This window comes from Balaenoptera musculus, chromosome 2 (assembly GCF_009873245.2).
Source record: "Balaenoptera musculus isolate JJ_BM4_2016_0621 chromosome 2, mBalMus1.pri.v3, whole genome shotgun sequence".
Taxonomy (NCBI): Eukaryota; Metazoa; Chordata; class Mammalia; order Artiodactyla; family Balaenopteridae; genus Balaenoptera; species Balaenoptera musculus.
Genome location: NC_045786.1, coordinates 147,124,917 through 147,269,095, shown reverse-complemented (window position 1 = coordinate 147,269,095; position 144,179 = coordinate 147,124,917). Strand labels below are relative to the sequence as shown.

General features: G+C 42.1%; 5 protein-coding genes and 1 long non-coding RNA gene across 9 annotated transcripts; 2 read left to right on the top strand and 4 right to left on the bottom strand.

The window, feature by feature from the left end:
* Nucleotides 1-9,240: 9,240 nt before the first annotated feature.
* Nucleotides 9,241-16,068, bottom strand: ACOT6 (acyl-CoA thioesterase 6). Of its 2 annotated transcripts, none has more exons than XM_036842931.1 (3): nt 15,212-16,068; nt 13,063-13,265; nt 9,241-11,232 (listed from the first exon to the last, which is right to left on the bottom strand). In XM_036842931.1, the coding sequence occupies exons 1-3, from the start codon at nt 15,666-15,668 to the stop codon at nt 10,627-10,629; spliced, it is 1,266 nt and encodes a 421-aa protein (XP_036698826.1). In that variant the 5' UTR covers nt 15,669-16,068; the 3' UTR covers nt 9,241-10,626. The 2 variants fall into 2 exon arrangements, with proteins under 2 accessions (XP_036698826.1, XP_036698827.1); XM_036842932.1 differs by having other exon boundaries at nt 13,063-13,147; nt 15,212-15,774.
* On the top strand, nt 15,797-31,073 carry LOC118890288. The gene is made up of 4 exons (XR_005018720.1): nt 15,797-15,884; nt 28,981-29,103; nt 30,184-30,351; nt 30,428-31,073. It is a non-coding gene; the product is annotated as an uncharacterized LOC118890288 (long non-coding RNA).
* A 1,555-nt stretch (nt 31,074-32,628) lies between these two features.
* ACOT4 (acyl-CoA thioesterase 4) lies at nt 32,629-37,574 on the bottom strand. 2 transcript variants are annotated; one of them, XM_036842934.1, is made up of 4 exons: nt 35,921-36,179; nt 35,436-35,481; nt 34,857-35,059; nt 32,629-34,077 (listed from the first exon to the last, which is right to left on the bottom strand). In XM_036842934.1, exons 1-4 carry the CDS (start codon nt 36,047-36,049, stop codon nt 33,487-33,489), a joined length of 969 nt encoding a protein of 322 aa, XP_036698829.1. In that variant the 5' UTR covers nt 36,050-36,179; the 3' UTR covers nt 32,629-33,486. The 2 variants fall into 2 exon arrangements, with proteins under 2 accessions (XP_036698829.1, XP_036698828.1); XM_036842933.1 differs by lacking the exon at nt 35,436-35,481 and having other exon boundaries at nt 33,234-34,077; nt 35,921-37,574.
* A 17,826-nt stretch (nt 37,575-55,400) lies between these two features.
* On the bottom strand, nt 55,401-77,786 carry LOC118890285 (acyl-coenzyme A thioesterase 1-like). Its single transcript, XM_036842930.1, has 3 exons — nt 77,153-77,786; nt 60,409-60,611; nt 55,401-57,931 (listed from the first exon to the last, which is right to left on the bottom strand). Exons 1-3 carry the CDS (start codon nt 77,736-77,738, stop codon nt 57,326-57,328), a joined length of 1,395 nt encoding a protein of 464 aa, XP_036698825.1. The 5' UTR covers nt 77,739-77,786; the 3' UTR covers nt 55,401-57,325.
* On the top strand, nt 73,295-122,402 carry HEATR4 (HEAT repeat containing 4). The gene is made up of 17 exons (XM_036842926.1): nt 73,295-74,062; nt 87,647-88,596; nt 89,542-89,732; nt 90,759-90,899; nt 92,201-92,404; nt 93,757-93,900; nt 98,053-98,232; nt 99,114-99,274; nt 99,919-100,023; nt 102,450-102,568; nt 103,276-103,456; nt 104,022-104,091; nt 104,955-105,144; nt 105,829-105,907; nt 107,004-107,163; nt 108,577-108,635; nt 122,156-122,402. The coding sequence occupies exons 1-17, from the start codon at nt 73,901-73,903 to the stop codon at nt 122,312-122,314; spliced, it is 3,255 nt and encodes a 1,084-aa protein (XP_036698821.1). The 5' UTR covers nt 73,295-73,900; the 3' UTR covers nt 122,315-122,402.
* On the bottom strand, nt 88,403-110,774 carry RIOX1 (ribosomal oxygenase 1). Of its 2 annotated transcripts, XM_036842927.1 has the most exons (3): nt 107,702-110,774; nt 101,298-101,344; nt 88,463-88,498 (listed from the first exon to the last, which is right to left on the bottom strand). In XM_036842927.1, exon 1 carries the CDS (start codon nt 110,695-110,697, stop codon nt 108,754-108,756), a length of 1,944 nt encoding a protein of 647 aa, XP_036698822.1. In that variant the 5' UTR covers nt 110,698-110,774; the 3' UTR covers nt 88,463-88,498; nt 101,298-101,344; nt 107,702-108,753. The 2 variants fall into 2 exon arrangements, with proteins under 2 accessions (XP_036698823.1, XP_036698822.1); XM_036842928.1 differs by lacking the exon at nt 101,298-101,344 and having other exon boundaries at nt 88,403-88,498.
* Nucleotides 122,403-144,179: the final 21,777 nt, after the last annotated feature.

Below are 144,179 nucleotides of genomic sequence, written 5' to 3'. Positions count from 1 at the left end.
GGGAACCCAGCCCCACCCATCAACAATCAAGTGGATTAAAGTTTTACGGAGCTCTGCCCACCAGAGCAACAGCCACCTCTACCCACCACCAGTCCCTCCCATCAGGAAACTTGCACAAGCCTTTTATATAGCCTAATCCACCAGAGGGCAGACAGCAGAAGCAAGAAGAACTACAGTCCTGCAGCCTGTGGAACAAAAACCACATTCACAGAAAGACAGACAAGATGAAAAGGCAGAGGGCTATGTACCAGATGAAGGAACAAGATAAAACCCCAGAGAAAGAACTAAATGAAGTGGAGATAGGCAACCTTCCAGAAAAAGAATTCAGACGAATGACAGTGAAGATGATCCAGGATCTCGGAAAAAGAATGGAGGCAAAGACTGAGAAGATGCAGGAAATGTTTAACAAAGACCTAGAAGAATTAAAGAACAAACAGAGATGAACAATCCGATAACTGAAACGAAAAATACACTAGAAGGAATCAACAGCAGAATAACTGAGGCAGAAGAACGGATAAGTGACCTGGAAGACAGAATGATGGAATTCACTGCTGTGGAACAGAATAAAGAAAAAAGAATGAAAAGAAATGAAGACAGCCTAAGAGACCTCTGGGACAACATTAAACACAACAACATTCGCATTATAGGGGTCCTAGAAGGAGAAGAGAAAGAGAAAGGACCCGTGAAAATATTTAAAGAGATTATAGTCGAAAACTTCCCTAACATGGGAAAGGAAATAGCCACCCAAGTCCAGGAAGTACAGAGAGTCCCATACAGGATAAACCCAAGGAGAAACACACCAAGACACATAGTAATCAAATTGGCAAAAAGTAAAGACAAAGAAAAATTATTGAAAGCAGCAAGGGAAAAATGACAAATAACATACAAGGGAACACCCATAAGGTTAACAGCTGATTTCTCAGCAGAAACTCTACAAGCCAGAAGGGAGTGGCAGGACATATTTAAAGTGATGAAAGGGAAGAACCTACAACCAAGATTACTCTACCCCACAAGGATCTCATTCAGACTTGATGGAGAAATCAAAAGCTTTACAGACAAGCAAAAGCTAAGAGAATTCAGCACCACCAAACCAGCTCTACAACAAATGCTAAAGGAACTTCTTTAAGTGGGAAACACAAGAGAAGAAAAGGACCTACAAAAACACACCCAAAACAATTAAGAAAATGGTCACAGGAACCTACATATTGATAATTACCTTAAACGTGAATGGATTAAATGCTCCAACCAAAAGACACAGGTGTGCTGAATGGATACAAAAACAACACCCATGTATATGCTGCCTACAAAAGACCCACTTCAGACCTAGGGACACATACAGACTGAAAGTGAGGGGATGGAAAAAGATATTTCATGCAAATGGAAATCAAAAGAAAGCTGGAGTAGCAATACTCATATCAGATAAAATAGACTTTAAAATAAAGAATGTTACAAGAGACAAGGAAGGATACTACATAATGATCAAGGGATCAATCCAAGAAGAAGATATAACAATTATAAATATATATGCACCCAACACAGGAGCACCTCAATACATAAGGCAACTGCTAACAGCTCTAAAAGAGGAAATCGACAGTAACACAATCATATTGGGGGACTTTAACACCTCACTCACACCAATGGACATATCATCCAAAATGAAAATCAATAAAGAAACATAAGCTTTAAATGACACAATAGACCAGACAGTATAGGACATTCCATCCAAAAACAGCAGATTACACTTTCTTCTCAAGTGCACATGGAACATTCTCCAGGATAGATCACATCTTGGGTCACAAATCAAGCCTCAGTAAATTTAAGTAAGAAAATTGAAATCATATAAAGCATCTTTTCTTACCAGAACTCTATGAGATTAGAAATCAATTACAGGGAAAAAAACATAAAAAACACAAACACATGGAGGCTAAACAATATGTTACTAAATAACCAAGAGATCACTGAAGAAATCAAAGAGGAAATCAAAAAATACCTAGAGACAAATGACAATGAAAACACGACGATCCAAAACCTATAGGATGCAGCAAAAGCAGTTCTAAGAGGGAAGTTTATAGTAATACAAGCCTACCTCAAGAAACAAGAAAAATCTCAAATAAACAATCTAACCTTACACCTAAAGGAACTAGAGAAAGAACAACAAACAAAACCCAAAGTTAGCAGAAGGAAAGAAATCATAAAGATCAGAGCAGAAATAAATAAAATAGAAACAAAGAAAACAATAGCAAAGATCAATAAAACTAAAAGCTGGTTTTCTGAGAAGATAACCAAAACTGATAAACCATTAACCAGAGTCATCAAGAAAAACAGGGAGAGGACTCAAATCAATAAAATTAGAAATGAAAAAGGAGAAGTTACAACAGACACCACAGAAATACAAAGCATCCTAAGAGACTACTACAAGCAACTCTATGCCAATAAAATGGACAACCTGGAAGAAATGGACAAATTCTTAGAAACGTATAACCTTCCAAGACTGAACCAGGAAGAAACAGAAAATATGAACAGGCCAATCACAAGTAATGAAATTGAAACTGTGATTAAATATCTTCCAACAAACAAAATTGCAGGACTAGAGGGCTTCACAGGTGAATTCTATCAAACATTTAGAGAAGAGCTAACACCCATCCTTCTCAAACTCTTCCAAAAAATTGCAAAGGAAGGAATACTCCCAATCTCATTCTATGAGGCCACCATCACCCTGATACCAATACCAGACAAAGACACTGCAAAAAAAGAAAATTACAGACCAATATCATTGATGAATATAGATGCAAAAATCCTCAACAAAATACTAGCAAACAGAATCCAACAACACATTAAAAGGATCATACACCACGATCAAGTGGGATTTATCCCAGGGATATAAGAATTCTTCAATATACGCAAATCAACCAATGTGATACACCATATTAACAAATTGAAGGAGAAAAACCATATGATCATCTCAATAGATGCAGAAAAAGCTTTTGACAAAATTCAACACTCATTTATGATAAAAACTCTCCAGAAAGTGGGCATAGAGTGAACCTATCTCAACATAATAAAGGCCATATATGACAAACCCACAGCAAACATCATTCTCAATGGTGAAAAACTGAAAGCATTTCCTCTAAGATCAGGAACGAGACAAGGATGTCCACTCTCACCACTATTATTCAACATAGTTCTGGAAGTCCTAGCCACGGCAATCAGAGAAGAAAAAGAAATAAAAGGAATACAAATTGGAAAAGAAGAAGTAAAACTGTCACTGTTTGCAGATGACATGATACTATACATAGAGAATCCTAAAACTGCCACCAGAAAACTGCTAGAGCTAATTAATGAATATGGTAAAGTTGCAGGATACAAAATTAATGCACAGAAATCTCTTGCATTCCTATACACTAATGATGAAAAATCTGAAAGAGAAATTATGGAAACACTCCCATTTACCATTGCAACAAAAAGAATAAAATACCTAGGAATAAACCTACCTAGGGAGACAAAAGACCTGTATGCAGAAAAACTATAAGACACTGATGAAAGAAATTAAAGATGATACCAACAGATGGAGAGATATACCATGTTCTTGGATTGGAAGAATCAACATTGTGAAAATGAGTATACTACCCAAAGCAATCTACAGATTCAATGCAATCCCTATCAAATTACCAATGGCATTTTTTACGGAGCTAGAACAAATCATCTTAAAATTTGTATGGAGACACAAAAGACCCCGAATAGCCAAAGCAGTCTTGAGGGAAAAAAATGGAGCTGGAGGAATCAGACTCCCTGACTTCAGACTATACTACAAAGCTACAGTAATCAAGACAATATGGTACTGGCACAAAAACAGAAACATAGATCAATGGAACACGATAGAAAGCCCAGAGATTAACCCATGCACCTATGGTCAACTAATCTATGACAAAGGAGGCAAAGATATACAATGGAGAAAAGACAGTCTCTTCAATAAGTGGTGCTGGGAAAACTGGACAGCTACATGTAAAAGAATGAAATTAGAATACTCCCTAACACCATACACAAAAATAAACTCAAAATGGATTCGAGACCTAAATATAAGACTGGACACTATAAAACTCTTAGAGGAAGACATAGGAAGAACACTCTTTGACATAAATCACAGCAAGATCTTTTTTGATCCACCTCCTAGAGTAATGGAAATAAAAACAAAAATAAACAAGTAGGACCTAATGAAACTTCAAAGCTTTTGCACAGCAAAGGAAACCATAAACAAGACGAAAAGACAACCCTCAGAATGGGAGAAAATATTTCCAAACGAATCAACGGACAAAGGATTAATCTCCAAAATATATAAACAGTTCATTCAGCTCAATATTAAAGAAACAAACACCCCAATCCAAAAATGGGCAGAAGACCTAAATAGACATTTCTCCAAAGAAGACATACAGACGGCCACGAAGCACATGAAAAGATGCTCAACATCACTAATTATTAGAGAAATGCAAATCAAAACTACAATGAGGTATCACCTCACACCAGTTAGAATGGGCATCATCAGAAAATCTACAAACAACAAATGCTGGAGAGGGTGTGGAGAAAAGGGAACCCTCTTGCACTGTTGGTGGGAATGTAAATTGATACAGCCACTATGGAGAACAATATGGAGGTTCTTTAAAAAACTAAAAATAGAATTACCATATGACCCAGCAATCCCACTACTGGGCATATACCCAGAGAAAACCGTAATTCAAAAAGACACATGCACCCGAATGTTCATTGCAGCACTATTTACAATAGCCAGGTCATGGAAGCAACCTAAATGCCCATCAACAGACGAATGGATAAGGAAGTTGTGGTACATATATACAATGGAATATTACTCAGCCATAAAAAGGAACGAAATTGGGTCATTTGTAGAGACGTGGATGAATCTAGAGACTGTCATACAGAGTGAAGTAAGTCATAAAGAGAAAAACAAATATCGTATATTAATGCATATATGTGGAACCTAGAAAAATGGTATAGATGAACCGGTTTGCAGGGCAGAAACTGAGACACAGATGTAGGGAACAAACATATGGACATCAAGGGGGTAAAGAGGCATGGGGTGGGTGTGGGGGGTGGTGTGATGAATTGGGAGATTGGGATTGACATATATATAGTAATATGTATAAAATGGATAACTAATAAGAACTTGCTGTATAAAAAAATAAATAAAATAAAATTCAAAAAAAATAGTATCTTATTGAATAACATAACTGGCACTTCAGAGAAATAACTCTCATGTGATAGAAAACCATGCAAAACTTCACCAGATTATTGAAATACAAGTGCCTATGAAAGCTAATTTTCTTTAAAATACTGTGTCTTTTTAGGGGGAAATGCTTCCAGAATAAACGATATCATGTGTTTAAAAAAAAAAAAAAAAAAAGACACTCGCGTTATTCTCAGACGACAAATTAACTAGCAAAGCAAGCCAGTTTCTTAAGTCCAGTCCCTAAATCCACTGCAAGGCCCTCTGCATAAAAGGCCTCACGCACCAGGGGGCAGCAGGAAGCCGCGCAGGCGGCCAGCTCGCTGCCGAGCTCAGCGCGGAGAGAACGGTGCTGCACCTGGGCGGAGGCGGGCGCCGGGCTCAGCTGCGCCGCCAGCCGACATGGCGCGTGGTGGACGGTCACCTCCACTTTGAGGGGGTTTTCATCACTCTCCTCGGCACCCTGCGGAGGAGGCATCCTCCGAGCCGGCCGGCATTAGGCTCCACAGGAGCCCCATGGGCTCCACACCCCTGAAGTCACCGCCCAGAGCTCGGAGATCGGTCCCTGGCCGGGTCCAACACCTCCCGCCCCACTGCCGTCCGCCTCATTGTCGGCAGGCGAGAGGAAGAGGCGGCCTCGATCACTGACCTCCAAAGGGCCCCGCTCCCTGGGGCCTAAGCCTTCCACTTTAATACCCAGGAGATTATTGGTTAGTCCAGTTTTGGGCTTGACGGCCAGGGTCGCAGCCTTTTGAGAGGAAAGGGATGTGGACACAGACTTCCGAAGCTGGACGGGAGTCCCGGGAGTTCGGAGCACGGCCTGGGCCGCCAGTCACTGGGTGCGGGAATCTTCGCGGCTTTGAGCGCAGGCACACAGACGTGGCTTGGGTGCAAGGGAAACCGGGCTCAGTAGGCGGGGCGGGGCCAGGAGGAGCAGGGGCGGGGTCGGCCGGAGTGCAGCAGGAGGGGCGGGGCCTGGAGGGGCGGGGCCCGACGGGGAGAAAGCAGGCCGGGGCGCAAGAGGACCTGGGCTGGTTCCTGGGGAGTCACTCAGTAAAGAGCTGCAAAAAGGGGCGACTCAGGAGGGCCCGGGGTCGGTTGTGCTTTTGGAGATCCCGAAGTGGGACCGTCCGGAAGAGACAGGAGCTTATCCCTAGCCTACCCTTCGACATGTCGAGAATGAGAAATTACTGAGAAATTAATGATTTCTGACAGAAAATGCCTCCGGTCGCCTTCTCTAAAATCCCTCTCTGGCCATCAGGGGACACTGTTCCCTAAACTTAGTTGGAGGCTACATGTACTAGGCTCCCGCCAAATTCCTTTTCTTGCTTGAGGTTATTTTTGCCTGGATTAATAAAGACTGTTAAAAAAGAAAAAAAGAAAAAAAGACTGTCGAGATTAAAGTTTAAACGTTTACGATGAGGCAGAGTACAGATGTATACACTGTGGAAATAATCTATATTGTCCTGTGGCCTGGCATAATTATTAAAAATGTATACTTTTACATGCAGGGAAAAAAACTTACATTATATGACATTTATGGTTTGTTTGTTTTTTTAAAGAAAAAGGCGTAGAACTCACAAAATAAAACCGTCCATGTATACAAAATGGTTCTGGAAGGCTACACTTCAGGTTGGTAACAGTAAATACCTTTGGGAGAAGACTGCAATTGAGTAATGAGTTAAGAGGTTTTTAAATTTTATCTGTATTACTTGAATCTTTTACAATGAAGACTGTACTTATATAAGTAATTTAAAATTTGTTTTCCAGTATAGAATTCTATCTTAAAACGTACATGTAAAATGAGGTTAATTAACCCAGGTAAAACCATTCTATTAAACTGCTGTGTCAAGTAAGATGTGTGGATATGTAATCTTGAATTCCCTTTGGAACAATCTCATTTTCAGATATATATCTTATCGCTCTTACCCCATAAATAAGATTGTAATTATCATGTATTCTGATTTATGGATGGGAAATATTTGCCACTGAAAGCACATGGTTACTGGACCAAAAACCTTGTCTCTTTGAAAAGTACTTGTTTAAAGTCTGTCTTTGGAGAATACATGGCCGACTCCCAGTTTTAGAAAACAACTCAAGGAATTTTTTTAAAAAAAATAAATTTATTTATTTATTTATGGCTGCGTTGGGTCTTCGTTGCTGCACGAGCACTTTCTCTAGTTGCGGCAAGCCGGGGCTATTCTTCGTTGCGGTGTGTGGGCTTCTCATCGCAGTGGCTTCTCTTGTTGCGGAGCACGGGCTCTAGGCACACGGGCTTCAGTAGTTGCAGCACGTGGGCTCACTAGTTGTGGCTCACGGGCTTAGTTGCTCCGCGGCATGTAGGATCTTCCTGGACCAGGGCTTGAACCCGTGTCTCCTGCACTGGCAGGCGGATTCTTAACCACTGCGCCACCAGGAAAGTCCCTAACTCAAATAATTTTGACTTCTGCCCCCCACATCCATCATTATAGTGGCCATGAATATTGGATTTTGTGCATCTCTGCATGTACCACCTGAAAAAACAGAATGCTTTCCACAAGCTTTTATCTTCCCAGTGTGCAAAGACCATTTAAAATGAATGTACACAATAGCTGAACCATGATACTCTGAAAGAATTAAGAAGTGTTTGTGGTTTTCAGTTTGCTGAAATTTGTAACAGGTTTATACAAATATTTCTTAAAGGATCAGTGGTTGACAAAAACATGTATCAATATTTGCTTTCAAAATGGTTCATTGGCCTTTCTCACCCTGATGGAAGTACTTTCAAGGGCATTAGGCATACAAACAAAAGCAGAACAATGGGCTGAATTTGGTTATATTTTCTGATTTGTTTTTTGTTGCTGTTGTTGTTTTTAAGTGTCTCCAATTAAGTTTCTTTTAGGCTTCAACTTCTTTGAGCCACTAAGCATCAAGGAAAAATTACTGTCATTGAAAAACAAAAATCAATATGTTAAAAAATGGCTCCTTACTTCTTATTATTTTAAGTCTGAACTCTCCATCTCCCTCTCATGGGTGGGTCAAATAGTGGGCAGCGGGGGGAGCGCTGGTCACACCCCTGTGTCTGTGATGCCTGTGGCAAAAAGACTCTGCTGGAATAGGTCTCTGTGGGTGAGGAGAGCTCAATAAAATGGTGGTTTCCAAAATAAATATGTAAATCTGAACTCTCCAATTTGGCTTTTGGAGCCTCCATTATGGGACCCTAACTTACCCTTGACTTTCCAGTTAAGTGATCCTCATCAGTCAGCTCTGCACTATTTGAGCTTATCTCCTCAGGTTGGAAGGCTGTAGAGCCAAATGGTCAATGAAGGCCATGGACTTTGGAGTTGGACTGGCCCAGTTCTCCCATCAACCAGATATATTTCTTAACCCTCCTGGGTCTCAATTTCCTCATCTGAAATAATAAGAGCTAATATTTGAGAGTTTAAATATGTTACGTGCTTTACTTGGATGACCTAATTTAATCACAACAGCCCAATGAAGTAGTTTCTATTATTATCACTATAATTATGCCCACTTTATAGATGAGGAGATTGAGGCTTAGAGAGGTTAATAACTTACCCAAGGTCACACAGTAAGCGATGGAGCCTGGGATTTATATCTACTGTAGAGGCAACCTTGAGGGTACTACCCTTTACATCATTTAATGTTTCTTAGTACGACAGCCTTTGGGAGAAACTGATTTCTAAGCTTTGATTTTATTTTATAAAGGCTGTAAATTTTGTGTAACTGATTAGGTTTCCTTCTCTGCATAAACCACTAGAAAACAAATGACTGAATGAGTGGCCCAATCAAGACAAGTATATAGGCCTCATAATAAGCACTATTGTATTAGCCTCATTTCTGGCTCCATTTTATGGATACCTTTTCTCTTTGTCCCTTTTAATTCACATTTACCATATTTTAGGTAGCTTTGTAACAACCTGAAATTCTTTTTGAAATCTTAGAGACAGGGGGCCATATATAATCAACTCTGAGGGGAAAGTGACCAAATGTCTTAGTCAGTATAGGGCATTCCAAGGCTACTTTATTAGTAAGGAAGAAATTAGGATGTAGGGCCACCCCTACACCTAGTGCTTTAGTACACAGATATGTTTAGTCAACACCCTCATGTTTAAGCTTCTGGTGTTACCTTTCCGCCCCTTACTTCTCTCACCCTCCCAGCCATTTTCCTTATAACTTCTTCCTGTGATATCCCATCCCAAAGGCATCTCTAGAGTAGCAGGACCACCTCGGAGTGAGTTAAAGCACAGGCTCTAAGGATTCAAATCACAGAAAATTATACTCATAGTGAATAAATACACTCGACACGTATTTTTTAACAATTGGTCAAAATTAAGTTACCTCTAAGGAACCCTTCTCCTCATTAGATTAAGATCTAATGGGCATTTGCTTGAATAGACTCAAATTGGTGAAAGACAGTATGTGCCCAGCAAGCCAAGTGATGTGTCTCAGAAAAATATTCTTGCACTGAGGGAAGACCCTCTGCTCTGGTCTCATGACTCTAGATAGTGCCCAGTATAAGGCAATGGATTGAGATAGACTGATCCCAGTCCTTCCCAGTAGGAAGATAATAGGAACAGATGGTGCCAGGAGGAAGTCTAATTTGTCAGGTATAACCTGACATCCAAAGATTAAGTCCTGAAAATCTATTGGCATCAAGGCATTCCTCTAGGTAGCCAAGTACCGAGACTGAGAATTCAGACGGTAAATACAGAGGAAGTATATCAACAGTATATATCAATAAACTGTTTTGCTTACAGCAATTTTTTTGTAAAGGATTCAATTTTACTTTGTAAAGTATCCTTTGAATTTTAAATTCAAAATTTGTAAAGGATACTTTATCAGTAAGGAAGAAATCAAAGTCTAGGGCCTCATTCATAAAATAAAAGCAAAGCTTAGGATACTAAGTATGTGAATGCCCCCAGTCTTCAGAGTGGGGTTCAGAAACAAGAATGAAGCAGAGTCCATTCCTTAAGGGACTCAAGTGCTCAGGTTCCCAAGGTTCAGACATGGTCAGTTAGGACCCAAAGAGTATATGGGACTCTTAGCAGTACAAAAGCTCAGTCCTCAGAACCAGAACACAAGGCCAAATCTAGGCCAGCAATTGAGACTTGGGCAGGCACTTCTTACATTTTTCCTGCTTAAGGTTAAGATTGGTCCTACAGATAAGATCAGAGTTAAGCCTATACACTGGGAAAAGTTCAGGGGAGAAAGGGATGGACCCAGCAGTGAAGAGAGTAGTGTTGCTAAGGCTCAGAATCCAGTAGGACCTGACAAGGAAGCTGAGATGGTTGCTTTGTTACAAAAAGGTTCCTAGGTGCTCTGGAAAACCTAATACATGTTGTATGACTAGGATTTTTATTAATAGTATATGGTCTATGATTACAATGTTACAATTTGCTGGGCTTGACAGATTTTTTACCATTGAGGTGTTTATGGAAGAAAGTTTGGATTTGCTGCCAGGCATCTACCTGTGCCCTTGAGTGAGCCTTTGGCTCACCTCCATAGAATACTGGGTGGCCCAAAACTGAATGTACAGAGGCTCTACAAAGAGGAAAATAAGGCGGATCAATACAATGGCCAGTTCCTGGGTAGTAGATTATCTGGGGTCTGTCTTTCCCATGGGCTTGTAACCGTTCAGAGGCTATCTGAGCATAGAATTCACTCTTCCAGCCATAATCATCCATGCCAACGATAAACAGGAAGGGTCCCTGGGCCTCTTCCAATGGAATAAGACTTCGGTGGTTGGATTTCTCCAGTGGGTCGTTCCAAATGTCCACCAAATTCAAAAGGCCTGACTCAGTGATTTTATATTTTCCTGGGTCACTGCTGAGATTAGGAATAATCATATCCTTGTAATGCAGAGGAGCTATTGTGTTGGCCACACAGGCATTAATAACTACAGTAGCTGTGATGCCCTTCAAGAAAGAGGCCATTGAGAGACACAGGTCACCTCCTTTGGAGAAGCCAAGAAGCCCAACACTAGGGCCTTTCACCTGATGAAAAGGGAGAAAGAAAGAGAGAGAGAACAAGTCTAGAATTCATAAATGGAGAACTTAAACTGTGATTTTACATTGTCTAGGCAGCTTTCTCAAATGTCATTTGCTTTCCTTTCTTAGGCAACAATCCACAAAGTTCAAATGTATCTTCTAATAAGCAAATCAATTTTTTTTTTTTTTGGCTGCGCTGGCACGGCATGCAGGATCTTAGTTCCCTGACCAGGGATTGAACCCGTGTCCCCTCCATTGTGAACACAGAATCTTAACCACTGGACTGACATGGAAGTCCCAAACAAATCAATTACTTTCCTGGTACACAGGCCCTCCATTAACATTTATGGCGACTAGGTCAAGAGTACACACAGAGGCCCATATACCCTATACCTAAATACTTAAAAGTTATAAATATTTGAAAATTAAATAAAATATATTCTTTTCTGCTACTTTGATAAATATACCTCCATAACAACTTATAAGGTCAGGTTCAAATTTTATATCTTGGAACTTCCTGGAGTTCTGTACTGGAACATGGCATGGGGGGAGCGCCAGCCCCTGGCCCTAGTCCCTGGTCCTTGGCCAACTCTCTTTCTCTTCCCATCCCTGCCTGGCTCCATCATGTACCATAAGGGCCCTCTCACACATGCGTTTGGACAACCCAGCCTGTATGTTTAAGGCCTAGGTGTATTCACATTAATGGACCCAGAGAAGAGGCATAGGGCTTGGAAGCAGGATCAGAGCTGGTTGGAAGATAATTCTGGGGTTCCAGATCCAAAGGGCATGGTGTGAGGGGCACATGGGTTCCAGGTAGACACATTCCCTTGGTCCCTCAACTCCGCACCCATGGTCAGGGATGCAGCCAAAGGAAGGCCAGAGAGTGGTCATCTAAAACAAAAGGTCCAGAGCAGAAGCCCCTCTTGCCTAGGTCTAAGGGCAAAACTGATAGTATATATTGGTCTCTTCTTGTTCCTGGGGGCTTATATCCCATAAATAAACCAGTCATCACAGTTCATGATCATCTAGGTTTTAGCAGCTCTATTGAGACCAGTCCCTGAATTCTAACAGAGTTAGACCTTGCAGTACATCTTACTCCTTAACATTAGAATGTTTGGGTTTCTTGAAGTCTAGATAGTAGCAAAGACTATGTATTCCATTGATAAGCATACCAAAATGTTTTAATTAATTTTTCCAGTCTCATATAAGAACTTTCTCTACAAAACCACAATACCATTAACACACTTAACAAAATTAATGGTTCCGTAATATCATCGAATACACAACCGCTATTCAAATGTCACCAATTGTCTCAAAAATCTCTCTACAGTCAAACTTTTTTCTCTATACATTTACAATAATCTTTTTTTTGGCGGGGGGGCCGTGCTGCACAGCATGCGGGATCTTAGTTCCCCAACCAGGGATCAAACCCCCATCCCCTGCAGCGGAAGCGCTGAGTCTTAACCACTGGACTACCGGGGAAGTCCCTACCTTTATCTTACAAATGAGAAAAACTGAATTCCAGAGAGGGAAACTGCCTTATTCAGGATTATAATGCCACATGGTGGTAGACACAGAACCAGAACTTAAGGTTAGTAACTTTTTAGTCTAGCTCTTTGAATTCTGGTCAAGAACTAAAGGGAACTAAACAGTTGAGTCTTAAGGGATTGGAGAGAGATGGGCAGAAATGAAAATAATAATCCTAACAACTTTTGAAGGAGCCTTTGTGTCTCATGGCATATTTCCAGCCCTGGGTGTCCTGGTAGAGCTTTTGGATCCAGCCCTGTGTCTGCTCTACCCCCTCTCCTCCGCATTCAGGTGAGCACCAGAACCCACCTTTGGATGTTGCAGCATGAAGTCCACAGCTTCTTCAAAGTACTCCAGGCACACATTATTCAAATATTCAGGGAGGTCTTCAAATCTGAAATAAGCCAGAGCAAGCACAGCAAAACCATGTCCAGCCAGGAGGCTGGCCCTGTATTCACAAAGGCCACCACCACTTCCAAAAAGATCGAGGATTCCAGGGAATGGTCCTGTGCCTGGAGAGCACCACAAATCATAAGGAGTTTCAGACACTCAAAAGACATTCTTGGGTTTCAGATTTTGGCAGTCAGCAAAGAGAAGTTTTTAAAGCAAGGAAGGTTGTGGGTGGGAGTTTGGTGGAAAAGGACCCTTTTTACTTTGTCTTTTTTTTTTTTAATAAACTTTGGGGAGAAGGGAGGGGGAACAAAATGCCTTATTTTCTCCATAATTTTTCACATATTTGCAAAAAACAACGATACTATAAACCAAATTAGAAATAACATAAGATGAAATGTACATTTTCCACCAAATTTTCCTCAAAAAAACCCCCCCAAAAACTGAGAATGCTTTGACAGCTGTAAAGCGCTCTACATATACAGGGGATTATTAGAATATACTCCCCACCTCCTTACACCCTCTGCTCCATTCCTAAATGTGCTATGCTCTCTTTGGCTCTGAAAATGGTGTACACTATTCTCCTCCCCTCTCCACCATTTCTGAACTGGTTGACTCATCAGTCTTCAAATCTAAGTTTAGATCTCCCTTCCTGGAAGACTTCCCAGATGCCCTCCAAGGCTGAGTTGAATTACATAGCCTTTTATATGTTCCCACCAGCACCCTGGGTCTGTACCTCCCCTATCATAGCACTTACCACACTTACAGATCCAAGTATAGTTGCCAGTATCCTCCATTAGGCAGTAGGTACAGTGAGGCCCATGTCTGAATTTGCTAGCTAATGTATGTAGCATAGTCCTTGATTTAACACATATTTGTTAAATAATTGAACTTTTCTGCATTATTTACAAAAAGCCTTTGAGTCAGAAAACAATAAATTTTAAATGGGCCACAGAGTACATACTAAAATAGTTAACAACTGACTTGATTGAAATATCGCAACTAGGCAGTGAAAGATGTTTTTTTTTTGAAAGATTTTTTAAAAAATTAAAGTCTTTAGGAGATTCTTATTGAATCTGTCAGTATGATTTATTGAGCTCTTATTATATCCCTGTGTAAACCTCTAGGCATACAGAGATATGGAGATGTATAAGTCCCAATTCCAGACCCAGGAGTTCACAGTTGAGTGGGCAGTGCTAGTTAAGGCTGTGAATTGCTGAAGAGCTGTAAGAATAAAGCAGGGCCTCCTGTTTTGGAGAATAATCACAGAATTCAGTTTAGGGATTCTGTGAGCAGTGGCAACTCCAGCATTTCTATATAGCAGGGGTTTCAGTCAGGAATTTGGTTGGAAGGGGTGGGTCAGTTGTCTTGTTTACAGGCCACTTTTACCTACCAGCACCTTGTTTTTACTTAGACTAGGGTTTCTCAACCTTAGCACTATAGACATTTTGAGTAAGGTATTTCTTTGTTGTGGGGCTGTCCCGTGGATTGTGGATGTTTAGCACCTACCCACTAGATGCCAACAGCACCCTCTCCAATTGTGACAATCAAAAATGTCTCCAGATATTACCAAATGCCCCTGGAGTGGGGGAGAATCATCCCAGGTTGAGAACCACTGACAGACTGTTTATTATGGGGGAGGGGACCTTCAGGGAGTTTTTTGTTTGTTTTTTAGTATTATGGGGCACTGCCTGTATCTCTGGGTTTTAGTTTCCTTAGAACTTTGATGTGAAAGAAGGCAAAATCACTCCCGCACACCAGCAGAAGTCACTGCCTAATATTAGTATCTGAGACGCAGCTGCATGGCTGGCACATAGCAGCATAAATACACTTTTTGAGTACTCTGAATGAACTTTTAGCATATAGCTAAGGGAATGGCAGTACCTCCAGGAAGTGCCCTGAAATTGAGAGGAGAAACTTCCACCCAGAATTCATGATAGACTTCGGAGCTTGAGGACGAATTTAGGGAAGTCCACAACCACGGGGTTCCCTAGCCAGGCAAGGGGCCGCTCAGGGTCTCAGGACTCTACCTGGCTTTCCACAACAGCCTGGGAAGTGGGCTGCTCACCTGGCGGCAGGAAGAGCGTGGCGCGCACCCGGCCTGAGCGTACGGGCTCGCGCCGCACCCCCGGCGCCAGGAAGTCGCGCTCCTGCACCGCCCGGCCCAGGAGCCCTCCAGCCTCCGGGTCGTGGCCATCGAGCACCTTCAGCTCCACGGCGAAGGGCGTCTGCACGTCCCGCTTCACCAGCCGCAGCAAGGGCTTCTCGGGCTCCAGAGCCCAGAGGAGCCCCATGGGCTCGAGCCCCGCGAAGCTGCCGCCCAGCGCGGGCGCGCGCTCCAGGTCCAGCTGGCCGTGGGCGTCGGCGCAGTAGCGCGCGTGGGCTCGGAAGAGCGCGTCCTTCTCGTCGCGCAGGGACGCGCGCAGCGTGACCGGCTGCCCCGGGGCCAGGCCGCGCACAACCATGCGCACCGGCTCGTCCCAGCGGCAGCGGCCCGCAGGCTCCAGCGTCACCGTCGCCGCCATGCGGATACCAGCGGAGAAGGGGCGGCCCGGCGGAGTCAAGGGCAGGGCCTGGCGTCTCTCCACCTCCCTGGGGGGCGGTCGCAGTTGGAACGTTTGCGCTACTCCCTTTGGGCGGCCGAAGGGACACTTGCTAAACCGCTTTGTGAGGTCTCCTGGAGTTTGTGCAATCCACTACTGCCTGCCTGGAAGAGTATCTGCTAAAATAAGAGTTTTATGGTAATTATTAATCCTGCGGTCCAATATGGCGAGTGTCGAAATAGAAGTACAAAGATTGCTGACAGCTAAAGGATTGGGAAAGATACCGGGCAGTTCCAAGAAGCTGGAGTATTGTTGACTTAAAAAAATGCACAGCGTGGAGAGTTGTGAGTTAAGTTTTATTTGGGGCAAAATGAGGACTGCAGCCCGGGAGACAGCATTTCAGATAACTCTGAGAAACTGCTCCAAGGAGGCGGGGTGCGGGGGGTGGGGGGGTTGGGGGGAGGAGCCAGGATATATAAGAGTTTTGCAACCAAAGGAAGGTAGTCGGGAAGTCAAAAGATTATTGTTAATTAAAGAAAACCAGATATCTCAAGTTAAGGAATTTAGTGCTTTTCTATGTATGGGAAGATGCAAGAGTCTGGGCTCACTGAAATCATTCCTTTGATATGCACCTCAGCTATCTGGGGCCAGTACCCTGTATTTTCACATCCTGAGTTTCCTCAGGGCTCATTGTAGGAAGTGGCTGCAGCCTGATGGCTGCTACATGGCAGGTATTCTTTTCAGCCCTGAGTTTCCTCAGGGCTCACCGGCTCACGTTGGATGGTTGCAATCGTTGATGACTGTGACATCCTTTGTTTATTGATATGGCAGGAAATATTCCATTTATAAATATTCCATTCGATTTATAAATATTTGATGTATCAGTATTAAAAAGCATCCCAGGTGATTGTAATTCAGGGGATCACTGGAAACATAGTCCTAATCCTACCCTTAACCCTCAATCCTTTACCGAGCCTTTTTCCTAGAGCTAAGGATACCTACAATGGCTTCCAGAGCAGGGAGATGTTTCTGGAGGGAGAACTTCCTGGGTTCCAGTCTGATCCTGCTCCTTAATAGCGTGGTGATCCTTAGCAAGGTACATAATTAAGCCTCTGAATCCAGTTTCCTTATCTGTAAAGGATTTATTGTGATGGTTAAATGGGCAAACATATGGCCTGACACTGCACTGATACTGTAGTAGGTGCTCAGTAAGAGTTTTGTTCTTCAACTCACAAATCTGGTCACTGGCAGTGTCAGTGTTTTTTTTGTTTGTTTTGTTTTCTTCTTTTTTAAATTAATTAATTCATTTTTGGCTGCGTTGGGTCTTCGTTGCGGCGTGTGGGCTTTCTCTAGTTGCGGCGATCAGGGGCTACTCTTCGTCGCGGTGTGCGGGCTTCTCATTGCGGTGCCTTCTCTTGTTGCGGAGCACAGGCTCTAGGCACGCGGGGTCAGTAGTTGTGGCTCGCGAGCGCTAGAGCGCAGGCTCAGTAGTTGTGGCGCGCAGGCTTACCTCTTCTGCGGCATGTGGGATCTTTCCGGACCAGGGCTTGAACCCGTTTCCCCTGCATTGGCAGGCGGATTCTTAACCACTGCGCCACCAGGGAAGTCCCAGTGTCAGTGTTGAGTTGTGTTGGGGTTCTGGCAGGAAACAACTGGAACAGGGCAACTGGAACAGAGTTTCATAAAGGGACTATTTGCAAAGGCATAGGCAAGGGTAAAAAAACAAAACAAAACGCAGCACGGTTTGGTGCAGAACCTTGGGCCTGAAGGCTGAAGGAGAGAGGGCTGCCTGCAGGAGCTGTAGCCTTCATGGAGGGAGGCAGGCAACCTGTGGTGAGGTGGCAAGAGTGGGAGGAATAAACACCTGACCTCACTCTCCTCCGGCCCTTCAGTGTCTTGCGAGCGCCTCTCTTTGGCTGAACACAGCCATTCAGCTCAGCCTACCTGTGTATAGAGGGGAGTGGATGGACCACGTAGAAGATGTCCAGGAAATGGAAGCTCAATAAATACTAATAAACTGAAGAAAAAGACATCAGACTAGGCCCCAGATCGCAGAGTTCCATGAATTTTCCCCATTCTATCTCCTGAAGTAACTACGGCAGCATATTTTAAATACCTGTGGTTTCAAGTGTTACAGACTTTCCTCAATCTAGGAACACTCAGCTTACAAAAATTGACCTGGGCTGCTACAGCCACCAGCACAATTGCCCTCAGATTTCAGGAAGGCAGGGAGAAAGATGGCTTCTTCCTTCCCCTTCCCTGATGCCCAGGTTGCTGTGAAGAGGCACAGAAATGGCTCCCAGGCACATGAGGGAAAAGCAGCTAAGGAGGAGGCCTAAGCTGGGCCATTCAAAACTGCCCTACTTTGGGGAATTCCATAGGAACTCCAATGGAAGAAGTAGGTACTATGCAGGCTAACCGCCAGGGGATACCCATAATCTGCAAAAGAATCAGCTGCTCTAAGAATATACTTTGCGGGCTTCCCTGGTGGCGCAGTGGTTAAGAATCCGCCTGCCAGTGCAGGTGACACGGGTTCAAGCCCTGGTCCGGGAAGACCCCACATGCCACAGAGCAGCTAAGCCCATGCGCCACAACTACTGAGCCTGTGCTCTAGAGCCCGTGAGCCACAACTACTAAGCCCACGTGCCACAACTACTGAAGCCTGCACGCCTAGAGCCTGTGCTCTGCAACAAGAGCAGCCACCGCAATGAGAAGCCCACGCACCGCAGTGAAGAGTAGCCCCCGCTCGCTGCAACTAGAGAAAGCCTGCACGCGGCAATGAAGACCCAACGCAGCCAAAAATAAATTAATTAATTTTTTTTAAAAAAGGAATACACTTTGCTTTCATAAGAGAGGAGTGGCTTCTTACAGATTCCAGTGCTTGTCTAGTGATTTGATGAAGTGGCTGTAGTGTCGTGCTATCTTCAGTATTAAACATAAAAATTAATTTCTGTGCCTCTATTTTAGGGGTAGGGACTTCATGCACGGATGAAAGCTTTTGCTTGATCTAGGGTAGAATTTCTTTGGTTATCCCAGATAAGTACACTCCCAGAAAGTTTTCTCTCTGAGAGGGCTCCTGATTTTTTCTGTGTTTAATAGCACACTGCCTTTCAGTTATAAATTCAGTATGGAAAGGCTGAGTTTCAGAAACAATTGCTTCTGAGTCACCTCTGACCAGTATGCCAGCAATATAATGAGTAATTTTACTATCTGAATTAGGTTTAGGACACCTGTTTAAATCCCACCTTCACAGATTATGACAAATGTTAGAGAATTGAAATATCTTGGAGGCAAGACTGTAAAGGTAAATCACTGGCTGCCGAGTGAGAGCAAACTGCTGTTGATATTTAAAACGTATTGGGATTGAAAACAATGCTTGTAAAATCAATAAAAGGATTTCAGTCAGGGGTGATTTAGAAAGCTCTTCCTATAGAGAAACAATGTCAGCCATAGTTAACACCAAATTCATTGTTTTCTGTAATTCTCAGTCAACACCCAGATCCATCTGCTTTTCTGATAACCCCAAGTGAGAGTTAAAGGGGAAAGAGGCAGGAGGTGGGAACAGACTCCCAGTTATTCCGGTATCATAGGTGTGGTTTCACTGATGATCCTGGGCCTGGTACTATTTCCTATTACCATTTGGTAGGACAAGAGAGCTCCACGTTTCTGTTTTTAGCAACCAGTATCTATCCATTTGAGTACATTCTTTCTCCAAGATTGCAATAACTTAATTTCAATAATCATCTCATGGTTAATAGTATTGTATCAATGTTAACTTCTTGATTTTGATGTTTGTACTATGGTTATGTAAGAAGTTAACATTAAGGGAAATCAAGATGAAGAGTATAGCTGGGCTATTTTTGCAACATTTTTGTAAGTCTAAAATTATTGCAAAATAAAAAGTTAAAATACCAGGGAGTCATAAAACCACCCTAGAGGATTCCTTTGGTCCTCTGTGTCCAACTTGTAGGGTTAATAAAACCTGCCCACCTCAGTCAGATCCTTGCTCTTCCATATCCTTGAACACTAGTCTTTCCCATTTGATTGAAGTTTCCAGGAATTTGCATTATGTCTGATCCGGTATCCAAAATCCCTTGCCTTTGGTTTTTTTTTTTTAAAGAAATTCACGTTCTTTTATTTATTTATTTATTTATTTATGACTGTGTTGAGTCTTCGTTTCTGTGCGAGGGCTCTCTCCAGTTGCGGCAAGTGGGGACCACTCCCCATCGCGGCGCGCGGGCCCCTCACCATCGCGGCCTCTCCTGTCGCGGAGCACGGGCTCCAGACGCGCAGGCCCAGCAATTGTGGCTCACGGGCCCAGCCGCTCCGCGGCATGCGGGATCCCCCCAGACCAGGGCCCGAACCCGTGTCCCCTGCATTGGCAGGCAGACTCCCAACCACTGCACCACCAGGGAAGCCCCTTGCCTTTGGTTTTTAAGTAAAAATAAAAGACACATTTTTCATTTTCACCAAAAACTTTATTGAACAACATATTCACCCTTTTGTTCCACTACCTTCTGCCATTTTTCTGGCAACTTCATGATTCCATCTTCCCAAAACTTTTTATCTTTTTGAGCAAAGAACTGTCCCAGGTGCCTTTTACAGTTTTCCAGGGAATTGAAATTTCTTCCATTAAGAGAATTTTGTAAAGACTGAAATAAATGGAATTCCGAAGGTGCAATGTCTGGTGAATACAGCAGATAAATCAGAACTTCCCAGCCAGGTTGTAACAGTTTTTGCCTGGTCATCAAAGAAACATGTGGTCTTGCCTTATCCTAATGGAGGATTATGCATATTCTGTTGACTAATTCTGGACACTTTTCATCAAGTGCTGCTTTCAATTGGTCTAACTGAGAGCAGTACTTGTTGGAATTAATCATTTGGTTTTCCAGAAGGAGCCCATAATAGAGGACTCCCTTCCAGTCCCACCATATACACAACATCACCTTCTTTGGATGAAGACCGGCCTTTGGTGTGGTTGGTGGTGGTTTATTTCGCTAGTCCCACCATCTCTTCCGTTCCACATTATTGTACAGTATCCACTTTTCATCACCCATCACAATTTGTTTTAAAAACGGAATGTTTTTGTTACGTTTAAGTAGAGAATTGCATGTGGAAATACGGTCAAGAAGGGTTTTTTCGCTTAATTTATGTGGAACCCAACCATCAAAGCAATTCACATAACCAAACTGGAGCAAATGATTTTCAACTCTTGATTTGGATATTTTGAGTATGTTGGCTATCTCCCGCGTAATATAACGTTGATTGTTCTCAATTAATGTCTCGATGTGATTGCTATCAACTTCAACTGGTCTACCCGATCGTGCAGCATCATCCAGCAAGAAATCTCCAGCACAAAACTTCACAAACCACTTTTGACATGTTCAATCAGCCACAGCACCTTCTCCATACATGGCACAAATCTTTTTTGTGTGTTTCAGTTGCGTTTTTACCTTTCTTGAAATAATAAAGCATAATATGCTGAAAATGTTGCTTTTTTTCTTCCATCTTCAATATTAAAATGGCTACACAAAAATTCACCAGTTTTGATAAGTTTTTTTTAATGCACGCTGATATGTCAGCTATCATAATACAATCTAACAAAATTGTTTCGAATGAAGTTAAAGACAACTAAGCACTCCTAGAGCCACCTTATGGGAAAAAACGAACAAACTTTTTGGCTAACCCAATATATAACGTGCTCCTATTTTTGGTACATAAATGTTTACAAATGTTATGTCCTCTTTTTGGATTGATACTTTTATCATCATATACTGTTCTTTGTTTTGTTACACTCTTTGTTTTAAAGTCTCTTTTGTGTGATATAAGTATTGCCACCCCAGCTTTCTTTTATTTTCCATTGCATCTTTTTACATCCTTTCACTATCAGTCTGTTAAGTATCTTTGTGTTTGAAGTGAGTCACTTGTAGGCAGCATATAGAAGGGTCTTGCTTTTTTATTCAGTCACCTTATATCTTTTGATTGGCAAATCTACGTTACATTTAAAGTAATTATTGATAGTTATATACTTATTGCCATTTTGTTAACTGTCTTCTGGTTCTTTTTGTAGTTCCTCTCTGTTCCTTTTTTCTTTTTCTCTCTTCCCTTGTGGTTTGACTGTTTTCTTAGTGTTATGTTTAGATTCCTTTCTCATTTTCCTTTATGTATTTACTATAAGTTTTCTCTTTGTGGTTACCATGAAGTTCACATATAACACCTTATGTATATAACAGTCTTTATTTAAGTTGATAGTAACTTAATTTTGAACACATTCCAAAGCTTTATATTTTTACTCCCCCCTATGCTTTATATTTTTGATGACACATTTTACATCTTTTTAATGTATCCCTTAACTATGGTATTTTCATTAATTTTAATACTTTTGTCTTTTGCCCTTTATAAGTGATTGATCCACTACCTTTATTATTTATTTACATATTCCAGTGAGATATTTACTTTCATATGTTTTCTTTTTATTAATTAGTGCCTCTTCTTTTTAGCTTAGGGGAGTTCCTTTAACATTTGCTGCATTTGCTGAAAGGCCAGTTTAGTGGTGATGAACTCCTTTACTTTTGCTTACCTGGAATACTCTTAATGTGTCCTTCAATTCTGAATGATAACCTTGCTGGGTAGAGAATTTTCAGTTGGCAGTTTTTTCCTTTCAGCCCTTTGAGTGTATCATGCTACTCTTTTCTGGCCTATAAAGTTTCTGCTGAAAAGTCTGTTCATAGGCCTATGGTGTTTCCTTTGTACATAATAGGTTGCTTTTCTCTTGCTGCTTTTAAGATTCTCTCTTTCTCCTTAACTTTTACCATTTTAATTATAATGTATCTTGGTGTGATTCTCTTTGAGGTCATCTTACTTGGAATTCTCTAGGCTTCCTGGACCTGGATGTCTCTTTCCTTCCCAGATGAGGAAGTTTTCAGCCATTATTTCTTCAAATAATTTTTCTGGCCCTTTCTCTCTCAGTACAGGTAAAACTATCTTTCTTGGCTTTGATGTTACTCTGAGGAAAAAGAGAATCAAACCAGAAAACCAGAAAACCACAGTTATAACTCTCAGCATGCTCCACAGATTCTTAGTAATGTATCTCATTAATATTAATGCCATAGTATCTAATTTTCACCTTTAAATGAGAGTAGTGTAAAACCCCCCATCCTCAGGCAGTCTGGGTGTTGTGAGTGGTCACAATTTCAAATGCAAGTGCAACTCATCTGACTTTAGATTGGACTGACATGCAACATAGACCCTGGACCATAGTTTTTTCATATTTTCTGGATATATACCCCAGAGTGGAATTGCTGGATCATCTGATAGAACTATTTTTAATTTTTTGAGGAATCTCCATACTGTTTTCCATAGTGGCTGCACCAATTTACATTCCCACCAACAGTGTACAGGGGTTCCCTTTCCTCCACATCCTCACAAACATTTCTTATTTGTAGTCTTTTTATGATGGCCATTCTGACAAGTGTGAGGTGATATCTCATTGTGGTTTTGATTTGCATTTCTCTGGTGATTAGCGATGTTGAGCATCTTTTCATATGCCTGTTAGCCATCTATACATCATCTTTGGAAAAATGTCTATTCAGGTCTTCTGACCATTTTTTAATTGGGTTGTTTTGTTCTTTTTGATATTTAGTTGTATGAGTTGTTTATGTATTTTGGATATAACCCCCTTATTGGTTATATCAGTTGCAAATATATTCTCCCATTCAGTAGGTTGCCTTTTCGTTTTGTTGATGGTTTCCTTTGCTGTGCAAACCCAAGTTTAGGGTAGGTCCCATTTGCTTCTTTTTGCTCTTATTTCTTTTCCCTTAGGGAACAGATCCAAAAAAATATTGCTATGATTTATGTCAAAGAGTGTTCTGCCTGTGTTTTCTTCTAGTAGTTTTATGGTTTCAGGTCTTATATTTCAGTCTTTAATCTATTTTCAGGGTTTTTTTTTATATTGTGTGAGGAAATGTTCTAATTCCATTGTTTTACATGTAGCTGTCCAATTTTCCCAGCACCACTTATTGAAGAGAGTGTCTTTTTGTCATTGTATATTTTTGCTTCCTTTGTCATAGGTTAATTGGCCATAGGTGTGTAGGTTTATTTCTGGGCTCCCTATTCAGTTCCATTGATCTGTATATCTGTTTTTGTGCCAGTACCATGCTGTTTTGATGACTGTACCTTGATAGTATAGTATGAAGACAGGGAGCATGATACCTCCAAGTTTGTTCTTTTTTCTCAAGATTGTTTTGGCAATTCAGGACCTTTTGCTTTTCCATATAAATTTTAGGATTATTCTACTTCTGCGAAAAATGTCTTGGGTATTTTGATAGGGATTGCATTAAACCTGTAGATTGCTTTGGGGAGTATGGCCATTTTAACTATTAATTCTTCCAGTTCAAGAACACAAGATATCTTTCCATTTCTTTGTATCATCTTCAATTTTCTTCATCAATGTTTCATAGTTTTTAGTGTATAGGTCCTTCACCTTCTTGGTTAAGTTTATTCCTAGGCAATTTATTCTTTTCAATGTAATTTTAAGCAGGGTTTTTTTTTGTTTGTTTCTCTTTCTGATTGTTCATTATTAGAGTATAGATAAGCAACATATTTCTGTATATTAATCTTGTATCCTGCAACTTTACTGAATTCATTTATTAATTCTAATAATTTCCAGTAGTTTTAAGAGTTTTCTATATATAGTATCATGGCATCTGCAAATAGTGACAGTTTTACTTCTTCCCTTCCAATTTGGATGCTTTTATTTCTCTTTCTTTTTTGATGCTGTGGCTAGGACTTCCAACATAATGTTAAATAGAAGTGGCAAGAGTGGGCATCCTTGTCTTGTTCCTGAATTTAGAAGAAAGGCTTTCAGATTTTCACTGTTGTGTATGATGATAGCTGTGGGTTTGTCATAAATGGTCTTTATTATTTTCTGAAATGTTCCTTCTGTACCAACACTGATGAGAGTTTTTGTCATGAATGGATATTGAATTTTGTCAAATGATTTTTCTGCATCCATTGTGATGATCATATGATTTTTATCCTTCTTATTGTTAATGTAGTATATCACACTGATGATTTGCAAATATTTAACAATCCTGGCATCCCTAAAATAAATCCCACTTACTGGGATATATGATCCTTTTATATATTGTTGGATTCAATTTGCTAACATTTCATTGAGGATTTTTTGCATCTATATTCATCTAAGATATTGGCCTGTAATTCTCTTTTTTTTGTACTGTCATTGTCTGGTTTTGGAATCAGGGTAATGGTGGCCCTGTAGAATGATTTTGGGAGTGTTTTGTCCTCTTCAATTATTTGGAATAGTTTGAGAAGGATAGGTATAAACTGTTCTTTATATGTTTGATAGAAGTCCCCTGTGAAGCCATCTGGTCCTGGACTTCTGTTTGCTGGGAGTTTTGTTGGTTTTTTTAAATTTAAATTTATTTATTTATTTATTTATGGCTGTGTTGGGTCTTTGTTTCTGTGCGAGGGCTTTCTCTAGTTGTGGCAAGCTGGGGCCACTCTTCATCGCCGTGCGCAGGCCTCTCACTATCGCGGCCTCTCTTGTTGCGGAGCACCGGCTCCAGACGCGCAGGCTCAGTAATTGTGGCTCACGGGCCCAGTTGCTCCGCAGCATGTGGGATCTTCCCAGACCAGGGCTTGAACCCGTATGTCCCCTGCATTGGCAGGCAGATTCTCAACCACTGTGCCACCAGGGAAGCCCCCCTGCTGGGAGTTTTTAAAATTACAAATTCAATTTCACTACTAGTGATTGGTCTTTTCAAGTTGTCTTTTTCTTCCTGATTCAGTCTTGGCATAGTGTACGTTTCTAGACATTTGTCCATTCCTTCTAGGTTGTTCTGTTTGTTGGCTTATAACCGTTTATGGTATTGTCTTATGGTTATTGGTTGTTATTTCTCCTCTTTCGTTTCTTATTTTGTTTATTTGGATCCTCTCTCTTTTCTTCTTGATGAGCCTGGCTAAAGGATTACTAATTTTGTTTATCTTTTCAAAAAAATAGCTCTTAGTTCATTTCATTGATCTTTTCTAATTTTTTTGTTCTCTATTTTATTTATTTTCTCTGTGATCTTCATCATTTTATTCCTTCTGCTGACTGTGGGCTGTGTTTGTTCTTTTTCTAATTCCTTTACATTAGGTTGTTTATTTTAGATTTTTCATGTTTCTCCAGGAAGGCCTGTATCACTATAAACTTCCCTCCTAGAATTGCTTTTGCTGAATCCCATAGATTTTGGAAAGTTGTGTTTACCAGATGAAAAAGTCAAAGTCAAATAAAAATTCTAACTGAATTAGGGAAAAGGATAGATGAACACAATGAGAATTTTAACAAGGAACTAGAATATATAAAAAAGACCCAATCAGAAATGAAGAGTTCATTAACTGGAATAAAAAACACACAAGAAGGAACGAATAACAGATTAAGTGATACAAAAAACACATAAGTGATTGGGAAGATAGAATAATGGAAATCACCAAAGACGAACAGCAAATAGAAAAACAAATTTAATGGGTGTTCCCTGGTGGCCTAGTGGTTAGGATTCTGGGCTTTCACTGCCATGGCCCAGGTTCAACCCCTGGTCAGGGAACTGAGATCCCTCAAGCCGTGTGGTGTGGCCAAAATAAAATAAAATCCCAGCTCTATCATTAAAAAAAAAAGTTTTTTTTTAATGAAAATAGTTTAAGAGATCTTTGGGATAACATCAAGCATACCAAAATTTGCATTATAGGGGTTCCAGAAGGAGAAGAGAGAGAGAGAGAAGGGGATCTAGAATGTATTTGATGAAATTATTGCTGAAAAATCCCCAAACCTGAAGAAGGAAACAGATATTCGGGTACAGGAAGCACAGAGGGATGAACCTAAACAGACCCACACTAAGACATATCATAATTAAAATGGAAAAACTTAAAGAGAGAATTCTAAAGTCAGCAAGAAAAAAAACAAAGAGTCATATATAAGGGAAACTGCATAAGGCCATCAGCTGATTTTTTCTGCAGGCCAGAAGAGATTGACATGATATATTTAAAATGCCAGAAGGGAAAAATCTTCATCCTAGGATACTCTACCCAGCAAGATTATTGTTTAGAATTAGAGAAATAAAGAAATTTTCAGAAAAGCAAAAAGAAAAAGAGTTCATCAATAATAAACCTACGCTAAAAGAAATGTTAAAGGGTCCTCTCTAAGTGGAAAAGAAGTAAGACTCCATAGGAAAGGAAAAATCCCACTAGGAAAGGAAAATATGAAGTAAGAGCTGAAGATTAACTACTTAAAGAAGCTAGTATGAAGATTCAAAGACAATAAACTGTAAAATCAACTATAACTACAATGAACAGTTAAGGGATAAACATGAAAATGTAAAACATGACATCAAAAACACAAAATATGGGTGAGGGGAATAAAAAATGTAGATCTTTTAGAATGTGTTTGAACTTAAATGACTGCCAGTTCAAAACAAGTAGATTTAGATATAGTTCATCATATATGAAACCTGTGGTAAACACAAATCAAAAACCTACAATAGAGGAGCTTCCTTGGTAGCACAGTGGTTGGGAATCTGCCTGCCAATACAGGGGACATGGGTTTGAGCCCTGGTCTGGGAAGATCTCACATGCCACAGAGCAACTAAGCCCATGCGCCACAACTACTGAGCCTGCACTCTAGAGCCCGCGAGCCACAACTACTGAGCCCACACACCACAACTACTGAAGCCCGCGTGCCTGTAGCCTGTGCTTAGCAACTGCAACAAGAGAAGACACTGCAACGAGAAGACTGCGCACTGCAATGAAGAGTAGGCCCTGCTCACCTCAACTAGAGAAAGCCTGCACGCAGCAATGAAGACCCAACACAGCCAAAAAAAAATGAATAAAATAAATAAATTTTAAAATATATATTAAGAGAAAGCCTACAATAGATACATGAAAACTAAAGAGAAAGGAACACAAGCACACTACTAAAGAAAATCATCAAACCACAAGGAAAGAAAGAAAAAGAAGAAGAAATAAACAGAGAAGAAATACAAAAACAACTGGAAAACAAGAAACAAAATGACAATAAGTACATACCTATCAATAGTTACTTTAAATGTCAATTGACTAAATGCTCCTATCATAAGACATAGCTGATTGGATTAAAAATAAAAACAAGACCCACCTATATGCTGTCTACAAGAGACTCACTTCAGAACTAAAGACACACACAGACTGAGGGTAAGAGAATGGAAAAAGATATTTCATGCAAATGCAAATGGAAACGACCAGAAAGTTGGGGTAGTGATACACATACCACACAAACTAGACCTTAAAATAAAGGCTGTAACAAAAGACAAAGATAAAGGAATCAATACAAGAAGAGGCTATTACACTTGTTAACGTATATGCAACCAATACAGGGGTACTTAAATATACAAAGCTATATTAACAGATATAAAGAGAGAAATTTACAATAATAACAGTTGGGGACTTTAACACCCCACTTACATCAATGGACAGATCATCCAGATAGAAAATCAATAAGGCAACAGTGGTCTTAAATGAGACAATGGGGGAATTCCCTGATGGTCCAGGACTCAGCGCGTTCACTGCTGGGTGCCCGGGTTTAATCCCTGGATGGGGAACTGGGATTTCACAAGCCACAGGGTCCAAGAGACAATGGACCTGTTGGACCTAATAGATAGGATATTACACCCCAAAACAGCACAGTACACATTCTTTTCAAGTGCACATGGAACATTCTCCAGGATAGGTCACATGCTAGGCCAGAAAACAAGTCTCAACAAATTTAAGAGGACAGAAATTATATCAAGCATTTTTTCTATGTGTATTTTAAACCCCGCAATATGTTATTTGTAAATATTTATATTTACATGCATATTTAACCTTTTTCATTATATTCCATTTCTTCCTTCATTTCCATATTTCCACCTTGAGTCATCTTCATTCTGCTTGAAGAACACCCTAGTTTTTCCTTTATTGCAGGTATGCTATTTTAATTCTCTTAATTTCTATTTTTCTGAAAATGACTATTTTGATTCTGTTAAATTTTTTTCAATCAATTTTATGAACAATATATACTTTCGTATTTAAGAATCTATTTTGCTAGAATAGGCTTCGAGGTTGTCAGATGTTTTCTTTTGACACTTTAAAGGTTTTTCAGTGGTTCCTGATTTCCATCATAGCTGTTGAGAAGTCAGTTGTTAGACTTACTGCTGCTTCTTTGAAGGTTGACTTTTTTCTGTGGTTGCTGGTAAGATTTTTTAATCTTTGTCTTTCTTTTCTGCAGTGTTCCATTGCCTTTTGCTACGTAACAAACAATTCTGTGGACAGATTGCATTTTCTAAAGATGATCGTGACAAATAACTCCCATCTCACATGCCCTTCTAGAAACTTGCCATTCCCCTATCAGGTGATAGTCTATACACATTTTCCTTGCACCTAATGTCTCTGTGTCTGCCTCAACCAGTAGAGTACAGCTGAAGCAATGATATGTGACTTCCAAAGCTAAGTCATAAAAAGGCCATGTATTTCTGCCTTCCTCTCTCGGACCATTCATTTTTAAAACCCAGATATCATGCTGTGAGGAAGCTCAAGCAGCCTGTGGAGAAATTCATGTGCACAGGTATCACAACTGGCTTTAGGACTAGGTGGAAGGTAGAAATTGGAAGGGCTCCAGGGAGACTATTAGTGAAAGCCTAAAGGAACTCATGAAGGCCATTATTGATGACCTAAAGGAAAGTAAAATAAATTTATTGGAAGCTAGAGGCAACACTGACACCTGCAGTAATGTGAAAAAGGGTAAATATACCTAATGAATTCAATGATCTAGCTAAAGTGATTTCCCAGCAGAGTACTGACAGTGCCACCTGGCTTCTCCTTGCTGCCTATGACAAAATATACAAGAGGAAGAGGTGAGCTAAGAATGAACTGCTAAATAGGAAGCAACCAGGACTTGCCAAGCTTGACAATAATACTGTTTCTCCTTTCCAGCTTCTCCAGATGGTAAATTATTCTGTAATTAAGACAGGACCTCAAAGCAAAGTCAAACCTAGGGTGGGTCTGTGGGAGAGACTTTGTAAAGACCTCAAAGATTCAAGGTAGTGCTTCATAGAACATTTCAGAATGACAAAGGTCCTCTAAAGATTTTAAGGTGTACCTAACAGATCCTGTCTATTAAATAACAGAATTTATGGGAAGCTTAAGGATGTTTGCCTGCAGCATTCTCCCAAGGAGCCCCAGATAGAAAAGTTCCTATCTCAAACAGATTTGTAGTGGTGTATTGTCTAAGGAAGTGAACCCCACTGATATTTTTTAGAAAACCTACATAATTCTTAAGAGAATGGTTCTGGTGGAAGCACAATGAGTTTGAACTAAAAGAGATAGAGACAGTGCAAAATAAAAAGAGATCTTTGGATGCCTCATCTTTTTCATCCAGGAAGCAGATCCAGGAGGCTTTTTTGCTAATTTAATTTTCTTATGGGAAATATAGGTTTCAACTCAGAGGGAAGAACCAAGAGCTACAGAGAACAACTCACAGAGAGTAAACTGAGCACCAATGGAAGAATTGGCAACATGTTCTCAGCTGGATTTCAGAATGGCTAGGGGCCAGTGACTGTCGTGTGCCTCCCATATTCCCCATTTTTGAACAGGAATATCTGTAAGAATTATCTTATACCTGCCTACCATCGTATTCTGGATGTCTGTGTGTGTGGACAGCTAACTTGTCTCTTTAGTTCACAGATCTTCAGATTGAGAAGAAAGATACTCAAGGAGCTATACCCAAGGGATTATACCTAAGGAAATTCATCTGCACCTGGACCTGATATAAATGATACAATCTTAGACTTTGAGCCTGAGCATGATGCTGTAATGGAATGAGACTTTGGGTGGGGGTGGGCTTTAAAGGAGGGATGACCATATTTTACACGTGGGAGGAATGTGAACCATTGTGGCTAGAAGGCAGATTTTCCAAAGGTGGTTACAATGTTTCCCATTCCACCTGTTCTTCTAGAATCTTTCCACTCTCCTTTTGAGAGGTGGACTCCATGTTCTCCTTGAACTTGGTGGGTCTTTGTGATTGCCTTGACCAGTAGTGTACAGCAAGAGTGATGCTATGTAGCTTCCAAGACTAGGTCAAAAACATGCCATACAATTGAACTTTGCTATGTTGGGATGCTCACTCTTGGAACCCAGCCCAATTAGCCATTGTAAAGGCCCACATGGAGAGAACTGAGACCCTGTGAACCATAGCCCTGCCTGAGATCTTAGCTGACAGCCAATACCAACTTGCCTGCCACGTGAGTGAGAAAAATTAATGGTTAATGTTTTTTTTTAAATAAATTTATTTATTTATTTTTGGCTGCATTGGGTCTTCTTTGCTGTGCGCGGGCTTTTCTCTAGTTGCAGAGAGCGGGGGCTACTCTTTGTTGTGGTGCGCAGGCTTCTCAATGTGGTGGCTTCTCTTCTTGTGGAGCACGGGCTCTAGGCGCAGGTTTCAGTAGTTGTGGCACGCGGGCTCTAGAGCGCAGGCTCAGTAGTTTTGGCGCACGGGCTTAGTTGCTCCGCAGCATGTGCGATCTTCACGGACCAGGGCTTGAACCCGTGTCCCCTGCATTGGCAGGTGGATTCTTAACCACTGTGCCACCAGGGAAGTCCGAGAATGGTTAATGTTTTAAGCCTCTGTGTTTTGGGGTGGTTTGTTACAAAGCAATAGATAACTGAAATGCCCCCCAAAACACAGTCACATAAAAAAATATTTTGTTCACAGATCCACAATTTGGACAGTGCTTGACTGGGACAACTCTTCTCTGTTTCAGGATATCTAAAGCCTTCACTGGGAAGATTCAAATGGCTGGGGGCTAGAATCATCTTGAGGTTTTTTCAGTCACATCCCTGTACTTGGGCTGAGGTGACTCAAAGGTTGAGCTCATTTGGGACTGTTACAGGAAGAGCTTACAGTTGGCCTCTCCGTGTATTTGGGGCTTCCTCACAGCATCACAGCCTCAAAGTTGTAAAACTTCTTAGGGTGGCTCAGGGCTCCAAGAGCAGGTGTTCCCAGCAAACAAGGTGGGATCACCTTTATGGCCTTTACGACCTACCTTCTGAAATCATAAAGCATCAATTCTGCTGTACTCTACTAACTGAGGCAGTCAGAAACCCATCCAGATTTGAGGGGAGGGGACATAGATCTCCCACCTCTTGGTGGCAGAAGTGTCAAAGAATTTATGTTATAAATTCTATGTTATAAAACTGCCACAAACAATTTTTCTGTGATGTGTTAAATATGGTTAACTTGCTTGAGGTTTATGGTTGTTATGAACTGAATGTGTCCCCTCAAAACTCGTATGTTGGGCTTCCCTGGTGGCGCAGTGGTTGAGAGTCTGCCTGCCAGTGCAGGGGATACGGATTCGGGCCCTGGTCTGGGAGGATCCCACATGCCGCGGAGCGACTGGGCCCGTGAGCCACAATTACTGAGCCTGCGCGTCTGAAGCCTGTGCTCTGCAACGAGAGAGGCCGCGATGGTGAGAGGCCCGCGCACCGCGATGAGGAGTGGCCCCCGCTTGCCACAACTGGAGAAAGCCCTCGCACGGAAACAAAGACCCAACACAGCCATAAATAAATAAATAAATAAATAAAAAAGAAAGGCAAGTAACTTTATTAAAAAAACAAAAAAACAAAAAAACTCATATGTTGAAATCCGAAACCCCAATGTGATGGTATTTGAAGGTAGAACCTTTGGGAGGTTGTTAGGTTTAAATGAAGTCATGAGAGTGAAGCCCCCATGATGGGATTAGTATCCTTATGAAATGAGGAAGAGAAACTGAAGCTCCCTCTCTCTCCCTGCCAGGTAAGGACACAGGAAGAAGGCAGCCATCTATAAGCCAGGAAGAGGCCCCACCAGGAACTGAATCTGCCAGAACCTTGATCTTGGACTTCCCAGCCTCCAGAACTGTGAGAAATAAATGTCTGTTGTTTAAGCCACCCCATCTATGGTATTTTGTTATAGAAGCCTAAGGTGACTCAGACATAGTGCTGTTGGAATATGTGGCTGATGTCTTTGTCAGCTTTAGAAAATTCTCAGCCATTATCTCTTCAGATACACTTACACAATACTTTGTAGCCTTGATGTCAAAGAAAGTGATGATGATGCCTGTAAGAATGTCACAGTATGGTTTTCCAAAGTCTGTTCTTAGAGCCAGGAAGCAAAAAGGAAAATAGCTCATAGTCAACCACCTTTGGAACAGAGTTTTGACTTAACCATCTAGAGCCAGATGCTCCCCTTCTTACCGTAACTCCTCTCAGAGGATTCTTCTCTAATCTCCATGAGGAAAAGGTCAGTCTGGCTTTCCTTCTATCAACACCTCTCTGTATATTTTAGCCAAAGAAAATTCTACCCTGCTACCAGTAGTTGAACCAGTAGCAAACACTGAATGGCCATTCTCTCCCAGTGATGGAAAAAGTAGCCCAGTATTTGTTCAGCTTTAAATTTCATCTGTGCCTCAAAGTGTTAAGTAAAAAAATCTAGATGAAAACACAAACTTTAATAGTAGTGATACTTTTTACTATTTAGTATTGTATACTTCTAATTGAATCTTCTACAATAGGCATGTGTTACATTAGAAAAAGTAATGACAAAATTAATCTCAAAAAAGTTACCTAAAATATTGCATTAATACCAATGACATGAATTTAGTGTTATCCAGGGGACAAGTGATTCACATAAGATTATTAAACACTAAAATCTGACCTTGAATCTCTCCTGTCAATAACAGACCAATTACAATTTGGGGCATTACAATTTGGGACAAGCTCCAAGGTGTTTGGTGAAGAAGGTTAGAATTTGCTTCCAAGCATCTACCTGGGCCTTAGAATGAGCCCTGGGCTCCCCACCCCAGATCACAGGTTTGTCCAATAATTTGTGTAGGGAAGCTGGGCACATGGGGAAGTAAGGAGGCTCAATGTAATGCCCAGTCCCAGGGTAAGAGATGATCTGGGGTTTTTCCTTTCCATGGGCCTGTAACCGTTCAGAGGCTATCTGGGCGTATAACTCACTCCTCCAGTTATGGTCATCCTGACCAACAATGAAGAGGATGGGCCCCTGGGCCTTCTCTATTGGAATCATGCAGGGGTTCTCACATCCCCCTACAATATCATTCCTTATATCCACAATGTCCAGGAGGCCTGAAAAAGCTACCTTCATTCTCCTCAGGTCATGGCCCAGTGGTGGAATGCTATTCTCCTTGTAGTATATGGCTTTGTTTCCATTGAAGCCAGATCCATTGATGGAAACTGTGGCTGAGATGTTCTTCAAAAATGAGGCCATGGAGAGACAAATATCAGCCCCTAAAGAAATGCCCAGAAGTCCAATGCCAGGGCCCTTTACCTGGAAGAAAAGAAGGGACAAGAGTCAAAAGTCAAGAACCTACCCAACAGAAAAATGTTTTTCTAAATGCAACTAGAGATGCTGCTAGCTTTAATTTGTGAATTGGCCACAAGAGACTCAACCTCAGCTGACAGAGTTTCTTTCCATGCAGAGACTATCTTGCTGGACACATGGCAAACAAATCTTAAACTCACTGGCAAATTTGGGAATTGGTTGCAAACTTCCAGAGAGTCATCCACTAGAGAATGCTGAGTCATTGGAGCCTGTCAATTTCAGAGCTTCATTCAGGTTAAATTAAAGCATCAATGTTCCTGGGCATCTGTGTGGAACCAAATTCTGTTCCAAGAAGTGAATATTTCATCAGACCCCATCTAAATATATATTGACAAATGATTAACTTTATAGAAACAAAGTAAAACTTCAGAGTCCAACTGAGTGGTTCTAAGCTTATGAAATGGGTGGACAAGTTTTGATCAAAATCTGAGAACATACTCTGCTATCAGAAAAATAAAGATTAAAAAGCATACAAAGCTAAAAATTTAGAAACTCCACTTGCAAAAGAAATTTTAATATTATTACATAATTCCCTAAAATAAAATATCACATGAATTTTACAGTGAATTCTGCAATATTAATCCATCTGACAGAGAAAGTGGAGTAGAAGAAATTTCTGTGAAAGAAGAATAGAGCAGCATCAATGCACCTGGCACAGGTGAGTGCAAAGTGACACACTCTCTGGAGGTAGTTCTAGAGAGAATGATAAAGGACATTAGGAGAACCTGGGTGTGTTGAAGCATGTAGCACAGGGCTTCTTCAAAGTAGTCCAGGTGTATGGTGTCGAATTTCTTGGGAAGATCTTCAAAATCACAATAAGCTAGAGCCAACGTGGCAAAGCCATGGCCAGCCAGAAGGCTGGCCCGATATTCCAACAGGGCTCCTCCAACACCAAAGATGTCAATGATCCCTGGGAAAGGTCCTGGTCCTAGAGAAGGTAATATTATAAACAGAAGGTATTATATAATTTAAAGAAATTGCTTTCCTTTTAGAGAGCTTTCTAAAGTATTTAGTGGGTTCCCCGTGAATCAAAGGAAACGGTTTCCTGAGTCATCATTGACAAGGGATACAAGTTCCAAATTATCTCCAAGGTTCTAAGAATCTTTAGTTGTAAGGGAGGGTAACAAAGTCTAATGACTGCATCATGGAAGGAGGAATTTCACCTTTTAGACAGTGTTGAATTGCAGTGTTCTGTTACAGGATTGGACACAGAGTTAAGAAAACAAAGCTTTATATTGTGTTGCACCAACCCTTGGCGTTATTTTTGGTTCAGATGTTTACTTAGAGGAAAGAAAAAGAAATACCTGGGGAGGCTACAGGTGAGGAAGGCAGTGAAGTCTGAAAAGTGATCTGTGGTAGAGAGGAACATGAAAAAGTGGGTAAGGGGCCCAGTGTACCCAGGACACTACAGAAGGGAGACATGGCAATAGATTCCTTTGACCGTCATCGTTTAGTGTAAAAGCGATCAGCTGATGCCTGTAGAGATCTGTAGCGTAGTTATTAATAGCAAAGTGAACCTACCGACCCCATCCAGTCCTTTTGTTTTTATCTGCATAATAACAGTATCCACCTCATTGGGATAGTATAGAGATTAAAAGAGATAATGCAAGCAAAACGCGTAGCACAGTGCGGAACATATCAAAAGCCTCCAATGTGGCTGTCAGGTCGCTGATTTAGTCAACATCCGCTTCTCTGACCGTGCTCCCAAGCCAAATTCCCTGGGAGGCGGTATCAGAAACCAAGGCAGCCCAGGGAACATGCTGTCGAGGTCCCAGCACCCCAGCCTTACCCGGCGGCAGGAAGAGCGTGGCGCGCACCCGGCCCGCGCGCACGGGCTCGCGCCGCACCCCGGGCGCCAGGAAGTCGCGCTCGTGCACCGCGCGGCCCAGGAGCCACTGGGCGTCAGGGTCGTGGCCATCGAGCACCTCCAGCTCCACGGCGAAGGGCGTCTGCACGTCCCGCTTCAGAAACCGCCAAAAAGGCTTCTCGGGCTCCAGAGCCCAGAGAAGCCCCATGGGCTCGAGCCCCGCGAAGCTGCCGCCCAGCGCGGGCGCGCGCTCCAGGTCCAGCTGGCCGTGGGCGTCGGCGCAGTAGCGCGCGTGGGCTCGGAAGAGCGCGTCCTTCTCGTCGCGCAAGGACGCGCGCAGCGTGACCGGCTGCCCCGGGGCCAGGCCGCGCACGGCGATGCGCACCGGCTCGTCCCAGCGGCAGCGGCCCGCCGGCTCCAGCGTCACTGTCACCGACATCCCCGGCGCGCGGCCGCGGTCCCGACCCTCAGCGTGAAAGCGCAGGCGGCTGGCGGAGTTTTGCTTCAGGCCTGTTGGATCGCGCCGTGAGGCCCGACGGGGTCAGGCGTCGCCTGGCGCCGAGAGAGGCCCGTGGCTGAGCCGCCTCAGGAGGCGTCCTGGGGCTTCAGGTCAGTGGACCCCGCGTCCCCGACTCGTCTGAGGTAAAAGCGCCAGGTCGTTCTCTAGGCCCAGGGCGGGGCGTACCGGGATGTCCTGCTGTCCGGCTGTGGCGCCCAGCCCGCCCGCGTATACGCCTCTTCTCAAACCTCTCCCTCGTGGGAGTGAAACTTGTTGGGTATGGATTCGTGGTGAAACCAGAGCTGAATGACTTTAGGCAGAATACCAAGAATTCCAGCCTCTCCATGGAAAAGGACAACCTTTTTTTCCCCTAACTTTTAATGAGTTATACACACACAAAAAGTGAATAAATTCTAAGTGTGTATTTTAATGAATTTCACAACCCGAACATACTTGGGGTAACCAAGCACAAGGATCCAGAAACATTATTACTTCTCCAGAAGCCACCCTCATTTCTGCTCCAGTCACTTTCCCTTCCCCAAGGTGCTGTATCCGAGTCCAACAAAACGGGCTAGTTTTTCCCAACTCTGCATTTTATGGTGATGAATCCTTCAGTGTGCCTTTTTTAGTGTCTGCTTTCGCTCAACATTCATTACGTTTGTGAGATTCATCGTTTTGTTGGGTGTAGTTGTAGATTGTTCATTATCACTGCCAAATAGTATTTCATTTTGTGATCGTAAATGTATTTGACGATTTTATTGCCTATGGACATTTGGTAGTTCTCAGTTTAGGACTCTTAGGAATAGTGCTCTGAGCATTCAGTGAACATGTGTCCATTTTGATGGACATGTATGTGCGTTTCAGTGGAGTGAATACCTAGGAGTGGAATTGCTGTATTATAGAGAATAAGAATGTTCGGCCTTAGTAGATACTAAATGTCAAGCTTTTGAATGTCACGTTAGAAGCAATATAGGTATAATGTTCAGGGATGTCCAGCATTTTATATATAGTATAGTAATGGCTACTCTTTAGCAATGTCCCACCTGTTATACATACAAAATTTAACAAGTTTATAAAACACTGGGAGTATTTTTCAAATATTGGAAAGGAGGAACCTGAGGCTTGGAAAATGTTAAGCTGCTGAGGATTAGCCTCTAATAACTGTCAGAACCATGACTTAACTCCAAACGTGGAACTCAACAGTGAGCAGCAGCATTGCAGTGAAATATATTAGAATTCTACCTCTGAGTTCAGCACTGACTAGTTCTGAAGTCTTAAGTAAGTTTTTATCTTTTGGGGTTTAAGAGTTCTTGTGTGTAACGTGATGAAAGTCTCCTATATGGAGATAAAAGGTGATAGTATATGTGAAAGTCTTAGAAGAATATTGGGAAGCAAAATGTCATGTTTAATTTCGTAGAGGCAGAGATTGAGCCCATGCAGTGTTTTGTTTCTCATGAGGTATTTGCCATAGGTTTGCATCCTGCTTTTTAAATTCTTTTTAAAGGAAAAAACATATTTTCCAAAGCAGATGTAAGCAATACTGAAACATTTACAGTGTGAATGATAGAGTCTTCTCTGTTCATTTGCTGCTTTCCCCTAAAGATGAGTGCATCCAACTAGATTTTGATTCTGAATGTTAAAGTAGGTACATATAGGGGAGTGTGAACACGCTACAGTACTATTCTTTTTGTTGTTGTTTGTTTGCTTTTTTAAATAAAAAAGTTATATACTTTGTATTATTTTCCCACTTCAACCACTTGTTTAAGATAAATTTTGATTTTTAAAATATTAATAGGCATTATTTTTGAAAACGTTTTAACTTTTCAGTAAAATTCAACAGAAAGTATAGAGAATTCCCATATCCCCACTTTCCCTTCCCACACAATTTTCCCTATTATTAATATTTTGCGTTAGTGTGGCATATTTGTTACAGTGGATGGACCAATATTGATACATTATTATTAACCGAAGTCTAAGTTAGGTTATATAGGCACACCTCCTTTTATTGCTCTTTGCAGATACTGAGTATTTTACAAATTGAAGGATTGTGGCAACCCTTCATCCAGCAAGTCTATCAACGTTATTTTCTCAACAGCATTATTTTTTAATTAAGGTGTATACATTGTTTTTTTAAGACATAATGCTATTGCACATTTAATAGACTACAGTACAGTGTAGACATAGCTTTTATATGCCCTGGGAAACATAAAAATTTGTGTGATTTGCTTTATTGTAGTGGTCTGAAACCAAACCTGCAGTATCTCGGAGGTATGCCTGTAAAAATTGACAAATGCATAATGTCATGTATCCATCACTACAGTATCATACAGAATAATTTCATTGACCTAAAAATTCTGTGTGCTTCACCTGTTCGTCCCCTCCTCCCATCCCCAGGTAACCACTGATATTTTTAGGTGTAGTTTTGCCAGAACATCATATAGTTGGAGTCATACAGCATGTAGCATTTTCATATTAGCTTCTTTCACTTAGCAATATGCATCTAAGCCTCTTCCATGTTTTTCTGAAGCCTGATATGTCATTTCTTTCTATTGCTGAATAACATTCTATTGTATGGATGTATTATACAATAGAGTGATTGCTGGATCATATGCTGAAGCTATGTTTAGCTTTGTTAAAAATAGATAACTGTCTTCCAAAGTGGCTGTACCATTTTGCATTTTCACCAGCAACAAATGAGAGTTCCTCTTGCTCCATATTCTCTCCAGCATTTAATTTTGTCAGTATTTTAGAGTTCAGTCATTTTAATAGGTATGTAGTCGTATCTCATTGTTAATTTTAATTTGCAGTTCTGTAATGACATATGATGTTGAGCATCTTTTCATATGCTTGTCATCCGTATATCTTCTTTGGTGAGGTATCCATATCTTTTGCCCATTTTTTAAACATTGAAGAATAATTGACCTACAACATTATGTTAGTGCCAGGTGCACAACATAGGCACTCAGTATTTCTGTACGTTACAAAATGTACATAGGTCTAGTTATCATCTCTCACCATACAAAGTTATTACAATATTATTGACTATATTCCCCATGCTGTACATTTCATCCCTGTGACTCAAGTATTTTGTAATGAAAGTGTGTACCTTAATGTCCCTCGCCTCTTTCACTGAACCACCTACCCCCTCCCCCTTGGCAACCACCTGTTTCTTCTCTGTATCTGTGAGTCTGTTTCTGTCTTGTTTTGTTTTGTTTTTTAGATTCCACATATAAGTGAAATCATATGGTATTTGTCTTTCTCCGTCTGATATATTTCACTTAGTAAAATACCCTCTAGGTCCATCCATGTATTGTAAGTAGCAAGATTTCAATCTTTTTTTATGGCTAAGTAATATGTGTGTGTGTGTGTGTGTATATATATACACATATACATATATACATGCATATATCACGTCTTCTTTATCCATTCATCTATTCATGGGGACTTAGGTTGCTTCCATATCTTGTTTATTATAAATCCTGCTACAATGAACATCGGGGTGCATATATCTTTTTCAATTAGTGTTTTTGTTTTCTTTGGAAAAAACACCCAGAAGTGGAATTGCTGGATCATATGGGTGTTCTGTTTTTATTTTTGAGGAACCTCCATACTGTTTTCCAGAGCAGCTGCACTAACTTATATTCCCACCAATGGTACATGAGGATTCACTTTCTCTGCATTCAAGCCAGCACTTGTTATTTGTTGTCTTTTTGATAATGGCCATTCTGCAAGTGTGAGGTGATATCTCACTGTGGGTTTGATTTTCATTTCCCTGATGGCTAGTGATGTTGAGCATCTTTTTTATGTGCCTGGTGGGTATCTGTATGTCTTCTTTGGAAAAATGTCTATGCAAGTCCTCTGCCCATTTTTTTTTTAATCAGGCTGTTTGTTTTTGTCATGTTGTGTTGTATGAGTTCTATGTCTATTTTGGCTGTTAACCCCTTATCAGATATATTGTGTGCAAATATCTTCTCCCATTCAATAGGGTGCCTTTTCATTTTGTTGATAGTTTCCTTTTCTGTGCAAAAGCTTTTTAATTTGATATAGTTCCATTTGTTTATTTTTGCTCTGTTTCCCTTGTGTGAAGAGACATATAAAAAAAAAATTGCTAGGACCAATGACAAAGAGCATACTGTCTATGTTTTCTTCCAGGAGTTTTATGGTTTCAGGTATTATGTTTAAGTCTTTAATCCATTTTGAGTTTATTATTGTATATGGTGTGAGAAAGTAGTCCAGTTTGATTCTTCTGCAGGTAGCTGACCAGTTTTTCCAATACCATTTATTGAATAGATTGTCTTTTCCCACTGTATATTCTTGCATCCTCTGTCATAGGTAAATTGACCACATAAGCATGAGTTTATTCCTGGGCTTTCTCTTCTGTTTCATTGATCTATGTGTGTATTTTTATGCCAGTACCATGCTGTTTTGATGACTGTAGCTTTGTAGTTTAGTTTAAAATCAGGGAGCATGATACCTCCACCTTTGTTCTACTTGTTCAACATTGCTTTGGCTATTTAGGGTCTTTTGTATTTCCATAAAAAGTTTAGGATTATTTGTTCTAGTTTTGTGAAAAATGCTATTGATATTTTGATAGATTGCAGTGAATCTGTAGATTGTTTTGGGTAGTACGGACATTTTAAGGATATTAATTATTTTTAAAAAGTACCTGAAACTAACACAACATTGTAAATCAACTGTACTCCAATAAAAATTTTTAAAAATGAAGATATTAATTCTTCCAATCCATGAGCACTGTATTTATTTGTATTTATTTTTATCATTTTCAATTTATTTCCTCAATGTCTTATGGTTTTCAGAGTATAGGTCTTTCATGTCTTTGATTAAATTTATTACCATGTATTTTATTCTTTTTGATGCAGTTGTAACTGGGATTGTTTTTACATTTCTCTTTCTAATAGTTTGTTGTTAGTGTATAGAAAAGCAACAGATTTCTTTTTTTAAAAAATTTATTTATTATTTTTGGCTGTGTTGGGTCTTCATTGCTGCATACAGGCTTTCTCTAGTTGCGGCGAGCGGGAGCTACTCTTTGTTGCAGTGTGTGGCACGCGGGCTCAGTAGTTGTGGCTCACAGGCTCTAGAGCACAGGCTCAGTAGTTGTGGCTCACGGGCTTAGTTGCTCCGCGGCATGTGGGATCTTCCCGGACCAGGGATCGAACCTGTGTCCCCTGCATTGGCAGGTGGATTCTCAACCACTGCACCACCAGGGAAGCCCAGCAACAGATTTCTGTATATTAATTTTTAAATTTTTATTTTATGTTGGAATATAGTTGATCAACAATGTTGTGTTAGTTTCAGGTGTACAGCAAAGTGATTCAGTTATACGTATACATATATCTATTCTTTTTCAAATTCTTTTCCCATTTAGGTTGTTAAAGAATATTGAGCAGAGTTCCCTGTGCTATACAGTAGGTCCTTGTTGGTTATCTATCTGTCTATTTATTTATTTATTTTTAGCTGCGTTGGGTCTTCGTTGCTGCACGTGGGCTTTCTCTAGTTGCAGTGAGCAGGGGCTGCTCTTTGTTGTGGTGCACTGGCTTCTCCTTGTGGTGGCTTCTCTTGTTTCGGAGTACAGACACTAGGCCACGGGCTTCAGTAGTTGTGGCACGTGGGCTCAGTAGTTGTGGCTCGTGGGCTGTAGAGCTCAGGCTCAGTAGTTGTGGCTCAAGGGCTTAGTTTCTCCGTGGCATGTGGGATCTTCCCTGACCAGGGCTTGAACCCGTGTCCCCTGCATTGGCAGGTGGATTTTTAACCACTGTGCTACCACGGAAGTCCTGGTTATCTATTTTAAATATAGCAGTGTGTACATGTCAATCCCCAAATTATTTTGTATCCTGAAACTTTTTTTTTTTTTAATTAATTAATTTATTTATTTTTGCTGTGTTGGGTCTTCGTTTCTGTGCGAGGGCTTTCTCTAGTTGTGGCAAGCGGGGGCCACTCTTCATTGCGGTGCACGGGCCTTTCACTATCGCGGCCCTTCCCGTTGCGGAGCACAGGCTCCAGACGCGCAGGCTCAGTAATCGTGGCTCACGGGCCCAGTTGCTCCGCAGCATGTGGGATCTTCCCAGACCAGGGCTCGAACCCGTGTCCCCTGCATTGGCAGGCAGATTCTCAACCACTGCGCCACCAGGGAAGCCCCTGAAACTTTTTTTACTGAATTTAATTATAAGTTCTAATAGTTTTTTTGGTGGCGTCTTTACAGTTTTCTGTATATAGTATCATGTCATCTGCAAACAGTGAGTTTTACTTCTTTCTTTCCAGTTTGGATGCCTTTTATTTCTTTTTCTTGTCTGATTGCTGTAGCTAGGAATTCCAATACTGTGTTGAATAAAAGTGGAAAGAGTTGGCATCCTTGTCTTGTTTCCTGATCTTAGAAGAAAAGCTTTCAGCTTTTGAACATTGAGTATGGTGTTACATTATACGTGAGTATGATGTTGCATTGTACATGAGTATGATGTTGCATCATACATGAGTATGATGCAGCATTAGCTGCAGCTTGTCATATATGGTTTTTGTTATGCTGAGGTATGTTCCCTCTATACCTACATTGTTGAGAGTTTTTATCATAAATGGTTGTTGAGAGAAAAGGTTTTCCTGCATATATTGAGATGATCATGTCATTTTTATTTCAATTTATTAATGTGGGATATCACATTGATTGATTTGTTGATACTGACCTGTCCTCGCATCCCTAGGATACATCCCACTTGATTGTGGTGTATGATCTTTTTAATGTGTCACTGACTTCAGCCTGCTAATATTTTGTTTGGGATATTTACATCTATGTTCATCAGCCATAGTGGCTTTTCTTTTTCTTTTTTTTTTGGTGGTGTCTTTGTCTGGTTTTAACAGGGTGATACTGGCCTGTAGAATGTGTTCGGAAACGTTTACTTTGAACTTTTCAATTTTTTGGAATAGTTTGAGAATGATAGGTGTTAACTTTTGTTTACTATTTGGTAAAATTTTTATTACTGACTCTATTTCATTATTGGTAATCAGTCTGTTTATATATTCTATTTCTTCCTGATTCAGCCTTGGGAGATTGTATTTCCTAGGAATATATCCAGTTCTTATAGGTTGCCCATTTTATTGGCATATTATTGTAGTTATCTTGTATGATCCTTTGTATCCTTGTTTTTTACCCATTCAGCTGCTCTATGTATTCTGATTGGAGCATTTAGTCCATTTACATTTAAAGTAATTATTGATAGGTGTGTACTTATTGCCATTTTGTTAATTGTATTCTGGTTGGTTTTTGTAGTTGTTTTTCGTTTCTTCTTTCTCTCTTCCTTTGTGATTTGATGACTATATTTAGTGTTATGTTTAGATTCCTTTCTTTTGTGCGTGTGTGTATCTCTTATAGAATTTTGTTTGTGTGGGCCAGGAGGTTTATTTATAGAAATCTACATATATATGTGATTATTTTAAGTTTCTGATCTCTTAATTTCAGACACATTTTAACCACTCTGCATTTTCACTCTCCCCACCTCATCCCACTGTTTACTGTTTGTGACATCATATTTTATATCCTTTTGTTTTGTGTGTATCTTAACTACTTATTGTGGATATATTAGGTGATTTGACTACTTTGTCTTTTAACCTTGCTTTATTAGTGGTTGAACTTGTACATTTACTGTGCCTTTACAAATGACATTTTTTCTTTCATACTTTTAACATTTCTAGTTGTGGCCTATTCTTTTCTACTTAGAGAAGTTTTTTTTAACATTATTTTCTAAAGTAGTTTAGTGGTCCTGAACTTTTATAGTTTTTTCTTGTCTTTAAAACTCTTTATCTCTCCTTCAAATCTGAGTGATGGCCTTGCTGGGTATTCTTGATTGTAGGTTTTTTCCTTTCATCATTTTAAATATATCATGCTGTTCCCTTCTGGTCTGCATATTTCTGCTGAAAAGTCAGGTGACATTTTTATGGGAGTTCTCTTGTATGTTACTAGTTGCTTTTCCCTTGCTGCTTTTTAGTACTGAATTTTAAAAGTTCTTTATATATTCTAGATACAAGTCACTAACATATATGTGATTTGGAAATATTTCTTACCATTCTGTGAGCTGTCTTTTCAGTTTTTTAATGGTATCCTTTGATGCATAAAGGTTTTCAATTTTGATGTCCAATTCATTTATTTTTTCTTTTGTTGCTTATACTTTGATGTCAAACCATTATCTAATCCAAGGTTACAGAGATTTACTTCTATATTTTCTTCTAAGAATTCTGTAGTTTTAGCTCTTACATTTATGTCTTTGATCCATTTTGAGTTAATTTTTGTGTTTGCTGTGAGGTAGGATTGAAATTCATTCTTTACATATGGATATCCTGTTGTGTCAACACAATTTGTTGAAAAGACCATTCTTTCTCCCTTGAATTTTCTTGTCAAAAACCAACTGACTGTAAATGTAAGGATTTATTTCTGGAATCTTATTTCTATTCCATTGATCTTTTTGTCTGTCCTTATGTATGTATCACATTGTTTTAATTACTGTTGCTTTCTAGTAAGTTTTAAAATTGGGAATTGTGAGTCTTCCAGTTTTATTCTTTTTTGTCAAGATTATGGGTTTCTTGAGTTTCCATAGGAATTTTAAGATCAACTTATCAGTTTATGCAAAGAAGCCAGCTGGAATTTTGATGGAGATTGCATTGAATCTGTAGATCAGTTTGCAGAGCATGTTAGTTTGCCAGGTCTGCTAGCCACAGATAGGGTGGCTATAACAACAGAAATTTATTTTCTCACAAGTTTGGAGGCTAGAAATCAAGATCAAGGTGTCAGCAGTTTCTTTTTTCCTGGGGGTCATGAGGGAAGAGTCTGTTCCAGGACTCTCTCCTTGGCTTGTGGATGACCATCTTCTCCTTGTATCTGCACATGGTGTTTTCTCATACATATTTGTATCCTAATCTCCTCTTATTATAAGGACACCAGTCATATTGGACTATGGGCCACGCATATGACCTCATTTACCTTAATTACCTCTTTAAAGGCCTTATTTTCAAATACAGTCACATTCTGTTGTACTAGGGATTTGAACTTCAACATATGAATTTTGGGGAGCCACAATTCAGCCCATAATAGGGAGTACTGCCATCTTAACATAGACTAAGTTAACTCAGACTTAATATTAAGTCTTTTGATCCATGAAATGGGATGTCTTTCCATTTCTTAGGTCTTCATTATTTTTATTCAGCAATGTTTTGTAGTTTTAGGATCTGCTTTTGAGAAAACCCAAACATAAATGCTCTCAGATTTAGAAGATAAATTTCCTGTATTTTCTTCAAATACTTTTATCCTTTATATTTTGAAGTGATCTTATTAAGTGCAGCAAGTTTAGAGTTGCTATATCTTTTTGGTGAATTGAACTTTTAAAAAATCATCATGGTCTCCTTTACCTATAATAATACTTGTCTGCTTTGAGCTCATTTGGACTGATGTTAATACAGCAACACAAGTTTTATTTTTTGTTAGTATTTGCCTGATGTGCCTTTTCTGTTTTCCCTTTTTAATTTTTTAAAAAACATTTTTAAGTAGTTGGTATATCTCCAAGTAATGGCCACAGCTAATTTTTTTAAAAATCCAGTCTCACAATCCACTTATGTTAACAGGGAAGTTTGATCCATAGATAATTATTGTGATTACTGATATATTCAGATATTTCTACCATTTTATTGTGTACTTTCTCTATGCTTCTTTTGTATTTCTTTCTTGCCCTCTTTTGGATTTGATGAGGTTTTCCTTTTTTTATTGGGTTCTCTTCTATTCATTTGTAATTAAACATTCTTTTCTCTTAGTAGTTACTTTTGAATTTTTGAAAAGGTAACTGTTAATTTAATGACTACTCTTGAAATGTTAACAGAGTGGACAGTTAGTATCTTTATCTTTCTCTCAAATATGACAAAGACCATAGAATACACTTGTCCCTCAGTATCCAGTTGGTTTCAGGACCCCCAAGGATACCCAAATCTGCAGATGCTCAAGCCCTTATATAAAATGGAATAGTATTTGCATATAACCTATGAATATTCTCCCATATAGTTTAAATCATCTCTAGATTATTTATAATACTTAATATAATACAAATAGTTGTAAATACAATGTGAAAGCTATGTAAATAGTTACCTGCACATGGCAAATTCAAGTTTAGCTTTTGGGAACTTTCTGGAATTTTTTTTTCCTGAATAGTTTTGATCTGCAGTTGGTTGAATCCACAGATGCGGAACTCATGTATTTGGAGGGCTGATTGTACTTTAACTCTGATCACCCTTTTCATTTTTCATATTATTGTTGCTTCCTGTTTCTATGTCTTTAGTGTCTGCTTTTATTTTTTATCAGTGCCTTCTTTCTTTCATTGATAAGGTTACATTTTAAAAAATTTATTGAGTTGAATGATTAGTTCTTCTGTTTTGTTTTTGTTTTATACTAATAAGTTTATTTAGGGCTATACTTTTCCTCTGAACACCAATATGGCTACATGTGTGATGGTTTTATATGCAGTACTGTTGACCCTTGAACACCTCAGGGTTTAGGGGTACCAACCCCCCATGCAGTCAAAAATCTGAGTATAACTTTATAGCTTTCCATCTTTGTCTGTGGTTCTGCATCCACAGATTCAACCAAGAGTGGGTTTATTGAAAAATGCCATGTATAAATGGACCCATGCAGTTCAAACTCTTGATATTCAAGGATTAACTATTTTCATTATTGTTTCATCATAACTTAAAGATAGTTTTTAGCTTCCTTTAGCTCCTTTTTAATCCAAGTTATTTAGAAGCAGCTTTTGTATAAATTGAAATTTTTAAATTTTTCTGAAGTAATTTCCACATTGTAATAAGTATAAGCATAGGAAAGAACTTAAAATGCAAATCAGAAGTCTTCTTTTCCTCCCCTCCTCTGTCAGAAAGTCTCATGTTCATTGAGCAACCTCTTTTAACTATCTCTATTTTCTGTTTTCACTTCTTTTTATGGTTACCTCCATTATATTAGACACTATGCCTCTTTCTCTATTTCATTTATTTATTTATTTATTTATTTATTTATGGTTGCATTGGGTCTTTGTTGCTGTGCATGGGCTTTCTCTGGTTGTGGAGAGCGGGGGCTACTCTTCGTTGCGGTGCACAAGCTTCTCATTGGGTGGCTTCTCTTGTGGAGCATGGGCTCTAGGTGCGCGGATTTCAGTATTGTGGCATGCGGGCTCACTAGTTGTGGCTTGTGGGCTCTAGAGCACAGGCCCAGTAGTTGTGACGCACAGGCTTAGTTGCTCTGCGGCGTGTGGGATCTTCCCGGACCAGGGCTCAAACCCGTGTTCCTTGCATTGGCAGGCGGGTTCTTAACCACTGTGCCACCGGGGAAGCCCTCTTTCTCTATTTCTTAATTTTTTCATTTTAGAATTGTTCACTGTCTCATGAACATTCTACTTACTCTTTCTTCTTCCTCCCAGTTTTTGATAAATGTATTAGTATTTTTGGCTCTTCTTTTGGTTTCATTTATAATTTTAAATAATATATTTAAGTCTTTATTTCTTGTTTCATCACCTTTCAATTAAATCTATGACTTTAGAAGATAGAGGTATTAGCAACCCCTGTGTTTTCCCAAGTGTTTAAACTTCCACTTTTCATCTCTCCCAGAAAGGTGTTAATGCTCCAAGTGGATTGTAACTTTTTGTTTATTTCTGATTTCCTTGTGTAGTATTTAGAGAATAAAGTCTGCATCATTTCTACTATTGAGACTTTGTTGAATTTTTTAATGTTTTGTACATTGTCAACTTCTATAAATATTCCAATAGTATTTGAAAAGAATATGTATTATCTGTCTGTTGGGAGCAAAGTTCCCTACTCTCTTCCTTGCTCTATCTTATCTAATCAAATTTATTATTTATGTAGTTCATATTATATACAGAGATTTACTTATTGTTTACCTTACATCTGTCAGTTTCTGAGAGTTTAAATACGTATATGATTATTGTAGAACTTTAAGTTTCTTATCGTATATCTAAAATGTTTGCTTTATGTATTTAAAACTATATTGTTAGGTATATAAATGTCTGTGACTATTCTGACGTCTTGCTGGATTGCATATTTTATGAGTACGTGACTACCAGGAATAAAGACTATATTTCCCTACCTCCCTTGCAGCTTGATGTGGTCATGTAACAAAGTTCTGACCAATAGCAGAGAGGCAGATAGAATGTGAAAGTTTGGGAAAGTATTCTCAAGGGAGATAGTGTGCCCTTCCCCTGCCCCTTTCTTCTTCCTGTTGGCTGGAATCGTACATGATAGCTGGAGCTGGAGCAGCTAGCTTTCCTTATACCATGATGTGGAAGCTACTTAGTAAGGACAGCAGAGCTTGGGTGCCTGACACTGTAGAAAATAATCCTTGCCCTGTGCCCCTTACCTGCAATTTTTGTGAAGGAGAAATTAATTCTATCTTGTTTAACCCACTTTTGGGGGGATTTTCTGTCACTACCAACCATCTCTAACCTTAATGCTGTTTCTAAATTCTGTTGTGATAGTTGGGCTCTGTATCCCAGCAAGTCTCATAAGACTAAGGAAACTGGACTAACTTAGAAAGGGGGTTCAGATGCTAGGCAGCCAAAGAAAAGATAAATTATCCACTTCATTATGATTGGTGCAAGGAGTTTGGGATGAACTACAAAGTTAGAGGGAACAGTTTTTTAAAAAGATCACCCTCACTTTTGACACCAATAGTAAGTTTGGCTGAGGCAAGGGTTCCCAAAACTACCCACAGTTTCAATAATTTTCCTAGAAGGACTCACAGAACACAATGAAAGCTACCATATCCCTGGTTATGACTTACTACAAGAAAAGATACATATGAAAATCAGCCAAGGGAAGATGTGTACAGGGCAGAGTCCAGGCATGTTCCTAACATGGAGCTTATGTTGTTTTCTCTTGTGAGGTCAAGACGTGTTACTCTCCTGGCCTTGATGTGCAGTAATTTGCACAACCAGGAGGTTCACCTGAACCCCACTGTTCAGTTGTATTGGGGCTCCATTACGTAGGCATGATTGATTGATTGTCCACATGGTTGATCTCAATCTTCAGTCTGCAGGTGGACTGACAGCCAAAGCCCCCACTCTAAATCACACTATTGGTCTTTCTGGTGTGGCCAGTCCCTGCCCTAAGGTGTGGGCAGCCCCCACCCTTAATCATCCAGTGTGACCCAAGGCCCCCGAGCAAAGATACTGCTTTCAGGCATAACATTCCAGACGCCTAGAGATCACCTTCTAGTAGCCAAGGGTAATGACCAGCTCTCTTGTTTGGTAGTGTTAATTCTTCAATACACAACTGGACATTTTTAACGGCTTTCTCTTCATTTCTGTATAGAGCCTTTTAATCTGAAGCCAGAAGTTGTCTGCATATACTCAGCCTCATCTTGTGTGACCACATTCATCCTGAGTGCATAATGACTTTATACTGTGGCTGTGTCTTCTCTTATTCTGAATTCTTAAATCTAAGTAAACTTGGTGCTGGGTGAAGCCTATTCTGTTTTGTAAATTTGTTAATCCAAAACCAAGACCATTGCTGCTAGTAGAGCAGAGTGTGTGTTACAATCTTCTATGCCTTTTTTCTCACACATTTCCCACCTCTTGCTTCAGCAAATTGTGAGAGATTCTAAGTCTTCCTTCCGAATCCCTAATTTGGCTATTGGTCGTGTCCATTTTGTTTTTCAGCTCATCTACTGAATTGTGTATCTCAGCAATCATATTTGTAATTTCCAATAAATTCTTTTTCTCTGATTTTTAAAACTGCAACTTTTTCTTCTTTTCTGATAAAATATTCTCAAATATCATATATGAGGATGTCAGTGAGAGTTTTTTCTAAGTTGTATATGGTTCCCTGGATAATCTGTGTTTATTCTTGGGTCAGTGGTCCTATTTGCTCAATGTGGTCCTTATGGTTCATGCTGTTGGTTTTTCCTCATGGTGCATTTATATTCACAAATGAAGGGTTAGACTCACTGATTTACGTAGCTTGCATGTTTCTTCTGCAGTTGAAGAAGTTTTTTGCCCCAGCAGCCTTCTCCTGAATGGGAAGTGACTGTAGGTTCTATATAAATGTGTGGGGTGTGTGAATGTCACTATCAGGCTTAATTTCAGGTCACTGAACATGCTGACTCACTGGGGACAACCTCCCTGTTCTATTAAAAAAGGAGGACTTTATTCCTTTCTCCTTAAACTGGAGATATTTATTTAGTATAGTCTCCTCCCTGGTCAGAGCTGCCTTTTCTCCTGTCCACCTGGCCCTTCCCCCCCCCCCCCCCCCCCCCCCCCCGCCCCCGCCGCCACCCCGCCCCATCCCCTGTCTATTGTGGAGATTTTAAGCCTATATACTTACCAGTAGAAAGCTTCCCTAACCAGATTCTTCACATTTTATTGAGTGTGGTCTCAAATATTGCCTGGGGCTAAGTGTCCCAGGGGCCTGTAGCTCAGTTAGGATGTGTTTGCGGAAGAGTCTGACTGGTTCCGAATGCCACAACCATCCTGAATACACTTTTAAATTAATTAACACTACCAGTTTATTTCTCTTTCCTGGAAAACAGGATAATATTTCCCAGCCTCCTCTGTAGTTCTGTAGGTTTAGATGACTAAGTTCTACCAGTGGGGTGAGGACAAAAATGATACCCCCTGGGCTGGTCATAAAACATGATTCCCTATATTCTTTCTTTTCCATGCTAATTTTGGAAGCCACTGCAGATGTTCCAGTTGGCAAAGCTACATCATAGAAAAAAGCCTGGATCCATAAGTCAAGGCTTAAATAAGAGCTAGTGAAGACTGGTGCCTAACTTGCTTCAAAATGTGAGGAGAGTGACAAAACTTGGTTGCAACCAAGATGTCCTTCAGTAGGTGAATGGATAAGCAAGCTTTGGTACTTCCAGACAGTGGAATATTATTCAGCAATAAAAAGAAAATGAGCTATCAAGCTATGAAAAGACATGGAGGAGCCTTAAATGCATATTACTAAGTGAAAGACACCAATCTAAAAAGGCTGCATTCTGTATGATTCCAACACTGTGACATTCTGGAAAAGATAAAACATGGAGACAGTAAAAAGATCAGTGGTTGCCAGAGGTTGGAGGGAGGGAGGGCTGAATAGGTGAAGCACAGAGGATTTTTAGGGCAGTGAAACTATTTTGTATGGTACAATAAGGGTAGATTCATGTTATGATACATTTGTCCAAACCCATAGAATGTACACCACCAAGAGGTAACCCTAATGTAAACTAGGGACTTTGGGTAATAATAATGGGTCAATGTAGCATCATCAATTGTAATAAATGTAGCGTTCTGGTGTGGGATGTTGATGGTGAGGGAGGTTGTGCATATGTGGGGGAAGGGGGTGTATGGGAAATTTCTGTCCTTCTCAATTTAGTGTGAACCTAAACATGCTCAAAAAAATAAAGCCTTTAAAAATATAAGAAAATTTATTTGATAGAAAGTCAGGAATAGGTCTGGCTTCATATTTGATTGATCCGATAGCTCAATGATGACACCAAGAATGATTTCCTTCTGTCTGCTCTGACAATCACAGTGTCACATGGTGACTGCTGGAATAACTGGGGCTTCCTGCATCTTCGTTAATGTTTAATGGGAGGGAAAAAATCCAGAATTCCAAGTATGTCACCTAAATTACATACTTTCCCCTGGATGGAATGTTGAGATTGACTTAAACCCAACAGGGATGACCATCATTGCCCTTGCCATCAGAGTGGAGTTAGCTTTCCCTGATGCCCATAGCTGCAGAGGATGGCCAATTCCTGAATGAAAATCAGGAAGTCTTATACCAGGAGGAGGGGTAATGTTTGCTGGGTAAGCACTTGACAACATCCCTGAGAGCAGTGGAGGAGACCCATTACGGTATTGGTGGCTTTCTAGAAGTTAGAACAAGAAAGGAATTTTTTAGAATTTACAGAAGGAAAATATGGGACTAATAAGAATTATGACTATTAGTGGGACCAATTAAGGAATTTAGAGGTTAACTTTTAGAAGACTCTTGTGTTTTAGATTTGAACTCAGAATTTGCCATTAGAAAAAAACATGTTAGGAAACAAGAAGAAATTAAGCACACAGTATTTCACAGCAAGATGAAAATTCTCCCTCAGTTTATCTTCAGTTCTCAAAGTCAAGTGGGGATGATTGATAGACACTGTGGAAACAATTCAGGTGAAGGGTTCAGCGGATGCCACCCCAAAATATGTCACTTTGGCATACTGACTAGAGCTAAAGGCACTTGAAAAACAGCAGGCGCCAGAAGGGCACTTATCCCCCATTTTTTCCTTGAAAGCAGAAGAGGAGACTCCCATGTGAGCGGTGCCTTCCCTATACAGGAGGAAAGTTCAGTCTTATCACCAGAAATAGGAGTCAAGGCTGAGAGAGTTCTGCACATGACTGTCACAATCATTTCTCTTCCTTTAGTTTCCCCGTATATTTTACTTTTCCACAGTTTGCACTTTCTTCAAACTACTGTATAAATACTTCGGTTTTTCCACTTCTTCGGGTCTTCATTTCCTTGTTGAGACCTTGACATACATGTAAAAAACAAAAACTTAGTATTGTTTTCTCTTGTTAATCTGTCTTATGTTAATTTTATTCGCAAGCCTAGTCAGAAACTCCAAAAGAGTATAGGTAAAATTTTTCCTCCCCTACACAGGTGAGATAAGGTAAAACCACATGCATTCCTAGTAGAAATTTTGTTGATATTCGAATAGTAACAAGTATTGAAATAGAGCACAAACAAAGGGATACTGTTGAGGAAACAGATGATGTCAAGGGGCTCTGATTAGCTAGATGTGGTCCAGTCAATGGCCACTAAAGGGATGAAGAAGCCTGAAGAGCACTGTCCTCTCCTAAAATGAGGTTTGATTAGTTCCTACCCCTGGGGCTTCTCCAGATCTAAACTGATGCCCATGCAGAACTGGTGTCCACTTACTGTTCAGAATGAAACCTCTTTTAGGAAAAGGAACAGTCCTCCTCCCTCCCTGCAGCTTCTAGGTTTAACTAGTCTAAAGTATCAAGAAATTTTGAGATCCTATAAAGTGTGTAAGATAGAAAGGGTCACTCTTCCCATAAGCCATTGCAATAGAATCCTTCACTATTGCAATAGTGTCCGTGTGGGTACTTCACACCATATTTTTTTTCTAAAGTACAGGGGCAACTATATCACCCTCTTTCTTACCAATCTTTAAGGTCTCCCTTTGCCTGTACAATTAAACACATTTAAGACTGTCTATCACATAGCATTCTCCTCCTTTTGTAGTGTTTACACACTGCTATTTTATGTGTACCCTATACTCTAACATGGACAACTATACTTGAACACACTTGAGTTTTCCACCACTGAGCCTGTTATTTTGACTTCCTAAAATGTCTTCTGTATATAAGGAAAAACCTACAGTTCTCCTCCTGTGTCTTTCTTTTCTGTGTGTCTCCTTTACTACTCACGCAGAACACTGCACTTCTGACACTGCTGGTTACCACATGTGTGGAGGTTTTTTTCTCCACACCAGGCAAATCTCTGAGACAACCATCTGGATGTCCTACAATTTAATTCAGTCCTAACACTATCTACCTGGAGATGGTGTCAGTTGCCTGAGGTTAAAGGCTCAGTCCCACAAAACTGCTGTCACCCCTCCTCAGCTGCCAATTGCAAGTAGTAGGTCCCCAGGGTACCCACAACTTCTGTGTGATTTGGCAATAAATCCGAGGTTTCCACAACCCCCTCCTCAGGTTCAACTAATTTGCTAGAGCAGCTCGCAGAACTCAGGGAAACCCTTACATCAACTACCTTATTAAAGGAAATCACAAAGGATATAGAGAAACAGCCAGATGAAGAGATGCATGGGGCGAAGTCTGAGAGGGTCCCGACTACAGGAACTTCTGTCCCTGTGGAGTTGGGGTGCATCACCCTGCCTGTGTGGTAGTGTTTGCCAACCTGGAAGCTCTCCAAACCCCATACTATTGGGATTTTCTGGCGGCTTCCTCACATAGGCATGATCAATTATTAACTCAGTTTCTGGCCCCGCTCTCCTCTGGAGAATGGGGCAAGATGGCTGAAAATTCCAAGCTTCTAATCATGGATTGGTCTTTCTGGTTACCAGTCCCCATCCAGGAGCCATCCAGGAGCCCACCCAGAGTCGCCTCGCTAGAACAAAAGATGCTACTAGTGCTTTTATCACTTAGGAATTTACAAGGGTTTAGGAGCTCTGTGCTGGAAGTTGGGAGAAAGGTACAGGCAGAGACCAGTACACGTTTCTTATCATTTCCACCTTCCGTCATCAAGTCCATCTTGCAAAACCTGACACATATATATTCACTCACATATACATAGTTTAAATGGCAAATAACAAGGTAATATAACGTTGCCAACATATATTAGAATTATCTAATATATCTACTTCTGAAATACATAATGAAATGCTGCCCTAGGTCATGAAGAAACAGGTGAACATTCTAAAGGAATGGGAAATGTAGATTAAAAGGAATACGAATATTTTCCCAATAAGAGAGGGAAATATTCAACCTCACTAACAACAAAAACAAAAACAAAAAAGCACAATATGAGATTCTCTTTTCAACCTATAAAATTTATAAAATTATAAAAATTAGACACACGCACACCTATACACACACATTACACCAGTATTGACAACATGGCTGTCTCATACAGTGTCTTTGATGGTGTAGTTGATTGTTTCTGGTATGCATAGTAAAGGATCATAATGCTGTTCAGAAGTTTGACCCAGTAATTTCCTTTCAAAGAATCTCTCTTAAAGAAATAATCAGTGACACACAAAGACTTATACATGTATATGTCCCTTCACCATAGGAACGGACTTTATAAAGAAAAACTATCATCAACAATGTCAAGGGCTAACAACAGGGGATTGATTAAATGAAGGGTAGTAGCACCAATCAATGGAATACACATCACTGTTTTTAAAAAGTCATGTATTTGAAGAATATAATAACATGGTAAGAAAAACATCATACAATACTGAGGTAAAAACGGAGTTTTTACTTGAGTAAAAACTCAATACACACAACAACAAGCCTAGAGGAAAATGGAAATATTCTAAAATGTTAAGTGTGCTAGTTTCTAGCGAATGGATTATATGCACCTCCTTTTCTAGTGAATAATTTTCTCTGTTTTCCAAGCTTTCTATGAATTTTTATTACTCTAGATTCAGAGAAAAAGAGATCCTATCAGTTAAGACCCATATCAAAAGCCACTATCACTCTGAATTCTTTTCTAATCTTCACATCATAGTATGTAGTTTCACTCTCCCCTCCAGAACACGTGCCTATGGTGTCTCTATTTCCCCTTTTCTTAGATCCTCCTACTCAAGAGAATTTAAAGAGGAAATCATCTTTGTGTCTTTTGAAATACATGGTCTACAATTTAACTTCATCATTAATTGGCCCCCAAATTTCTGCTGCTTCTGCCTTTTATCACTCATTATCAGCCTCTAGAGAAGCCTGACACTCCAGCTTGATAGATGGCGAGATTCCTTCAAGTGTCACGGAAGACGCTGTTTACAGAAAGTAGCGGAAAGAGAGATACAAAGAGAGGAAAGAGGAAGAGGAGAGCAAATCACATACACATTGTTAACAATCAAGGGAAGGAGTATAGGCATTTTGAGTTGCCTGTCAACTCCCGCAAAACCATACTACTATGTCAAGGGTTTAAACACGGTTCCAGATCTACTCTTTCAACATCAATGCCCTGAAATACCCCTACCCTCACACTGCAAGTCCAGGAACTCCCCTGAGAACTTAGGCAGGAGAAAGACGAGCCACTTCCTTTGCCTGTGGCTGGGGCTGCTGCCCTGCACGGGGCATGGACGGGCTCAAGAGAGAAGAAAGTTGATGTGGGGAGCCAGGGCCCCAGCTCTAGAGGTACCATGCAGGTACTGAGTCTCAGTTTCCTCATCTGTAAAATGAAGATGACACCTGTCTCACAATGGTATAGAAGAAAAAAACAGATGGCAAAACAAGAGTTCTGTACTGTTTTTGAATTTCGGGAAAAAACACCTGTCAGGAATTGCTTTACTGAAAAAGAAAGTTGAGGAACTAGAACACCGTATCACAAATTAACGTGTTTTTTATTTTAAACACATTAAGCTTTAGAAAAGTTTAGTAAGTTTAATATGGAACTATTTATATCAAGTGGTGCAAAACTGAATCATTTATTTGCATGCTAATGATTATTAAAGTCACTTATGAAATTCATCTAAATAATGTTTTACCAGCTTTCAAAATAACTAGATCACAAAGGTCCATATGTGAAGATACAAAAATAACTTAAAATACGCTTGCATGAGGAGAATCCTTACTCATTCAAGGAGAAGATATCAAAGAACTAAAAACATACTTGCTTTGAAAATTTTTAGTAATTTTTTTTCATCTAAGTAGTTCTGTAACTAGTATAGTAATTTACAGTTAAGATGTTCACTTCCATTCTTAAATTAGAAACTCAGATCTGATAATATTTTTGATATTTTATATGCTTTTCTTCCACAGTAGGTAATCATTTATTTATAAATTAATTATTAAACAAAATCAATAATAAACTATTTAAATAATTACTGAGCACCAATTGTGTACCAGGTATTACTCTTTTCCTTTCAGAGCTAAAGCCTTGTCAGTTATGTGTTGTTAGATACTAAAGGGCATGGGCTTTCTCCATCTGTTGTGTTTTCTGTAGAATCACTCTCCTCCCAAACAACTGAAAAAGTATGTAATTTATAAATATCTTGAAAATTTCTTGGTACGTTCACTTTAACACTGAAGTAATTATTAACAAGAAAAAAACTACACATATACACTAATTGTGGCAGCTGTTCCCAGGATAAATGTTTACAGCATTCCTGGGATTGTCCCCTTTTCCCCACCCAAGTGTTTGTGGAAGAAAGTCTGGAGCTGCTGCCAAGCATCCACCTGGGCCCTGGCATGAGCCCTGGGCTCCCCTCCCCAGATGACAGGACTGCCCACCAAGGTGTGCAGGGAAGCCCGGCACATGGGGAAGTAAGGAGGCTCAATGTAGTGTCCCGCCCCTGGGTAGCAGATGATCTGGGGCTTCGCCTTACTATGGGCCTGCAAGCGTTTAGAGGCCTCATTAGCATAGAATTCACTCTTCCAGTTGTGGTCATCCTGACCCACAAGGAACAGGAAGGGGCACTCAGCCCTTTCCACAGGAATGAAGCTCTTCTGGTCAGGTCCTTCCAAAGGGCTGTTCAGGACATCCAGAATGTCTGCTAGGCCATCTTTGGTCACCTTGAATCGACTTCGGCTGACACCCACAGGCGGCAGTGTCTCACCCTTGTAGTGTAAGGTTCCGCCGACATTGGCCACAGAGCCATTGATTATGACAGCCGCGGTGATGCCCTTCAGGAACGAGGCCATGGAGAGGCAGAGTTCGCCTCCTTTGGAAATCCCAAGCAGCCCGACCCCTGGGCCCTTTACCTGAGAAAAGGCCAAAGGGAAAAGGAGAATGAGTCCATGAGCAGTGCAGTGTGACGAGTAGCGCCTGGACTTGAGAGTCGGTTAGAACTGAGCGTGGATCTGGGCTCTCCCACTTATCAGGGTTTGCAGCCTTGGGATACTGACTTATCCTTCCTCTTTACCTTGCTTTCCACAATTTCTCCATCACCATTCCTGGTGTCTTCAACCATGTGGATGACAACTAAATACTTTGGCCTCTCAGTTCCTTGACCTCCAAACCTCCCATGATCTTTTTTTCTCCCCGACCTTAGACACACACTTCCATTGTCATAACCTAAACCGAGTCATCAATAAGTACATCATCTCCAAAATCTCAGCTTCAAGCATTCTACTCTCTAATCACCATCTTATTTATCTCCAGTTTAGCCATTTTAGTACTGCCCACTCCCACCTCTTTGAGACCCTGACTACCATTTTTTCCCTATCAGTACCTCTCTCATTTTCTCACTTCCCACCTCATCCAGCTTAGATTTCAAGCTTCATCGTTATTATCGCTCCCCTGCAAACACTCCTAACTCCCTTAATACCTCTCTCCCTTTGGTCCTACTTGCCTAGAAAAGTGCTAACCTCAGTTAAAAACACCTGTTATTCACTTCCTCCAGGCCTGCATTTGTGCAAATGAACACTGCTGGAGAAAAAAATACATGCTTGTCGGGCTTCCCTGGTGGTGCAGTGGTTAAGAATCCGCCTGCCAATGCAGGAGACATGGGTTCGAGCCCTGGTCCAGGAAGATCCCACATGCCGCGGAGCAACTAAGCCCATGCGCCACAACTAATGAACCTGTGCTCTAGAGCCCGCGAGCCACAACTACTGAGCCCGTGTGCCTAGAGCCCATGCACCTCAACAAGAGAAGCCACCGCAATGAGAAGCCTGCGCACCACAACGGAGTAGCCCCCACTTGCCACAACTAGAGAAAGCCTGCACACAGCAACGAAGCCCCAACGCAGCCAAAAATAAATTAATTAATTAAAAAAAAAATACATGCTTGTGCGGACAGATCTTACTTTCATGTCATGACCACAAATTTCAAATAAGCATCCATATTGCCCCTCAATCCTGCTTCCCTGATGTTTGCTTTCCACTTCTCCAAAAGGCCATTCCACCTTGTCTCCTACCTCTGTAAGCCCCTTTAACCCCTACTCGCCTTCACTAAAAATAGAAGCTATCAGGTAGGAACTTGTTCTCAATTTTCCCTTCCAAGTCTACTTAGTTCTACATGAATCAAGCTCTCCTCCTTCCCTCCTGTTTCCAAAGTATCTCTAATTCAAGGCCACCCTCTGCTTGTGCTTGGGACCCCATCTATTCTCATCCTCAGGGACTTTGCTCCTGCAATTACTTCCTCCTTCTCTCTCTCCTTCATAACTTTCTTCTCTACTGGCTCATCCCCATCAGTGTACCCCAAGCTCTAGTACCTCTTACATTTTAATAACAATCCTTTGAGCTTAAATCCACTCTGCCCCAGTTTTCTACTCCCTTTCACAGCAAAACTTGTGGGAAACTTTGTAGTTATTTTCTTTCTTCATTTTCTACTCAATCCCCTCCAGGTTAATTTGGGTTTGCCCTATTCCATAAGGACTCTTCTTGTCAATTACCAAACTCTTCTGTTACAAATGCCTTTTTATTGACCTCTCAACAGCACTTTTTTTTTTTTTTTTGTCATGGTTTCTACAAGAGCACCCTTAACTGTTTTCAGCCACTTATTTCTCATAAAGATACTCGAAATGGGATATTACTGTCATCCCAACTTTTGAGAGGAAGAAACAGAGGCCCCAAGGTCATGAAGCTAGTTAAGTGGCAAAATCAAACCTCAAATTTAACTTTTCTCTATCAGACATATTGTGCTGGTTCCACTACACCCCATCACATTTTCTAAGAGCTCCAGCACTTCCATCCATCCACCTTGAGCTCTGATTGACTTATAAAATAAGCAAGGTTTATCTCCTAATCCTCTGATACCCTGAGCAAGGTCTATCTTCTAATCCTCTGATATCCTGAGCCCTCCAAACACTCCGTATTACCTAGGTTCTTTGTCACCAGGTTTTTCTTTAAAACTGAATCCTCTGCTCTCAGAGGGGCACATGGAGGAGAGGTTTATTAAACACAAACATTTAAACTAGAGACACTGATCTCCTTCCCCTTTTCCTCTACTTCCTGTGTCAAACCCAGGGTTCTCAATGTGTTTGGGCTTGTAATGAAATAGTATAAAATACTGGAATTTAAAATTCCATAATTCCAACTAGGACATCTTTACTAGCAGGAAATCTATTACAGTAACATCTAATTGCATGGAAACTGTCTGGGAAAAGCGACTATGAAAGGTAGTGTGTGTTGGGGGCAGGGAAGGGCTGTCATGAATTTGTCAAGTTCTGTGAAAACCAAGAGCATTTAAGAGAAGGAGAACTGATACGTAGAACATAAAAATTAGAGGAAGTTCCAACCTGAGGGTGATTAAGCAGGTAGTTCATAGCTTCTTCAAAGTACTCCAGGTGGAGGTTCTCTATGCTCTTGGGGAGGTCTTCATAGTTATAATAAGCCAGAGCCATCACAGCAAAACCCTTCCCAGCCAGCAGACTAGCTCGATATTCCGGAAGGCCACGTCCAGTTCCAGAAATGTCCACAATCCCAGGAAAGGGTGCAGGTCCTTGGGAAGAAACAAAACACAAGACTAAACTATACTTGAAACTCTTTGCAGTGGCATCAAAAGCCATTTTTACCTATTTGGTGATGTCAAAGTTTTCTGTTGACAATCAGAAATGCTGAACGGCTCTGGTCTTCAAAGATCCAGACTGTGGCATAGGCTAAACCCACATTCCCCACTATACCTGGGGCCTCAAGGCCCCACAGATTTTTACAAAAAGCATGTACTATTTTTTTTTTTAATAAATTTATTTATTTATTTTTGGCTGTGTTGGATCTTTGTTTCTGTGCGAGGGCTTTCTCCAGTTGCAGCGAGCGGGGGCCACTCTTCATCGCGGTGCGTGGGCCTCTCACTGTCGCGGCCTCTCCCGTTGCGGAGCACAGGCTCCAGACGCGCAGGCTCAGTAGTTGTGGCTCACGGGCCTAGCCGCTCCGCGGCATGTGGGATCCTCCCGGACCGGGGCACGAACCCGTGTCCCTTGCGTTGGCAGGCGGATTCTTAACCACTGTGCCACCAGGGAAGCCCCATGTACTATTTTTGTGATTAAAAATAAGTTAAAGGGACTTCTCTGGTGGCGCAGTGGTTGAGAATCTGCCTGACAATGCAGGCGACATGGGTTTGAGCCCTGGTCCTGGAAGATCCCACATGCCACGGAGCAACTAAGCCCATGCACCACAACTATTGAGCCTGCGCTCTAGAGCCCATGAGCCACAACTACTGAGCCCACGTGCCACAACTTCTGAAGCCCGTGCGCCTAGAGCCCAAGCTCTGCAACAAGAGAAGCCACTGCAATGAGAAGCCTGTGCACAGCAACGAAGAGTAGCCCCCGCTCGCCGCAACTAGAGAAAGCCCGCACACAGCAACTAAGACCCAACATCAGAGACCCAATGCAGCCAAAAAAAAAAAATTTATTTTTAAAAATAGTAATAATTTACGGATAATGAAAACAGCAAATCATTGCCCTCTCCCGCCCCCCCCCTCCCGCCCCCAAATCAACAATGCCAAATGCTAGCGAGGATGTGGAACAGCTGGATCCCTCATACACTGCTGGTGATGTGAAATTAATAAAGGGAAACCTCACAATGGATCCAGAGGACAGAAGGGGAGCTCTCAGCAGTACCACTCCACATCATTTTTAGGACGAATTGTCAAATACAGATCCCAACAGAAGAATCATCAACAGGAAAGAATCATCAATCACAGGCCCCCAAAAGAAAAGATGTACATTGCATCCCTTCCAAGAAATCAACTACCCCAGCAACTCAGCTAATGAGAAATCACCATCACCCTAAACTGTCACTTTTCTCCAATGGACTTTTGTTAAAAACAACTCCTACCAAATTCCTTTTTCTGTATAAAACAACATTCCTCTCCTTGTTTTGTTGGACTTGCCTATGGTTTTTGCTATGGCTTGCTTGTCCTGAATTGCGATTCTCTGGTATTGTAGAATTAACCCATTTTTGCTGGTAAAACCACTGTTTTATTTTTAAGGTCAACATGACTTGGTGTTCAGAAGTGGGATCCAAAAAGGACCCCACAAAACTCCCAGGCTGGTGAGGACACAGGTGCCAGTACCCACAGAGCCCACTGAGCTTGCTGCCTTCTAGCTGACCCTGGAGTTTGAGGGTAAGTCTCTCCTGGATTTCAAGCTCCACTCTCTGCATTTTGAGCTCTCCAAGCTTTATTCAGGATCTATTTAAAGGCTTTGGGACACTGGGGGGGAGTGAGGGGGAGGAGAAGTGGAGCCCCGACAGGACCAGTGCCCCTGAGGGGTGGCTGGGAGAGGGGAGGGGTTCCCACACCTGGAGGGACCCTTGGGGGTTCGGATGGGGGGAGCGAGCCTTGTGTTTCCCCTGCCCAATCAGCCCCGGGAAGCCTGCTGGGCTCCCAGGCCGTGTCCTCCACCCTCCGAGGCCCTCTCCAGGCTGTGTGGGTCCTAGGGGCACAGGAGGTGGGGGGGGGTGGTTGGAGAGAGAAGAGGAGAGGCAGACAGGGAAGGGCCCTCCAGGATCAGAGGATCAGGGGAGGCACGGAGGGCATTTCCCCCGCCCACTCAGGCCCTGGAAAACCTGCTGGACTCCCAAGCCTGGTCCTCCTTCTCTGGGGCCCCCTCTGGCCAGGTGGGTCCTAGGGGTGTGGGAGGGAGGGAGGAGAGGGGAAGAGGAGGAGAGACTGATGGTGGGGAGGGGCCATCCAGGATCAGAGGATCAGGGGAAACACTGGAGGTGTTTCCTCCACCCACTCAGCCCCGGGAAGCCTGTTGGGCTTCTGGATCTGGTCCCCTGCCTTCCGGGGCTCCCTCTGGTTGTGTGGGTCCTAGGGGCATAAGAAGGAGGGAGGGGGGAAGAAGAAGAGAGGCCAATGGGGGACGGACCCTCTGGGATTGGAGGATGGGGGGAACGCACCTAACTCCCCGCCCCAACTCAGGCCCAGGGAGCCTGCGGGGTCCTGGACGTGGTCCTCCACCCTCCAAGGCCAGAGGCACTGCTGGGCCCCTCTTGCCTAAGCCCTACCCCCACCCCCGCAGGGCCTTTTCCGGCCCTTTGGGACCTAAGCATAGGCCCCATCCACCACCTAAACCCCACTCCTGCTTAAGCCCCGCCCCCCTCCCCCAGCCAAGGCTTTTTTCTCTCTTTTTTGCTATTGTGGTTCTGTTTTACCTTCTGGTTGTTGTTTCATCTATATTTTTATTTTTTTCTAACATATCTTTTAGTTTTCTAATTTTATTATTTACTCTTTGTTATTGTTCTGCTCCTTTTTTTCTTTTTCTGCCACCCCACACAGCTTGCAGGATTTTGGTTCATGAGCCGGGGGTCCGGCCTGAGCTCCTGCGGTGGGAGCTCCAAGTCCGAACCACTGGCCTAACAGAGAACTTCAGACCCCAGGGAATATTCACCAGAGTGAGGTCTCCCGGAGGTCCTCATCTTGGCACAAAGACTCAGCTCTACACAACAGCCTATAAACTCCAGTGCTGAAAGCCTCAGGCCAAACAACCAGTAAGACAGGAACACAATCCCACCCATCAAAAAAAACCAAAAAAAACCAAAATGAGACAACAAAAAAATATGTCACAGGTGAAGGAGCAAGGTAAAAACCTACAAAACCAAATAAATGAAGAAGAAATAGGCAACCTACCTGAAAAAGAATGCAGAGTAGTGATAGTAAAGATGATCCAGAGTCTTGGAAATAGAATGGAGGCACAGATTGAGAAAATACAAGAAATGCTTAACAAAGATCTAGAAGAACTAAACAAACAAACATAGATGAACAACACAATAACTAAAATGAAAAATACACTAGAAGGAATCAATAACAGAATAACTGAGGCAGAAGAATGAATAAGTGAGCTGTAAGACAGAATGGTGGAAATAACTGCCTAGGAGCAGAATGAAGAAAAAAGATTGAAAAGAATTGAAGACAATCTCGAAGACCTCTGGAACAACACTAAACGCACCAACATTCGAATTATAGGGGTCCCAGAAGAAGGGAAAAAGAAAGGGTCTGAGATAATATTCAAAGACATTATAATGGAAAATTTCCCTAATATAGGAAATGAAATAGTCACCCAAGTCCAGGAAGCACAGAGAGTCCCATACAGGATAAACCCTAGGAGAAACACACCAAGACACATATTAATCAAACTAACAAAAATTAAATTCAAAGAAAAAAATATTAAAAGCAGCAAGGGAAAAGCAACAAATAACATACAAAGGAATCCCCATAAAATTATCAGCTGATTTTTCAGCAGAAACTCTGCAGGCCAGAAGGGAGTGGCAGGATATACTTAAAGTGATGAAAGAGAAAAACCTACAACCAAGATTACCCAGCAAGGATCTCATTCAGATTCAACAGAGAAATCAAAAGCTTTACAGACAAGCAAAAGCTAAAAGAATTCAGCACCACCAAACCAGCTTTACAACAAATGCTAAAGGAACTTCTCTAGGTGGGAAACACAAAAGAAGAAAAAGACCCACAAAAACAAACCCAAAACAATTAAGAAAATGGTAACAGGAGCATACATATGGATAATAACCTTGAATGTAAATGGATTAAATGCTCCAACCAGACTCAACACAGACTGGTTCAATGGATACAGAAACAAGACCCAAATACATGATGGCTACAAGAGACCCACTTCAGACCTAGGGACACATATAGACTGAAAGTGAAGGGATGGAAAAAGATATTCCATGCACATGGAAATCAAAAGAAAGCTGGAATAGCAATACTCGCTTCAGATAAAATAGACTTTAAAATAAAGACTGTTACAAGAGATAAGGAAGGACACTACATAATGATCAAGGGATCAATCCAAAAAGAAGACATAACAATTATAAATATTTATGCACCGAACATAGGAGCCCCTCAATACATAAGGCAAATGCTAACAACCATAAAATGGTAAATCGACAGTAACACAATAAGAGTAGGGGACTTTAACACCCCTCTTACACCAATTGACAGATCATCCAAACAGAAAACAAATAAGTAAACACAAGTTTTAAATGACACAATAGACAAAATAGATTTTTTAAAATTAATTAATTAATTTAGTTAGTTATTTTTGGCTGCATTGGGTCTTCGTTGCTGCGTGAGGGCTTTCTCTAGTTGCGGCGAGCGGGGGCTACTCTTTATTGCAGTGCACGGGCTTCTCATTGCAGTGGCTTCTCTTGTTGCGGAGCACGGGCTCTTGGCGCTCGGTGTTCAGTAGTTGTGGCACATGGGCTCAATAGTTGTGGCTCTCAGGCTCTACAGCGCAGGCTCAGTAGTTGTGGTGCAGGGGCTTAGTTGCTCCGTGGCATGTGGGACCTTCCCAGACGAGGGATCGAACCCATGTCCCCTGCATTGGCAGGCAGATTCTTAACCACTGTGCCACCAAGGAAGTCCCTAGACCAGATAAATTTAATTGATATTTATAGGACATTCCACCTGAAAGTGGCAGAATACACTTTCTTCTCAAGAGCACATGGAACATTCTCCAGGATAGATCACATCTTGGGTAACAAATCAAGCCTTGGAAAATTTAAGAAAACTGAAATCATATCAAGCATCTTTTCTGACCACAACACTATGAGATTAGAAATCAATTACAGGAAAAAAACTGTAAAAAACACAAATACATGGAGGCTAAACAGTGTGCTACTAAATAACCAAGAGATCACTGAAGAAATCAAAGGAGAAATTAAAAAATACATAGAAACAAATGACAATGAAGACACGACGACCCAAAACCTATGGGATGCAGCAAAAGCAGTTCTAAAGGGAAGTTTATAGCAATTCAATCTCACCTGAAGAAACAAGAAAAATCTCAAACAATCTAACCTTACAACTAAAGCAACTAAAGAAAGAAGAACAAAGAAAACCCAAAGTCAGTAGAAGGAAAGAAATCATAAAGATCAGATCAGAAATAAATGAAAAAGAAATGAAGGAAACAATAGCAAAGATCAATAAAACTAAAAGCTGGTTCTTTGAGAAGATAAACAAAATTGATAAGCCATTAGCCAGACTCATCAAGAAAAAAAGGGAGAGGAAGCAAATCAATACAATTAGAAATGAAAAAGGAGAAATCACAACTGCCACCTTAGAAATACAAAGGATTATAAGAGACTACTACAAACAACTATATGCCAATAAAATGGACAACATGAAAGAAATGGACAAATTCTTGGAAAGGTACAGTTTGAGCCAGGAAGAACTAAAAAATATAAACAGACCTATCATAAATAATGAAATTGCAACTGTAATTAAAAATCTTCCAACAAACAAAAGCCCAGGACCAGATGTCTTCACAGGCAAATTCTATCAAACATTTAGAGAAGAGCTAACACCTATCCTTCTCAAACTCTTCCAAAAAACTGCAGAGGGAGGAACACTCCCAAATTCATTCTATAAGGCCACCATCACCCTGATACCAAAACCAGATAAAGACACTGCAAAAAAAGAAAATTACAGACCAATATCACTGATGAACATAGATGCAAAAATCCTGAACATAATACTAGAAAACAAAATTCAACAGCACATTAAAAGGATCATACACCATGATCAAGTGGGATTTATCCCAGGGATGCAAGGATTCTTCAATATACACAAATCAGTCAATGTGATACACCATAGTAACAAATTAAGGAATAAAAACCATATGGTCATCTCAATAGATGCAGAAAAAGCTTTTGACAAAATTCAACACTCATTTATGATAAAAACTCTCCAGAAAATGGGCAGAGAGGGAAGATACCTCAACATAATAAAGGCCATATATGACAAACCCACAGCAAACATCATTCTCAATGGTGAAAAACTGAAAGCATTTCCACTAAGGTCAGGAACAAGACAAGGATGTCCACTCTCGCCACTCTTACTCAACATAGTTTTGGAAGTCCTAGCCATGGCAATCAGAGAAGAAAAAGAAATAAAAGGAAAACAAATTGGAAAAGAAGAAGTAAAACTGTCACTGTTTGCAGATGACATGAACTATATATAGAAAATCCTACAGATGCCACCAGAAAACTACTAGAACTAATCAATTAATTTGGTAAGGTTGCAGTATCCAAAATTAATGCACAGAAATCTCTTGCATTCCTATACACTAACAATGAAAAATCAGAAAGAGAAATTAAGGAAACAATCCCATTTACCACCACAACAAAAAGAATAAAATACCTAGGAATAAACATACCTAAGGAGCAAAAGACTTATACTCAGAAAACTATAAAATATTGACGAAAGAAATCAAAGATGAAATAAACAGATGGAGAAATATACCATGTTCTTGGATTGGAAGAATCAATATTGTGAAAATGACTATACTACCCAAAGCAATCTACAGATTCAATGCAATCCCTATCAAACTACCAGTGGCATTCTTCACAGAAATAGAACAAAAAAATTTTGCAATTTGTATGGAAACACTAAAGACCCCAAATAGACAAAGCAATCTTGAGAAAGAAAAATGTAGCTGGAGGAATCAGGCTCCCTGACTTCAAACTATACTACAAAGCTACAGTAATCAAGACAGTATGGTACTGGCACAAAAACAGAAATATCGGTCAATGGTACAGGATCAAAAGCCCAGAGATAAACCCACACACTCGTGGTCACCTAATTTATGACAAAGGAGGCAAGAACACACAATGGAGAAAAGACAGCCTCTTCAATAAGTGGTGCTGAGAAAACTGGACAGCTACATGTAAAAGAATGAAATTAGAACACTCCCTAACACCATACACAAAAATAAACTCAAAAGGAATTAAAGACCTAAATGTAACACCAGACACTATAAAACTCTTAGACAAAAACATAGGAAAAACACTCTTTGACATAAACCACAGCAAGATCTTTTCTGACCCACATCCTAGCGTAATGAAAATAAAAACAAAAATAAACAAATGGGACCTAATTAAACTTAAAAGCTTTTGCACAGCAAAGGAAACCATAAACAAGATGAAAAGACAACCCTCAGAATGGGAGAAAATATTTGAAAATAAAGCAACAGGCAAAAGATTAATCTCCAAAATGTACAAACAGCTCATGAAGCTCAATATCAAAATAACAAACAACCGAATTTAAAAAATGGGTGGAAGACCTAAACAGACATTTCACCAAAGACATAGAGATGGTCAAGAGGCACATGAAAAGAAGCTCAACATCACTAATTATTAGAGAAACACAAATCAAAACTACAGTGAGGTATCACCTCACACAGGTCAGAATAGCCATCATCAAAAAATCTACAAACAATAAATGCTGGAGAGGGTGTGGAGAAAAGGGAACCCTTTTGCACTGTTGGTGCGAATGTAAATTGATACAGCCACTATGAAGAACAGTATGGAGGTTCCTTAAAAAACTAAAAATAGAACTACCATATGATCCAGCAATCCCACTACTGGGCATATACCCTGAGAAAACCATAATTCAAAAGGACACACGTACCCCAATGTTCATTGCAGCACTATTTACAATAGCCAGGACATGGAAACATGGAAACAATCTAAATGTCCAATGACAGATGAATGGATAAAGAAGATGTGGTACATATATACAATGGAATATTACTCAGCCATAAAAAGGAATGAAACTGGGTCATTTGTAGAGATGTGGATAGACCTAGAGTCTGTCATACAGAGTGAAGTAATCCAGAGAGAAAAACAAATATTGTATATTAACACATATATGTGGAATCTTGAAAAATGGTACAGATGAACCTATTTGCAGGGCAGGAATAGAGATGTAGATGTAGAGAACGGACATGTGGACATGGGGGGGGGAAGGGGAGGGTGGGATGAATTGGGAGATTAGGTTTGACATAAATACACTACCATTTGTAAAATAGCTAGCTAGTGGGAACCTGCTGTATAGCACAGGGAGCTCAGCTCGGTGCTCTGTGACAACCTAGATGGGTGGGATGGGGGGGTGGGAGGGAAGTACAAGATGGAGGGGATATAGGTATACATATAGCTGATTCACTTCACTGTACAGCAAAAACTAACACAACATTTTAAAGCAATTATACTCCAATTAAAAAAAAGGCTTTGTCCTTTATTCCTTTAGCCTTGGGTCTGATTTCTTTAGGAACTGGGCTGTTCCTATTGGAACTGTGCTGTTTAGGAATTTTTCTTTTTGCTCTAGAGAAAAACCTTTAAGAAATGGGACCCCAGTCATCAAAATGCTTTGACGATGCCCCCGCTTCTGGGACTCCAGCTGGTTTTATGTTTAAAAACTTTGGTCCCTCCTCATGTGCATTTCTAACTAAATGGACAGCCCTAAGAAACATAATTTAGAACACCAATCGACATGATGGGGAACTTTTGAGCTCCCCAAACTTACTTTTCTTTCCTTTTTTTAAAATAAATTTATTTATTTATTTTTGGCTGTGTTGGGTCTTCATTGCTGTACGCGGGCTTTCTTCAGTTGTGGTGAGCAGGGGCTACTCTTCGTTGTGGTTCGCAGGCTTCTCACTGCGGTGGCTTCTCTTGTTGCGGAGCACGGGCTCTAGGTGCCGGGGCTTCAGTAGTTGCGGTGCATGGGCTCAGTAGCTGTGGCTCACAGGCTCTAGAACACAGGCTCAGTAGTTGAGGTGCATGGGCTTAGTTGCTCCGCAGTATGTGGGATCTTCCCGGACCAGGGCTCAAACCCGTGTCCCCTGCATTGGCAGGCGGACTCTTAACCACTGCGCCACCAGGGAAGTCCTACTTACTTTTCTTAAAACTGAATTGGACACCCATTTTAATTGGCATTTTGAGGCTTCCAAACAATATCGGGAATCTAAAATTACCTCTCTGCAAATAACAATTTCTAAGGTAACTGAGGCAAACAAACAACTAAAGAAGTAAAAAGGCTTCTGAGGCCTCTCTTTCCCTCTCCCCTTCTTTGACTCCATACATATGGCAGCCACCTTACTGTGTTCAGGCCCCACCTCTAATGCCACCCCCCTCCTTCCCTGCTGCACTGCCTCCACCTCCTCTATGCCTCAGTTTCCCCGTTCTAATGCTCTCACTGAGTTTCCCTTTTTCCCTGAACTTCTCTCTACTCCCTCCTCCTCTGAACCTATCAGAATCTGCCCCTCTAAAATTAAGTCTTCTGAGGACTCAAATAAACCCCAAATTTCTTATGTTCCCTGGACTAAAGCCAAACTGGGAGCCATAGTTGAAGAGTTTTTAAAGTAACTGAGGACCCTCATAGGTTTGCTGAAGAGTTTAACACAGTTATTCAAACTTACCAAGCTGGTTGCTTAGATTTCTATCAGTTAGTCCACCTGCTTGTTGGTGAGGTCAACCCAAACGTTGGATGAAGCGTCCCTGATGAGAACATCCTGAACAAGATTTAGAAAAACAAACCCCTAACTTTTGGCAAAGTGCTAGAATACTTGCTGAAAACCTCTACTGAGCAATTACAGTAGCTTTTCCTAAAACTACTGATTGGAACAAAATTCAGGCTTGCACACAAAAATCTGATGAACCTGTTCATGACTAGTAGAATTGATTTCAGATTGTTTTCAAAGCAAATTCTGTTCTTCCTTCATATGGTGAATCCACTCAGGTAGCCTTTGACTCTATGTGTATTTATGTGCTGAGCCAGGATCTTCCTCTTTTAGTTAAAACAAGCAGGGTGGAATGGGAAACTGTGTCCACTCCAGATTTAGTTAATCTGGCAAATCAGCTCACTCGCACCCTAGATGAGTCACCTAAAAGAAAGACCACTAGACTTCTTAATTTTCAACTCTGGCAAATGAAGTCCCCTGAACAGAGCCAAAATCCCTCCTAGTTTTTCCTATTATTGCAAAGAGCCCGGACATTGAAAAAGATTTTTACAAATTTTAGTGCTCCAGGTGCCTTCAGGCCTCTAGCCAGCCTTTCCAATGTCCTCCTAATTTCCAATGACGGGGCTCTGAGGAACTACAGGGGCCCTTCCCAATCCTCCTTCTTAATCCACTTGGAGAAACATTTCTCCAGATTGGGGATGAAGCTCTCTCTGTCCTTAATGACACATCAGAGCTACACTCTCCATGCTCAACCCCACTGCTATAAAGCAGCCCCTGCTTTGGAGTTCTAAAATAGTTCAAATAGTGGGGCTCTCTAATGAATCTCAAGAAGTTCCCGTCTCTGAACCTATTCCCTTTTGTTTAGGCCCTTGACAGATATACACCCTTTTCTCCTGAGTTCCTCTGTCCCTATTCATTTATTAGGCTGAGACTCAGAAAAGGATTATACTGGAATTTCTCTCTCCCACAACAGGGAAATAATTCTGGAATTTGACAGTAGCAATCAAAATAGCCAACCAAGTGAATTAAATGACTCTTTGACATCCTTTATTGGCTCCATTACTGACGGCACTGTAGCTGAATCTGGGAGACACTGATCAATTGTCCTGACTGGATCAGCTACCATCATCCTCTTTACAGGCAAAATTTCAAGTGATATTGGAGGAATCCACAGTGCAACTCCTGTCAACATTCAAACAGATCTCTCAAAACCTCTCCCAAAATTAATCAGTACCCTGCAAGGTACCAAACCCATAATAGAGGATTACAATCCTCAGGGCTTCATTATCCCCTGTACTAGTCCCTGGAACACCCCTATTTTAGCTGTGAGAAAACCCAATGGCTGAGCCAGGAGGTTTGTCCAGGACTTACAAGCAATAAACACTGTCATCCCTTGACACGTTGCTGTTCCTAACCCACACACACTACTGACATCTAGTCCCAGCAACTTTTTCACTGTAACTGATTTATACAGTGCATTCTTTAGTATTTTAATTGACGAGCCTAGCCAATACATGTTTGCTTTCACTTGGGAAGAAAGGCAATACACCTGGACAGTAATGCCCCAGGCTTCCACAGAGAGTCCCTCCTACTTTTCACAAGTCTTGAAAGCTGATTGGGGTGATATGAACGTTTCTGCAGTCTCTACTTTGTCACAATACACAGATGATTTGCTTCTCTGCTCGCCTCAAAACTCTTCATGGGAAGACAACATCCACCTGTTAAAACTTTTGGCCTTCAAGGGACACAAAGTCTCCAAAGAAAAATTGCAGTTTGCTCTAATGCAAGTTGGATATTTAGGACACCTGACTATGGAAGAAGGACTGCATTTGGTTCCAAGTAGATGGGGCATCCTGTACTTCCCGAAACCTAAAATTAAGCGCCAATTATGAGGTTTTCTCAGGCTAGCTGTCAACTGTCAAAATTGGATTCCAAATTTTTTCACATGACCCAGCCCCTATATACTTTACTATAAAACAACAATCTGGTCTTACCAGAAATTCTAAAATTCCCACTACTTACCACTGTACATGCATTAAGCCATTAGTCTGCTGACAAAATGATAGCATTCACGAACAAATAGTGGTGGGGAAATATTAATAAAGTCACAAAAAGTGCCTACACCTCACTTGCCCCACCTGCTCAAGCTAGAATCCAGGAAAACCTGTTCACACTGCTCCTGGACACTTACTGTCTAATGGGCCATTCAAGTTTTGGCAAATAGATTTCATACAGTTTCCTCTTTCTCATGGATCTAAATATGTTTTGGTCACGGTTTGTATGTTTTCTCACTGGACTGAAGCTTTCCCCTGTAGACAGGTCACTGCTTCTGCTATAGCTAAAGTTCTGTTAGAAAAAATTATCCCTACCTGGGGAACCCCTCCTGAACTGCATAGCGATCGGGGAACCCATTTTACCGGTCAGGTACTTCAATAAGTCTGTGCTGTTTGGCTGGTTTTACAACACTTTCACTGTGCTTACTTACCATACTCGATCTTCAGGGTAAGTCAAACAAACTAAGGGCACTATTAAGACTCAACTGGGGACTTCCCTGGTGGCGCAGTGGTTAAGAATCTACCTGCCAATACAGGGGACACGGGTTCAAGCCCTGGTCCAGGAAGATCCCACGTGCCGCAGAGCAACTAAACCCGTGCACCACAACTACTGAGCCTGTGCTCTAGAGCCCGCAACGAACACCCAATGCAGCCAAAAAAAAAAAAAAAACAACAAAGACTCAATTGGCGGGACTTCCCTGGTGGCCCAGTGGGTAAGACTCTGCGTTCCCAATGCAGGGGGCCGGGATTCAATCCCTGGTCGGGGAACTAGATCCCGAATGCATGCCGCAACTAACAGTCCACATGCTGCAACTAAGAAGTTCGCATGCAGCAACTAAGAAGTCTGAATGCTGCAACAAAGATCCCAAGTGCCGCAACTAAGACCCGGCACAGCCAATAAATAAATATTAAAATTTTTTTTTTTAAAAAGACTCATTTGGCAAAATTCGTACAAACCCTCCAAACACCTTGGCCAAAAGCATTGCTGTTGGTTCTTCTAAATCTCAGATCCACCCCCTTTGGAACTCATAAACTCTAACCCTTTGAGATAGTCACAAGACATCCAATGCACCTGGCCCCTGCCTCTTTTGATTCACAGCTGATAAAAGGAGGTATATTTCATACTGTAAAGACCTAGTTGCTTCCATTAAAAATAATCATGCTTTGGTAGAGCAATCTTGTCACAGAGCAATCCCAGGAGATGAAGACCTTAAGCATCATACCTTGTATTCTGGAGATTTCCTCCATTGAAAAAAACACCTCCAGAAAGACTCTTTTAACCCCACTGGGAAGGCCCCTTTCAAGTACTGCTAACCAACCCTTGTGCTGCCAAACTCCAGGGAATAGACTCTTCATTTCACATGACACATCTAAAAAAAGCACCAAACCCTCACTGGACCTCACATCATAGGATGACCTGAAAGTAAAGATTTCCCAGAATTGAAGCACACGACATCTAACCAGACAGCTTTGCTAAGATGTCAGGGCCAGTACTGTTAGAAAGTTCAGGATTCACATTAGTCTTTTCATCTGGACTATTAACTGACTCTGGATTCTTATCCAAATTCAGGGTAACGGAACTTGCAACCTCACATGCTATGCCACTAATAACACATTTGGTTACAAACGTTTCTTTTAAGGTAAGAATACTGTTTTAAAATGTCTTTGAAGTTTTGCTGTCTTCATGAAGAGTTCATTAGCTGTTGCCTCATGTTTATGCCTGCACTGTACCTTCCTGAATGCACTTGGTTAATTGTTTTAGATCAAGTGTGCTCTTGTTGTATTCGCTAGTCTATTTTGCTTTCCTGGCTGCTTTAAACAGGGATTTCCAGGAGGCATCCATGGCTCTGGGTTCGCCTCAGTAGGGAGAACTTTTCTCCCCGAAATCAGAATAAGTGCCAATAAATATTTATTCAGTTGGCTATCTTCAGGCCTAGGATCCCGGTTTAGAATCATCATACAATTTGGAATTGTCATGTTACTTTTGATTCTATACTTGTTTCCTGTCAAACCTCTGTAAAAATGATATACGCCAAAAGAGATGATCTCTAGTTCTTAGGGTCTTGAGAAATATGGACTATAGATGGAAAGTGCCTGAAAGTTCTCCCTCCTACCCCTCCTTGTTACTCAAATGTGACCTCAGTAGGTTTCCACTCTGTGCAGTTTCCCTCTAACAAGGGACATGACAGCCAGGAAAGGTCCTTCCTGACACAGAAGGACAAAAAGCCACTCCACTGACTCTTGATCATCGATGTTTTTGGAGAAAGATCGGGATTAAAAGGGAGAAATGTGAAAACTAATAAAGGGAAACCTCACTACAATGGAGTCAGGAGGACAGAATTGGGGAGCTCTCCTGCAGTACCACTCCATGTCAATTATAGGAAGAATTGTCAATTACAGATCACAACAGAAAGATCATCAACAGGAAAGAATCATCAACTACAGGCCCCAACAGCAAAAGATGTAAATGGCCTCCCCTCCAAGAAACTGACTACCCCAGCAACTCAGCAATGAAAAATCACCATTATCCCAAACTCTCTTTTATCTGACGGACTTTTGTTCAAAACAACCCCTCCCAGCTTCCTCCTTTTTCTCTATAAAATAGCGTTCTTCTCCTTGCTTTGTTGCACTTGCCTATGGTTTTTGCTGTGGCTTGCTTGTTCCAATTTGCAATTCTCTGCTATTCCCAAATTAACCCATTTTTGTTAGTCAAATAACTAACTTTTATTTTTAAGGGCAACAGTGGGGATGCAAAATGATACAATCACTTTGGAAAACAGCTTACAATTTCTTATAAAGTTAAACATACACTTAGGTTATGACCCAGCAATCTCACTCCCTGGTATTTACCCAAGAAAAATGAAAACTTGTGTTCACACAAAAACTTGGATGCAAGCGTTTCCAGTGACTTTATTCTTAATCCCCAAAGACTTGAAACCCAAATGTCCTCCAACTGGCGAAAGACTAAACAAACTGTGCCACGTTCATCTAATGGGAAACTTCTAAGACACAAGAAGAGGGAACTACCAATATATGGAGCAACAGGAATGAATCTCAAATACATTATGCTAGACTCAAAAAGCTACCTACTCTGTATAAGTCTAGTTATGTCACATTTTCACTATTTACATTAAAAGTTTGTATTTAATGTGCGAATTTTAAGGACTATTTATAAGGCAAATACTTTACAAGCAGAACTTTAATAATTCAGTACTAACCGTCAAAGCCCTGTCAGTACCTGTTCCCCTTCCCTCACTTTCCACTATTCTGAATTTTATTAATCTCTTGATTTTCTTTACAGTCTTACTACTTGTAAGTATACCTTAAATGGCATTTTGTTTATTTTGCCTATTTTTTGAATTTTATCTGAATGTAATGATACTGAATGTGTTCTTTGGGGACTTAATGTTTCCATCAACACTGTTTTGAGATTCATCCATTTTGATTCTTGGTTTTTAAAAAATATTTATTTATTTTTGGCTGCATGGGGTCTTAGTTGCTGTGGCACGCAGGCTTAGTTGCCCTGCGGCATGTGGGATCTTAGTTCCCTCACCAGGGATCGAACCCGCGTCCCCTGCATTGGAAGGCGGATTCTTAACCACTGGACCACCAGGGAAGTCCCTTGATTCTTGTGACTACAGTTCAATCACTTTTGTGCTATAAATATACCTCAATTTATTCATCAGTTTTATTGCTGATGGACATTTAGGCTGTTTCCAGTTGTTTTTGCTCTTACAAACATAAATACCTATTGGTGCACCAGGAGTAGAATGCCAGTCTACTTTCTAAGTAAAAGCAATTTTTTCCAGGTAGATGAATAATTGTGTTCCTTTTTAAAAAAAATTTATTTATTTTATTTATTTATTTTTGGCTGCGTTGGGTCTTTGTTGCTGCTGGCGGGCTTTCTCTAGTTGCGGTGAGCAGGGGTTACTCTTTGCAGTGCATGGGCTTCTCAATGTGGTGGCTTCTCTTGTTGTGGAGCACGGACTTAAGTAGTTGTGGCTCACGGGCTCTATCTAGAGCGCAGGCTCAGTAGTTGTGGTGCACAGGCTTAGGTGCTCGGCGTCATGTGGGATCTTCCCAGACCAGGGCTTGAACCCGTGTCCTCTGCATTGGCAGGCGGATTCTTAACCACTGCGCCACCAGGGAAGCCCCAACTGTGTTCCTTTTAGCAGTGTATGGGAGTTCCTTTTCCTCCACATACTGGTCAAAAACTGGTAATGTTAGACTTCTAAATTTTGAGGGTGTTTAATGTAGTGTGTAGTTTTATTTTGCATTTCCCTGATCCTAATCAGGATAAGCATCTTTTAACTTTTTCATTGGCCTGTTGCTTTTTATGTATTGGTAAAATTAACCAATAATTCAGAAGATTTCCAGTGGATAGCAAGAGGCCTTCTTCCTTCATGGTAATTTTCTTAAATCTTAATATACTCTGGGAGTTAGAAGCAAAGTTGTAAAACTGAGAAACTTTAGACAGAAAACTTTAAAAACTGGAAACTCCTTATACTTTTTTTTTTTTTTTTAATTACAACTATCTTTACCCTTTCCTTGCGATGTCTTCGTTCTGACCTCTGTCTTGGAGCAGCAGAGCCACCTCCCCAGCCAGCCTTACGTTCCATTCTTGTCTCCTCGACATTTTCAGGCCCCACAGAGCTTCGGAATGTTGGGAGCTACCTACTTACTGCTTTTCTCTCTCACAGACAAGATAAACAGGGAAGCAGGGGGCTTACCCGGCGGCAAGAAGAGCGTGGCGCGCACACGGCCTGAGCGCACGGGCTCGCGCCGCACCCCCGGCGCCAGGAAGTCGCGCTCCTGCACCGCCCGGCCCAGGAGCCCTCCAGCCTCCGGGTCGTGGCCATCGAGCACCTTCAGCTCCACGGCGAAGGGCGTCTGCACGTCCCGCTTCACCAGCCGCAGCAAGGGCTTCTCGGGCTCCAGAGCCCAGAGGAGCCCCATGGGCTCGAGCCCCGCGAAGCTGCCGCCCAGCGCGGGCGCGCGCTCCAGGTCCAGCTGGCCGTGGGCGTCGGCGCAGTAGCGCGCGTGGGCTCGGAAGAGCGCGCCCTTTTCGTCGCGCAGGGACGCGCGCAGCGTGACCGGCTGCCCCGGGGCCAGGCCGCGCACGGCGATGCGCACCGGCTCGTCCCAGCGGCAGCGGACTGCGGGCTCCAGCGTCACTGTCGCCGCCATCCTGGTAGGGGCCCAAGAGTTTGGGTCACCGGTCCTCAGCTTTGTAGGCCCTGCCAACGGCGCCCAGGGTGTCGGGTCCCATCGACAGAGTCGGAAGGGTCGCAGGAGAGCCGGAAATGAGACCACCATTTTGCGCCTTTTTCAGATCTCGGGTCAACTGAACAGGGCTGTGAAGAAAGTTAGAAACTAGAGTCCCTCTAGCGACAGGCTGCCTATCTGCAGTCTAAGGCCTAATGGGGCCGAGCAGCCTGCTATAACTCTTTGGAGGGCCGCGAAGTCCTGCCAATCAGTGGCCGACCTTTAAAAGCAAGAGCGAAAGCAGACACACAGGAACTTTATGTTGGGAAAAATTTTCCTAGTTTTGCCTCTCAGAAGCTCTTTGGCTCGTGCAGCGTGGGCTGGACCGGGCTGCCCCTGAAGGAACCTGGCACTTAACAAAGTGTCCAGTCTCCAAAATTAATGTAATAGGGCAGGGCGCGCCGGCCGGACCCCGGGGCCTCCATGATGTAGGAGCGTGAGGCCACCGCCGCCTCCTGCAGCCAGCCGCCCGATTGGCTCCGACGCGGGCCCGGGGCCGACCGGGGCGACCCCGGCCTCTGCCCCCGCCCCCGCCCCCAGCCTAGCTGCGAAGGCAGACGGCAGCTGAGGCAGCGCCGGCCCCTCGGCGGGACCGAGCCCCTGAGCCTGCCGGGGATCCTCTGGTGGAGCGGGGCAGCGAGCAGCCCTTGGCGCGCAGCCGTTGCTGTACGCAGTTACCCTGGGCGACCGGTTACCGTGAGAACCCCAAAGCGGGAAGGTTAGAGAGGCGATTAGCGGTCCTGCTCCGCCAACTGTTTGCCCGGCGGTGGTCCTCCAGCGGAGAGTGAGGTAAGAGGTGAATCAGATCACGGCCTTCTCCCTGGGGCCCTCCAGGCCCTCCGCAGCCTCCTGCCAGCAGGTGCCCTGGGGAGCCCCAGGACAGGCTGGGGGCTGTGTCCTGTAGGGCTTCAGAGCCCTTGCCAAGGCTGCCCACTGGCGGGGCCCAGGCCTTGACGCAGTGGTGAACCTCTCCCCCATGCCCGCCTCTGCGACCTAATGGCAGCGGTAGTCTGCCTGGGTCGCAGTCTGTGGGACCTGACCCCCGCCTTTTGGGCGGCCTGAGGAGCCTGAGGGACCCCTGAGGGCCACTTGGGTCCTGGACACCTTGCTCCCTCAGTGATGACGGCTGGGCAGGGTCTAGGGACCCGGCCCTGAGGGTGAAAGTTGTGCCTTGGGACCTTGCCCTTTCAGGCCGGAACAGAGAATAACATTTGTTTGGTGGAGATTTATGAGAACATCGTTACCTGACCTTGACCTGACCTGACCTCAAGAACAAAGGATCTGGAACATCCCTGGTGGTCCAGTGGGTAAGACTCCCCGCTCCCAATGCAGGGGCCCGGGGTACGATCCCTGGTCGGGGAACTAGATCCCGCAAGCATGCCGCAACTAAGACCCGGCGCAGACTAAATAAATACATACATTTTTTTTTTTTTTTTAAAGGATCTAACATCAAGAAGTTTGCAACAACTCACCACGCCCCGTCCACCTTTCCTATAAAAGCCCTTTGCTGAACGCTTTAGGGGAGTTTGGGGTTTTTAAGGCATGAGCCACCAATGTCCTTGCATGGCCCTGCAATAAACCTTTCTCTGTTCCAAACTCCAACGTTTTGGTATTGTTTGGCCTCATTGTGCGTCAGGCACATGGACTTATGTTCGGTAATATTCATAGCCAGAGGAGTGGACTGGAATTGAGTTTTGTCACTTTGAGTAATTCACATCGGCTAATAATCATAGGTCTTTTCATTTAAAATGTGCACCATAAAAAAAAAAAAAGGACCTCCCTGGTGGTCCAGTGGTTAAGACACTGCTCTTCCAATGCAGGGGGCATGAGTTCGATCCCTGTTAGGGGAAGTTCTCCATGCTGTGCGGCACGGCCAAAAAAAAAATTGAAAATAAAAATAAAATGTGCACCGTGGTGTTTTGCTTGTATGTTATTTGTCTATTATGATTATTTTTCCACACCATTCCACAACTAAGGGGCCTGGCGTCTTACTAGCTGTGTGACCTCACTTTCATTCCTTATGGGTGTAAAAACAGCCAAATGAGGTAATAGTTGTTATTTTGTTATCCGAACTCATATTGCTCCATTTAGGCAAACGTTATCTCCCTCTCGCCCTGGACTGCTCACCTTTTCCCACTATTTCATAAGCTATGGGTTCCATCCAGTGGTGAATTTTTCATCAAACTTAACTGCAGGCCCTTTCCAAGGCCTTGTACTTGATTTTACATTCATGAATTCATATCCTTTCTATTAGAGAAACCTGCAAATTGTATAAGCTTCAAGCCCACAAAACCTGTGTTTGCCTCTGCTCCTAATAAGGCCACCCCCATGAACTTCCCAGACAAGACTTTTTACCTAGTTTCAAATGTTCTCCTGTCCTGCTGGTCATTAATCATGCAACTCCCTTTAGCTCTAATTACTTTTGTACTGGTTCTGTGGGATACTTCACAGTGTATTTTGTGCACAAGAGACTCAAACTAAAGATGGTAAATAATAATAGCTAACTCTTAATCCTTACAAGAACCTTAAGAGAAAATTAAGGCCCAGAGAGGTGAATTTATTTGCTGAAGATCACACAGCTAGAAAGTGGAAATGCTGGGATTTACACCTTTGCAATCCAATTCCAGAGCCTGTGCTCTGAACCATTATGCTTTGTCTCTCACATGATGATGTCCTAGTTGAGAAGATTTGGGAAACAGACATTCATATACTGTTGGTGGATGTATACACTGGTATGACCTTTTCAGAGCAACCTGGTTAAAAATATTTAAAAGATGCATTCTCTGTGACTCACAATTCCACTTCTAGAAACTTTGCCTAAATAAACATTCATAAATGTGCGTAGATATTTGGCTATACCAATGTTTACCATATCGTTGTTTTGTTTTTGTTTTTTTAAAATTTTATTTATTTATGGCTGTGTTGGGTCTTCGTTTCTGTGCGAGGGCTTTCTCTAGTTGCGGCAAGCGGGGGCCACTTCTCATCGCGGTGCGCGGGCCTCTCACTATCGCGGCCTCTCTTGTTGCGGAGCACAGGCTCCAGACGCGCAGGCTCGGTAGTTGTGGCTCACGGGCCTAGTTGCTCCGCGGCATGTGGGATCTTCCCAGACCAGGGCTCGAACCCGTGTCCCCTGCATTGGCAGGCAGATTCTCAACCACTGCGCCACCAGGGAAGCCTCCATATCGTTGTTTTAATAGAGGAAAAAGAAACTAGCAATATAAATTTGGTTTAGTCAATTTAATTGTGATGCATTAATGCAACAGAAGAGATGTAGCCATTAAAAATGATATAGCAGAAGAATTATGATGAGGAAATTTTCATGACATTGAAAGCAGGTAGAGAACAGTTTGTATAACTTAAGTGTATATATATATATATATACGTATATATATATATGTATATATATATATATACGTATATATATATATATATAAAAACATTAAAAAAAAAAAAAAAGACTAGTAGAAAGCTACCGTAAACTGTTGTCTCTTAGGCTTTGGGGTATCATGAGTAGTTTTTAATAAATTTTTAAATTTAATTTTATTTATTTTTGGTTATGTTGGGTCTTTGTTGCTGCATGCAGGCTTTCTCTAGTTGTGGCGAGTGGGGGCTACACTTCATTGCGGTGCGCGGGCTTCTCATTGTGGTGGCTTGTTGTGGAGCACGGGCTCTAGGTGCACAGGCTTCAGTAGTTGTGGCACGCGGGCTCAGTAGTTGTGGCTCACGGGCTCTAGAGCACAGGCTCAGTAGTTGTGGCGCACAGGCTTAGCTGCTCCGCGGCATGTGGGATCCTCCCGGACCAGGGCTCGAACCAGTGTCCCCTGCATTGGCAGGCGGATTCTCAACCACTGCGCCACCAGGGAAATCCCATGAGTAGTTTTAATTTTCTTCTTTGTGCAGAATTTCTATCACCAAAAAACACATGGCTTTTATAATTAAACAGGGTTGGTTTTTTTAAACTGTGGTAATACACAAAGATGAAATTTACCATTTTAAAATGCATAGTTACCTAAGTACATTCACATTGTTGTGCAACCTTTAACCCTATCTCCTTTTTCATCACCCAAACTGAAATTCTGTACCTATTAAACAACTCCTCATTCCTCCCTCTCCACCACAGCCCCTTGGACATCATTATTCCACTTTCTGTAGCTATTATTTGACTATTCTGAGTACCTTAGATAAGTGGAATCATACAGTATTTGTCCTTTTGTGTCTGGCTTATTTCACTTTGCATGTCTTCCAGGTTCACCCATATATGTAGAATGTATTGGCATTTTATTCCTTTTTAAAGCTGAATAATATTCTATTGTATGTATATACCACATTTTGTTTATCCATTCATCCATCGATGGACATTTAGGTTGCTTCCACCTTTTGGCTGTTGTGAATATGCTATGAGCATGGGCGTACAAACATCTGTATGAGCCTCTGCTTTCAATTCTTTGGGTATATACCCAGAAATGGAATTGCTGGATCACATGGTAATTTTAATTTCTTGAGGAACCTTAACCAGTGTTTTAATATTCAATTTTTTAATTCTTTCATTCATTTCATCTCAGAGAACATGTCCTTTCACTCTTTTGTGAGGGACCCAGGGTCTGAGCACAAATTGAGCCCTAGCACTAAAGTTAGTGCTCAGGTTGGTCAGCAAGAGACGGTGACCACCTGAATAGCACAGCCCCAGATCAACGAGACAGACAGAACTTTATGGCCAGAAATCTTCTTTACTGTCAGGACAAATTAGTTCTTTTCACAAGGGGAAGCCTGAAAACCAGTATTCTGTAGGCCTGGAATTTTATTATTAAAAATATAGGACTTGAAGAGTCCCCTTGTAAAAAAATAGTGTTATTGGCTGACAACCTAGCCAGAATTTGGGAAGCAGGGGAGGTGGAACTGAACTGTGTGAAGGAAGGAGATTAAGCAGGGGCAGAGATGAAAGGGGAATGGGAAAGGTCCCAAAGACACTCATTCTGCTTTACTGTTTGTTCTATCAACCTGGTGGTCTGAAGCATGCCAGAGCTGGGTGTTCATGTGTTCCCTTGCTTTGTCTCTTTCTCAGTAGGACTTATGAATGAATGGGGGCGGGGGGAGGGGACATTGAGCTGCATAGACCTAGAGGTTTATTTTTCAAAGGATGACCAAGAAATCCATTTTGCCACCAATCAGTAAATACAATGCAACTTCCCAAAGCTCAATTTACAAAGAAGGAAATTTAATAAATAGCTGAAGATACCCCTGATTGAACCCACAGGTTCTGTGAGTAGACTCATGGAATTTTAAGAGGTGGTTGCCTAGTAACCAATATAAGCAGCTTTGGAACCTAAAACTAACGAAGGTTTAAGATGGAAGAAGCTTGCTTCCCTTTGAAGACTGTGTGTGGGAAGCCACTTTGAAGGTAGTTTCAAAACACTGCTGCTTCATCAGTATGTGAAAGGAGCTTATTAGCATCAGATGAATGATGAGAGGCAGACAGAAGTAGTTGAAAATATTTTGGATTAAGTGTCAAAGTGTCAGTGTGTTGCTTCAGGTACTAAGCAGTACTGTGATCTTAGTCACATGTCTGCTCTCCAGACCTTGGTTTTGAAACCTAATATAAAAGAGTTGTAACAGACTATCTTTATGGCAGCATTTCCAGAGTAATCTCATGAGACAGCAGTATATCTGTATGAGTGCATGGCAAAGAATGGGAATTAGAAAGTAGAGGGGAGGGAATTCCCTGGCAGTCCAGTGGTTAGGACTTTCACTGCTGTGGCCCAGGTTCAGTCCCTGGTAGGGGAACTAAAATCCCCCAAGCCACTTGGCATGCCAAAAAAAAAAAGGAAAGAAAGAAAAAAGAAAAAGAAAGTAGAGGGGAAAAAAAATGAAGGGAACTTTCTGTTAAGAAAGAGGCAGCAGGGACCCCCCTGGTGGCACAGTGGTTAAGAATCCACCTGCCAATGCAGGGCACACGGGTTCGAGCCCTGGTCTGAGAGGATCCCACATGCCGCAGAGCAACTAAGCCCCCGTGCCACAACTACTGAGCCTGCACTCTAGAGCCCGTGAGCCGCAACTACTGAGCCTGTGGGCCACAACTACTGAAGCCCACGTGCCACAACTACTGAAGACTGCACACCTAGAGCTTGTGCTCCGCAACAAGAGAAGCCACCGCAATGAGAAGCCCGCGCACCGCAACGAAGAGTAGCCCCCGCTCGCCGCAACTAGAGAAAGCCCATGTGCAGCAACGAAGACCCAACACAGCCAAAAAATAAATTAATTAATTTTTAAAATACTTTACTTAAAAAAAAAAAAAAAAAGAGGCAGCAGAGAGAGGGTATTTGAAATAAGCCAGGTTAAGAGGCTGTGTTCCCTGATCCCACTCTCCCCACTAACCAAACTTCCTTCACAAATCCCACAGATATGTTTTGGAGCTATGGTTTCTCTAAATTTAATGTGTATAAAAACCTCTGAGAGCTTGTTAAAATGCAGATCTCTAGGCTTCACTTGCAGCCTACTGAATCAATATTCTAGAGTGTGGGACACAGGAATCTGCATTTTAACAAAATCCTCAGGTGATCTTGATGCAGAAGGTCCTTTAACTGTATCTAACAAGCACTGTCACAGAAGCTGACTGTCCCCTCTTGGGCCCTTCCTCAGAACTTCAGAATCTGTGGGTGTAGATCAGAGTGTATTACTTGTCTAAAACTCTCAGAAGATGGGACTTCTGTGGTGGTCCAGTGGATAAGACTCCACACTCCCAATGCAGGGGGCCCGGGTTCCATCCCTGGTCAGGGAACTAGATCCCGCATGCCGCAACTAATAAGTCCACGTGCCGCAACTAAAATCCCGAGTGCTGCAACTAAGAAGATCCCACATGCTGTGACGAAGACCCCGCGTGACACAACTAAGACCTGGCGCAGCCAAAATAAATTAAATAAATAAATAAATAAATATTTTTTTTTTAAAAAAACCTCTCAGAAGATACTGTGCTAAGGTTTATAGCCTTTTCTTCTGTGGCAGTTTCCACTGCTTTAGTAACAGAAGGAAAAAAGCAAGATATTACTCCTTTCAGCATGCATTATTTAGCCCACTTCAACTATTTCTGCAGAATAAAGGCAACAGACCAGGGGGTGAGGGTAGGGGACTGGGAAGGTGAACAGAAGAGTGGAACTAAATTTGGAACCTCTGAGATAGCACCCATTTTGAGTCTGGATTTTTATATCAGGTTTAACTGGACACATGTGGCATAAACCTTCCAGCCCCACTCCTGCCTGTCTAGCCAAGTTCCTAGAAGTGCAAGAGATAATCTGGTGGTTGCTACTTACCAGATTACAGGGCCTGATCTGCAGTTATGCCAGGTTTGAATAACTGTAGGATGTAATTTATTCAATTTCTCATGCTGTCAGTGCACAAAAGCACCTGGAACCTGCCACTCTGCTTTTGGTTCTTAAGGGCTATTTGTTGGGAGGGGACCCTGCCTCAATGTTAGTCCAAGTAACATTTAAGTTTGGATAATATGGAGCTTCCAAACTCTGTTTGTAGGTCTCTTCTTCCCTCTCTTAATTGCCTAGGGCCCCAGTATTCCTAAACTTTTCCCTAAGTGCCCAGTGCATCTACCTGTGGGGCCCCAGAGAGTTGCCTTCTAAGGACAATACTCCAGGCTCTAAATCAATAACAATTCCTCACAGTTATGTAATACTTTGCAGCTTGCAGAGAACTTTCATACATGTTCCCTAATTTTGAGCTTCATATCAACACTAAATTAGAACAGGTATCAGACTCTATTTTCAGATTGGCAAACTAAGGCAAACAAGGGATATTAAATCATTTAAACATGGCTGGGAAGTGCAGAACCTGGCCTGACACTTGTCTTCTGACTCTAAGTCCATCCAGGACAGACCTCTTTTGACCAAACCTTAGAACATTTTGTCCTGTCCCAATTCCTTTACAAAAACATATCTATCATGTGTTTCATCCTTTTTCAACAAGCCAGTATCTTAGATGATGATAACTATTCCTTGAGAATTTATAATAACTGATAATGATAACATGGTATTCTTTCTGTGATGATAGCATTGTAACCAAAGATTCTGTATGTCACAGGCTAAAGGGCATATATCTGGGGACATCCCAAATCATTCCATATAGGTAGTCATCTTAGGGTGAAACCAATCCTCATTCTGTTTTTCAAGTGTTTAGGCTCAAAATGCCCCCTGACTTAGGAGCAAGATACTGACACACTGATATGTTAAGAATAAGATGTTCTATTAGGCAATACACAAGGCAGGAGAACACTAATATTGTGTTCATTTCGCAGTTCATTTTCAACCAGTGAGAGTAGACACTGTTTAAAGAAAAACAGCACCTTGTGACCACCCTCTAGCCTTGCCCTAATTTTTTTAGTCTGACTTTTACTGGTAGCCATGTTGCCTTCGTGATTGTGAAGAGATGGAACAACTAAATTTAATCTTATGTGCAAAAATTCCTGGAGGGACATCACATTAATCATGTGTGACTTAATGTGAGTTAGGTCATTAATTCTGGCCTAGTGACATCTAGGTAAAAGCTGACCCTTACCAAAAAGACACACCAAGAGGACAGATTTAATACACAGAAGACAATGGAATAAATCAAGCCCTAAAAAGAGAAGGTACAGTGCTGGGTGTTGTGAAAGAGAGAAGAGTCAGATCCAGGCTAAGGGGTACCCTGTGCACAGGGCAGGAAAGGCAGGAGTTGGCACTAAGCACAACAGAATAATGGTCTCACCTTCATGCTTGGGGCAGAGGTGGGGGGGCAGTGTCACCTGCCCCTGGGAATGGCAAGGCCAACAAAATGAGTGGTAGGGAGCCAAAGCCAGTGTGGCACAGAAGTTAAGTGCTCTGGGGTGGAATCTAGCAGCTGACTTTGAAGCCTGACTCTGCTACTTATGGCCTATGTGATCTGAAGTAATTTACCTACCTCTCTGAGCCTCAGCTTCTTCCCACAGGCAATAAAGACCATAATATCATCCCAGTGTAAAGCCCTTAGCAAAGTACTCATAATTGTCAATTATCATTATTAGGCCAAGGAAGTGCTTCAGAAGGAAAAATTTTTTAAAAGCACTAACTCTAGGCATTTGTTCTCTACAGCGTTTTCCATGCTAGCTAAAACCTGGAAACAACTTGCCTGATAATTAAGAGCAAAGGTGATTTACCTATTTGATAAAATATTCTGTAGCTGTAAAACATTTTAACAATGAAGACTGTGTAACAATATAGAAAAGTACTGGGTGACTCTGAAGGACAACAGACTGGAGACGTGGTCCTTACGGTGCAGTTAAGGAGCCAAATATTTAACGATGTGACGTGTCACAGGGTTAAAAGTTAAAATAACTGGAATGGACTAGGAGTGATTTGTAAATCTGTGTATGACACGGAGGCCTGGATAGGTCAAGAAAGAGTTACGGAGTAGGGAGGAATTGAGCTGGGCCTGGAAGAACGGACAGAATTTGTGTCAAGTATGGAAGAAAGGCTTCACATGGCACAGAAGGAAGATCTACTTGTGGAGGGAAGAACACTCAGAGAAGAGCTAGGAGAGTCGAGAGGAGAGGTTACATGTCAGGACAAGGTCATAAACTGGGGCCATACTCAGGGAGAACCCTGAATGCCAGGCTGAGTTGTCTGAACTTTACGCTGTAAGTTCTTTGAACAGGGAGAAAGCAACTTTTGGGGAAAAACTGGAAACCTGGGATACTGCTGAAAAGCAGTAATCCCTCATAAGGAGATGAGGGTCTGAACTTTGGGACAAATGTGAGAACTGGAAGCAAAGGTCTGAACAAGGACCATTTCAAATGTTGCAGCATTTCTTTCTTTTGTCTTTCTAATGCCCATGGCTTCCCCCCTCCCCTACCTGTTCTCCAAGTTCTTTTCTTACTGACTGCTACGGGCTACCAATTTCTACTGACCTAGAGCTCTCACCAGTTCTTCCCATCCCCTTAACAGGTGCCTGGTCATGCCTCCAGGTCCTCCACTGGACCAGGCAGTGTGGAAGGAAGCATTTGCTGGGAAACAATGACTAAGACCGAGAAGGGAAAGACCTTTCTCTCCCAGCATTTCCGTCAGTCACTCTCCCCACGGCTGGGATGGGGCATGATTTTCTCCTACTTAAAACCAAGAAACAAGGAGGAGTGCGCCTCCGTTTCCAGTGTGCCTCCAGTCTTCCACTCCAGCCCGCAGCACTGTGCAAACCTCAAGAACCTATATTTGAAACAGGCAGCTGCAAACCTCACCTTTTCGCAGGAGGTGGTGCAGCAGCGAGGGCTGGCCAGCATTCCTTACAGCCAATACAGCTTTGACCATCTCTACGATGCAGACAGCATCATCCAGCCTCCCCAAGTCAGGAAGCCCCGACCTGAGAAGCCCATCAGCTTCAAGTTCTTGGATTTTTCAGGTCCCTCAACAAGGGTCACCTCCCAGGCTATGAAGACGGAAAGCTCTGCCAATCTTAAGAAGCTGAAGAAATCAAAGCCAGCAAGCGCAGTCCAGGAAGCATCTGGTCCTCTCAATCTTCATCCAAGCAGGGAGCTGGACGTGCTGGATCTGTCACTTTCTCCAGATGTGAACCTGGAGGAGAGGGAAACCTGGCTTCCACCTCCTGAGAAGGAGGCCAGAGCATGGCAGGCTGTCGTGCTGGAAAAGCTTAACAAGCGCACTGCCCGATGGATCCAGAACAAGCGTCCTCTGAGGCCTGGGGTGTCCCCCAGTAAGTGGCAGAGCTTCTTGCACCAGCAATACGACTGGAGCCACATCCGGGATGAGCTCACTTCCTCCAGTGACCTGGAGCTCTTAAAACAGCTGGAGGAAGAAGAGACAGCAGAATTTGAGGATCGAAGTGTCGTTCTGCCCACCCAGGAGGAAAAGAAGCCAGAGCTGCTGCTTCCTATCTATTATAGGTAGACTGGCTGGGGCCTCGGGCGCGCCTTTGAGAATCCCTGGCTCCCCTTCAAGGACTCCTGGGTGGCCTCACACTCCTTACTTCCGAACACACTGTCGCATTAACCTCTTGTGTTTTCCACCAGCAACCTGCTAAGATTTCCACAAAGGAAGTTTCGCCACCTCAGCACTCCTGACGTGCTGGGCGGGATGACCCTTTGTTGGGGGGCCGGTGCTGTGCGCTGTAGGGTGTTTAGCCACAGCCTACCGCATGCCAGTAGCACTCTCCAGGTGTGCCAACCGAAGATGTCTCCAGACATTGACACATGTCCCTTTGAGGGACAAAGCTGCTCCCAGCTGAGAACCACTGCCTTTAAAGGAATGGGTTCTCAGCCTTTCCCAGCAGACTGAGCCATTCTGCTGTTCCAGGTACTATCCAGGTGCTCCTAGAAACGAATCCATGGTGGGAGTGAGGAAGGCAGAGACCTCATGAGGTTTGGTCCTGCCTCAGTCTGAATAAGGAGCCAGTGTGTCAACTGACTCGAAAACAGACTGGCAGCAGGATGGAGAAATAAGCTTAGAGAAGAGGATTACTGCACGTTTCTCACATTGCTTCCTTTTCATTTATAACTGGAAGGAAGACTGGAGCTATAACATCCCTGATTCCTAAAAGAGAACTAAAGATAAGTGGAAACATTTATTTATTCATTTGTTGGACAAATATAAATTGCATTGCCACCACTTTCCAGGCACTCTGCAAAGTGCTGGAAATACAATGTAAATGAACCGACATGGACCTATCCTTTAAAGAGCTTACAGTCTATCCACTAAATAACCACACACATAATAGGTAAAGTGAGGTAATGTAGGAGGTGGGTTCCCTTCCCCAAGTCCATGCACCCTCTAAGGGCACCAGTATTAAAGCTACCTGTCCCCCCTTTTCTCCCCATGTCACTCATTCCAAGATTGCCCAATTACTTGCTGCAAGTGCAGACAGTTGAAAGCATGCCTGGCATCAATAAGACTGCTGAGGACATCGATGGAAAGGGGAGCGTCTACCAGCCCCCAAGGCAGAGCCACTTCCGACAGGTGAATCCCCGAGCTGGAAAGTTTGCTTACTCCACAGACAACACCTTTGAACAGGAGATTTACTTCGGTAATGGAGCTGGGGCCCTGTAGTGGGGGCCGAGGGGGACATGGAGCAGGGAGGTGGAAGGTAGCTGGGGGATAAAAGAGTCATGGGTGTGGATAAGAGGCCCTGGATGAACCAAGTGTTCATGTTGACACCTCCTGGTTACTAGCACAGGAGGTTTTTTTTGGGGTTTGTGGGGTGGAGGCCGGGGACAGGGGGTAGGTATCTGATAGGAAGGAAACTCTTCTTCCTCTTTCCCCTCTCTCTATCCCTTTATGTTTACTAAAGAGGTAGTGGAGGTAGGATTGCAAAGTAAGCAAGATTCAGCTTTGGGAACAACCTACCTCTTCTCTGTTCTCCCTTCTCTCACTGAGATAATTCCCCCAATGAGGTGCTATGTTGGAAAAAACAATCACAGGCTCTGGAGATCTGAGCTTAAAGCCTGGCTTAGCCCCTTCCTACTAACCTTCAGCAAATTATATAAGCCGTCTGAGCCTTACATACCTTATTTGTAAAACAATATTAACAAAAATGCACTTTAAGTAGACAAGAAATATTGTGCTTCTTGCCCGATACCCATGAATGTCCACTACCCTCCCCTTCCATCCTGCTATCCTTTAGATGCCTGGGCTTCCAGGATACACAATCTAGGACTGCACGTTCCAAGCTGTTTATTCTTCCCTACCCCCATCTTGTTCCGAAACTGCTTTCAACTGAAAGTCTTCTTAAAATGTTTAACAAAATTATTCAGACAAAGGTATTTATGACTGATAAGAGATGAATTAGGTAACCCTTCATTAGTATCTAGCTTTTCATAGGGGACAATGCCTGTAAGTTAGGTTCTGACTTGGCTTCCAGGCTTTTATGAGGCCACCAGGTCATACTTCCAAGCAACAGTCACCTTCAAGGGATGCCCCCAGAGCATGGCAGTCATGAGTCCTAGAGGCTTAGAGTAGGGCAAAAGGAAATTGGGTCTGATCCTGGTGACCAAAAACCCAGGAAGAGAGGAAGGAGGCAGGTTCTAGGGACTCATTATTTATCTGTTCACAGATAAAGTCCAGATCATCCACCAGATTGGTGCAAAGAGAGACCAAATTTTCCTGGAAAACCTCAATCGATACAACAAGCAGCTATCTAAGGTCTTCCCTGAAACCCCAGAAAGGTGGACTTCCCAGCCAGTTCCTGAACCATGTAAGCAGGAAGCTGATAATGGGGGTAAAGGTGGAAGTAGGGTTAATTCTTTAAGGCCCCTGTTTCATAGGCTGGGACACCACCAGCATCTAGGGGAGTCCCTTCCTACTAACTAAAAATCATCTCATAAAATTATAAAATACTAATTGTAACAGGAAAAGCCTTTGTGGCCCATACAGCTGAAATGAGACGGAACTTAGTTGTAACCAAGTGGTTTAGGGCCAGTAATTACTAATAAGACAGATCCCACCTTAATGCTTCCAAAGGAAGTACATCAAACCCCTGATCTAGCACTCTGCCCTTTTTCCTTGGGCTGGCTCTACCCTCCCACTCCATTCTCAGGCCCATACCTGCTTCAGGCCCTAGAATCAACCTGTGTTTCAAATTTCTGTTTCATGAGTACATCATTCTTCATTCTGTAAGTTAGGTAAGGTAGAGGGAAAGGAGTTAACCAAGAAATAAACTTATGAAACAAAAAGTGCCCATCCTCCAGAGACTATGTCTCCATTCCCCATGACTCTTCCGCAATGTCACCTTTCAGGTGGGCCCCCTGGTGTGCAGAAACTAGCAGCAGTAGTGAACCATTCTTTTTCCCACCAGCCCCAAACCTCTGTCTCCAGTGCTGCCTGGCTCTAGAGGCAATAGCCACTAGAGCAGAGGAAGTGCTAATGACGGCAGGTGTGGGCAGCTTCCACCAAACTCACACAGCCTCCTCCTTTGTTGAGGGCTACCATTATAAAGCAGTGAAGAAAGCATGTAGCAAAGCCTTGGGGTGGGTCTTGGCAAGTCACCTTCCAGGGCTTCAGCTGCCTCATTAAAACTGAGACACTAATCATTCCTACAGCAAGGCACTTGTAAACACTTAGCAGCTTATAGCACCATTCCTCCTCCCAAATTAAAAACATTAAAAAGAAAACTTAATAAATTAGGACTTAATGGCCAATTACATTCTACTTTAAATGGCAATATATCAAATATTGAATTTTATGAGCAAGCGTTGTTACATATAAACATATTTATATTCCTAAAGATTTATTAAACTTATAAAAAGGCTTATATGTATCTCAACTTTTCTTCCCCAAATTTCTCTGCCCCATCATCATGGCTTTATCATGTTTGTAGTCAGGACTTGTCATAACTCCCTATGGGACTTCTACTCAGTTTCCTACATAATCACAGGAAAGTTGGCTCTTGACAGTTTCGTTTTGCCTTAGTGCTAGCCAGGAATAGGAATGTGATGCTGGCTGGGAACGCAGGTTTAGGGCAGTGGGCAGAATGCCTCATACTGCTGCCCCGCACAGCTTGCAGGCCTGTGAAAGGAGCCATGCGCTGGACAGCTCTGCCCATACCAGCCAAGGATCTGCTGCTGCAGGTGGGTGAGGAGGACATGCCCATGAAGACCAGGAGACTGAAGAAGCAGGCAGAGTCACTGAAGGAGAATGTGACTTGGGAACTGGTGGTCCTGCGGAGGATGCTGCAGGAATGGAAGATGGGCTGGGCTCTAAGTGAGTGAAGGGGGTGGGGCGGGCGGGGGTCCTGACATATCAGCATGTTATTTGTGAAGGAGGAGGTTTTCACCTGGGACTAGTGTTTCTCAATCTTTGAAAATCCATCCCTCTCTTGTGAAACATAAAAATCTGGTTGCCTCATCAAGGTTAGACTAGATAAGAGCTTTTCACACAATGACAGTTGCATTTATCTGGATACTTTTTGCATGGGCAGATTTTACATTAGTAATTTGTGGAAACTCACTATGCTGAGAACTCTTCACAGGCAGAGACCCTATCTCACTGACCTCTGAAACTTTACACTCAATAAATGATGCATGAAAGAAAGGGTGAAATGTGCTGCTCAAGCAATGGAAATGCAGTGATCAAAAGAAACTTCAGTTGGCTGTGGCATATACAACCCTTTTCCAAAATTCATTTGTAAATTTGGGATTATCATATATTTACTTTGCCTTCAGCGATATGGGAATAGAAGGCTGAGTGCCTGGGACAGAGGAAGGGTCCAGCAAGGAGTGTTGAAAGCTGCAAGCTTTGAAGACTCAAGGGCTGCTGGCTTTCAGAACACGAAAAACTAGTTTAGTTAGTGCAGGAAAAAGAGAGGTGATCCATCACATAAACTGGTTCAGGTAAACAAAAACAGGGTTGGAAAAGAGATTCTGAGTAAAAGCTACCAGTAGGGAGCACCTACAGGTGGTGGGAGCACTGAAATAAAAGCTCCAAAGCTATAAAGAGAGCAGTTAGCAATAAAAGGAAGAAGCCCTTGAAAGCCAGATGGAAGAGCCCTCGAAGTCAAGGAAACCTAATGATAACCACAATCATTAACATGTGAGCCCTTATTATCTTGCAGGCATTTTGCTAAACACTTTGTCCAGTTAACTCATTTAACACTCAACGTAACTCAATACAGTGGGTTCCAGCATTATTCTCATCTTACAAATGAGAAATCTCAAGCCCAGTGAGGTTAAGTAACTTATCCAAGGCCACATAGCTAGTAATTGTGATTCCAAACCAGGTATGTCTGACGACAAAGTACCCTTAACCACTATGTTTTATTGCACCTAAATATTTACCAGGTGATAACAATAAAGAGTTATTTAAGCCAAAAAAGAAAAAAAAAAAGAATATAGGATGGGATTAGGAGTTTTGTTTGGGAACTACCTAAGAGGGTACATGGATCATCAGAGAAATAACTTCCCTCAGGACAGGACTCCATCTCTGGAGCCCTTTATTCTTCTGAGCTGTTTTGCTTGAATTGTCCTAGGGGAAGGGGACTTCTTGTCACCTGCCTGCAGCACAATATCTAGCCCTAACCAGGTGGTTCTCTTCTAATTTTCCTCCTCATGGTATAGTCATCGAGTGGCACCATAAAACAATAGAGGGCCTGCTGCAGAGCTTGGTGGACATCCATGATGACATCCGGATCCAAGCCATCATCACTTGTGCCACAGCTGCTTTAGAACGGCCCCGTATTGCCATCAGCCAGGGAGACTCAGGTGAGAGCCAGAACTGGACTGCTTGAGAATATAAGCAATTCACAGAGCCATAGAAATTTTGAACTGGCGGGGACCCTGAAGCTTATCTGAGATCATTTCACAAAATGGAAACCAAGACCCAGAGACTGGCCTGAATATACACAACTTATCAGTAATAGAGATGAATTTAAAATTCCTGACTTCTAGTCTAGTGCTTTTTGCACGAATTTCATCACCCTTTGATGCTCAGTAGCTTACAAGTAAGTTCACATTGTTCTACCTTGAGAGATCCCATTCATAATAGCCAAAAAGTATATGTGTATGTGTGTGAATGCACACACTTTTCTCCCGACTCCATTTTAGCTCTTCTTTTGACAGCACATCTCAAACTCAACATGTCCCATACTGAACTCATCACCCTCTCCATAGACCCCCTCCCCACATTCCACATCGCAATCAGCATCCCCACAATCCTCGCAGTTTCTGAGCTAGGATGCTGGGAGTCATCCTGGACAAAGTCCTTCCTCTTCCCACAACCAATCGACCAATAAATTCTACAGATTCTGCTTCCTAAACATTTTATTACAAAAGAAATATAAAGTGTCATTATCAGTCAACACAGAGGAGTATAAAAAGAGGTGGGACTTCCCTGGTGGCTCAGTGAATCTTAAGAATCTGCCTGCCAATGCAGGGGACATGGGTTCGATCCCTGGTCCAGGAAGATCCCACATGCCGCGGAGGAACTAAGCCCCTGCACCACAAATACTGAGCCTGCACTCTATAGAGTCCGCAAGCCACAATTACTGAGCCCACGCAACTACTGAAGCCCGTGTGCCTAGAGCCCCTGCTCCACAACAAGAGAAGCCACCGCAATGAGAAGTCCGCGCACCGCAACGAAGAGTAGCCCCCGCTCGGCACAACTAGAGAAAGCCCGCACGCAGCAACGAAGACCCAATGCAGCCAAAAAAATTTAAAAAAAAAAAGAGGTGATTACCTTCCCCCAACTCACTTCCCAGTTCCAATCCCACCCCCATGCCATTCCCCAGGGTAACCAATGTTTAGTTTGGCATTCCAGCACTTTCCCTATGCTTTTACAAACATATGCCAACATACATGTGAGCTTTTCTATTTATTACAAAAATGAGTGTTGAATTTTACCAGCCATTTTCTAGTTTCTTCTCCTTTAATTTGTGCATATAATGAATTCTGTTGTTAAACTCTTAGAATAAATCCTAATGGATCTTTCTTTTACTACTCCACTGGGTTTGATTTGTTAATATTTTAGAATGTTTTACTACATTTGTAAGTGAAATCGGTAGTTTTGTATTTATTTATACTATCTTTATCAAGTTTTAGTTTTTACTAGCCTTGTAAAATGAATTAAGGACTTGGCCATTTTTCCCAATGGTCTGTAATCTTTTGAAAAAGAAATGTCAATAGTTTTTTCTTTGCTAGCAATAAGCAGTTAAAAAGGAAAATTTCCCATCTACAAGAGCCAGAACTGTAATCTACCAAGGAGCTGGCTTAACAAGACACAGGACCCAGATGACAGAAACTATAAAATGCTGCTGAAAGGACATAAAACCAACTGACTCTTACTAACCCCCAAGTGCCCTCTCAGAAACCACCTTTTGTGAGAAGCCTGGGCTGATACTTCTTCCTTCTCTGCTGATGGTAGCATCCTTTTAACAAAATTTTTATTTATTTTTACTTTTTATTTTTGGCTGCGCTGGGTCTTCGTTGCTGCGTGAGGTCTTTCTCTAGATGCAGCAAGCGGGGGCTACTCTTTGCTACGGTGAGCAGGCTTCTCATTGCGGTGGCTTCTCTTGTGGCGCATGGGCTCTAGGCGCATGGGCTTCAGTAGTTGCAGCACGCAGGCTTCAGTAGTTGCAGCGCATGGGCTCAGTAGTTGTGGCACAGGGGCTTAGTTGCTCCACGGCATGTGGGATCTTCCCAGACAAGGGATTGAACCTGTGTCCCCTGCACTGGCAGGCAGATTCTTAACCACTGCGCCACCAGGGAAGTCCGGTAGCATCCTGATATTATTCTGCCCTAGCATTTATCATTCTGTCATAATTGTCTGTTTACTTTTCTGCCATCTCTACCAAACAAGGAACTTCTTAGAGGTGGGGACTAATTTTATCTCTACAAAGTTTTCAGGTTTTTAAAGTTTCATTTCACTTATTTCCTGTCTTCTGAGTTCCAGATATGGGCATTTTAACTCCAGGTTTTCAAATTTGCTGCTCCCTCTGCTGGGAAACTCTACCTCTCCCTCTTTACCTGATTAACTTCTACACATACCCTTCAATTTTCAGCTAAGGTATCACTTCCTCTGAGGAGTTTTCCCTGCCCCACCACCCAGACTTGGTTTGATGTCCCTGCTATATATGCTTCCACATGTACACATTTTTTATTTTAAACGCTTATTTCCTTGGGTATTAAATGGGATGATGTGTGTTAGTGCCTGGCACATAGAGAAAACCTTAAATAGGTGGCAAGAGATTATCTTGCCAAATCTTCAACATACATTAGAGAATACCTTTGTCATTCCCTTTCATGTGATCCCTTTCCTGGGTGTCTAGATTTTGATTTGTCTTATTTCCTCCCCACACCTTCCCAAAGAAAATTATCTTACTCATTATTTCTTGAAATAATTGACTTCTATCTGTTCCCCTGAAATGCACATATTTCCACCTAGCCCATTCTTAACAGATGGCACAGTGGCCCACAGTAGTAGCAAAAAGGACAGATTAGAAATTCTAAAACCTTAGCTATAGAACTCGCTCTGCCGCATCTTGGGAAGTCAGTTAACCTCTCTGAACTTCGAATTCCTTATCTATAAAATGAAACTAGTTGTGGACAAAAGGTTAACAAAACACTTTCCCCTCCTACTTGAGAAATGAGCTTTAGTTAAATGCCTACCTGTTGTCCCAATAACCTGATAAGGATAGGAACTATCTTTGTAGGCAACATTGCTTATGCTAAAAATGAACCCTGGGCTTCCCTGGTGGCGCAGTGGTTGAGAATCTGCCTGCCAATGCAGGGGACACGGGTCTGGGAAGATCCCGCGTGCCGCGGAGCAGCTGGGCCCGTGAGCCACAGCTACTGAGCCTGCGCGTCTGGAGCCTGTGCTCCGCAACAAGGGAGGCCGCGATAGTGAGAGGCCCGCGCACCGTGATGAAGAGTGGCCCCCGCTCGCCACAACTAGAGAAAGCCCTCGCACAGAAACGAAGACCCAACACAGCCAAAAATAAATAAATGAATAAATAAATAAAAAATTAAAAAAAAAACAGAACCCTGACTGATAAATTACATCTGGACTGGGAAGAACTGTAAGTGAAATATACACGCCTGAAGGAGGCACCATCCTTTGGGCTCCCATGAATGCTGTAACTTATCAAAGCATGCCCTTTGAGGACTTTGGAATTATATCTATGGAGTTGTTATATAAAAGAGATAATAACTCTGGTGGAACATAAGACACATACTTGGGGATCGATTCCATGCTCCTGAGCTGTCCCCAGAAGGCTCCATGGAATGCTAGACAAACCACCTCAAGAACTCTTGCCAAAAGGAACGCCTGATGCTGTCCTGTTGGCAAACTATGCTTCCATCCTATTTCCTTCCAAAGATTAGTGCCATGTGTGGCTATGATAGTCTTGTGAGACTATTTAGTTAAACCTAAAAGGACTCCTGCAATACACATATTTCAGGTGAGCTCTGCAGTCATACCTGCCTTGCCTACTTCAATGAGGGTTAGAAGACTGAATGAGATAATGAATATGAAACACTATATAAGCAGCAAAGCACTACCTAAATATATTTGCTATTATTATTAAAAATACAAAAATATATAAATAGGTTGATTTTCATCACTAAAACTAATGGTGCTGGTCACCACAGCCTAGCTGGAAACATTCTCCTTTGGCTCGAATACAGCTCTGTAGAGGCCAGATGATAAAGGATTGGGAACAGGAATACCCAGCACAAAAGTCAGCCTTAAAATCCTGCCCATTGTAGGGGCTCAGCTAAACTCTAATTATATTAAGAAGCAGTAAACATCTGCAACTGAGACTGAGGCTGGCCACCATGTGACTACGGAAAAAGCTGTGTTTCAGAGAAAAAGCAAAGGGGCTAGCTAACACTCTCTTACTGGCTTTCTTTTGATCACAGACAAGGAAACCGTCAAAGCTCCATCTATCCAGGACTTGCCAGAGGTTCTACAGCCCCCCCTAAAGGCTGCTCTTTGTGACAAGAATGCCAATGTGCGGATGGCAGCGGCAGTATGCCAATATGCCATACAGTCCCATAATCTTCTTGCCCGGGAAATCATGCAGGCTGCCCTTTTGAAGGGTGAGTAACTCCTTGTTACTTCTGACCTGGAAATATGGGGTAAAGAGAGGACATCTCACCATCAGCTTTTCCTAATCCTTTCCTCTCCACCATCATGCTCTATGATGTCTACTGTATTGGGTCTGGGCTTCCATTAGATACTCAGAGATTTGTTCTTCCCAGGTACTTTACAAAATAGGTACACTGCCACCTAGTGGTACCTGGGCTAAACGTTTCATAGGTGCATTTGAACAGAAACCATGTCCCCTTTCATACAACCAGATTTTCAATTGAAAAGATAATGTAATAATATTAAAGAATACGTTCTAAACATTTTTTAAATCACCACTTGAACACATCTTGCTTCCATTTTTGCACATTAACTTACAGGCACTGTCCACAAGCATTGTTGGAGTAATACAAGCAAAAAGGTTCTGTCAGATGATAGGCCCAAGGTGCCGAAATGCTCTGTCTGAAAGATGTACCTGCTCCTTGCATGGCAGCAGGGGTGGAGGACAACTGGCTGACCAGTTTGGCCTTCGGCATGGAGATACTCAACAATTTAATTCATCTGTCTTAAGAAAGCCTCCACTCCAGACTTCCCCATCTCTAGTGAGAGGGACAACTGTATCTCTCACCCAGGCCAGAAGTGCCTTCCTGCTGTTACCTAACAAAAACGTATTAGGATTTGACTTTTCAGGTTAAGATTTTCAGTCTATATTTAGAACCTTGATACAATCCATTTAAATGTGATTTAAATAAGGGATTGAATTTCGAGACAGGGGGCAGAGGGAAGTGAGATATCAGGCAGGTAGCAGTCTTGTGTACCAACCCAAAGGCTGCTCTCTCTGTGGGGAGAAGAGATCGCCATTCTGGACTCCTTTTTCACCCCACTGTGGCAGGTAATAGCGTGGACAGCTGGGCTGCAGCTCAGTGCCTGGCTCTGGAAGGTGCTGCCACTTACTCCGTGATTAAGAGGATCCTCCATCAGCTGTTTAACAAGAAGAATGAGGACACTGAGCAACAGTCCTGCATGCTCCTGAGCCATCTAAGTGGGAAGACAGTACGTGTCCATTACAGGGTCAGAGAAAGAAACCACGTTTCGGGGGAAAAATTGGGTCTTTGAGGTCGGTGCATGTAAGGAACTGAAAATGCAGGTGGTTGGGTAGGGATAATCTCAAGCACAGGTAAAACCGGACTAAGTGTGGGTGAACCAGGGTGTATACAAGGAAAAGTGACAACAGCTAGCTGAGAAAGGTGAGAAAAGTAGGCTGCAGATGGTTTCTAACTGTGTAGGCAAGAAAAGTTGTGATATGCAGAATTTGCTTCTGCTAGAAGTTTACCATTGAAAACCACACAGACCTACAATTCTGTTTACTTCCAGTAGAAATGTGAAACTCACAGATTGAGGCATATACAAATCATTTTAGGGGGAAAGATAGTTAAATTAAGAAGAGAAGGTCCCAGGAATTTTCTGTTCAGATTACTAAATCTGTATTTTGTTCCCTGATTTGTTCCCCAGAAATCAGTTGGCTTGGAAGTAAGAGTGCCCCATTGTAAACCCACTCTTTCCTGTGCTAGCAACGGGCATCTCATGTGTTTGTGACATTAACTATGCTGGATGCCAGGTTAGGATATAACTTCTCCAAGGTTCCAGCATCTCTAAAAGTGATCATGGATATCCATACACGTCTTCCATTTCCTCAGACCCTGATACATACCATGCTTGCCGTGGAGCTGAATAGCCATCAATGGAAAGACCGGATTGTAGCCTGCCGAGCTCTCTCCCAGAGTGGTGGAAATGTCAGTGTGGTAAGCCTTCTCTTCCTGTGTTTCCAGGACAGAAAGTCTAAGCAAAACTGAGCTAGGGAGCTCTTCCACTTTTTGCTGCTATCTAGTGTCCCATTCTTGCCAAACAGATCTCTGTTCCCATATTGCTACCTCTTACTCCTAACCCAGAATTATCTTCAAATGCCAGCATATCGTTCTATTACTTAAGCCACTGCTTCTCAGCCTGGTGGCAGCCCACAAACTGTTTGTAACCTACCTACAATGAAGTAAGCAAGAAAAAAAACAGAAAAGTTTAGAAACTTTTATAGTAATTTGACATTGCCTCCACATCAAGGTACTTTATAAGTATCAGTCAATACTGTCCCTACTTTCAAAAACCTGACATTAGAGTTAGAGTAGCAAGACTAACATACACAAATGATTTAAGAACAAGTGATAAATGTAATGTACTCAAAACTTTTCAGAGAGAGATTAGTGTGAGCTGAACCTATCAGTTAAAGTTCTGTGAAGGAAGGAGTGTCGGTCAGCTGAGCAAGACTTGGGACAGAACTGAAAAAAAGACTTCCAGGCATGGGAAACCCTGACCATCATTTAGGCTTTCACCTGACCTCCTTCTTGCCATTATTTTAAAATCAACTTCAGCTATCCAAATGGGATTTTTCCCTTCTTCCTATGTGCCACTATCTTTTCCTTATAACACTGAGTAAGTCCAAAATGGCCCAGAACACTGCTATTCCCATGAGAAGTGAGCACCCGCCATCTTGACCCTCACATTTTGATGTGGGAAGCACAAAACCTGGCCATTCAGTGTAATCAGTGTAATTCTAGTCTGGGTTAATTCTGCCTCGACTGCCATAGTAGTACTCTGCCGCTGAAGTCCTGGACCAGCAGCATAGGTATCACCTGGGAGTTTGCTGCAAGTGAAAAATCTCACCTCGGGTCAATTCAATCAGAACCTGCATTTAACAATACCATTTTAACAACATCTGATTAATTTGCACATTTGCCTCCTCAGCACTTGTTACTCAGGATGGCCAACTGAAAGTAAAAAGCCATGCAGAGCAAGCAGGGGGCGGGGTAAAGATGAGAACTTCACATCAGACTGCTGGGGTTAAGCAATATGTCCATCAGTCCTTTCACTCATTCAGTAAGCAAGCACTTTCTGACCACATCCTACATGCTGGGCAGCATGCTACCATTGGGGATGCAAAGATAACACGTCTTGGTAAATGTTACATGTAAATAGCTATAACAGAAGTAGCTGTAAAGTATTATGGGGATTTCCTATTGCTTACAGAAGGCAGAGGAGAGTTCACTGAGGAGATGCTTTTTGAGCTCAATCCTAAAAGAATAGGAAAACATCAGGTATCAGATAGGGGTGGAAAAGGGAGATGTTTCAGGCAGGGAGAATAGCTTTGGGCACATTACATAATCACCAACTAGTAATCTTCGTCCCTTCCCTTTTGAGAGACGTACTAACACATAGGGTGGCCAACTGTCCTAGCTTGTCCAGTACATAGGACTTTAAGTACTAAACCCAGGAAAAGTCCCAGGCAAATTGGGATGAGTTGGTCACCCTACTAATGTATCACTTTCAAATTTTAAGAGTCTCAAGCACAGATTATGCTGGCCCCGATATAATATAGTAGTTTAAAGCATGAGCTTTGGGCTTCCCTGGTGGTGCAGTGGGTAAGAATCCACCTGCCAATGCAGGGGACACGGGTTCGAGCCCTGGTCTGGGAATATCCCACATGCTGCGGGGCAACTAAGCCTGTGCGCCACAACTACTGAGCCTGCACTCTAGAGCCCACGAGCCACAACTACTGAAGCCCGCGTGCAGCTACGAAGACCCAGAGCCGCCATAAATAAACAAATAAATAAATAAAAATAAATTTATGAATAAATAAAGCATAAGCTTCAAAAACAGGTCTGGGGGTGCTTCCCTGGTGGCGCAGTGGTTGAGAATCTGCCTGCCGATGCAGGTGACATGGGTTCGAGCCCTGGTCTGGGAAGATCCCATATGGCGCGGAGCAACTAGGCCCATGAGCCACAACTACTGAGCCTGCGCGTCTGGAGCCTGTGCTCTGCAACAAGAGAGGCCACGACAGTGAGAGGCCCGCGCACCGCGATGAAGAGTGGCCCCGCTTGCCGCAACTGGAGAAAGCCCTCGCACAGAAACAAAGACCCAACACAGCCAAAATAAATAAATTAATAATAATAATTTTTTAAAAAAAACAGGCCTGGGTCTGAGTCCTGGCTCCAGCACTCAACAGGTTAACCTCAGGCAAGAAATCTAAGCCTCCTTTCTGTCACCTATAAATGGTAATATCTGCCTTATGGGATTGTTTGGGAGGATTATGTGATGGGTAAAAATACTTACTAGCACAGTGCCAAGTACAAAATTGACTTGGTAATAAATGGTAGCTAATTATTACACCTATGTGTAGGATATGAAACATAAGTTGATCCAGCTGATGTTGAGTGACTGGAATAAGAAAGTGAGACAAGCAGCTGCCCAAGCTCTGGGGCAAATGAGCCTTGGGAAAGAGGTGCATGACACAATCAGGTAAGACCTTGTCAATGTGGAGAAAGAAGCTTTTTTATTCTTAAAGGGTTCAGGGAGCCTGGGCTCCAGCCAGCCAGCATCTGTTGAGCTGCTCTGTCTGCTCAGCATTGTATAGATCCCATTGCAGGATTTTTTTTTTTTAATAAAATAAAACATTAACAGCCCCTACAGACACTAACAATGTGGCTAAGGGAAGAATCATTAATTGAATGCCCACTAGGTGTTAGGCACTGTTTTAGATGTTTGAGAGTTCAAATGTATGACATGATTCTGATTATACAGGCAAGATACACAAATGCCTAGCAAAGTCAAGTTTCATGAAGGATGGGTAAGACTACGTAGGCAGAGAGAAAGTAAGACCTTCCACACTGGGAGCCAAATACAGAAATGAACATGGCACATGTGAGGACAGTGGGGAAGAGAACTTGACTGTAGCAAGAGATCCATGTTTAAAGTTTCCTTTACTCAGTCATTCAACATAGTTTAGCGCCCAGCATACTCTAGGTAATAGGGATTCAAGTAAATAAAACAGTTGAGGTCTCTCTACCTGGTGAAACTTAACATGCATAAGGCTAAGTAGGAAAGGGTGGGAATGGATAATGGAGAGCCTACAGAAGTTGGATTTTATCCTGAGGGCACTGGGGGTGGGCGTAGGGAGAGGGACCAAAAGTTTAAGGAGGGAAAATAAAAGCACCTGTGCCTTACAGAGTCAAGCTGGGCCAAGGAAACTTCCAGGAGCGTGTGGAAGCCCTCTCCCTGATTTGTGGGCTCAAGCTCATGACCGCCAAACTTCTCCCAAGCTTTCTGAACTCCTTCTCTGATGACTTCATGGCAGTTCGGCAGGCAGCTTGTTTGGCTGCTGGTGCCCTGCAGATCCATGATAATATGGTGAGTCAAGGAAACATGTACCATCTTACCTGATTAACCCAAAAGGGCATTACCCTGTGCTTCATTCGTACATAGTATACTCACCATTCTGTGCGGACACAGAATGAGAGATCAGAACAGGGAAGGTGAGGAGATATATAGGCCACACCAACAGTTAGGCCCACACTTAGGGTCCAGGCCAGCCTAGACTTCACTTTAGAGCACACCCCTGAATCCTGTTCTCACCTCAGTTAACTAGCTTCTCATTACATGGGTACTGATAGGCTTAGGGTACAACTCCAGTGAATCGAGTTATAATCCCTAGTTAATAGTGGAAAACCTGATGGAGGTATTCAAAAGAAGCCTATATGGCCATAGATCTGTGAGCTGGGAAAATCAATCTGCAGACAGGAGATAAGAACACTATGCGCCTAAGCCAGTACTTCTGGCTCCAGCTCATTTTTTCACTAGGTTTGATAGAAGGCCACTTTTCCAGTTAAAGCACATTTAGACAAGAGGGGTCCCTGTCTCTGGTTCATTCTTGCTCTGATTCTCTCTACTCAGCACTGCCTTTTATCCATCCCAGGTCCTTGAATGCCTTCTGAATCTCATACAGAGAGATCCCTGCTGGAAAATCAAGGCCTTTGCCATTCGAGGTATTACAGGAGTGGCCCCAGCTCCTCAACCTCTAATACCTTCCCATATTTTAGTATAGATGATCCCCAGAATCTCTTTAGGAAGAGAGTAGAGTGTAAGGGAGGGGATAATCACAGCTTCTCAGAAGTTCCTTGCCTGAGAAATTAAAGATTATTTTCTTGTTCTTTTTAATTTTTAGTTAAGGAGTCTAGGTCTATGTCAAACGCGTTAAGGCAAAGGGCTGACAAGACAATCCCTGCCAACAGAATTAGGTATGAGTTCCAAGCAGGTATCCACTGTTGGATATACTTGCTTTCTCTGGAGGTTTCAACCACAGGACTCTGTAAAAGTCAGACCAGATTCAAGACTGCTACAAACCTAAAATCCTGCCCTCAAATTTCCTAGAGTTTCTTTTTAGGGATTTTTGGCATTGTTTCTCTCTGACAGTCTGGCAGGTCCCTTTAAGAATCAGCCCTGGGTTAAGCTGCGAAGTAATTGTGCCTTCTTTCCCCATTACCCTGCCTTGACTAGGTTGGTCTTCTGAGTTATCTATCCCATATCTCATTCCTAGATAAATAGGTAAATTAGTATATTCTCACATCCTAATGGACAAGGATGGCATGGAATACCCCCCTTCTGGGAATTCTCTGGGGATAATGTCCTAGTCTAACCCATTCCTAAAATTCTAATGGTAATTGTCATCTAAAAGGGAAGGTAAAGACAAAATACTTAGTTTAGCATTTGCAATATTTAATTTAGCAAGTGGTTGCCTATACCTTATTATTATTATTATTATTTATTAATAAGGCCATTTCTGGATGCTAGGATATAGCAAACTCAATCTTAAGTGACAGTGGAACACGCTGCCCTCTAATCTCTGCAGCTTTGGGACAAATTGGCCACGTGAGTCCCCAACTGACAGACCTCCTGCTCTGGGCTATCCACTACGAAGAATCACCAGGTGTACGACTAGAGGCTTGCCGTAGCATCCTAGCCCTCAAACTTCAAGGAGACCGAGTCAGGGACACCTTCCTAGACGTGCTGCTCCTAGAGAACCATGATGCTGTTCTAAAGTAAGCACTAACCCTCTGGTTCCTGCCATGACCTCTTGTACTGCCAACTCTCCCAACCTTGTTAACAGAGTATGCGCCTGCCTTTCCAGGCTGCTTAATGGCTGTAAAAAGCACAGGCTCACCTGGGCCATTCATCTACTTAGCAAGTGGGTAACAGAAAAATTGGCCTGAATTAGATTAAAAGTCAAGCTCATGTAGTTTACGTACTTGTTCATCATCCCAAGTGGGTTTTTTTATTCAACTAACATTTATCAAGTGCCTACTTAGTGACGATAGGCTTTAGCGTCAAAAAGACCAGGATTTGAACCCCAGCTCAGACATGTGCTAGCTCTGTGAGTCTGGGTAAGTTACTTAAATTCTCTGAGCCCATTTTTTCATGTATCAAATGCAGACGGCAGTCTGCCTTATGGGTCTGTGGTGATGATTAATGAGATAACATGTTAGTACCTGTCATAAAGGTGTTCAATAAATAATATCTACTAGTACCTTCAAGTATATAATCTCAAAAACTACAGAACATCCCTACAAGCTAAGCATCATACCATTTTTTGCAAATAAAGCTCAGCAAAACTGCACAGTTAGGATTGGAACTTAGGATTCTTGTCTGATTCCAAGTCCTGTATTTTCCACCTCCATGCTTTAAGGATAGGAAGAACAACCTAAGAAGTTCTTCTTACCTTTCAGAGAAATTCACCATGCAATGAAGATACTCAACTTAGAAAATGAAGGAAACCAAGAAATGCTTCAGGAGATCAAGAACAGGGTAGATAAGTACAAGCTATGTTTTCAAGAAAAAATTCAGGGCTCTCAAGAGTTCCTCAGGCCCCTTTTCCCCCCTAAGCATGTACGTACCCTCTTCCCCAACACAGAAATACTTTCTACAGCCCCAGATACAATATCTCACTTGAAGATACAAAATACATCTGTGCGAGATAGGATTATAAAATCCTACTAGTAAAAAGTAAAACAAAGCAAAAATCCCCTTAGTCCTCAAAATCAGTTGTTTCTGAAATATTGTTTCCTTTCCTTCCCTTTTTTCCCCCACCATCCTCTAAACCCAAGTTCTTTCTTTTTTGCAGATAGGCATAAAGAAGGAATGAGGGACTGGAATTGGCCCCCTAGATTTTTTTTTTTTAATTAATTAATTTTTTTTGGCTGCGTTAGGTCTTCGTTGCTGCACAAGGCTTTCTCTAGTTGCTGCAAGTGGGGGCTACTCTTCGTTGCGGCGCACGGGCTTCTCACTGCAGTGGCTTCTCTTGTTGAGGAGCATGGGCTCTAGGCGCACGGGCTTCAGTAGTTGTGGCTCGCCGGCTCTAGAGCACAGGCTCAGTAGTTGTGGCCCACAGGCTTAGTTGCTCCGCGGCGTGTGGGATATTCCCAGACCAGGGCTCGAACCCATGTCCCCTGCATTGGCAGGCGGATTCTTAACCACTGCACCACCAGGGAAGTCCCTAGATTTTCTTTTTCCTTCTAAACTTTCCTTAATTCCTAATCTGGGCTCTTTCACCAAAGGAACTCTAGCTGAACAGGTGGTTCTAATTTTTCAAAGCTGTTAGAGGAGATGAATAGAGGGAAAAGGACTTTAAAAAGGCAAAAGATTCTTCATATAATTCACAAAACCAATTTCACATCAAGCAAGCATTTCTTAGCAGATTCCTTTCATCATGCCCAAAAAGCTAAAATAAATTTTTCAATAACAGATGTGAAAAATGTCCAACCAATATCTCCAGGGAACAATGTTCTCGGGCATTTACGTACCACCTAATACTAATAAGCATGATGCAATGCTACTTTATTAACGCTTTTTGATGATTTACAGCCTAGTATAGTTGTTTTTTTCAACATTTGTTCTGATTCAGATTCAAACACTAAGCCAAAAGGAACTGTTGATACAGAAAATATTCAAGATTGAGACAGTCATAGGAAAAGTGAAGGAGGAAGCAAAACGTGTTTACATGCAACCCAAACAGGGGCAAAAACCACTGAAATTCCATACTTTTCTCCAAGAAACTTTTCAGGGTAAGTTTTCTAGGGATGAATCCTATGCCTTGACTCCTTTAACAAGCCTTTTTCAGGATTGGATGTTTGGGGAGTTAGTTGTGAGCCCTGTAGGATGAGAGCCAGGAAAGGACACTTTCTTTTCTTCTTGGCCACCATCCTCTCAGTCCTTCTGTTATCTTTTCCTTGTCCCCCTCCCCCAGGCTCTGATTTGCTATCTGCCCCTTAAAAAAAGAATGATGTAATTCGATCTGAACCAATTTGAAAGTTAGGTCAAAAAAAGGACGCCTTAGAAAAACAAAACAAAAAACTGCCGTGTGTATGTCTGGTTAAGCACTCAGAAAAAGCCTTGAAGGTTAACCTTGAATAGTAATATTACCTCTGGAAAGTGAGATTATACGTACATCTACGCTTTTGCAACTTAAAAAAAAAAACGATTTCATAAAGTTCTCAGCTTTATGTAACTCAACCTATCAGTTACGGTGAAAGGATCTTAAAAGTTCCAGATACAACCTAAATGATGAGGTGTAGACATCAAGCTGTACCAAAACATACTTACAAAATCAGTGTGCCCAGGCGTAGCAGCAGCCTCAGGTCATTCAGCCAACTGCCCACCAGCCACCACCCCAAACCCAGGTCTTCTGGTTCCAAGTCCAGTGCTCTCTCTGGTACACCAGGCTCTTTTCCACCAACCATGAGAATATTCACTTGCCAGATTTGGGGAAGTTTCTTCCAACTGCCAGAAAAAAATGAGAGTGGAAAGTAACTTGAACACCAGCCTTCCCTCCTGGCCAGCTTGCTACAAGTTGGCTGACTGAGGCCTATGACAGCACAACTAGGTGATATTCTGTCTCTCTGGGAGCAGTGCCAGCCACTGATGCAAGCAAACGCTGAGCAAAACCATAATACACTTTTAAAAACATAATATACTCATAACTTTTCTAATAGGATTGTGCTGTTTGGGGTTCAAGTAACATGATTAAAATGAATAAATTACCCCCAAAGTTGCAGAATTGGCCCCAATCCTACAACTGCCCCAAGTTACCTTTCACCTCAGCTGTTGATTTTCTCTGTCGACCTCCCTCCTCCCACATTTCTTCAAACCATGCCACATAATAATCTAGCCCTAGAAAAAGGAAAACATTCTCTGGCACTTTAATAACTTTTCTAACATTCACACAAACTCAGAGTAGCAAACAGGATACTGACCCCAACCCTCCCCCCAAACTGATGAAAGAGAACTCAAATGAAGGATGCAAATTCCAAATAAAAACTTCTAATGTCTCAAGCAGAGTAACACAGCAAATGCCACACAGTACACGGAAGCCTGAGGGTGATGATGAAGTTGGTACTCTCAAACGATCAGGAATCAAGGTTACTTCAGAAAAAGCTCCTTCTTCCACCTCCAACTTCTGATTTTACTTTTGTGCCTAGATGAGGTGGTGTTTCCTAGAAGACCGTCTGAGTTCTGTGACATTGAAGCAGTCATAAAGGTAAATGTAAGCACACTGATGGTTATTAAGGTAAGAACGAATTTTTCCCCCCAAAAAAGTGGTGGTGGTAGGAGAGAATCACTACTGTCTTGTTTCTGGCAATCAAGGAGTAACTAGTTCAGGTTAGAGGCATCTTGGTGAGCAGCAGCCCCTTGTCATATAACATGGTCGCCAAGGAAAGCTGGTCCTCCACACTGTCGCAGGGCAAGTCCGCTACCCTCACAAACTCTGGGTAGGAGCGGAGCAGGAGTTCCATGGCATCAGCTTGCTGGGGGTATATCTCCAAGCACTTGGGCTCTTCCAGATGATAAACTCGGGAGTTTTCCACTGTATAATAGAGAAACAAATGGCCTCCCTCACCCACCAGCCGAGCTATACCATCCTGAAGCATGTGCACTTCTGTTTCTGTTGTCAACTGGGCCCCCACGTTTACAGGTTCCCCAGTCTCCCAGCGAATTGGGAGCCCATAAACGCTTAGTGCCCTCTCCCTATCAGTCAGCACAGGGGGCAGAGAATCGTGGATGAAGTCTTTGGCTCTCTGGTCAGCCACAGCATCGACAGGGGCAAAGTGTCCCAAGCGGGCAACCAAGACCCGCACTTTCTCCATGAAAGCAGTTCTTCGCGGATCCTTAGACTCCGAATGCTGGGCCCCCATGTAATCCATAAAGTCTCGGGGCAGTCCCCTACGAAACTCCACATTTTCCTCCATTGCAGCCTGCACTGCCAGAGGCAGTACAGCCTCCAGGAAGTCGCCCCAGGTATTGCGCTGGTATGTGGACAACGTCAGGTGCAGAGAGTGCACTCCATCCTGGCATTCGGCTTGGTGAATGAAGCCTCGGGGAAAATAGAGCAAATCTCCAGGTTCCAGCACCGTCTGTAGCACCGGCTCTCCTAGGTCTTCCTGACTGAAGTTGGGGCTGGATGTCAGGGCTAGTTCCTCGGTCGGAACCCGCGGTCGGTAGACCCGCCAGAGTTTCCTACCTTCCAGCTGCAGCACAAAAGCCTCGATATCGTCGTAGTGGGGGGCAAAGCCCTGCGAGTTAGGGGGCGTGAGGTAAACGTTGGAGCCTGCCATGCTTCCAAACTGCTCCTGGAGCACAGCCAAAAACTGCCACACGGTGGTGGAGAAAGCCTGCGGACAGAGGAGGCGCAGGGAGCATCCGGCCCTGTACAGGGACCACGCGGCGGCGGGCAGGGCGCGGCCGGGTGGGTTCAGGGTTTCGCGCCGCCCACTGATGTAGCGCGCGGCGTCCAGGTGCTGCCCGAACTGCACCTCCTCGTTGCGCAGCATTGAGTCCAGGTCGGCGGTAGAGAAAAGACCCTGGTAGTAGGTGTGGTCCTGCCGCCGCACCAGCACAGCCTCGCGCTCCCATAGGCGCCGGTAGAAATGGTCGGGCGGCATAGGCGCGATGAGCCACTCGAAGAGGCGCGCCGCCCGCCGCCGGCTGCTGGGGACGCGGTTCAGCTCAGCCAAGACGCGCTGCAGCGGGGAGTCCCAGGGCAGCTCCCCGCCCGCGCTTTCCCCCGGCGGCCCCGACAGCGTCGCTGGAGCCACGGACGGCGGGGCGGCCGCCAAGTGCTGGGCAGAGCACAGCACGGCCGAGGCCTCCACCAAGCGCGGCGGGGGGCCCGAGGCCTGCACCAGGCGTGCCGGCAGGGCGGATGCCTCCACCAGGCGCGCCGGCGGGGTCTGCGCCTCCACCAGGGCGCGGGGAGTCTGCAGGGAGCGGGACGCGGGCGAGGCCTCTAACAGCTCCGCGGGCCCGAGGTGGCCGTACGGCTCCCGCCGGGTCACATCCGAGAGGGCCGCCGCCCCGCCAGCCAGCGGGTCCCTGGGATCGTCGACCATCGACTCCACCCTCGAGTCCTCCGAGTCCTCGCTCGGCAGCGCCTGGGCCCTCAGCGCGGCCACCCGGGACGCGACACTTCTCCTCAGCTGCCTTCGGATCTTCCTGGGCCTCAAGGGCAGGGCCAGGACCGACCCACTGTGTGGCTGTGGCTGGCGCCGGCGCCTCAACCGCCCGCGCCTCAGCAGCCCAGCGCTAGCCCGGAGCCCGTCCATAGTCCTACCCTCTCCCCAGCCCGGCGGGAGACGGCAAGAAGCCGGCTTAGGCCGGCGGCTTCCGCAGTGTACTCTGGGAAGTGGGTGGGCCTCCAGCCGCCTCTGGGTTGTCCCCGCCCACCATTCTTCCGCCGGCGCCTCCGGCTGGCCCCGTTAGAAAATGTTAATTAAGGGCTTCCCTGGTGGCGCAGTGGTTGAGAATCCACCTGCCAATGCAGGGAGCACGGGTTCGAGCCCTGGTCTGGGAAGATCCCACATGCCGCGGAGCAACTGGGCCCCTGAGACACAACTACTGAGCCTGCGCGTCTGGAGCCTGTGCTTCGCAACAAGAGAGGCTGCGATGGTGAGAGGCCCGCGCACCGCGATGAAGAGTGGCCCCCACTTGCCACAACTAGAGAAAGCTCTCGCCCAGAAGCGAAGACCCAACACAGCCAAAAATAAATAAATTAATTAATTAATTAAAAAAATATGTACTTAAAAAAAAAGAAAAGAAAATGTTAATTCAATGCATGGCTTCCCCCTAGAGCGGCGGAGTCCCTGCCAAATTAACACGGATTCCATATTTAGGGGGCAGTTTACAAATCAAGTTGCCAGGGACTCCAGGAGAAAGAAAGTTAGCTACTGAACTTTTTCCTTCTAGTGTCTGCAAATTGCAGTGTTCCTCGGGAGGTCCCCGTTTCTGAAAAACACGTTCCCCAGCAGCTTTGCATGAGGAAGCACACAATTCTTGGTTTCAAGGAATGCCCTCAGGCAAAGTTCTAGGTTCAAACTTCAGTCCACCTGGGTCTCTTTACAGACTGATTGAAGCCCTAAATTCCTCCGCCTAACTTCCCTTCCTCCTCTCCCCATTACAAATTTTCAGTCATTGCTTTCTCTCTGAAAATGAAGCTACAGACTTTTCTACGTGTATTCTTTTTTTATTTTATTTTTTTAATTTAACAAATGTTTACTGACTACTAAGTGACAGACATTGCGATGGCATCGGGGTAACAATCATAAAGAAGACAACGAAACAGACTATCACCTGCCTTCATGAGACTTAACGTTTCAGAGGACACGATCAACCTGCAAGGAAATGCACACTTTCCTTTTTCTTCCCTTCATCTTTGCTAGTTCAATCCAGCTCAAACTTCAAGTTCATCTCCAAGGCTACTTCTTAATTAAACTGGAAAGGAATATTTTCTGACTTAGTAATTCCATATTCAATGAACATATGCTGACTCTACCTGCCCAGCATCCATCTCGGCCATCCCCTCCCCGCCCCCCCCACGAAAGACACTGAATTTCCTTTGGAGAACCATCCTGTGCTGGGGCTCCACTTGGTCTCCAGAAGTGCTGCGGAGCACAGTGAATGCTCCCAGACTGTGGAAGGCCTGGAGCATCAGTGGAATCCCGTATCCTAAGGCCACAATGATTGACTTGTGCTTAACCAAGTGACCCAAGTTTCTCCAGTCAAAGTGACTCAAAGGAGCTTCACTATACAGACAGGCTGCCTAAGATTCTTTTTAGAGTCCACGTCTAGTGTTATCCTACTTCAGAAGGTCTTGAGAGGTGACCATATGCCAGGCGCTCTTGTAGACACTGGGGATGCAGAGGTGAGCGATATCCTCACTGTTTTTGGTGGCAGTTGAGCATCCATCCAAGAAATTTCCTGTGTCCCCGAGCTGCTGCGGGAGACCAACTCTGAGTCCCACGTGTTCTCTCCGAGCTGCCCATGCTGTTTAGGAAGAGCTGCGTGCAGCGTCTTGGTCCAGGGGAACTTTGGTCCCTCGTCAAGCCAGTTCACTCTGGCGGCAGGGGTGGGGAGGGGGCCGACCTGCGCCTCTTCAGGGGAATCGGGGCCATTCTTGTATTCTTGATAACTGCGCTTCCCACCCCCTCTGGGATTTTGTTTTATTAGCTACAACTTCCCTCTCCAGAATCTTCAAACTCGCCTCCTCTGAACCTTAAATCGACTTCTTAAATCTGGGCCTCTCATTAACAGGCACTGTGGTAGGCATGAGGGTGCAATTGTCGAGAACATGGTCACTGTCCCCATGTAACTATTGTTGCTTTATACATAAAGATTACTTGTCTTCATTTGAATCATTTATGATAGATTACCAGGAATGGAATTGCGGGGTCAAGATAATTTTTGTGATTATTATAGGGCAAGATAATTTTTGTGATTATTATAGGTTTTACCAAACTCCCTCCCAAAGAGTTTACAACCTTGCAAGCAATTATAAGCAGGTTAGACTACATGGCCTCTAGGGCCTTTTCTGTGGTTCTGTTTGATCTCTCAATCCTCTTCCTCACATTCCTATCCAAACCCTTGAGAAAGCATTTAGATTTTACCCCTACCCAGGTGTCGCATCTACCCTTTTAATTTCTCACATGGTCTATTACAGTGGTCCTCAAGTGGGGGCAATTTTGCCTCCCCAGGGAACACTTTGAAATATCGTATGTTAACACATATATGTGGAATCTGAAAAAATTGGTATAGATGATCTTATTTACAAAGCAGACATAGAGACACAGACATAGAGAACAAACCTATGGATACCAAGGGGGAAATGGGGGGGGGTTGGGATGAACTGGGAGATTGGGATTGACATATATACACTACTGATACTATATATAAAATAGATAACTAATGAGAACCTACTGTATAGCACAGGGAACTCTACTCAATGCTCTGTGGTGACTTAAAGGGGAAGGAAATCCAAAAAAGAGGGGATATATGTATACATATAGGTGATTCACTTTGCTGTACAGTAAAAACTAACACAATACTGTAAAGCAACTATACTCCAATAATGATTAAGAGAAAAAAAAAAATTGCAAACTCTCCAGGCAGCTCAACATGTGGGCTTATACTGGGCCTTGATGGGAAACAATGTTGCTGGTTTCCCCTGCGGTATTCTCTGGAACTCAAAACAAGAGACCTGATCAAGAATAGGAGAGAAACTTCAGTTCAAGAAAGAAGCCTTTTGACCTAATCAAACGTATAAGCTTTTGCACAGCAAAGGAGACCATAAACAAAATGAAAAGACAACCTACGGAATGGGAGAAAATATTTGCAAATGATGTGACCAACAAGGGCTTAATTTCTAAAATATACAAACAGCTCATACAGCTAAATATTAAAAAAACAAAAAACCCAATAAAAAAATGGGCAGAGGGACTTCCCTAGTCGTCCAGTGGGTAAGACTCAGCACTCCCAATGCAGGGGGCCTGGGTTCGATCCCTGGTCAGGGAACTAGATCCTGCATGCATGCCACAACTAAGAAGTCCACATGCTTCAACTAAAAGATCCCACATGCTGCAACAAAGATCCCGTGTGCTGCAACTAAGACCCAGCGCAGCCAAAATAAATAAATAAAAATAAATAAATCTTTAAAAAAAAAATGGGCAGAACACCTAAATAGATATTTCTCCAAAGATGACATACAGATGGCCAAAAAGCACATGAACAGGTGTTCAACATCACTAATTATTAGAGAAATGCAAATCAAAACTACAATGAGGTATCACCTCACACCAGTCAGAATGGCCATCATCAAAAAGTCTACGAATAATAAATGCTGGAGAGGGTGTGGAGAAAAGGGAACCCTCCTACACTGTACGAGGGACTATAAGTTGGTGCAGCCACTATGGAGAACAGTATGGAGGGTCCTTAGAAACCTAAAAATAGAGCTACCATATAATCCAGGAATCCCACTCCTGGGCATATATCCAGAAAAGACAAAAACTCTATTTCGAAAAGATACATTCACCCCAATGTTCATAGCAGCACTATTTGCAATAGCCAAGACATGGAAGCAAACTAAGTGTCCAAAAACAAATGAATGGATAAAGAATATGTGGTGTGTGTATATATATATATATATATATATATATATATATATATATGCCATAAAAAAGAATGAAATTATGCCATTTGGAGCAACATGGATGGACCTAGAGATTATCATACTAAGTGAAGTAAGTCAGACAAAGACGAATATCATATATCACTTATATGTGGAATCTAAAAAAAATGATACAAAGGAACTTATTTACAAAACAGAAATAGACTCACAGACATAGAAAACAAACATATGGTTACCAAAGGGAAAAGGGGGGAAGAGGGATAAATTAGGATCTTGAGATTAAGATTAATATACACATTACTGTATATAAAATAGACAAACACCAAAGTCCTACTGTTTAGCACAGGGAATTAGGGAATTATATTCAATACCTGTAATAACCTATAATGGAAAAGAATCTGAAAAAGAATATGTATATATCAGAATCACTTTGCTGTACACCAGAAACTAGCACAACCTTGTAAATCAACTATATTTCAAAAAAAAAAAAGGAAAGAAAGAAGCCTTTTAATTCTACCTAGTGGGCCTTCTACATTGCCTCCCAAATGTTTTGCAAACTGCTGTGGGGAAAGTAATAAATGTTTGTGATTTAAAAAAAAAAATGGTCCACATCAAAAATATCTTAAATAAAAAAATACCCTTATTAAAGCCCATTTCACATTCCATCTCCTCCCCAAAGGCTCTCCCATCTCCCTAGTCACAGGAGAACTTTGGCCCTTTCACATCGCTTTAGCACATTGTGCATGTACTGGTGTATTTATTATATATTTGTCAGATTCCTTCTTAAACTTCCTAAACTGTAAACTCCTTCAAGCAAAGGACTTCCTTATGCCTCTTTCTCTTGCTTTTAGCACACTGCTCTTCACAGAGAAGATGCACAGGAAATGTTTGTGGGAAGCAGACCAACCAGAATTGAGTCCCTGCTACTCATTATCTGTGGCATTAGCTCAGTCAAGTTACTCTCTCAGATCTCGGTAATCTCATCTGTAAAGTAGGAATAGTCATTGAACATACTTCTTCATAGATGTATGGAGAAAATAATGTTTTGTTGTGAGCATAAAATAATGCATGCAAGGCACTTAGCACAGGATCTGGTACAGATCTAAACACTTAAAAAATTGTAGCTATAATTTATTATTATGGAGCAAGGACCTGTATGATGGCTTTTGTGCCTCTGGCCTAGTTCAGAGAAACTAGGAGTGGGGGAGTCAGAGAAGTTCTTAAATTGGCCAGGATGACAGCATGGGATGGGAATATTAAGATTATTTTTGCCTGTGCCCTGTGGAAGTTTAAATGGGTCAGTGGGACCGTTTCAGACAAGGCCATCGTGTGAGGTATCGCTCTGCACAAAGTTACTTGGCCAAGGGCCAGAGGAGGGTCTGAAACCAACCGATGTTATCCTCGAAAGTACTGTGCCCTACTCGGGGGCTGCAGTGTCTGAAGGAAGGGCCAGCAGAGGGGGAGCCCTCTTCCTAATTGACATACACACTGTGTGTGTTGGCCAGACCCTGATATCAGATTCCCCAGGGAAATATTGCAAAGGGCAGGTCAAGGATGTCACTGGGAGGTTTCGCTTTTTCAAAGGGAGCGGTTTTCAATAGACAGTGGACACATCCTGTAGTGAACTGGGGGGATGAGCTATGCTTCTCTGCTGGCAAAGCTGGGAAACACTGGGCTTAGCTAGACGAGAGCTGTAAATTTGTCTTTTCCACATCCTGTACAAGTATCTCCTCCTCTTAGTCTTTCCTGTGACCTCATCCTTTTCTTTTTTCAACATTTTGTGATTTCCTCAAGTAAAGAATGTTGTTGCTATCTGTCTTCTAGTTTCCCTTGTGACTGGGAGACACCTTTTGGAGACTGACTTACTTTTAATTTCATCATTTTCCTGTGGCTCTACTTAGTTCAACAAAAGCAGCTATTAATAACCATTTTCAGAAATATATTTACTGGGACTTCCCTGGTGGCGCAGTGGTTAAGAACCCACCTGCCAATGCAGGGGACACAGGTTCGATCCCTTATCCAGGAAGATCCCACATGCCACAGGGCAACTAAGCCCAAGCGCCACAACTACTGAGCCTGCGCTCTAGAGCCCGCAAGCCACAACTACTGAGCCTGCGCACCAAGAGCCCGTGCTCCGCAACAAGAGAAGCCACCGCAATGAGAAGCCTGCGCACCGCATCGAAGAGTAGCCCCCGCTCCTCGCTGCAACTAGAGAAAGCCCGCGCACAGCAATGAAGACCCAACACAGCCAAAAAAAATAAAGAAAAAGAAATGTATTTACTGACATGGAATAATGTTCTCAATATATCATCGAATAAGAAAAAAAAGCAGACAAAATAAGTATTACGGTAGGATCCCATTTGGGAGATACATATGTGTGTGTCGATATGTATGTGTATTTCTATCTATACATCCATCCATATATACGTACTACTGAAAAAAGTTTAGGAGTCTTTATGCCACAATATTTAACAGTGATCGTCTTTGGATGGTGGGATTCCAGGTGATTTTTATTTTCTTCTTCTTTGCATATTTGCATGGTCTGGGTTTTCTACATTGTACATATCATTTGTGCAATTAAAAATATAGTGTTTTTTTTGAATTCCCTAGCAGTCCAGTGGTTAGGACTCCGTGCTTCCACTGCAGGGGCATGGGTTCTATCCCTGGTTGGGGAACTAAGATCCCGCAAGCTGCGGGGCACGGCCAAAAAAAAAAGAAAAACATATATAGTGTTTTTTTAAACAACAAACTTCACTCTCCCTAATTCATTTCATTTCTTCTGATCTCTAATCATTGCTTGCCTTGCTCTTATTTTTTTAAGTTGATATTATCTTTGTTTAATGAAAGAAATTTGACATTGAGATTATAGAAGTTACTAATTGTTCATCAGAGAAGCTGCTGTAGAAAAGAGGTTGAATAGAGCCAATCCCATGTTTAAATCTACATAGAATGATCTGAATCCTCTCAGAAAAGTTATCTCCCCCACCAAATCCCATTGTTAGATAGTTATACCTTTGGATAAGTCATTGCCTTTTTCATTCATTCTTTATTTGAAATTCAAATACACTGGGAAGGTGTATTAATTTGCCAGGGCTGCCATAACAAAGTATCACAGACTGGCTGACTTGAACAACAGAAGTTTATTTTCAGACAACAATTTCTGGAGGCTAGAAGTCCGAGATCAAGGTGTTGGCAGGGCTGTTTTCTGGGGCCTCTCTTCTTGGCTTGTGGATGACTGCCTTCTCCCAATCTTTATATGGTCTTCCCTCTGTACAATTCTGTGTTAAAATTTCTCCTTTTTATAAGAACATCAGTCATATTAGATTAGGGTTCATTCTTACAATCTCATTTTAACTTAATAACCTCTTTAAAGACCCTATCTTCAAATACAGTCGCACTCTGAGGTACTGGGGGTTAGAACTTCAACACATGAATTTTGGGAGACACAATTTATCCCATAACAGAGGGGTGATATATACTAAGTCACAAATTCCTTTAAGCACTTTTCCTTTTTGAAGGAAGGATAACATGATAAGTTGTTGAAAGGGGGATAGGGAGAAAAAGAAATTAAAGAAAAAAGAAAAACAAGTGTCCAGGGTAGTGGTTCTCAGCCCAAGATGATTTTGCCCCCCCTCCCTTCCAGGGGACATTTGGCAATATCAAGAGGCAGTTTTGGTTGTCACAACAGGGGAGATGCTACTGGCATCTAATGCGTAGAGGCCAGAGATGCTGCTAAACATCCTACAATGTGCAGTACAGCCCCACAACAAAGAATTATCCGGCCCTAAATGTACCAAGGTTGAGAAACCCTAGGATAAACTTTTGGATGACTTCATCAATATAAAAATGTGAATATCTTTGATCCACTAATACTGCTTCTAGGAATCTATCCTACAAAAATATTCACCCATGTGTACAAACATATATAGAGATAGAGAGAGAGATAGAGACAGAGATATATACAGATGCTCATTGCTTATCATTTCAAAATTGGAAATGACTCAAATGTCGACTAAGTTTCAAGAATTCTTGTTAAAAATAATAACTAGGAAAGACGTTGAAAATATATTGTAAACTGAAAAATCAAATTGCAGAACAATATATATGTTGTCCCTTTTTTAAAAAATCCATATACATTTATATATAGTTTCTTTAAAACCACATATGTTGTATTTGTGTGTGTGACTGCACAGTTGAATATCTGAAGTCAGAGGTTGCCTCTGGGGAATGGCATTATTGGCAATAGAAGAACTTTCATGTTTAACTTTATACATTTCTGAATAATTTTGCTTAAGACCTCAAGGATATAGGACTTTGCTTTGGTAAATGTGAGACAGATTACAGTCTAACTTTGAGACTACTGACTCACTAATTTGTAAAACTATTTTACCAAATTACTGTAAATTAGGGATCAACAAATTATAACTCTCAGGCCAAATCTGGCCTGACTCCTGTTTTTACACACCCTGTGGACTAAGAATGATTTTCATATTTTTAAATGGTTGAAAAAAATCAAAAGAAGAATAATATTTTCTGAAATAAAATTTGTACGAAACTCAAATTTCAGTGCCCACAGATAAATTTTATTGGAATACAACCACACTCATTCATTACAAACTGTCTGTGGCTACTCTCATACTACAATAGCAGAGCTGAGCAGTTTTGACACAGGCCATCAGGCCCACAAGCCTAAAATATATACTATTAATATTTGGCCCTTCACAGAATTCTGCCAAGTCCTGCAGTACATCATGTAAGATGCTGTCTAGGATGTTGAACTTCCAACTCTCTTGCTCATGGACCCTCTAAAAGAATTGTGAAAAGCTATGTCACCTCTTCACCTTTTTTCATTGACATCAAACATTTTTTTAAGTTTAAATAGACACAAAGCGTCTAATTTCTAACATCTACATAGTCCAGCATTTATATATATTGATATTTTGAATTAAAACTGTTACATCACTTTAAAATGCATCCAACAAAATCTATAACAGTTTGATACCTACCATCATCCATTTAAAAAAATTATAAAATAAACAAGCTCTTCTCTGAAGTTGAAAATTTAATATCTTTTTTTAAGCTTACATTTCCATTTTGAAATAACTTCCAGACAGAATTTTATTCTAATATACTATATGTTTATGCTTGAAAATATTTTTCATCATCATAACACTGTCTCTAACAAAAATATGTATTTAAATTGAGGTTACAGTTATTTTCTCTTGTCATAGTCTGGGTTTTTCCTGGGATTCCCTGACCTCCTAAATGATTTTTTTTTTATTTGTATTCATTAAGTTTCATTCTTGTGCTGTATAGTTCTACGGGTTTTCACAAATGCATAATGCCATGTACCCACCATTTCAGTATCATGCAGAATAGTTTAACCACGCTAAAAATCTTCTGTGCTTCCTCTTTTCCATCCTCTCTTCCTCCCCGCAAACAACTGACAATCAATGATCTTATTATCTCTGTAGTTCTGCCTTTTCCAGAATGTCATATAATTAAAACCATACATATGTAGCCTTTTCAGGCTAACTTGTTTCACTTAGCAATACATATTCAAGGAGGTTCACCCAAGTCTTTTGTGGCTTGAGAGCTTATTTCTTGTCTGTGAACAATATTTCATTGTATGGATGTACCACAGTTTGTTTTTCATTTCACCTACTGAAGGTTGATTCTAGTTTTTAATGATTATGAATAAAGTTGCTACAAACATTCATGTGCAGGTGAGACTTACTTTTTATTATGACTTCATTTTTCATTTCAAGTATAATATTCAAAGAATATAATACAAGTAATTGACAGAGAAATAACATCTTGAAAGTCAAAATTAAAAGTTAAAATTAAAATGATATGGCCCATCACAATTGATTTATTCAATTTTTTAAGTAATGAAAAACAAGATAATAAATAATGTGTTGATTCTTATTACTTAAATAGCAAAAGTACAATATAATATGTAGCTGAAATTGTAAGTTATTTGTGAAATAAGAAATATTATACAAGGCATGGTGTTCTTTCTGCATATATGTAAGTGGGCATATATCAAACTTTGGGGTTAGGCTTTTGAGATTAATTAAAGAATAGTCAAGTATGGGTTGGCCAAAAAGTTCGTTCGGGTTTTTGTAGCATCTTATGGGAAAAACCCGAATGAACTTTTTGGCCGACCCAATATAAAAAATCAGAAATAATCCCATTAAATTCATTAGACATCATAATAAAATTTTTCCTATTTATTTAATGAAGGAGGAAGATATATACATACACAAGGGACTTCCCTGACTGTCCAGTGGTTAAGACTCCATGCTTCCACTGCAGGAGGCACAGGTTTCATCCCTTGTCGGGGAACTAAGATCCTGCATGCTACACAGCATGGCCCAAAAATAAATTAATTAAATTAAATTTTTAAAAAATTCACCATTTGTAGTACCACTACAGGTTTGCTCCCTGCAAATACACAATTCTGATGTATTCTATTTTGCTTGATTCCTATCACAAAAGAAAAACATGGTGCATTTATTTATAATGCAGTTTTCCTGCACCACCACATTCTGGTAAGGAGCTCCAAAGACTGCAAAAATTCCAAATTCAAACCTGGTCTTTTTGTCAATGTAGGTGATGGTATGTATTTTAGTTAACAGTTTGGGGACTTCCCTGATGGTCCAGTGGTTAAGACTCCGTGCTCCCAATGCAGGAATCCCCGGTTAGATCCCTGGTCAGGGAAATAGATCCCGCATGCCACAACTAAGACCCGGTGGGGCCAAGTCAATAAATATATATACTTTTAAAAAAACAGTTTGTTAACTTGATTTTTAAAAAATATTTATTTATTTATTTGGCCGCGCCCAGTCTTAGAAGATCCTGTGGCACGCGGGATCTTTTAGTTGCGGCATGCGGGATCTAGTTCCCTGGCCAGGGATCAAACCGGGTCCCCTGCATTGGGAGTCTTAGCCACTGGACCACCAGGGAAATCCCCACTAGCTTGATTTGTAACATTTAAATATTTAGATGTTTAGTAAATGGGATTCCATTTGTACTTTGGCCCTAAGCTAAGAATACATTTGGAAATGAGATAGATAACTCTCTTACTATTCCATAGAGTAACACAGAAACCTAGATTAACATTAGAACAGCCTAGATTCCTGGGAACACTTTAACCTAGGTGCAAACTCAACCGTGGCCATCACTACTTTGGTTTATAAGGTGAAAATAGAGCAGCGCTGTGTCCCCAGGGGCTGTTCACCCTGAGTGAATCCACCTTAGCACACATGAAGAATAAAGCTCTTTAGTCATTGCTACTGCAGTTCCCATAGCTGCTGCTACTACTACATATTAATAAAGACATAGGAAACACAGTCTAACCCCAAAGATCACCATGTGGAGGTCCAAGCCTTGGGTGGGAAATTCAGGCATATTCTCCACATTAGGCTGCTGACTGCAATCAAAAGAGGCAGGTCTTGGACTCATAGATTCTATTCTCTTATTTATTATGGTAGTTCACAGAGCTATTCTGATAAAACCATGGCTGAAGAGGCTTTCTCTTTGGATCTGTCACATGAGACCACATTTTACACACGCGCTCACATGTTAATATCTCTCTGCAGCCTGTGAGGCCCCGCACACCAAATCCCTGGTCACAGAGTCCAGTCCTGGGCCTAAACACAAGAAGCAGAGGTCATTCATCACTTGTCAAAGATCTACGCACTGCCCGGGAAAAAAGGATTGCGATGGGACCATTTGGATCTGACAACCAAGATCTCTAGCTAAGTAAAAACTCAAGTTTTTTCCAGGGTCATGTCCTCTTCCCCTAGAAGGAAAGGTAATTATTTCTAGGATGAGCCCTTCTCTTGCTCCAAGACACAGGCAGCCGTGGACTTAGTCACATTCTTCTCTTTAACTGATGTTGTGTAATCTCTTTGTCATTATATTTATAAAGAAAAATCTGTTTAACAGTAAACCTGGCTCTTTAATGTGCACCATTTACACAGAGGGTTAAAGAAAATTGACATCACATTAGGTGACAGTCCATATTTTTCCATAACCCAGAAAAGTCATATACTAAATATAGGTCAGAACTCCAAAGTTTACTAGAATAGAAATATTCAAAGACCCAGAATCTTTTGTAAGCTATACAAAGAGCCCTTTGAAACCCAGACTAGAATCCCATTAGTCTAGGAAAGAAAATCTTAAGTGATGTTTTCTATCTACAAGTCTAGTCTTGTTCTAGAGCAAGTTCTTTAACTGCAGCCCAGAAGGCAATAAGGAAGCCACGTCACTGGACTATTACAAGAAAACAGAGCTAGTACAATATTTTCCACCTTGTACTGCGTGGGTGGGTGTGAATACTTTTAGATCCCTAGGAAGCATTGCTGCAGTTTCACAAGGCTGATTAGCAATTCTCATGAGCCTCCTTAATGTTAATGTTACTTAATGCTTAAAAGATTATGGCATCATGGGAGAGTTACCAACTCTATCTGTATCCTAAGCTGGGATCCTGTAAGAGCACACAATACCCAAAAAATTGCCATGGAAGAGGAAAGATCCAGAACTCATAGTAGTGTGCATCCAGCTTTCTTTCCTAAATATTAATTGCTGTTTATGCCCTAAATAGCTTTGGGACATTCAGTGATTAAAATAAAGCCAATATGAGTCTCTCTCTCCATTTTTCTCCCCCTAATCAGATCCTCTCTTCTGGTTGCACTGTTATGATCAGAAATATAAAAAGCAATAATTTCCACTATGAACACCTAGCAGCTATTGAACATGGGGGAAAAAAGAACTTTGGGGGATATCAGTTAAGTATGTAAAAGAAAATCTTCCCTTTTCCTGACTCATGTAACCCATGTTTTTATTTATTAATTTACACACTTCATCCAAGTTAAATACTAATCCAAAAAGCACCATCACATACATCAAAATTATTTCCACATCTATCAAGTCTGAAGATTCTGAGATCTGGCTGCCATGAGACATTTGAGACAATAAATAATTCTGTATGAGTACTTTCTCAGCCCCTCTATCTTTGACTTTGTCATTTCATAATGAAAGGACTTTATTGTGCTCTCTGCATCACTGGCAGGAAGAAGAAGCCTGAACGGAACCCTTCAGTCAGTCAGCAAGGCCAAACAGAGGGTCTGTTAGGCCTTCGGCACTCTGGGAGATGTAGCAGAAGCAGCAGAAATGGCCCTTGTCTTTGAGGAGTGTACAAAGGGTTCTATAAAATACACATATAAGAACCTTTGAAAGACAGTATGCTTAATCTAGTAGGAATTGCGGGGTACACAGCAGATGTGTTGTAGGAGTCCAGGGGAGAAGGGCGCTGGAGTAGTCATGGGTCTCAGGGATAGCACGAACCTTAGATAGAGTGAGGGGAGGAGGGAAGATCTTCCAGGTGGGGGAAGGACAGGAGAAAAGCTGGAGGACGGAACTCGGCAGGGCTCCACGACAGCTCCATTTTCCTCTTGTGTTTCCAAATCGGTTCACTTACTGCTTCACAATAAAGAAGCAGGTCATCCATTCTCCTTGCCCCTGTGCTTTCTAGCTGTATCTATTCATGTTAATAAACTGTTATAATGACAAAATATTCCAGAGATCCTTACCTGTCCTACCAGACTGAGGCAGTTGTAGGAGAGTCTTCCCGCACAGAATGTTTCGGCTGTCTCCTTTCCATTGCTCCTCTTTCCATTTTTCGTTTCCTTTCTTCTGCCACAGACATTCGCTAACTCCACAGGTTGATTAGACAAGGGATTGCTGCCTATCCTACTTTAAAAGGAAGCTTCTGTTTGGCCCAGCTTGTGGGAGAAACACTATGCTGACCTTCTCTTGGTTGAGATCTAGAGAAATTTTCCATTTTTCAACAAAGATTCATGTCCTTATTAGTTTACATAGTCCATCTAAGTTAGCATCCCTTAGTGAACTACATGAACAGAAATCTTCCTGACCAGACTAACAACAAAGAGGGGGCAGTGGGTCAGAAGGAAAACACCTGCATTAGAATTTATTCTCTCCCATCCCACAACCTCCCATTGGTTATCACTTAATCCTCCCACTCCATCGCATCCTTTCTGGAAGAGCTATACTGTCAGCAAATAGTTACCAAATGCATGTATTATATTTAGGCATCATGGCTGTGCCAGGAAGTGTAAGACAGTTTTTCTGACTCTGAGGCGTTTGTTTTCCTACTGGATAAAAGGGGCTCATTTGTTGGAGGCAGCAGCATCAGGGCCTCTCAGAGGTCAAGAGTGAGCTGGATACTCTAACTTTTTTGAGACTTCAGCTATATTTTTAAAAACGAAGTGCCAAAATGAAATTTTAAAAATTACAGAAGGTTTTTAATGTATACACTTAAATTGTTGCTTTTAACACAAAAAATTACAATGACTAACTTTTGAAACAATGTCAAAAATCTAAATTAACATGAATGTTCATAGCAATATTATTCATAATAGCCAAGAAGTGGAAACAACCCAAATGTCCATCAACTGATGGATGGATAAATAAACTTTGGTGTATCCATACAATAAAATATTATTTGTCAATAAAAAGTAATGAAGTACTAGTCCATCGACAGATGAAAGGATAAAGAAAATGTGATTTTATATATATATATATATATATATATATATACATATACACACATATACATATATACCCACATATACAATGGAAATACTACTCAGCCATAAAAAAGAATGAAATAATGCCTTCTGCAGCAACATGGGTGGACCTAGAGATTATCATACTAAGTGAAGTAAGTCAGACAGAGAAAGACAAATATTATATGATATCACTTATATGTAGAATCTAAAAAAATGATACAAATGAACTTATTTACAAAATAGAAATAGACTCACAGACGTTGAAAACAAACTTATGGTAACCAAAGGGGAAAAGGGGTGGGGAGGAATAAATTAGGAGTTTGGGATTAGCAGATACACACTACTACATACAAAATAGATAAACAACAAAGACCTACTGTATAGCACAGGGAACTATATTCAATATCTTGTAATAACCTATAATGGAAAAGAATCTGAAAAAGAATATATAACTGAATCACTTTGCTGTATACATGAAACTAACACATTATAAATCAATATACTGAAGTACTGATAAATGCTACAACGTGGCTGAACCTTGAAAACACTATGCTAAGTGAAGGAAGCCAGTTACCAAAGATCACATATTGTATGACTTCATTTATACGAAATTTCCAGAATAGACAAATTTTTTTATTTGTCTGTTCCTTCTTAAACCAATCGTCTGTTGATGCACACTTGGGTTATTTCCAAGTCTCGGCTATTGTAAATAGTGCTGCTATGAACATTGGAGTGCATGTGTCTTTTCAAATTGGAGTTTTCAACTTTCCCAGATATATGCCCAGGAGTGGAATTGCTGGATATATGGTAGCTCTATTTTTAGTTTTTTGAGGAACCTGCATACTGTTCTCCATAGTGGCTGCACCAATTTACATTCCCATCAACAGTGTAGGAGGGTTCCCTTTTCTCCTCACCCTCTCCAGCATTTGTTTTTTATAGACTTTTTCTTTTTTTAACATCTTTATATAGACTTTTTGATGATAGCCATTCTGATTGGTATGAGGTAATGCCCAATTGTGGTTTTGATTTGCATTTCTCTAACAATTAGTGGTGTTGAGCATTTTTTCATGTGCCTGTTGGCCATCTGAATGTCTTATTTGGAGAAATGTCTGTTTAGGTCTTCTGCCCATTTTTTGATTGGGTTCGGTGTTTTTTTGATACTGAGTTGTATAAGCTGTTTGTACACTTTGGATATTAACCTCTTGTCAATTGCATCATGTACAAATATTTTCTCCCAGTCCATAGGTTGTCTTTTAATTTTGTTGATAGTTTCCTTTGCTATGCAAAAGCTTATAAGTTTGATTAGGTCCCATTTGTTTATTTTTGCTTTTGTTTCCTTTGCCTTAGGAGACAGGTCCAAAAAAATATTGCTACGATTTAGGTCAGAGAATGTTTTGCCTATGTTCTCTTCTAGGAGTTTATGGTGTTATGTCTTATATTTAGGTATTTTAACCATTTTGAGTTTATTTTTGTATATGGTGTGAGGGAGTGTTCTAATTTCATTATTGTACATGTAGCTGTCCAGCTTTTCCAACACCACTTGCTAAAGAGACTCTTTTTTCTCCTTTGTATATTCTTGCCTCCTTTGCAGTAGATTACAGAATATCAAATTTATGTAAACAGAAAGTAGATTAGTGATTGCTTAGGGCTGAGAGAGGTGGGAATGGGGGAGGGAGAGTTGGAGAGGGGAATAGGAATTGACTGTTAATGGGGTTTCTTTTGGGGGAACAGATATGTTCTAAAATTAGATTGTGGTGATGATTGTTCAACCTTGTGAATATAATGAAATAACATTGCATCATACACTTTAAGTGGGTAAATTGTATAGTATGTTAATTGTACCTCAATTCAGCTGTTTTTTGTTTTTGTTTTTTAAACTTGTATTCACTGTCATGAGCTTGACAGTTTCTAAATACTTGAAGCTTTTCTGATGAGATTGGTGGGGATGTGAATGCGTGGGATTTTTTTTTTTTTAATTAATTAATTATTTATTTATTTATTTTTGGCTATGTTAGGTCTTCGTTTCTGTGTGAGGGCTTTCTCTAGTTGCTGCAAGCGGGGGCCACTCTTCATCGCGGTGCGCGGGCCTCTCACTATCGTGGCCTCTCTTGTTGCGGAGCACAGGCTCCAGACGCGCAGGCTCAGTAGTTGTGGCTCACGGGCCCAGTTGCTCCACGGCATGTGGGATCTTCCCAGACCAGGGCTCGAACCCGTGTCCCCTGCATTGGCAGGCAGATTCTCAACCACTGCGCCACCAGGGAAGCCCAATTCAGCTGTGACTGTGAAAGGCCCACAAGTGTAGGATGCTGTGCAGTGTGGAGTAGTGAACAGAACACTGGCTTTGGAAGTCAACATGCTTGAGTCCAAATATTTTGCTGCGTATTAATTATGTGACCTTAGGTGAGTGACTTAAATTCTCTGAGATTTCTTTTTTTTTTTTTTAATAAATTTTATTTATTTATTTTTTATTATTATTATTATTTTTTGGCTGTGTTGGGCCTTTGTTTCTGCGCGAGGGCTTTCTCTAGTTTTGGCGAGCGGGGGCCACTCTTCATCGCGGTGCGCGGGCCTCTCACTGTCGCGGCCTCTCTTGCTGTGGAGCACAGGCTCCAGATGCGCAGGCTCAGCAGTTGTGGCTCACGGGCCCAGCCGCTCCATGGCATGTGGGATCTTCCCAGACCAGGGCTCGAACCCGTGTCCCCTGCACTGGCAGGCAGACTCTCAACCACTGTGCCACCAGGGAAGCCCCTTCTTTTTTTTTAAAATAAATTTATTTTATTTGTTTATTTTTGGCTTCATTGGGTCTTCATTGTTGCGTGTGGGCTTTCTCTAGTTGCGGCAAGTGAGGGCTACTCTTCGTTGTGGTGCGTGGGCTTCTCATTGCAGTGTCTTCTCTTGTTGTGGAGCATGGGCTCTAGGTGCACGGGCTTCAGTAGTTGTGGCACATGGGCTCAGTAGTTGTGGTTTGCAGGCTCTAGAGTGCAGGCTCAGTAGTTGTGGCACACGGGCTTAGTTACCCCGCGGCATGTGGGATCTTCCTGGACCAGGGCTCAAACCTGTGTCCCCTGAATTGGTAGGCAGATTATTAACCACTGTGCCACCAGGGAAGCCCTGAGATTTCTTTTATTCACTGTAAAATGGTGACAATAATTCCTACTTCATAGGACTGGGTTTTTTTTTTTTTTTAAACATTGATTCAAAAAAATATTTATTAAAGAGTTATTACATTCCAGGAACTGTTCTAGGTTCTGGGATACCGCAGTGACCAGGATAGTCAAGGCTCTCTACATTATAACTCATGCAAAAAAATCTAGAGTTTTACATGAAACTTGTCCACTGTAAAACATTGGCAATTACTTTAAAAATATTAAAAACACTGAAAACTAACACTGTGCAAAATACATCTGTGAGCCAAATTTTGCCCTTGGGCTGAGAGTTTGTGACCCCTGATATAGGCTTTTCAGATGGTGAGTTTCTAGGCTATTGCTCACTTGGCTGAACCTCAGCACCCTCAGCCTGTTCCCATGTGCTGCCCAGCACCAACCAAAGAAAAATTCCTCATAAAATTCAGGGAAATCGTCCTAGCAAGTAATTGAGTTAGGCAGTGGCCTGGATCTCACCCATCTCTATAAGATGCTGCAGGCTTCCTCAATGATCCAATGAGGCACCATTCATTTTCCATGCCTGGGCTGAGCTGGCACTTTCTACAGGGTAGGTTTGGAAGGCACTTGTGCTTCCCATGCCTTTCAAAATCATCTGTCCTCTGAGAATCTCTTTGGGAGGCCAATTTAGGACACAGTCTCAGATGTTAGGATTTAGCCCTTTCATTCTTCTTTATCTGCTGATACCTGTCACCTCAATTGTTTTTGGCCAAACATATAAGTGTGCACTAGTTGTATAGGAGGCTGTTTCCTGGAACTCAATAATGGTTAATTAATCTGTTTTAGTTCTCTAACATATCCCAGATCTCAGAAAAGAAAAAAAAAGCTTTAAATATATCTTGTAGCTATTCAATTCAGAGTCGAACAAATTTACATTGCTCATTTATCCATCAACAGAGCAGCAGAGTTTAAAGCTCTGGGAAGAGGGATTCTATAGAGAGAATTCAGGAAGTCAGTGCCTTCATTAGGCCATATTACCCTCTCAACACCAAAATGCTGTTTGGAGTACTTCACCCCATAGGGTCATGGAATTCTCCAGTGCCTCTGAGTTTGAGACTTTCACAGGCAGAAGCTAAGTGGAGCACATCAGACTTCCAAAAGCCTCTACCAAGACAATGTGATACCATACCTTTGATAAAGGAGGCAAGAATATACAGTGGAGAAAAGACAGCCTCTTCAATAAGTGGTGCTGGGAAAACTGGACAGCTACAAGTAAAAGAATGAAATTAGAACACTCCCTAACACCATACACAAAAATAAACTCAAAATGGATTAAAGACCTAAATGTAAGGCCAGACACTATCAAACTCTTAGAGGAAAACATAGGCAGAACACTCTTGACATAAATCACAGCAAGATCCTTTTTGACCCACCTCCTAGAGAAATGGAAATAAAGACAAAAATAAACAAATGGGACCTAATGAAACTTAAAAACTTTTGCACAGCAAAGGAAACCATAAACAAGATGAAAAGACAACCCTCAGAATGGGAGAAAATATCTGCAAATGAAGCAACTGACAAAGGATTAATCTCCAAAATTTACAAGCAGCTCATGCAGCTCAATATCAAAAAAATAAACAACCCAATCCAAAAATGGGCAGAAGACCTAAATAGACATTTCTCCAAAGAAGATATACAGATTGCCAACAAACACATGAAAGAATGCTCAACATCACTAATCATTAGAGAAATGCAAATCAAAACTACAATGAGGTATCACCTCACACCGGTCAGAATGGCCATCATCAAAATATCTACAAACAATAAATGCTGGAGAGGGTGTGGAGAAAAGGGAACCCTCTTCCACTGTTGGTGGGAATGTAAATTGATACAGCCACTATGGAGAACAGTATGGAGGTTCCTTAAAAAACTAAAAATAGAACTACCATACGACCCAGCAATCCCACTACTGGGCATATACCCTGAGAAAACCATAATTCAAAAAGAGTCATGTACCACAATGTTCACTGCAGCCCTATTTACAATGGCCAGGACATGGAAGCAACCTAAGTGTCCATCAACAGATGAATGGATAAAGAAGATGTGGCACATATATACAATGGAATATTACTCAGCCATGAAAAGAAACGAAATTGAGTTATTTGTAGTGAGGTGGATGGACCTAGAGTCTGTCATACAGAGTGAAGTAAGTCAGAAAGAGAAAAACAAATACCGTATGCTAACACATATATATGGAATCTAAAAAAAAAAATAGTCTTGAAGAACCTAGTGGCAAGACGGGAATAAAGACTCAGACCTACTAGAGAATGGACTTGAGGATACGGGGAGGGGGAAGGGTAAGCTGTGACAAAGTGGGAGAGTGGCATGGACATGTATACACTACCAAATGTAAAACAGATAGCTAGTGGGAAGCAGCCGCATAGCACAGGGAGATCAGCTCGGTGCTTTGTGACCACCCAGAGGGGTGGGATAGGGAGGGTGGGAGGGAGACGCAACAGGGAGGAGATATGGGGATATATGTATAAGTATAGTTGATTCATTTTGTTATAAAGCAGAAACTAACACACCATTGTAAAGCAATTATACTCCAATAAAGATGTTAAAAAAAAAAAGACAATGTGATATAGAGAAAAATGGCAGAGTCACGTTCAAACTCCCTTCTGCTATGAATAACTATGTGACTCTGTGAAAAGTACTTTATCATTCTGAGTTTTACTTTCATCATTTGTAAAATGGGAAGAATGATAATTATCTCACGGGTCTTTTGCAGTGGTTCTCAACCTGGTTGCACATTAACATTGCTTTTTAAAATGTGGCAGCCTGGGACTTCCCTGGTGGTCCAGTGGTTGAGATTTCACCTTCCATTGCAGAGGGTGCAGGTTTGATCCATGGTTGGGGATCTAAGATCCCACATGCCTCACAGCCAAAAAAAAAAAACTAAAACATAAGACAGAAGTGGGCTTCTCTGGTGGCGCAGTGGTTAAGAATCCACCTGCCAATGCAGGGGACACGGGTTTGAGCCCTGGTCTGGGAAGATTCCACATGCCATGGAGCAACTAAGCCCGTGCACCACAACTACTGAGCCTGAGCTCTAGAGCCCACAAGCCACAGCTACTGAACCCACATGCCACAACTACTGAAGCCTGCGCGCCCAGAGCCCGTGCTCCACAACAAGAGAAGCCACAACAATGAGAAGCCCGGGCACCGCAACAAAGAGTAGCTCCCGCTCACCACAACTAGAGGAAACCCACGCACAGCAACGAAGACCCAGCACAGCCAAAAAAAAAAAAGACAGAGACAAATTCAATAAAGATTTTAAAAATGGTCCACATCAAAAAAAATTTTTTTAATTAAAAAAAAAATGTGGCAGCCTGTTCTACAAATTAAGTCAGAATCTCTGAGGGTGAGATCCAGATAGCAGTAGATTATATAAGCTCTGTAGATTATTCTAATATACAGTCAGGATTGAAAATCACTGGTGAGGATTAAATAATATTACTTGTGTAAAAAAAAAAAATTGTTACTTGGGTAAAGCCCGTCTTATAGTTCCTAGTTACTCCCTAACTTAAATTTCAATCCAGCAATTGACTATACTTTTGGCATAGGTTCTAAGATTGCACCACCAGGTGTCAGTATGACCATACAAGTTGGTTCCTGGAAGCTTCTGTTTACCTGTTCTCACAGTAACAGCCATGTACCATCCCCACAACCATTTGTTGAGTACCTGCTTGCCTTATGCCAGCTACAGTGCTAGTGCCCATGTGATTTCTAATCGTATGACAGGTAGGTAAGGTAGTTATTGCCTCTATCATGAGGAAGCAGAGGGTCAGAAAGATTCCGTGACTTGTACAGGATGCACAGTAAACAGCAGAACTTAGATTCAAGCTTCATTCATTCATTCACTCATTCAAAAACACTGAACCTTACTATGCACAAGGTACTATACATGGAATTGTGGATCCAAAGGTGAACAAAGTATAGTTCTTATCTTCTGGAAGCTCATTTTATCCTTTACTTGTAGGTACATTTGGAAAAAAAAGGGGGGGGCATCTCATTTTACAGTTGTTCTTGGCCTCAGGTGAGCTATATCTAGAACTCAAATGCTATGTCCCTAAGAGGGTAGAATGGCCCTCATAGAATTTCCTGGGATGGCTGTTCCACTGTACCCAGCCATTATAAAAAAATAAAAAGAATTTGAGAGCCTATTAGTTATTTATGAAGCTAGGGACCACATCTGTTTTACCACTGTCTTATTTGCTTATTTACACCCTCAGCAGCAAACTATTAGCATAGAGTACGTGTCTAATTTTTAGTCAATGGATATTTACTGAATGAGTGAATGCCTAGTATTCTAAGCACTGCACATGAAGAGTCACAAGGGAAATGTTTAAAGAAGTCTGCACTGTATTCTGGTAAGCAGATTTGAATATTTCCTTCCAAACGTTGTTCTAAAAAACTCCAGTTGATTCATCCCTGAGGTGGGAAAGTCTCACAGATCTTGCAGAAGGTTCTAAATGAGCCAGGGGCCAGAGAATTATTATATTATTACATTTGATCAGTGGATCCAGAGTCTAATGGCTACTCTGGAGTTTGTTCCGTATCACAAAGATATCAGCTGTTATGTCTCTGAGTTGTCATTCACTAACCAAGCAGTTTGACAGTTAGGACCATAAGGATTACCAGGTTGAGACAGACCTATAGTCCATTTAATATTCTCTTACCTTGGATGAAAGGTTATTCAAGTAGTGGTTCTTAAACCTGTTTATGAATCAGAATCACTTGGTGGAGCTTTGCAAAAATAAAGTACAGATCCCTGGAGCCTACTCCAACCTAATGAAGTGGAACCCCTGGAACTAGGAAAGGGATCTGGGACTCTGCAGTAGGACTGGGGTTGAAAAATGACTGGTTCATTCATGTATGGCTCTGCAATTCATAAATTTGCTCTAATCATTTCTGTATTCTGACTATATTCCCTCCCTGGATGAAGAGTTCCATGCATTTATTACCTACACCTTAAAGTATTCTTTTTTTTTAACCAGTTCTCATCTTAACTCTACTGGAAGTTTGTCAATGATGTTATAATCCTAGGATTTGGGGATTTGAGAGCAGAGTTCATGTTGATCTTACCCATGCTGTTTGTGATACTATAGAGTTAGCTCAGCTCTCCCCCTAAAGCATGCCTAGCAGTCACATGCCCATTCTTGAGATTTTTCTTGGTTTACAAGCAGCTCTGGCTTTATTAAGTGATCCATTCCGCATCAGTTAGACAACCTTTGTCCACTTTGTGCAATAGCAGAAAAATAATATCTGTTCCTGTGATGATTGTGACCTGGGATTGTTACTGCTTAGGTCATTCAGGACAGGTAAGTACTTGTTGCGGGCTCAGGTTAAAGTCCTGTTATGAATCTAGTCAGCCTGTTAGCTTTGGAGACACCAGGAAGGGGAATATACTTTCACTTAAGAACTCAATCATTAACATATCACTTTGGAATGACAATCTGGTTGGTTTGTGGAACAGAGACCAGAAGAGGTAGTGGGGCAGGAGCATTTATAGCAAAGTATACAAGGGAGTGAATAGAGAAGTAGAATACCAGGGTCACATACCTGTCAAATAGAATGAAAAAGGGTCTGGTTTAACCACTTCCTTAATAAAAAAAAGGGCTAAGTGGTGGGAGATGGAGAGCCACAGTTGGGGTGATCATTTTGTAGTCTCCAAATATCCTTTGATAAGTCAAAGTTTCTAAGTAGCCTTACACACGTAAAAAAGAGGAGAGGAGAGAGAGGGCTTAGGGGAGAGAGAGAGAGAGGGAGAAGTGTTACCAGGTCACAGCCTACACATCCCTCCACACAAATTAGACCTGGCCAGGATCTGTTGCACAGAAAACTTACTGGTGCTTGGTTGGAAATTTGTAATACTCCAATGATGGGGATTTTTGGTTGTATTCCTTACAGACCTCGGCAATGAACATGTTCTCAACTGAGGTTATTAGAAAACAGATCTCCAGGGACTGGTCCACCCAAGATGAAAATACTGTGGCCTCTGATTCCAATACAGGGGCTCAAAGATGCTCCGGGTCCTCTATGAATCAACAATCAAAATAATAATAACTTTTCCTGGCATTTCTTTTCATCTAGAGATTTCAAAGCATTTCACAAACATCTGCCCATTCCTTGGGTAGCTGATTAAGCCACATCTCTGACAATCATCTTTTGCGTGGGGTCCTTCCATCAACTGATGGCTGAGCAGGAAATAGAGTGTGGGCCTCCTGATCCAAGACCTCACACTCAACACTCACTCCCTCTCTTTACTACCCAATCTGCAGCAATCTGTGCTCCCATGGGGCATAGTTCTTCATAGGGCCTGTGTGTCAGATCTGCCTGCTTCTTTGCTGTCATCACTTCCCACTGACTGCATTTCTGATTCCCTGTGTCCTGGCAAGTGGGCTGTGCCTTGGTTGTTTGGAATGTGAGAACTGTTGAAGGATCTCTAGGGATTCTTCATGTCTTGTCATCCTTCATCCCAATTCACAACTCCCCCACAATCTCAGGGCCATCAGAGTGCTGTGTCCTGTGGGGTGTCCTTCCTCCTTCTCTATTTCCATCCTCACTTCCCCTCTGCAGAAGAAGAGGAAACCACAGACCAAGAGCTTTTGAGGTAGGAAGGAATGGGAAGGAAAAGTTTTGTCTTTTCTCTCAGTTTATCCTCTTGTTCCCAAGGAGGAGGCCGAGACCATGAACAATGACCCCCAACAGGAGGATTAGCAGGATGAGTTTTTGCTTGCATCACTCATCCTGAGGGAGTTGAATTTTTTTGTTTTTTATCTGGAGCAGGAATGACTCAGTGCAGACCCTTGATGGGGAAATCCATCCCAGAGCCTGAGAGGGAAGTAGCAGAGGGCCACCACCAGCCCAGCATTTTAATTTAATTTTCAGACCAGAACAGTTTCACTGAGTCAGAGGAAACTGAGTTCTCCCTCTCCCCACTGTTGGCAACTGAAGGAATGACCCTGTCTCTCTATGGGAGTCCAACAGAGACAGGCAATGAGATTTCAAATTCATAATGCAGGGAAGGCCCTGTACACACTGGTAGAAGGCTTTATTTAGTCATATCCCCCCCACTGTGCTTTTACCTACTAATTACTGTAACCACTAGTGATCATTATATGATAATTAGCACATGCCTTTTTTTTATAACTCTCATAGCACCACCCCAAAATAAATGATGGTGTAGAGTGGGAAGGCTGCTCCTAGAGACAACTCCTGACTCATTCATTCACTAAACATTTAGTGAGCTACTTTGGGTCAGGCCTCGTGCTAGGAGCTGTGAGCAGGATGGATGAGTTTCCTGGTATCACAATGCTGCAGGAGAGGTAGGCACTATGCAAGTTTACACATGGGATGTGTGTATTCCACACAGAAGTGCAGTGTGTATAAGAGGGGCATCCAACCCAGTGGTGGCTGGGAGAGGAGGTGTCAGCAGGCTCCACCGTAGTAGTGACTTTGAAGGTGAGATCTGTAGGATGAGTAGCAGCTAGTAAATGGAATCTAACTTAGGGTAAACCTATACTATTGGTATAATTTCCCCAGAACATAGAGTTAAACCCAAAGCTGCCTCCTTATATCAACCCTCCAAAGTAACTCCCAGGCTCCTTCAAATACAGTGCCTCGGAGTCTGCTTCTGTACAGTGTGACGATACCTTGGGAAAGTGTGAAATTCTACACAAGTGGAAGATGTAATTATTGTATCCCGTTAGAGAGACTATTTCAGGGAGGAAGATGGCACGAGGGAAATAGGTGTGAAAATCAGGTTCTTCTATTTCCACACCCAGGCTCAGTTCTCCGTGCCCTTGGGATGAGCTGGGTCTGCCTCAGGAAATATGTTTGTCTGCCTTCACTTGAGCAACAATATGCTTCTTATCAGCTGCTGCTCTGAGAAGACACTGATGTCCTTTTGCAGGAAACTAACAGGAAAAGAAAGAAAGCCTACCACTAAATACACTTCCTGAGGGCAAAATGAAATGGCTGTTGCTCTGGCTGCCTGTAGGAAAAGGCTGAATAAATAAACACACCATCCCTATTGTGTAGGCAGACTTCCTGGGGGCAAGTCCTCATCTCCTCAGCCCTTCTTTCCCTTCTATAATTGGCCATCCTGCAAAAAAGCAGACAGAGATCTTCTCTGGCTGCAGAGCGGTACTGAGCCTTATTTATAATTCTCCCCTTTCTCAAACACAGAGGAAACACAGAGTTAGAAGAAGAAGAGACAAGAGTGACAGGAAGAGGAACTTGATGTTGCTATACACCTCTCCTTTAACCTCACAGAACTTTCCCAGCAGCTTCTGCTTTGAGCCTTTCTGTGCACTAATCTGGAAACACCTGGGAACATGCCCAGAGGAGAAGGGACCAGAGCTGGTGCATCTCAGAAAATCAAGGGGCCTGTTTAAATCACAGCTGCACAGGTGACTTGATTTGGAGGCAGAGGTGTAACTGTTATTACCTGTGAGTATTTATTGAGCTCTAATGGCCTAGCACCACGGAAGAAACTGTTGGAGACGGTGACTCTGGATCAGGAAACAGCTCCAGTTGAAAAGATCCTAGGGTACTTACTTGTGAGGATAGTTTCTTCTTCTGCCTGGAACACAGACAAAAGGAAAGAACATGTACAAATATAAAGAGAGGGAGGGAGGGAGGGAGAGAATATTTGAGTAGATACTCCTGGCCTGAAAAGATCAGATGAGGTGAGCTATGCACTTGGACCTTTGTTCTTCTATAATGTTTTCGGTTTAAAGATCATTTATATTTTAGGGGTATTTCCCTGCCATTTTTCTTATATAATAATCATGGGTGAGCCCTGAGAAATGACTCAAAGCCAAAATAATGGGGTTTCCTTGATTATAGTTCCTCATTTTCTCTGGCCACCAGCCAGCCCTCAATATCCTCCTCCCTTACAAGGAAGCCACTCAACGCAGCCCTGCTGGGTCACTCTAACCTTGTAGTGATCTTTCGTTCATGTTGCAAACTGGACTCTCTTCTTCCAACTTTCTAATTGCAAAATTTCTCTTTCTTCAGTCTCTTGATTCTGACTTCTCCCAATCCAGGTGTGCAATCCGCCTCTTGGGTGCCCTTACTCCATCCACGGAGCCTGGGTAGAATCCCCCTTTCTCTCATCCTCAGTTAACGACTGACAGCAGACTACACAGTGACCAGCTTCTTTTGAAAGGGACAAAAGTCACACAGCCAAGTCCTTGCTCATTCGGGGTGCACTCCCCTCTCTCTGGAACTTTAATGGATCCAGGCTCAGATTTCTGCATACTGGAAGGTGCTGCCATACTTAGCCCATCTTGCTTGTTTTGAGCATGCCTTTCTTAGTATAGCGCAGGCAGGAAATTAGACTGGATCATGGCTTTGTTGGTCATACTTTATGAGCCCCAAATCTAGAATTGTGTTCTGGCAAGTATAGGGTACACATGGATAAATGAGGCAAAACATTTGAAAATTAGACCATTCTGGAAGTTACTGTAATCATAGCATATCTTTCCAGTAGCTTGGAGGGGCAACCAGATAGCATACACTCATATAACGTTAATAATAATTAATGGTTACTGAGCGCTTACTATGCATCAGGTCCTTCCTGAATTATGTAGATTATCTCATTTATTGCTCATAAAAGTTTCCTCCTAGTAGCTAGAAGGGAGAGAAAACCAATCATTATATACTCAATAATAACATTAATAGTAATAATAGTTATTGTATACACCAGGTACATAATATATGCCAGGCCCTGAATTGAACATATTCTCTCCCTTAATGTTTAAACAAAACCTACAAGTAGGTATTATTATTATTATTATTATTATTATTATTATTATTATTATTATTATTATACTAAGGTAGTCTGCTTCTAAAGTGACTCCAATGATCCCTCTTCTGGTATTTACATCCTTGTGTAATCCCCTTTCCTTGAGTGTGGGCTGGACCTAATGACTTGCTTTTAACTAATAGAATGTGGCAAGAATTTTGCGATGGCACTTCTGTGATTAGATTACAAAAGACTGTGACTTGCGTCTTTTTAGCAGTCTCACTCTTACTGGCCCTCTCTCTTGCCCTCTTGCTGGCTTGCTCTGATGAAGTAAGCCGCCATGTTTTGAGGTGCTCTATGGAGAGATCCACAAGGCAAGGCACTGAGGGAAGTCCTGAGCTAATAGCTCATGAGGATCTAAGGCCTTAGCCTAAAGCCTGTGAGCTAAGGAACCCTGCCAACAATGATATGACTGAGCTAGGATGCAGATTCATCCTAATTGAGCCTTTTTTTAAAAAAAATTAATTTATATCTTTGGCTGTGCCAGGTCTTAGTTGCAGCACGCAGGATCTTCGTTGCCGCGTGGGGGATCTTCGTTGTGACATGCAGGATCTTTAGTTGCGGCATGAGGGATCTAGTTCCCTGACCAGGGATTGAACCCGGGCCCCCTGCACTCAGAGCATGGAGTCTTAACCACTGGACCACAAGGGAAGTCCCCCAATTGAGCCTTGAGATGACTGCAGCCTTGTGAGACCCCCAGAGCCAGAGGACCCAGTTAAGCTGCATCAGGATTTCTGAACCACAGAAACAGAGATAATAATTACTGTTTTAAGCTACTAAGTTTTTGCGTAATTTGTTGTGCAGCAAGAGATAACTAATACACATCCCGTTTTGTGGATGAAGAAACTGAAGTTTAGGTAGATGAATCAACTTTCCCAAAGTCACACAGCTACGAATGGCAGAGCCAGGATCTGAACACATTTAGGTTCAAGAGTCTGAGTTCAAGTCTACTTTCTTATGAGATTCCAAGTGATTAGAAAACTGGAGCTCTAGAAGGTAGTCTACTCTCTGAAATCCTTGGAGTGTAGCCATGTTTCCAGGAAACTCTTTGTGTGTGTGTAAAACTGGGATGGACAAAAGTTTAAAAGTGCTTTGAGAGGCCCACTCCCTGCTGCAGAAGAATGGCTGGTCCACCCATAGATCTGGTGATAGTAACCAGGGGTTCCATTCAATAGCACAATGGCAGAGCTAAGAGCTGCAGCCCATCCATTTTACAAGCACTCAAGCCATCTTACCTATGCTATGCAAGGTGGGTAGAGGGGTACACACACTTTTCTTGAGGATGAAAATTCATGCATTGAGTAATGAGAAGGTATGGTGTGCTATTTAAAAATCACATGAGCTCTAGAATTGGAAAGCAAATGGTTCTGCCTGAGGGAACACCCTCTTCCACTGACTTTTTTTTTTTTTTTTCTTCTTCCCTCCATGGAACAGAGCCTTGAATTTGGAAACCACAGTGCTTTGTTCCAGCATGGAAAGCAGCTTGGCACGTCCCTTTGTTGGAAGCTCCCCAGTTTGGGATGGCAAAAACATCTTCTTCCAGAAAATTTCCCTTTGTTTATCCAGAGCTTCATGCCAGTGGTCACCTTTATGAAATCAAATGAAGATGCACTCGATGCAGTTGGCTGCAGGAATCTATCCTTCCTTGTCAGCTTTGCCCTGGTGCAGAAGCAGCACCTGGGGATTTCCAGGTGGCAGGAGAACAATGATCCCATAGGGTAACCTTCTGGCCCCATTCTCCTTTCAACCAGTGGCAGAGGCTGCGCTTGGTTGGTGCAGTTGTGCAACCTGGTGTAAAGTCCATAGCTGCGGAGGTGGGGGTAGGACTCTAAGCTGGCTCAGCACTCTGATTGTGGCCTCTTGACTCTTTCTCGATTTCATTACCCTCTTCTCTATGGGCCCTCTCTCTCTTTTTCTTTCTCTTTCTCTCTCTCTCTCAGTTCTCATTTCCTCTGTCTCTGTCTCTCTTTCTCTCTCTTTCCTCCCTTCTCTCCGATGCCTTCATCCCTGTCAACCTCCACCTTCAGGGGTCCCAAACTCAGGGAACCATCGCTTATCAAATATCATGGCTTTGCCCCTAACTGCTAGCAGCAGGCAGCTCTGGCCCTTGTCTGCTTACCTGAGTGATTTTCTTCTCCACCAGTTGTCTGTTTCTCGAATCCATTTGGAATTGTGTGTAGAAACCAGGGAGGAAAAAATCCAAAAACAAACAAACAAAAACCCCCAAAAGGAGCTTTTCCATTGTGAGATTGACTCCTGGACTAAAATAGAAATGAAAAGAGACTTAGATTTTGCTCCCTTGAAAAGTGATATGATGAAAAGAGAGGAGTAGCAAAGAAAAGAGAGCAAAAAGCACCAGCATACACTAGACCCCAAGGCAAACCATACCACTCAGATATTGGGGCATCACTCTGAGTCCATCATTTTCCACTTAATCAGGATTTATAAAGGTTATTTTTGCCTGTAATATACCTGTCATCCTGGTCTTGCTCAAGTGGTTTTGCACAGATACCATCTGCACCACCTCCACAGCCAGCCACGCGACACAAAGCTGCAGACTCCCTGACCCCAGTGCTCTTGCTTTTTAAGAGGGGGCCTTGAGAGTGATGTAGAAGCACATAACACAGGAAAGAAAAGAGAAGCTGGATGGAGTAATTATGTTACAAGGTTACTTTGTGCACACAAAATCAAAACAAAAGTAAAACGTAGGGTTCAAGCATTAACTTTTCCAGTACTGCATGGGCTTCAATAACACAATAGCCTTCTGTTGGATCAAAGAATGTTCCTTAAAACCTTCCTTCTTTAAGGTTTTCTCTCTTCTTACTGCGTTGTACATGTTTATATTACATTTTTCTTTTCCTTTTTAAAATTTATTTATTTTTGGCTGTGTTGGGTGGTCACTGCTGCGCATGGGCTCTCTCTAGTTGTGGCGAGCGGGGGCTACTCTTCATTGTGGTGCATGGGCTTCTCATGGCAGTGGCTTCTCTTGTTGCAGAGCACAGGCTCTAGGCGTGCAGCCTTCAGTAGTTGTGGCACGTGGGCTCAGCAGTTGTGGCTCACGGGCTCTAGAGCGCAGGCTCAGTAGTTGTGGTGCACGGGTTTAGTTGCTTCGCGGCATGTGGGATCTTCCCAGACCAGGGTTGGAACCCGTGTCCCCTGCATTGGCAGGTGGACTCTTAACCACTGCACCACCAAGGAAGCCCCCATTTTTCTTCTTAACTGAATTTCACAAGGAATGGGAGGGTAGGAGTATATATGTATGTATGAGCAAAAATATTTATAAATGCTTTTTTTTCTTTTAGTGTATGAAATAGGAGGGGGACTTCCCTGGCGGTCCAGTGGTTAAGACTCTGCTCTTCCAGATGTGGCACATACATACAATGGAATATTACTCAGCCATAAAAAGAAATGAAATTGAGTTATTTGTAGTGAGGTGGATGGGCCTAGAGTCTGTCATACAGAGTGAAGTAAGTCAGAAAGAGAAAAACAAATACTGTATGCTAACACATACATAAGGAATCTAAAAAAAAAAGGTTCTGAAGAACCTAGGGGCAGGACAGGAATAAAGACTCAGACATAGAGAATGGACTTGAGGACATGGGGAGGGGGAAGGGTAAGTTGGGACGAAGTGGGAGAGTGGCATGGACATATACACACTACCAAATGTAAAACAGATAGCTAGTGGGAAGCAGCCGCATAGCACAGGGAGATCAGCTCGGTGCTTTGTGACCACCTAGAGGGGTGGGATAGGGAGGGTGGGAGGGAGACACAAGAGGGAGGAGATATGGGGTTATATGTATAAGTATAGTTGATTCACTTTGTTATAAAGCAGAAACTAACACACCATTGTAAAGCAATTATACTCCAAAAAGATGTTAAAAAAAAAAAAAAAAAAAAAAGCCCAGTAAGGAGAGTCTCAGCAAGCACCTGGGCAGATGGACAGCCTTGAAGAGTTGCTGTACCCTCTCATGCATGGGAGCAACCAAATGATTTCTGTGTCCCCAAGAGAAGCGGGGAAGTCACAGAGGGGCCCTCCAGACCTGAAGGAGTCATACAGCTGGGATCTAGGGACACCTCTGCAGCACCCTGCTTGGCTGATGTTCAAAGCCCAGTCCAAGTGACTGCCATCGCTGTGGGTGTCAGTGTGAGCAGACGGCACCAGGGACTATGCACCCCTCGCCCACTCCTTAAGTCCCCAAGAAAAGGAGGAAACAGAAATCCCCAAAGCCACTAATGGCATCTTCTCTATGCCAGGCACTTGTTCTAGGCACTTGTATTACAGCAATAAATAAAACATTAAAAAAAAAAAAGACTCTGCTCTTCTACTGCAGGGGGCACAGGTTCGATCCCTGGTCAGGGAACTAAGATCCCACATGCCATGTGGTGTGGCCAAAAAATAAAATAAATAAACAAATAAAATGAAATAGAAGGAATAGCTGACCTTGATGGCAATTTTCCTAGTTTTGTGATAGTAATTCTGCTCAGTTCCTGAACTTGGATGACAAGTCCTCTTAGTGAGGCTGGGCTAATTCTATGTTCTCTATGGCACATAGTCACTATGGCTGTGCAAGAGCCATTACTACCCAAAGTACCATAATAATGGCCATGTCCTCCTATGACGTTATTGTTTCCTATCTGCCAGGACATTAATTGCCTTCTAACTTGCTCTAAAATTGGTAGGTAGGACACACTGCCAAGACTAGAGAGAAGAAAGCTGCTGGTAATATATTAAAAAGCTGGGTAAAGGACGTACTGCTACCTCCTTCTTCTCATTGGAGCGTCTTCACATTTACATGTTACTTCTTTTGTTATGGGATGTTAGTTCAGGCTGGCCTTATGTCTTGGATTCCATCTTATCATGGTCAATGTCTGATCTTTCCTTCAATTGAATGATTCAGACATCTCTGAAGTTATTTTGGCTTTTCCACTTTCCTTTTACAGGCTTTTTATGAGTCATTGAATTGAAGGGGAGGTTATTTCTAAATTGGAAGGTGAGGATGAGAGAAGGGGGAGGAAAGTTCCGGAAAATAACTGGGAAAAGACACCTTATTGTTATGTAGAGTTACTGGAGGAATAATTTCCGCTTAGTTTGGTGATAGAGGTATGTAGTTTATTTAAACCTGACTAAAAATATATGTTAGAAAATAGACAATTTTTTTTTGGATAATGAACCATGCAGTTTTAAACTCCTTGTACCTTGCTGGAACAGAATAGGAGGGTAAATAGAAGAGATATGGAACAAAGAGTTAGTGGGACTAAGAAAGGGGCAAAGTCCAGATTCTTGGTGCCACAGAAAGTCCCCAACCATTAAAGGGATGCTTAAGAGGGAAGTACCCTTGACCTGTCCCAGTCCATTCCTGAGTGTATGTTTCATGACCCACGGGTTTGTGTATGATAGGTGGAGTTGTGAGGAAGGTACATTTAAATCTGATTTAGAAATTGAAAGAATAATTAGGCCAGCATTTTGCTATTTAGGAGCAGGAAAAGGGGTGGAAATGAAAAAGAAACGCAAAAAACTAATGATGGATGTATTTCTAGGAGCACAAGAGTTTTTATAGCAACACCAAATTTCTCAAAAGTGTCTACTGTGATTTGTACCCAAATGAGTAAAAATGCAATCATTTATTCTTGTGCATTGTGCCAATATGAGAAAGGAACTGCAGTCATTCAATGGTCCTAATTTAGACTGCTTAGGAAGAGGAGAGGTTTAGAAAAAAAGGCAAGTTTTTAAGTATCTGACACACAACTAGTAGGGCTATTTAAGAACTGCTGAGCATAAAAATCAAGTTGCGGGAGCCGAATTCTCTTGTCCAGAGCATCACAAGGGTAAAATATGGCCCACTTAGTCCAAACTTGCTGTTGGTTGCCTGGTCACTTCGAAGGAGCCAGCCAGGGGTGAGTCTGGAAGCTGGAGAACCCTCAACACGCCACTTCAATTTATTAACTGCAACCAAAGTGGACTGACCTCTGCAAAATAAACGGTTGTGCTTTGCCCTTTAGCATGGAGCCTTCTGGAAAGAACGTCAAGGAAATTGGGCATCTTAGGACCTCA

Bases quoted from the DNA above. Each gene is read 5' to 3' on its own strand.
- ACOT6 (XM_036842931.1), bottom strand. From the start codon at position 15,668: ATGGCGGCGACGGTGACGCTGGAGCCTGCGGGCCGCTGCCGCTGGGAC. The intron at 13,266-15,211 runs GTGAGCAGCCCA...GGTGCTCTCCAG, and splicing joins CACGCTCTTCCTGCCGCCAG to GCACAGGACCATTCCCTGGA. The intron at 11,233-13,062 runs GTGGGTTCTGGT...CCTTTTCATCAG, and splicing joins TCATGCTGCAACATCCAAAG to GTGAAAGGCCCTAGTGTTGG.
- ACOT4 (XM_036842933.1), bottom strand. From the start codon at position 36,377: ATGTCGGTGACAGTGACGCTGGAGCCGGCGGGCCGCTGCCGCTGGGAC. The intron at 35,060-35,920 runs GTAAGGCTGGGG...TACCTTCTCTAG, and splicing joins CACGCTCTTCCTGCCGCCGG to GACCAGGACCTTTCCCAGGG. The intron at 34,078-34,856 runs GTTCTCCTAATG...CTTTTCTTCCAG, and splicing joins ACATGCTTCAACACACCCAG to GTAAAGGGCCCTGGCATTGG.
- HEATR4 (XM_036842926.1), top strand. From the start codon at position 73,901: ATGTCAGGGCCAGTACTGTTAGAAAGTTCAGGATTCACATTAGTCTTT. The intron at 90,900-92,200 runs GTAAGCAGGAAG...TGCCCCGCACAG, and splicing joins CCAGCCAGTTCCTGAACCAT to CTTGCAGGCCTGTGAAAGGA. The intron at 107,164-108,576 runs GTAAGTTTTCTA...TTTTGTGCCTAG, and splicing joins TCTCCAAGAAACTTTTCAGG to ATGAGGTGGTGTTTCCTAGA.
- LOC118890285 (XM_036842930.1), bottom strand. From the start codon at position 77,738: ATGGTGGTCTCATTTCCGGCTCTCCTGCGACCCTTCCGACTCTGTCGA. The intron at 60,612-77,152 runs GTAAGCCCCCTG...TTTCTTCCCAAG, and splicing joins CACGCTCTTCTTGCCGCCGG to GACCTGCACCCTTTCCTGGG. The intron at 57,932-60,408 runs GTTGGAACTTCC...GCCTTTTCTCAG, and splicing joins ACCTGCTTAATCACCCTCAG to GTAAAGGGCCCAGGGGTCGG.
- RIOX1 (XM_036842928.1), bottom strand. From the start codon at position 110,697: ATGGACGGGCTCCGGGCTAGCGCTGGGCTGCTGAGGCGCGGGCGGTTG.